The sequence below is a fragment of the Thalassophryne amazonica genome, chromosome 23, assembly GCF_902500255.1.
Source record: "Thalassophryne amazonica chromosome 23, fThaAma1.1, whole genome shotgun sequence".
NCBI lineage: Eukaryota > Metazoa > Chordata > Actinopteri > Batrachoidiformes > Batrachoididae > Thalassophryne > Thalassophryne amazonica.
Window position 1 is genome coordinate 13027283 of NC_047125.1, and position 119193 is coordinate 13146475.

General features: G+C 40.1%; 7 protein-coding genes and 1 long non-coding RNA gene across 10 annotated transcripts; 4 read left to right on the top strand and 4 right to left on the bottom strand.

Moving 5' to 3' along the window:
* Positions 1–3601: 3601 nt before the first annotated feature.
* ponzr1 (plac8 onzin related protein 1) lies at positions 3602–12248 on the bottom strand. The gene is made up of 4 exons (XM_034164533.1): positions 12201–12248; positions 5591–5704; positions 5346–5491; positions 3602–3940 (listed from the first exon to the last, which is right to left on the bottom strand). The coding sequence occupies exons 2-4, from the start codon at positions 5700–5702 to the stop codon at positions 3806–3808; spliced, it is 393 nt and encodes a 130-aa protein (XP_034020424.1). The 5' UTR covers positions 5703–5704; positions 12201–12248; the 3' UTR covers positions 3602–3805.
* Positions 12249–19432: 7184 nt separating this feature from the next.
* Positions 19433–26467, top strand: LOC117505010. The gene is made up of 3 exons (XR_004559001.1): positions 19433–19493; positions 23035–23294; positions 25298–26467. It is a non-coding gene; the product is annotated as an uncharacterized LOC117505010 (long non-coding RNA).
* A 2432-nt stretch (positions 26468–28899) lies between these two features.
* Positions 28900–34121, top strand: zgc:194312 (uncharacterized protein LOC794943 homolog). The gene is made up of 2 exons (XM_034164525.1): positions 28900–29952; positions 32944–34121. Exons 1-2 carry the CDS (start codon positions 29018–29020, stop codon positions 33077–33079), a joined length of 1071 nt encoding a protein of 356 aa, XP_034020416.1. The 5' UTR covers positions 28900–29017; the 3' UTR covers positions 33080–34121.
* Positions 34122–40430: 6309 nt separating this feature from the next.
* acadvl (acyl-CoA dehydrogenase very long chain) lies at positions 40431–62143 on the bottom strand. The gene is made up of 20 exons (XM_034164522.1): positions 61938–62143; positions 61784–61853; positions 61286–61357; positions 59052–59124; positions 58902–58966; positions 58189–58323; positions 57626–57770; positions 57400–57529; positions 57140–57265; positions 56869–57067; positions 51520–51624; positions 51286–51372; positions 50834–50896; positions 45027–45128; positions 44603–44700; positions 44267–44339; positions 44073–44145; positions 41923–41995; positions 41630–41705; positions 40431–40926 (listed from the first exon to the last, which is right to left on the bottom strand). Exons 1-20 carry the CDS (start codon positions 62003–62005, stop codon positions 40789–40791), a joined length of 1971 nt encoding a protein of 656 aa, XP_034020413.1. The 5' UTR covers positions 62006–62143; the 3' UTR covers positions 40431–40788.
* Positions 62144–62979: 836 nt separating this feature from the next.
* On the bottom strand, positions 62980–87966 carry dvl2 (dishevelled segment polarity protein 2). The gene is made up of 15 exons (XM_034164591.1): positions 87806–87966; positions 77222–77291; positions 74380–74534; positions 73509–73618; positions 73220–73349; positions 71076–71166; positions 70660–70729; positions 70325–70464; positions 70079–70155; positions 69903–69970; positions 69674–69808; positions 69213–69344; positions 65869–66045; positions 65481–65705; positions 62980–65406 (listed from the first exon to the last, which is right to left on the bottom strand). Exons 1-15 carry the CDS (start codon positions 87964–87966, stop codon positions 64841–64843), a joined length of 2307 nt encoding a protein of 768 aa, XP_034020482.1. The 3' UTR covers positions 62980–64840.
* Positions 87967–92602: 4636 nt separating this feature from the next.
* Positions 92603–98297, bottom strand: si:ch73-335l21.2 (RING finger protein 223). 2 transcript variants are annotated; one of them, XM_034164896.1, is made up of 2 exons: positions 97943–98297; positions 92603–93486 (listed from the first exon to the last, which is right to left on the bottom strand). In XM_034164896.1, the coding sequence occupies exons 1-2, from the start codon at positions 98000–98002 to the stop codon at positions 92818–92820; spliced, it is 729 nt and encodes a 242-aa protein (XP_034020787.1). In that variant the 5' UTR covers positions 98003–98297; the 3' UTR covers positions 92603–92817. The 2 variants fall into 2 exon arrangements, with proteins under 2 accessions (XP_034020787.1, XP_034020786.1); XM_034164895.1 differs by lacking the exon at positions 97943–98297 and adding an exon at positions 93764–94059 and having other exon boundaries at positions 92603–93483.
* An 8781-nt stretch (positions 98298–107078) lies between these two features.
* On the top strand, positions 107079–108507 carry si:ch73-335l21.4 (RING finger protein 227). 2 transcript variants are annotated; one of them, XM_034164490.1, is made up of 2 exons: positions 107079–107617; positions 108350–108507. In XM_034164490.1, the coding sequence occupies exons 1-2, from the start codon at positions 107169–107171 to the stop codon at positions 108405–108407; spliced, it is 507 nt and encodes a 168-aa protein (XP_034020381.1). In that variant the 5' UTR covers positions 107079–107168; the 3' UTR covers positions 108408–108507. The 2 variants fall into 2 exon arrangements, with proteins under 2 accessions (XP_034020381.1, XP_034020380.1); XM_034164489.1 differs by having other exon boundaries at positions 107085–107613; positions 108346–108507.
* Positions 108508–108941: 434 nt separating this feature from the next.
* Positions 108942–114317, top strand: LOC117505352. The gene is made up of 2 exons (XM_034164994.1): positions 108942–110162; positions 111848–114317. The coding sequence occupies exon 2, from the start codon at positions 111895–111897 to the stop codon at positions 113662–113664; it is 1770 nt and encodes a 589-aa protein (XP_034020885.1). The 5' UTR covers positions 108942–110162; positions 111848–111894; the 3' UTR covers positions 113665–114317.
* The last annotated feature ends 4876 nt before the right edge of the window (positions 114318–119193 follow it).

Sequence of the window (119193 nt, forward strand, 5' to 3'; positions counted from 1 at the left end):
TATCAGGAAAGATATCCAGCGTGATTCCCCCATTGAGATCTGATGTATTTTTAAAGTTTCAAACTTGTTAGCCTGTATTAGCAACCAGTAGACAGTGTGTACTAAAGCAGCCTGATTCCTCTTTTTTTCTTGTCTTCTGGCCACGCTGCAGAAATGCAAAAGATGGCATAAATATCTCTCTTTTGGGCTACTATACCCCCATGGTGTTCCAACACAACAGCCTCCACAAAGCTCAGTCTAAGCTAACAAAAACACCCAGACTTGTTAGCCAGCATTAGCAACCACTACAGACTGTTTATAGCATAGTAACCACTACTTCCTTTTTTCTTTTTCTTTTTTTTTGGTTCAGTCTTCCCAACAGCTGTGAGCAGACGTTTCACTTCCATCTGATAAATTTGTCATTTTCTTTGGTCACAATTACAGAAATGGAAGTGAGAACAGAAAAAGTGCAGTTAAGATCTATACCGTCATTTTCCCAGAGAGAGATTAAGACTAGTCCTAGATTTAAATGGCCTTTTAACACAGGCTAACAGAAATCTGGTTCCTCAGTCATGGTGTAAAATAGTCTTAGATTTAGCCTAGTCCTGATTCAACTAAAATGATTTCCTGGAACTCCTGGATGCCTGGATTAGTGCTACTCATAGCCGCGTTCTGCCATACAGCAAGCGCCAGGCACTGAGTTTTGTAGTGGAGACCGGGGCCATTATCCCTTGGAAAATTTTTAGATTTATAACTCTCTGAAACGCTATTGGGAAGATTAACTTAGAAGACACATGGGTTACTTGGACTATGTCAATGAAGCTCAAGAAGGACTCTACTCCTGTGGCTGCTCCCAGTTCTGATATCTCCTCCATTCCTGCTTGTTATCATGATTTGGCTCAAGTCTTCAGTAAATCTAAGGTAAAATCCTTACCTCCTTATCACATTGGAGACTGTCATAGACCTTCTCCCTGGTTTCATGCCACCTTGAGGCGAGCTTTGCTCACTCTCTGCACCCAAACGTCAGGCAATGGAGGAGTACATACAGGTGTCGCTGGAGGCGGGTCTGATCCGCACATCATCTTCGCCGGCAGGAGCTGGGTTCTTTTTTGTGCAGAAGGACAAGTCCCTCAGGCTCTGCATTGACTACAGCGGCCTAAATAACATCACTGTCAAGAATCTGTACCACCCTCCCTTTGATCACCTCAGCCCACAAACATTTACATGGAGCCAACATTCCCACTAAGTTGGTCCATGTACGGGAGGGGGACGAATGGAAGACGGCCTTTAACACCCCATCAGGATATTAAGTATTTGGTCGTGCCATTTGGGTTAACTAATGCTCCAACAGTATTTCAGGGATTTGTTAATGGTGTGTTGCGAACATGTTAAATCGCTTTGTCTTTCGAGATGACATCCTGATCTTGTCTTCCAGTGAGGACACCCACACTCAACATGCAAGTGTGAAATGCGAGTTCCACAAACCCTCAGTGTCATTCCTGGGGTTTGTTTTAGCTGAGGGGGAGGTCAGGATGGACCCATGTAAGGTGGAGCCAGATTGGCCTACACCCCACCCCCCACCCCCCATTCTCGCAAGGAGGTGCAGCAATTCTTGGGGTTTGCTCATTTTTATTGAAGGTTTATTAGAAATTTCAGTTCTGTGGCTTCTCTGTTTCATAACCTCACCTCTTCTCACAGGTCCACATTCTGCAAACTTAAGCAGTGATTTTCCTCCACTACTCCTGGACCCCAGCGAGCAGTTCATGGATGAAGTGGACACATCTGACATTGGCATTGGGGTCGTCTTATACCGAATTTGTACCTCAGACGGTAAGCTGCATCCGTGTGGTTTTTTTTTTGTTGTTGTCAAAGAAACTCTTACCCCATGAACGCAATTATGACGTTGGTGTCCGTGAACTGTTGGCTGTCAACGTGGCCCTGGAGAAGTGGCGTCACTGGTTAGCGGGGGTGCCGCACCCATTTCTGATTCTGACTGACCACAAGATCCTATAGTATCTTAAATCAGCCAAGAGATTCAGTGCTTTCGGTCAATACAATTTTGTGCCCCAGGTCTAAGAATGGCAAATCCAGTGCCTTATCCCGGCGGTTTAGTCTTGACATTGCCACACCGGTCTCTAAAACTATTTTACCCCCATCATATTTGTCTCCGCTCCTACCTGGGACATTGAAACCAGAGTTCAAGTAGCTTTAGAGGGGTTTTGATTCCAGCAGACTGTCCCTGGAATAAATTATTCATCGTAGATGCCCTAAGGTGGGGAGGCCATCCAGTGGGCTCACAGCAGTTGGTTTTCATGTCATCCTGGTCTTGGTAAGACTGCATTTGTGATTGCATTTGAGGTGGCCCAAGATGTCAATGGACATCACAGAAATTGTGTGTGTGTGTGTGTGTGTGTGTGTGTGTGCATTCCACAAGACCTCTAATCGGGGGCCTCCCATGGTAAATTACTGCCTCTCCCTGTTCCGAAAAAGCCATGGACACATATTGCAGTGGATTTTGTTACAGGTCTTCCCGATTCCAAGGGCAAGTCGGTGGTACTTACTGTTGTCGACAGGTTTTCCAAAATGGTTCATTTCATACCTTTCTGTAAGTTTCCCTCAGCCCAAGAATTGGCTGAGGTCATGTTGAATAATGTGTTCCGGTTGCATGGTTTCCCTCAGGACATCATCTCAGATCGAGGTCCACAATTTGTGTCACATTTCTGGAAGGAGTTTTGTAAATTGCTTGGCACTTCTGTAAGTCTCACTTCAGGTTTTCATCTACAATCAAAAAATGGATAAACGGAGCGAGTAAATCAAGAACCTGAGTAAGGGTTGCGGATCCTCTCCTCTCAACATCCAGCCTCCTGGGTCAACAAGCTGGTTTGGTTTGAACTAGCACACAACAATTTACCTCACTCATCTACTGGTTTCTCTCCCTTCCATGTAGTTATGGCTCTCAATCCTCATTATTCTCTGCCTCTGTCACAGATTCCACAGTTCAATCTGCGTTGGTTGTGGTGCGCCGATGCAAAAGAACCTGGGACCGGGCTCATCAGGCACGCCTCAAGTCCTCCGCAGGATACACGTCTACTTCCGACCGTAGAACAACAACCGCTCCCACTTATGAACCTGGCCAGAAGGTTTGGCTTTCCAGGAACTGCAAGAAGCTTACTCCCAGGTTCGTTGGACCATTAAGTCATTAATCCTGTTTCCGCCCATCTCAAGCTGCCCAGAGCCACACGGACCAACCTGACTTACCGCGTCAGCTACAACAAGCCAGTCTCCTCCAGTCCAAATGGTCATTTTTGCCCATCTTGCTGGTCAGTAACACAAGCATCATCCTATACTGTTGCAATCTGGGTTAACGATTTGCCTACCACGAAAATAACAGAAGTGGGACTTCACGATTGGTTGAGTGACGTTTATGCACCGCTGAGCATGTTCATTCTGGTCTATTTAATCCTGTTTGCTTTAATTCAAGTCCAAGTGTTGGTAATCTCTAATTAATCTGTGCCATGATTGACTCTTCTAGATTAATGCCTATTCTAGCCTGTCTGGGAAACCAACACATAAAGTGTAAGAATATGTCTCTGTACTAAGACACATGAACACAGGACTGAGCTTCTTGTATAATTAAGAAAACTTTATTAGCCAGCGTGAATCAAAGGTCGAACAGTAAAAAACTGATTTGACATAATACTGTACTGTGAAGTTTAACTCGACTACAAACGGTGGCTTGATAATCCAAACTAAGGCACTTACACCTTTGTGGTTCACTCTATAAAACAAACTGTTGTTGGTTTGCTTTTTGTTGTTGTTGTTTTTGTCAGACATTGACTTGGGTGGTAATCACCGAGGCATGGGTCGGTGTTCCCTTCCTGATCTTCACCTCCCGACTCATCTGGCACCAGGCGCACAGGTAGCAGCACATAACTGTGCAACAGTCCTCACAACACGAACCCTGCAAAAGAGACACACAACCTCAATTTGTTCAAGATGTCCACACGGATCAGGACAATTAAATATGGAACTTTTTTGTGCGTATGTTTGCTTCATTTCAGCCGATTCAGTGGTGACGTGCAACAAAATGAATAATTCAAATCTTTAATTTGTGCTTTGGCCAAACGGCAAATGCGCGTTTCCACGTCTGATGTCTCATGGGGTCTCAAATTTTCTGATTGTTTGTTTGTTTGTTTGTTTGTTTGTTTTTTAAAGTAAATGAGGTGTCACTCCTGTTACCAACTGAAAACTAAGATGAAAACACAGTGAACTAAAGCAGAAAGACTATAAATGTCACACAAGATAAAAATGAATCCATAAATTTTAAAAAAGATTTTTTTTTAATCTGCATTTTAAAAATTTGAAAAATGTGTCCCATGTAAACAAATTTCATGTGATAATTTCATTATTTCACATTTTTTGTGAAGTGAATTGTGCACTGGGATCACAGCATGAGTGCATAGGCTGCTATGCACAATGCATAGCAGCCTATTTTGTGCAAAAATGCACTGAAAAAAATTATACTTTGGAACAACATAATTTTGGAAGCGGGGGCATGGGAGGATAACCACAAATCAAAGACTTCATAACAAGGCCCAACGATGACTACATGTACACAGGATCATCAGTGAATCAACGGAAACAGATTTATTAGTATCAGGTAGATACTAATTTGCAACCCATTGATAATAAAATGAAAGCTGGCCAAAGAAAAAAGTCACGGAGCAGTGTTAGATATGCTGAGATTCATACTATAGTAATTCTGCATTCAAGATGACTCAGAAATGGCAAGTTGTAAACTTCCAAAAACTGGATTAACTTGATGGACCCAGAAAACAATATGAATGCATATAACATATTTGAGGTTTGTTGTCTTTAAAAAAAATGTAAATAAGTTGTTTTGCACTACCTCAAACAAATACATTTACCATTCTCATTCAAACAACCTAAAAATAGACCTTTTTGTTTGCTTGTTTTGCATGACGTATGTAAAATAAACCACAAATCATTTGTCATATATATAACTGTATTTTTATTTTACACTACTTTCAGACAGCTTAAAAATTGTGCTGAAATTGGCGTTAATGCATGTATTGTTAAAATGTTTATTTAGAAAATATTCCACCATGGTATCAAGTATTTTTAGTGGTATCGATATTTAGTTTGAAATTCTAATATTGTGACAACCCTTGGACTTGTCAACCAGACATTAGCGTTTTGCACGCGGATTTGTGTTACCAGCTTTTAAGTGATATATGAATATAGGTCATTTCAAACCCAAAACGCACTGAGAGCTGTGACAAGCAGGAAGCATACGGACACGCCGCTTTATGTTAAATGTCTTGAGTCTTCCACACCAGACTTACAGGGATGCTGTAGCGCTCCCTTATGGAAGATCGGAGCGAGCAGGACACCACGAAGCAGACGTCGCACATCGGCGAGCAGCAGCACCAACCAAAGTTATTGGCTGTCTCACACTGCATGCACGGGAAGCACCAAAGACCGCAGCAACCTTAAAAAGATACAAGAGCAGGAAAGAAAAACTCAACCAGGTAACCAATGACACATGAAGGGGGCGTTTTTGTTGTTGTTTTTAGTGTTGTTGTCTTACAGGTGCCCATGTCACTGAAGCAGTCGCAGAGGGTCGTGCTCCATTGCCCTGAGGTGTGGGTCGTGGTGGTCACCATAGTAACCATCGGGGCTGGCTGCTGCTGGACGGCCATTTCTGAAGGACACAAGACAGAGCGCCGTTATTTCCCATTTAATCCTCACCAGCAAATCAGGGCACATTTTGAAGAGTCATAGTAACGTCTTGATTCATCTTTGTTGGTACAGTCAAAAGTTGGTACAGTCAAAAAATGGCTCACTGTATGAACTCAATTAAGTGCAGGATTTCCATCTAATAAATATATGTAGCCCCAACTCAAATAAAACACATCCATGCAAGATACTGCAATTTAATTTAGTTGGGACTACATATATTTATTAGATGGAAATCCAATCCAATGAGTCAGTTTTTTGAGTGTATTACTTAACCAAGTGACTCACTGGATGAACTCAGTTCAATTATGGGCAGGATTTCCATATAATAAATATATGTAGCCCCAACTAAATTAAATTATTACATAGACGCTAAAGTGTGGTGTCTTGGTGAACTTATGACAAAAATTTGGCTCTTCTGATCTTAAAAAAATTTCTGCACTTTGAGCTGTCTTGTTTCTTTTTTTTCTCTGCATGTGCACATTGTGAAAGTGTTCCTGCTAGGAAGCCTCACTGCACTGCTGCTTTGATCCCTCAGTCAGAACAAAATGGAAGTTGATCTTCTGACCTCTCTGAAGAACACAAAATATGTACTTGTGTGAAAAATATTGATTCCTCTACCGCCACCTTTTGTGCTTTATTACATGCACATCTGTGCAATATATTCTATGCAATACTTAAAACTATACGTTTTACTCAATATACTGATATACTTAACTTTTTGGTCCAATTTAAACCTCTGATCTAGAGTAAACTTTTGATCCAGATTAAATTTTTTATCCAATTGGATCAAAGGTTTATCTAAGTTAAACCTTTGATCCAAATTGAATTTTTGGTCCATTTTAAATATCTGTTCCAAGTTAAACTTTTGATCCAGATTAAATTTTTAGGTCTGTTTAAAACTTTGTTCCAGGTTAAAGTTTTGATTTCAGATTACATTTTTCGTCAAATTTAAAACTCTGATCCAGGTTAAAATTTTAATCCATGCAAAATGTTTGATCCCGATTAAATTTTTGGTCCAATTTAAACCTCTAGTTTAGATTAACCTTTTGATTCAGGTTAAACGTTTGATCCAGATTGATGTTTTGGTCCAATTTAGGTTAAACTTTTGATCCAGATTAAATTTTTGATTCAGTTTAAAACTCTGATCCAGGTTAAACTCTTTGAACCAGGTTAAAGTTTTGATTCCTGATTACATTTTTGGTCCAAGTTAAAACTTTGATCCATGTGAAATGTTTGATCCACGGTTTTAATTTTTGGTCCATTTCAAACCTCTACTCCATGTTAATCTTTTTGGCCAGATTACATTTATCAATCAATCAATCAGTTTTTTATATAGCGCCAAATCACAACAAACAGTTGCCCCAAGGCGCTTTATATTGTAAGGCAAGGCCATACAATAATTATGTAAAACCCCAATGGTCAAAACGACCCCCTGTGAGCAAGCACTTGGCTACAGTGGGAAGGAAAAACTCCCTTTTAACAGGAAGAAACCTCCAGCAGAACCAGGCTCAGGGAGGGGCAGTCTTCTGCTGGGACTGGTTGGGGCTGAGGGAGAGAACCAGGAAAAAGACATGCTGTGGAGGGGAGCAGAGATCGATCACTAATGATTAAATGCAGAGTGGTGCATATAGAGCAAAAAGAGAAAAACAGTGCATCATGGGAACCCCCCAGCAGTCTATGTCTATAGCAGCATAACTAAGGGATGGTTCAGGGTCACCTGATCCAGCCCTAACTATAAGCTTTAGCAAAAAGGAAAGTTTTAAGCCTAATCTTAAAAGTAGAGAGGGTGTCTGTCTCCCTGATCTGAATTGGGAGCTGGTTCCACAGGAGAGGAGCCTGAAAGCTGAAGGCTCTGCCTCCCATTCTACTCTTACAAACCCTAGGAACTACAAGTAAGCCTGCAGTCTGAGAGCGAAGCGCTCTATTGGGGTGATATGGTACTACGAGGTCCCTAAGATAAGATGGGACCTGATTATTCAAAACCTTATAAGTAAGAAGAAGAATTTTAAATTCTATTCTAGAATTAACAGGAAGCCAATGAAGAGAGGCCAATATGGGTGAGATATGCTCTCTCCTTCTAGTCCCCGTCAGTACTCTAGCTGCAGCATTTTGAATTAACTGAAGGCTTTTTAGGGAACTTTAGGACAACCTGATAATAATGAATTACAATAGTCCAGCCTAGAGGAAATAAATGCATGAATTAGTTTTTCAGCATCACTCTGAGACAAGACCTTTCTGATTTTAGAGATATTGCGTAAATGCAAAAAAGCAGTCCTACATATTTGTTTAATATGCGCTTTGAATGACATATCCTGATCAAAAATGACTCCAAGATTTCTCACAGTATTACTAGAGGTCAGGGTAATGCCATCCAGAGTAAGGATCTGGTTAGACACCATGTTTCTAAGATTTGTGGGGCCAAGTACAATAACTTCAGTTTTATCTGAGTTTAAAAGCAGGAAATTAGAGGTCATCCATGTCTTTATGTCTGTAAGACAATCCTGCAGTTTAGCTAATTGGTGTGTGTCCTCTGGCTTCATGGATAGATAAAGCTGGGTATCATCTGCGTAACAATGAAAATTTAAGCAATACCGTCTAATAATACTGCCTAAGGGAAGCATGTATAAAGTGAATAAAATTGGTCCTAGCACAGAACCTTGTGGAACTCCATAATTAACTTTAGTCTGTGAAGAAGATTCCCCATTTACATGAACAAATTGTAATCTATTAGACAAATATGATTCAAACCACCGCAGCGCAGTGCCTTTAATACCTATGGCATGCTCTAATCTCTGTAATAAAATTTTATGGTCAACAGTATCAAAAGCAGCACTGAGGTCTAACAGAACAAGCACAGAGATGAGTCCACTGTCCGAGGCCATAAGAAGATCATTTGTAACCTTCACTAATGCTGTTTCTGTACTATGATGAATTCTAAAACCTGACTGAAACTCTTCAAATAGACCATTCCTCTGCAGATGATCAGTTAGCTGTTTTACAACTACCCTTTCAAGAATTTTTGAGAGAAAAGGAAGGTTGGAGATTGGCCTATAATTAGCTAAGATAGCTGGGTCAAGTGATGGCTTTTTAAGTAATGGTTTAATTACTGCCACCTTAAAAGCCTGTGGTACATAGCCAACTAACAAAGATAGATTGATCATATTTAAGATCGAAGCATTAAATAATGGTAGGGCTTCCTTGAGCAGCCTGGTAGGAATGGGGTCTAATAAACATGTTGATGGTTTGGATGAAGTAACTAATGAAAATAACTCAGACAGAACAATCGGAGAGAAAGAGTCTAACCAAATACCGGCATCACTGAAAGCAGCCAAAGATAACGATACGTCTTTGGGATGGTTATGAGTAATTTTTTCTCTCATAGTTAAAATTTTGTTAGCAAAGAAAGTCATGAAGTCATTACTAGTTAAAGTTAATGGAATACTCAGCTCAATAGAGCTCTGACTCTTTGTCAGCCTGGCTACAGTGCTGAAAAGAAACCTGGGGTTGTTCTTATTTTCTTCAATTAGTGATGAGTAGAAAGATGTCCTAGCTTTACGGAGGGCTTTTTTTATAGAGCAACAAACTCTTTTTCCAGGCTAAGTGAAGATCTTCTAAATTATTGAGACGCCATTTCCTCTCCAACTTACGGGTTATCTGCTTTAAGCTACGAGTTTGTGAGTTATACCACGGAGTCAGGCACTTCTGATTTAAAGCTCTCTTTTTTAGAGGAGCTACAGCATCCAAAGTTGTCTTCAATGAGGATGTAAAACTATTGACGAGATACTCTATCTCACTTACAGAGTTTAGGTAGCTACTCTGCACTGTGTTGGTATATGGCATTAGGGAACATAAAGAAGGAAACATATCCTTAAACCTAGTTACAGCGCTTTCTGAAAGACTTCTAGTGTAATGAAACTTATTCCCCACTGCTGGGTAGTCCATCAGAGTAAATGTAAATGTTATTAAGAAATGATCAGACAGAAGGGAGTTTTCAGGGAATACTGTTAAGTCTTCAATTTCCATACCATAAGTCAGAACAAGATCTAAGATATGATTAAAGTGGTGGGTGGACTCATTTACATTTTGAGCAAAGCCAATAGAGTCTAATAATAGATTAAATGCAGTGTTGAGGCTGTCATTCTCAGCATGTGTGGATGTTAAAATCGCCCACTATAATTATCTTATCTGAGCTAAGCACTAAGTCAGACAAAAGGTCTGAAAATTCACAGAGAAACTCACAGTAACGACCAGGAGGACGATAGATAATAACAAATAAAACTGGTTTTTGGGACTTCCAATTTGGATGGACAAGACTAAGAGTCAAGCTTTCAAATGAATTAAAGCTCTGTCTGGGTTTTTGATTAATTAATAAGATGGAATGGAAGATTGCTGCTAATCCTCCGCCTCGGCCCGTGCTACGAGCATTCTGACAGTTAGTGTGACTCGGGGGTGTTGACTCATTTAAACTAACATAATCATCCTGCTGTAACCAGGTTTCTGTAAGGCAGAATAAATCAATATGTTGATCAATTATTATATCATTTACTAACAGGGACTTAGAAGAGAGAGACCTAATGTTTAATAGACCACATTTAACTGTTTTAGTCTGTGGTGCAGTTGAAGGTGCTATATTATTTTTTCTTTTTGAATTTTTATGCTTAAATAGATTTTTTGCTGGTTATTGGTGGTCTGGGAGCAGACACCGTCTCTACGGGGATGGGGTAATAAGGGGATGGCAGGGGGAGAGAAGCTGCAGAGAGGTGTGTAAGACTACAACTCTGCTTCCTGGTCCCAACCCTGGATAGTCACGGTTTGGAGGATTTAAGAAAATTGGCCAGATTTCTAGAAATGAGAGCTGCTCCATCCAAAGTGGGATGGATGCCGTCTCTCCTAACAAGACCAGGTTTTCCCCAGAAGCTTTGCCAATTATCTATGAAGCCCACCTCATTTTTAAATCTGTGACAGTAGACAGTTCTCAAAAACTGAGTGACTGTGCAAGAAAGAGAACAGTGAGGAAAGCCACCAAGACACCCAGACAACCCAGAAAACGTTTTAGGCTTCTGTGGCTGTGATTGAAGAAATTTGTGCACAGTGCAAATTCTGCGTTTTGTATCTCCAGTTATACAGTTTCATGATGAAGTGGTATAGAGGAAGGTCTTCTTTCAGTAAAACATCAAATCTAGGCTTTCATCTCAGATGTACCTTCTGGCAAATTGTAGGTGAACTTTCAGGTCATCTTTTTAAGAAAATCCTCCTCTGTACCACTTCATCATAAAGCTGTATAAGTGGGGATAGAAAATCCAAAACTTGCACTGTGCACAGTTTCTCCACTCACAGCCACAGAAGCCTGTAACTTCTTCCGGGTTGTCTGGGTGTCTTGGTGGCTTTCCTCACTCTTCTCCTTGCACAGTCACTTAGTTTTTCAGAACTGTCTACTCCACACAGATTTACCATAGAGTGCCATACTGTTTGTATTTCTTCAAAACTGATGTAAATAAAGTCCAAGACATAATCAGTGACTTGGAAATGTTCATGAAGAAAACTGGCAATAAAACTGATTATTTACAGGTATTATACCAAAGGGGTCCATTACTTATTCAACCCATCATCTTGGCTTTTATATTTTTTAATTTATGTCAGGTTGTCAAGATTTACTTTCAGTTTGAGTTTAAGGAAGATCATCTTAGAAATTTTTATATTGAGAAGCCTGGTTTACTTTTTGTATTTGAAATGTCATAAACAAATGAAAATGTGCGAAATACCAAGGGGTTGAATATTTTTGCCAGCCACTGTACATATACATTCGTAAAACATTTTTCTCAAATCGTTACTTCTAAAGTAAGTAATATTGTTTCTAGCACCATGACACATTTGTCAATTAACTGAAATTTTCTGGCTCTTCTGAGCTTTAAAAAATTTTTTATTTTTTTTTTATTTATTTATTTATTTTTTTACGTAACATCTGTTGGTTTTATGTGTAGCTTGTCTGGACAGCGCCCCCCACTGGCAGTTCATTCAATTTTGCCAGAGTTCATGCCCATTTGAGGTGATTTTCAAATAAAAGAACTAATTGTTCCAAGTTAAACTTTTGATCCAGATTAAATTTTTAGGTCTGTTTAAAACTCATAACGAACTAAATGTTCGTTATGAGTTTTATTTGAAGAGTTAAAAGTGTTTGCTGAAGAGGAGTTAAGTCAGTATTTTTAAAATCAAGAGTCAACAATTGAATCTGTTTATACAAAAAAAGAGGAGCTCAAAAGTAACCAGATGGTTTGTGAAGAAATAAACACATTAAACTCAACGTGTGAACGTTAAATTATTATTATTATTTTTTTTTTTTTTTTTGAAAAGCGGCATCGGTGCAAAGTGCACGTGCGTTTATGCACCAAAGTAAAATAAAACGCGTTCACACAACTACAAGAGGATGAAAAAGTGAGTTGAAGCAGTAAAGTTCTTACCTCACGCCTGCTGCTCTGAGTAAATATTGAAACCTCAGAAGCAGGATGTCGTTTTTGGAAAGCAGTGAAAAAAAGTGGTGAAATAATGTTTAACTTTCATTTTCTCTGAAAATACACCCACCCATCCCCTCCAACACACACACACACACACACACACAGAGACCCAATAAAACGTAGTACTGTTTGCTGAGTGGAAAAAAAGAAAATGCACAAAATTAGCGTTTTGTACGGTTAAACAGCATTTAATATTTGCAAGGAGGTTAACTGCAAAGTACACAAAGTAAAATGTGTCAAACTTTTTCAGGGAAAACTACAGTACACAATTACTGCAACTTTTTTTTTTTTTTTTTTTTTTTTTTTTGTACAAAATACTGTAAAATATTATAACCTTACATCCCCAAATGGGAAAAAGTTGGGATGGGATGGAAAATTCAAAACACCTACTTTGACTTCTATTTCATAGCATTTAATTGCATGAGCCCAACATATTATGAAGTACAGACAGTGTGGTACTGTATGGTAAAGTGGGCAGTTCTCAAAAACTGGGTGATCATGCTGGAAGATGAGTGAGGGAAGCCACCAAGACAGCTGGACAACTCTTAAGGAGTTATAGGCTTCTTCTGTGGTAGTAACTGGAGAAACTGTGTGGTAGTCCAATTATTACATAGACGCTAAAGTGTGGTGTCTTGGTGACCTCATGACAAAAATTTGGCTCTTCTGATCTTAAAAAAATTTCTGCAGTTTGAGCGGTATATCAACAATTGTTTCGAAAAAATCAAATACCAAGAATAATTGTTTATATCTAAATCTCCTTTCCCTGCTACCGATAGTCGCTATTATCGGTGGATGCTGATTGGCTGTCTGGTGTGGAATCATGCCAACCCAGAGAATATTGTTGTTCAGTAATTGATGCTATTTCTTATGTTGTAATTTGCTGATTTGCATTGTGGTTAGTAACGGAAACAATACAGCAGCTGCCAGGAAAGCCACCCGTTAGAAAATTAAAGTGTTATCTTTAATGTCTGTCAATCGGAAACATTTGCTGCTTCTGTAGTATGTTCTTGTTGACAGTCACCGTGTTGTTCATGTAGGTCACCTCTTGACTGCTTTCTGAGGCGACCTACATGATCAACGTGGAGGTTGTCGATCTTTTCAATACATAATTGTTTTTTGTTTTTTTTGTCTTGGATGTTGGTCAGTTAAAATGGATTTGCCATGAATCTCTCAGCTGACTGAGTGTGTGTAAAGCCGAGTGAACTCAGGGCTGAAGTACTTCAGGCGGGTAGTGATGATGTTCTCTTTGCTTTCATTTGGAAAATGTGCCTCAAAGACTGGGTGATGATGACCTAGACTGCACCACCTACAGAGGTTTTACTCTGCTCTCTGTGCTGACTAAGGGACTTGCAAGGGTCATCCTCACTAGGATTCAGTGACAGATGCTTGCAACTAGAGAAGTCTCATTTCACAGTCAATAAGTGACTCATCGAGAAGATCCAGGTCTGCAAGTATTCATTAAACACAAGCAGGAATATCTGTAGTGTGGTCAGGAACATCAAAAGTATTGGTACACAGGTTACGGTGAGTCCTGTGGAGGCAGAGCTTCTGACTTCTTCCCAGTGAATTCTGGTGTTCCTCAGGAACATGTTTAGGATCCTCTTATGTTCAATGTTTGCATGGACTGGGTGCTGGGTACGGCGATGCAGTCCATAGGACTTGGGTATCCTCGTTGGTGAAGAAAGGTTCACTGACCTCGACTTTGTGGATGATTCTGCGATTTATTTATTTTTGAATCATTGGATGTCCTGTGTGCAAAACCTGAAGCTGAGTGAGGAGTTTGAGTGGGATTGCAGTTGCCCTACATCAAGACTAAGAAAGATTTTCAGTGATTTATAGACTCAGCCAGAGTCTGAATTTATCTTGGCAGTGACATTCATAACTCTGGGAGATCGATCTGAGATTGAGAGACAACCCGGAAAAGCTCATGGAGTCATGAGATCAGGAGGAGGAGAATGAAGGTCCAAGTCTTTGGGGTGCTGGTGCTTTCTATCTTACTGTATAATTGTAAGACTTGAACTCTGAGGTGATAACTCAATGTCTTTGGGGGGGGGGGGGGGTCCACTGGTGTCATATCTCGTGTCATGTCCAACACCAATTAACACTCAAAGTATCGCAGGATTTATGAAAATGGCAGTTTTGGAAGAAATTTCTCCATTTTGCCACGATGGAATTTGGCAATGAATGGTGTCGATGGAAAGGTGGTGCAGCAGATTTCCATATCTGGTGTCAAATCTATTGCGAATTAACACTTAACCAATAGGGGGCGCTTCAAAGACAGCACAGCAGAATTTTATGAAAATGTGAAAGTGTCATTATTGGCAGAAATTTCTCAGTTTTTCCATCATGGAATCTGGCATGAGGGATGTGGAAAGGTGGGAAGGTCCACTTTCCATATCTGGTGTCAAATCTAAGGCCAACTGACACTTGACCAAGTGAGGGCGCTCTGAAATCAGCCTATATGGTGAAATGTTTTGAAGATTTTCAAGATGGAATTTCATTACAAATTCAGTGTTGGCAAAGTAACTTTGAAATGTTACTTCATTAGTTACTTTATACAGTTGTATTTTACAGTTACTTCATTAGCAGTTGTGGACAACTTGTCAGCAGCTCTCTCTGAAGATCTTCCAGTAGCACAAAGACCAGACTAAAAGTTGAACTAAAACTGCCAGAAATAAAATGCACAACAATAAAGTGCCATATTTAAAAAATTAAACTTATTGAAATATTAAAAAAAACAAAACTAACAATTCTTGTTTTCATTAAGAGTTTACAGCAGCACTCACACAGCACATCTCAAATCCATGATGGTAAACAGCCCCACCGTGTGGTCGGAACACGTATTTTTATTTTTAAAGGTGGAATCTAAACTGGAATGTATCTAAACTATATAAGATGGATCAGTGAATGTGAAGCTGGCGATGAAAGTGGAGCCAACTTCAGCCGTTATTCTGTCTAAGGTCATTGTACAGCGCTAGCTAGCTGTTGCTGTCTTATTGTGTCTGATAAACATATAGTAATTTAATGGCAACCTAACTGCCACTAATTTACCATATGAATGTTTTACTTTCCTCTATATGGAAAGTAAAACATGTAGTCTAATTTGAATTTTCCGTTTTTCCTCTAAAGCTTCATGGAAATATATTGTAATTCTGTCATTCTACACTAGGTGTCGCAAGAAGCTTATAAATTATTAAGGGATCTTGCATAGGCGTGACACTGCTTTGTATCAAGTGGGGAAAATTTTAAGTTTGCCCTGTTGGTGGCGCTATAATAAAAGCTGGTGGAAAGCAAAGGGGGATTTTCACGCACCTACACGCGAACGTATGATTTATTTTATGCGTGCATTTTAATTTTATGCTGCATTAGAATTCACAAACATTTAAGATGCAGATATTGAACTTTGCAACAGTGTTTATTTACCAAAGATGCATATTTTGCACACCGAGTACACATAGACACACATTAGCTTATGTGTTTTATTTTACAGAATAAAGTACTTTCTAGTACATACGGCAGTGCATACAAATTAAATAAATGTACTTCCACCATGAAAATGATGCATAAACATGAGTGCATCATTACTTATTACACAACCCTTCGAAATTATTACATTTCAATATTTTACTTTTATTTTCAAATTTGTTATGTGAGTTTCATTAAAATAAAGCAGATACTGTTACCAGTCAGGGATGTAAGTAAAAACTGACTTGGAAATGTTCGTGTATCGATCCAGAAGAAAGAAAAATGCAAAGCTCACTCATGGTACAGGGCGTCCTAAACAGGAAGTGCCAAATTTCAAATCCACAGTAAAACAGGAAATGTTCAAATGTCAAACACTTCCTGGATTGACAGATGAGATACCATGGAATCTCGTGGGAACTCTGGCAAGCTCACACTCAAACAGGAAGTGCCAAATTTCAAATCCACAGTAAAACAGGAAATGAACTCCTCCCAATAAAGAATTGTGATTTAGACTCAATTTGCGACATCCCTGTAAAAGAAAGAGTAACATATTTGGGCATTATTATTTGTAAAAATTATACGGAGAGATGTGCTGTAAATTTTGGTCCCATAACTGATAAAACAAAGAAGCGTTTCAACCAGTGGCTCCAAAGGGATCTAAGTCTGAAAGGCAGAGTTCTGCTTACTAAAGCAGAAGGAATCTCACGGCTTACTTATTCTGTCTTATCACTATATTTAGACAATCCTACCCTTAAATCTATAAACCAGATACTGTTCAACTTTATTTGGACTTTACAACTCTAAACAATACCTTCAAAATAAACTGGATAAAGTCTTATCTCAAAAACCCGACTTCCATTTGGAATATTTTTCCTCATCATATATTCTCGTCGGTTGGTGGCCTCAATTTCCTCCTCCTCTGTAATTACAATGTTGACAAGATTCCAGCAAATTTATCTGCTTTTCACAAACAATCACTATTAGCATGGGCACTTTTATATAAACATAATTTTTCTCCTCATTTTTTTTTTATTTGGAATAACCAATTTATACTTTATAAGAATAAATCATTATTTTTTTCCGCATTGGTTTAACAAGAATATCCAACTGGTGGATCAACTTTTTGATAAAGATGGACTCTTATTGAGGTACAATAAATTCAATAAAAGGTATAATCTTGCTGTAACACTGAAGGAATATGCAATTGTGTTTGATGCGGTTTCCAAAGAAACTTGTGAACTGTTCAAGTCAAATTACTTTAATGGAACGATGTCTGTATCATGTGTAACTGACACTGCTGTTGGGAAAACTTGTTTTGCATCTAAAGCTCGTAAAAATAACAAAAGAATTCGTGCCCTATTTCAACAGGATATAATATCTGTGCCCAATGTAATTTTTTACTGGCGAAACTTTGTAAATGATATCTGGAACCAGAGCTGGTCCATCCTCCAAAAACATGATAAATAACAAAATGAAAGATGTAGCGTTTAAACTTTTGCATAGAATTTACCCCACAAATCAATATATGGTAAAAATTTCTCAAAACTATTGATCCCAGCTGTTCTTTTTGCAAAAAAAAAAAAAAAAAAAAAACTCCTGAAACTATTAGTCACCTTTTCTGGAGCTGTCCAGTCATGAGAATCTTTTGGAAAGATTGTCAGCAATTTATCAGGAAGTTTGATCCTGCTTTTTTATTAAAATTTGAACATGTAATTTTTGGTATTCACACGAATCTCCTCAGAAACAAAAACATTGTTTTAAATTTAATTGTTGTTTTTTTTCAAAATTTTACATAGACAAATGTAAATTTTCAAACACAACTTTATTTTTCCCTGTTGTTATAAAAGAAATTGAAATGTATTTGTCCTCCATAGCAAAGAGCTCAAGTCAAAAAGCAATCCTTACATATAATAGCTGCTTGTCACTGAATATAGTCAACATTTCTTGATCTCATATTGTATAGACATTTTTTTTTCTTCCATTGTGTTACACAAAAAAATGTATGTTTTTATATATATATATATATATATATATATACTCAACAAAAATATAAACGCAACACTTTTGGTTTTGCTCCCATTTTGTATGAGATGAACTCAAAGATCTAAAACTTTTTCCACATACACAATATCACCATTTCCCTCAAATATTGTTCACAAACCAGTCTAAATCTGTGATAGTGAGCACTTCTCCTTTGCTGAGATAATCCATCCCACCTCACAGGTGTGCCATACCAAGATGCTGATTAGACACCATGATTAGTGCACAGGTGTGCCTTAGACTGCCCACAATAAAAGGCCACTCTGAAAGGTGCAGTTTTATCACACAGCACAATGCCACAGATGTCGCAAGATTTGAGGGAGCGTGCAGTTGGCATGCTGACAGCAGGAATGTCAATCAGAGCTGTTGCTCGTGTATTGAATGTTCATGTCTCTACCATAAGCTGTCTCCAAAGGCGTTTCAGAGAATTTGGCAGTACATCCAACCAGTCTCACAACCGCAGACCACGTGTAACCACACCAGCCCAGGACCTTCACATCCAGCATGTTTACCTCCAAGATCGTCTGAGACCAGCCACTCGGACAGCTGCTGGAACAATCGGTTTGCATAACCAAAGCATTTCTGCACAAACTGTCAGAAACCGTCTCAGGGAAGCTCATCTGCATGCTCGTCGTCCTCATCGGAGTCTCGACCTGACTCCAGTTCGTCGTCGTAACCGACCTGAGTGGGCAAATGCTCACATTCGCTGGCGTTTGCCACGTTGGAGAGGTGTTCTCTTCACGGATGATGCGAAGGAGATGTGTTGCACTGCATGTTGGCAAATGGTGGTCACACCAGATACTGACTGGTATCCCCCCCAAATAAAACAAAACTGCACCTTTCAGAGTGGCCTTTTATTGTGGGCAGTCTAAGGCACACCTGTGCACTAATCATGGTGTCTAATCAGCATCTTGGTATGGCACACCTGTGAGGTGGGATGGATTATCTCAGCAAAGGAGAAGTGCTCACTATCACAGATTTAGAGTGGTTTGTGAACAATATTTGAGGGAAATGGTGATATTGTGTATATGGAAAAAGTTTTAGATCTTTGAGTTCATCTCATACAAAATGGGAGCAAAACCAAAAGTGTTGCGTTTATATTTTATATATAATTGCTTTTGCCTTTGCCTCCCCCTGGCATTCTGATGTTCATGTATAGTTTACTTTAAATATTACCAAAAAAAGGAACTTCTTTTTTCTTCTTTTTCCTTTCTATATCTCTTTGGGTTTATGTTTTGTTTGTTTGTTTGTTGTATTTGTTGAAATAAAGATTTGAAAGGGAAAAAAAAAGTAAAACAGGAAATGTTCAAATGTCAAACACTTCCTGGCTTGACAGAGAAGATCCCATGGAATCTCACGGGACCTCAGTAGCAAGCTCACATTCAAACAGGAAGTGCCAAATTTTCAGTCACAGTGAAACAGGAAATGTCAAATGTTAAACACTTCCTGGCATGGGTGGAGCTAGAGTGGATGGTGGCGTTTCACTGGACGCCCCTGAAATCTGATTGGACACAGATGATTGACACCACATGGCACCACATGTCTGGTTGAGTGACCTGCATTTTGAAATTAGTGAGTCATATTGACTGCTAGGTTCCTCCTGTCCAGTAGTTGGTGCTGTGTACCACAAAAAGTTCTAATCCACCTGAGTAGAAGAAGAAAAATGTTTTCTACAGATTTGAACTGAACTTGTCGTTTGAACCATGGACTTCTAATCACACCAAACTTATATTGGTGAGTAAATGGCTGTATTTTATGTCAGAAATGGGGTCCAGGTTGTTAAAAAGCAGCATTTCTTCTTTAATTCACGTTACTTTATATACACATGTTTAAGCTAACAGGCTTCATTCTCTGTTGGCTTATTAGTGTAGCGGACAACTGAAACAATCCTTCAAATGGTGGTACAAGCATCAAATTAAGCACAAATACAGCTGGAGCAAAATTAATGGAGCAACTTTAACTTTTGACCCCTGCACAAACTGAAACTGACCTTTGTCACCATTAATGCTGCTTTTACCTCATAACTCTATAACATTAAGTACAATAATATGGTGTAGTTTACTATATGAATGGAGCATCTTTTAATTTTGACCCCTGTGCAATTCTTCAGTTAACCCCTACCTGGCTGCCTATTGAAAATTCAAGTGGCCAATCAGTTTTTTCAAAAGAGTTAATGTCCATGGATTATTTGTGCCAAATTTGATGCTTGTATCACCATTTGCAGAATTGCCCTCAAGTATTGGAACACTTGGTATTTCACACATTTTAATTTGTTTATTCCATTTCAAATACTTTTTTTCCCCAAAAATTATTTTCCTTAACTCAAACTGAAAGCAAATCTCTACAACTTGATATAAGGGTGATTCTTTAACTATGGGCACTATTGGCCTTGTAAATATAATTTCCACCACACCATTGTCTTACAATATAAAGCGCCTTGGGGCAACTGTTTGTGATTTGGCGCTATATACATGTGCTCTGATGTCACTGTTTATCTCCATAGAAACTACCCAAACAATCTTTCATACAAACTGTTTAGGGACATTAGTGTTGTGGTGGAAATTCAATCAATCAATCAATTTTTTTTATATAGCGCCAAATCACAACAAACAGTTGCCCCAAGGCGCTTTATATTGTAAGGCAAGGCCATACAATAATTATGTAAAACCCCAACGGTCAAAACGACCCCCTGTGAGCAAGCACTTGGCTACAGTGGGAAGTGGGAAATTGCGGCAATAGTGTGGGACAACTACATTTTGTTTAAAAAAGAATCACAACAATTGTATGACATTGAATACCCCAATTATGTTTTGATTATTTTACTGATATTTTATTCAGAGGTATTTTAAAACATTAGGAAAAAACATTTCTTTACCATTCATTTTTATCATTGAAGATCAAAAGTCTGGGTGTGGGACAAGCGCAAAACGGCAATATTTGCATATAATGATGCTGAAAAAAGGTGAAAAAGTCATCATAGACTACTAGAACAAATTTCTTAACACACTTTCATTATAAAGATAACTATCTTCTTCTTTGTCTTTCGGCTGTTCCCGTTAGGGGTCGCCACAGCAGATCAATCGTTTCCATCTCACCCTGTCCTCTTTATCTTCCTCTGTCACACCAACCACCTGCATGTCCTCTCTCAGCACATCCATGAACCTCCTCTTTGGTCCATCCTCAGCATCCTTCTCCCAATATACCCTGGGTCCCTCCTCTGCACATGTCCAAACCATCTCAATCTCGCCTCTCTGACTTTGTCTCCAAACCGTCCCACCTGAGCTGTCCCTCTGATATGTTCGTTCCTAATCTTGTCCATTCTTGTCACTCCCAAAGAGAATCTCAACATCTTCAGCTCTGCCACCTCCAGCTCTGCCTCCTGTCTTTTTGTTAGTGCCACTGTCTCTAAACCATACAACATAGCTGGTCTCACTACTGTTTTGTAAATTTTCCCCTTCACCCTTGCTGATATTCTTCGGTCACAAATCACTCCTGCCACCTTTCTGCACCCACTCCACCCTGTCTGCACTCTCTTCTTCACCTCTCTACCACACTCTCCATTACTTTGAAAAGTTGACCCCAAATATTTAAACTCATCTACTTTCACCACTTCTACTCCTTGTAACTGCCTATTCCACTGGGCTCCCTCTCATTCACACACATGTACTCAGTCTTGCTTCTACTGACTTTCATTCCCCTTCTCTCCAAAGCATATCTCCACTTCTCCAGACTAGACTCAACTTGCTCTCTACTCTCACTACAGATCACAATGTCATCTGCAAACATCATAGTCCATGGGGACTCCTGTCTGATCTCATCCTGACGGAACAAACAGTTGCCCCAAGGCGCTTCATATTGTAAGGCAAAGCCATACAATAATTACAGAAAAACCCCAACTGTCAAAACGACCCCCTGTGAGCAAGCACGTGGTGACAGTGGGAAGGATATATTAATATGAAAATTCAGTAAGGTATATCTTATATTATAATTTATCCAAATCTAAGGTGTTACTAGTGTTTACTAAGGTACACCTAAATATCTTTAATGAAAAAAATAAAAATAATAGATTAGAGCCACTTAGGTGCCTGGTCTTGAGAACCAGGGATGGTCGGTTGAAAAGCTTTTTTAGCCCATGGGAACTCTCTCTACCCACCTAAGCAGCTCAAGAATATGGACAGCATTTGCATGACAATTTATGACAATATTGAGAAATGATAATTTGGCCATATTGTACAGCCCTACTGTCAACTAGCTGAAAACTTTGAATATTAATTTGCATTTACAATAAAAAAAAATGCTCAAAGTGGCAGGGGGTTAAGAGAGATGTAATTAGGGGGATTAGCTGAAAAGCAAAAAAAGAAAAATGCTGGTGGAAAGCAAAGGGGGATTTTCACGCACCAAAATAAGGAAAATGCTTAAAAAGGTGGGGGGTCTGGGGAGGTGGAAGAAGATCTGCCAGAAGCATCCTCAGTTAGGACAAAACATTAGAGAAGTATGTGAGGGTGGTGCAGGATCTGTATGAGGACAGAGTGACAGCAGTAGTGACAGAGGGGGTGGAGGTGGGATTATATCAAGGTGTTTTCACACCTTCATCTTTTATCCTGATTACTGATCTTGGATGATATTCCTGAGTTTTGACCCTTATTACCTCCATCAAGGAGGTCATGTGATCACAAGTGTGTGCTGGTTTGTTTGTTTGACGGGATTACACAACAAGTAATGAACCATTTTAAATGAAACGTCCTGGACAGGTGAGACAAAGGCCACGGAAGAACTCATAAAATTTTGAAATGGATCTGGATCATTGCAAGGATCTCTACTCGGCTAACTTAAAGTACATGTGATCGGAACACTCCACTCGTACTGTGGAGTGGAGTGATTTTCAGCATTAAAAAAAATCTCACCATTATTTCTAAAAATTACACAACAAACCCAATATTATAAATGTAATTTTTACTGAAACCGAATGCTGCGATCCAACGACAAAATCAAGTTATAAATGTTTCCAGACGAGCTGTCTCAGGCGTCACTCACTCAGACTCGACGAAATTCCTACACTGTCAGAATTCTTTATTTCTCGCCGATGGTCTTTATCTATATTTTACTTATTTATTATGTTGTATTCAGTTGTGTCTCTGTTATGGGGTCATGTCCTCAGTTCCACATGTGGAACACAGTTATTTTCAACAAAACAAACTTGCTTTTCTTCAGCTTTAAATTTCTTCTTATATTTGCGAAGTCGACAAACTCAAATTGTTTTTCATTTTTCCTGCAGCAGGTGCTGGATGTTGTCAGTCCCACCGACTGGATTGAGGATCGACGCTCTGACTGTGGTCTTGGTCCTCCTCAGGCACCTGCTGGTTCTCAGCTGGAGAACCAGGTCCAGTTATCCAAGAAAAAATTCATATCTTTTATCATCTGGGAAGACTGTTTTCCCAGGGATTAGTTTGACTGGGTGTCATTATCTGCACTTCCACAAGAGGGAGTGCCAAACCCATCATTACCTGGAGGGTGGAAAGCACGTAACCCCCTGAAGTAAGTCTCACATTTTTGGACAGAATCTCACTGATCCACATGTTATATAACATTGACTGAAGCAGTTTGTGGGCTTATGGAGTATTTTGTAAATATAAAATGTGCATTGTGCAATTATGAGGCTTCGTTTTCACTCCTGTTTTTGTCCACAGTAAGTCAGTTTCAAAACACTCAAAATGCTCATACAACCCCTGGCAAAAATTATGGAATCACCGGCCTCGGAGGATGTTCATTCAGTTGTTTAATTTTGTAAAAAAAAAAAAAGCAGATCACAGACATGACACAAAACTAAAGTCTTTTCAAATGGCAACTTTCTGGCTTTAAGAAACACTATAAGAAATCAAGAAAAAAAGATTGTGGCAGTCAGTAATGGTTACTTTTTTAGACCAAGCAGAGGAAAAAATATGGAATCACTCAATTCTGAGGAATAAATTATGGAATCACCCTGTAAATTTTCATCCCCAAAACTAACACCTGCATCAAATCAGATCTGCTCGTTAGTCTGCATCTAAAAAGGAGTGATCACACCTTGGAGAGCTGTTGCACCAAGTGGACTGACATGAATCATGGCTCCAACACGAGAGATGTCAATTGAAACAAAGGAGAGGATTATCAAACTCTTAAAAGAGGGTAAATCATCACGCAATGTTGCAAAAGATGTTGGTTGTTCAGTCAGCTGTGTCTAAACTCTGGACCAAATACAAACAACATGGGAAGGTTGTTAAAGGCAAACATACTGGTAGCCCAAGGAAGACATCAAAGCGTCAAGACAGAAAACTTAAAGCAATATGTCTCAAAAATCGAAAAATGCACAACAAAACAAATGAGGAACGAATGGGAGGAAACTGGAGTCAACGTCTGTCACCGAACTGTAAGAAACCGCCTAAAGGAAATGGGATTTACATACAGAAAAGCTAAACGAAAGCCATCATTAACACCTAAACAGAAAAAAACAAGGTTACAATGGGCTAAGGAAAAGCAATTGTGGACTGTGGATGACTGGATGAAAGTCATATTCAGTGATGAATCTCGAATCTGCACTGGGCAAGGTGATGATGCTGGAACTTTTGTTTGGTGCCTTTCCAATGAGATTTATAAAGATGACTGCCTGAAGAGAACATGTAAATTTCCACAGTCATTGATGATATGAGGCTGCATGTCAGGTAAAGGCACTGGGGAGATGGCTGTCATTACATCATCAATAAATGCACAAGTTTATGTTGATATTTTGGACAATTGAAAGGATGTTTGGGGATGATAATCATTTTTCAAGATGATAATGCATCTTGCCATAGAGCAAAAACTGCAAAAACATTCCTTGCAAAAAGACACATAGGGTCAATGTCAATGAGCAGATCTGATTTGATGCAGGTGTTAGTTTTGGGGATGAAAATTTACAGGGTGATTACATAATTTTTTCCTCAGAATTGAGTGATTCCATATTTTTTTCCTCTGCTTGGTCTAAAAAAGTAACCGTTACTGACTGCCACAATCTTTTTTCTTGATTTCTTATAGTGTTTCTTAAAGCCAGAAAGTTGCCATTTGAAATTACTTTAGTTTTGTGTCATGTCTGTGATCTGCTTTTTTTCTACAAAATTAAACAACTGAATGAACATCCTCCGAGGCCGGTGATTCCATAATTTTTGCCAGGGGTTGTAGCAACCTCAGTGTTTCATCCTTCATGAATCCCTCAATCTGGAACTGCTTTAGAAAATGGTTCACTGTGTTGAAAAGATTGAAACATGAAGCTGGAGAACTGTTTTGTGAAATGATTCACTGTTTCAAAACACTTTTGAAACACTAATTTAGCAACTGCTAAATTCATTGTTTCGAAACATTTGAAAGCAAACAATGTCAACACTTAATGGACAGAAGGAAGAAGAAAAACGATCCGAGCTCCGCCTCTGACTCACTCATGTTTTCATATAATTTTTTTTTCCTAATAATTAGTGTTAATTATTTTTCTTTAATCTTCCCTCCTCCTGTTTCTTGTTCATAAACAGATGTTCTTGGTTCGAGACGCTGCTGGATACAGAAATGTACTGGAACAGAAAAATTCCAGATCCGGGTGTCCAGCTCTGATTGGACGGACCATTTGGTTATTCCTTCCCTGCAGATTGAGATCTAGTTTTGTGTTCAGAATCTGTTAACTGTCAAGATGACGTCTGAAGATCTCGTCAGCTAACTTCTACAAAAAGTTCATCTTAATTTTGTAAAAAATAGTTTGCCAGCTAATTGCTACATTCATCTGTTGGTGTTAAAATGTTTGGCTTAAGTAAGCTCGGCTTAATTTTGCTGTTTATGTTGACTTTGTTCTAGCTCTGTCAGTGGTTCTCAATCCTGATCCTCCTGGATTCCTGCCATGTACATATTGTCCATCTGCCCACTATCCCACTGCACGAAGCACCCTTCACACATGAACCTCTTCTCTGGGCACTTGTATCTTCACACTTTCAGAACTAGAGTTGAAAAATCTTTGAGACAGCTGGGAATGGAACCCGAATCATTGAAATCTCTGAACACTGGCCCAGTCTGCTGCACCACCTACAGACACATGCCAAAACTCTTTTTGAGAGTCTTTTGAATTTTAACTATTTGTTTGACTTTTAAATATAGGTTGAACTCTTGGGATTTGAACCCACAACATCAAAACTTCTAATCACTGTTCAAACACACTACACCACCACATTACATTTTCTTTTTCTCAAGCCTGAGATTTTTTTTAGTGAATGTGTTAGACCCCAAATGTCAATGAGATGCCTGAGAATCGTAACTGTAACATCAAAGTAATCACTGCTTCAGTCAATGTTAAACACACTTATCACACACTTATTATTAAACTTTTGAGGTTATACTGTTTGTACTCATTAAATAAAAGATCATTGTCATGCCTGAGTATTGAACCTACAATATCCAAGCAACTGATCAGTGTTCCACCACATTACACCATCTGGAAATGCTTTGTGTTACTCCTTTTTATGAAACTTTTCAGGTTATACTGTGTTTGTATTAATTAAATAAAGATCATTGTCATGCCTGAGTTTTGAACTTACAACATCCAAATGACTAATCATTGTTCAAACATACTACACCACCTTGTGCTGCTCTTTTTTTAATCAAACTTTTGAGGTTATACTCTTTGTATGCATTAAAAAAGTAACTGACATGCTCCTTTTTATCATACAGTTTTTGTATGCATTAAATAAAATCATTGTTCATCAAACTTTAGTTGACTTTAATGTGTGTGTGTGTGTTTGTACTGTTTGTTTTAACCACTGTCCAAACATCAACTTTTTTAAGAAGTCCTTTAAAAAAACTTTATAAGGGCCCTTAAAAAGAAAAAAAAACTTGACTTTTTAAAAAGTCAATGACTTATTTAAAAAAAAATCTCAAACACATTAAAAAAGGGCCCTTAAAAACTCAATGACTTAAAAAGTCTGAGTTATTTAAAAAAGCCACACATTTAAAAAGGGCCCTTAAAAATTAAAAAACTGACTTTTTAAAGTCAATGACTTATTTTTTTAAAGTCTCACACACACATTAAAAAATGGCCCTTAAAAATAAAAACTAAACTTTAAAAAGTCAATGACTTATTCTAAAAAGTCACATATTTTAAAAAATGGCCCTTAAAAAATTAATACGACTTTTTAAGTCAATGACTTATTTAAAAGTCACACGCACACATTAAAAAGGGCCCTTAAAAATTTTAGAAACTCAACTTTTTAAAGCCAATGACTTATATAAAGTCACGCACATATTAAAAAAGGGCCCTTAAAAAATTAAAACTCATTGACTTTTTAAAAGTCAATGACTTATTTTTAAAAAGTCACACACACAATAAAAATGGCCCTTACAAAATTAAAAAACAGTGACTTTAAAGTCAATGACTTATTTTTAAAAAGCCACACACACACTAAAAATAACCCTTAAGAAAACTAAACTTTTTAAAAGTCAATGACTTATTCAAAAAAAGTCACACACATTTAAAAATGGCCCTTAAAAAATAAAAAAAACTCTACTTTTTAAAAAGTCAATGACTTATTTTAAAAAAGTCACACACAATAAAAATGGCCCTTACAAAATTAAAAAACTGACTTTAAAGTCAATGACTTATTTTTAAAAAGCCACACACACTAAAAATGGCCCTTAAAAAAATCTAAACTTTTTAAAAGTCAATGACTTATTCAAAAAAAGTCACACACACATTTAAAAATGGCCCTTAAAAAATAAAAAAAACTTGACTTTTTAAAAAGTCAATGACTTATTTTTTAAAAAGTCACATTTAAAAAAATGGCCCTTAAAAATAAAAAATGACTTTAAAAGTCAATGACTTATTTTTAAAAAGTCACACACACTAAAAATGGCCCTTAAAAAATAAAAACTCAACTTTTTAAAAGTCAATGACTTATTTTTAAAAAGTCACACACATTTAAAAATGGCCCTTAAAAAAATAAAACTCGACTTTTTAAAAAGTCAATGACTTATTTTAAAAAAGTCACACACACTAAAATGGCCCTTAAAAAAATAAAAACTCGACTTTTTAAAAGTCAATGACTTATTTTTTAAAAAGTCACACACGCACATTTAAAAATGGCCCTTAAAAAATAAAAAACTCGACTTTTTAAAAAGTCTGACTTATTTTTAAAAAAAATTCACACACATTTAAAAAATGGCCCTTAAAAATAAAAAAATGACTTTAAAAAGTCAATGACTTATTCTAAAAAAGTCACACTAAAAATGGCCCTTAAAAAATAAAAACTCAATGACTTTTTAAAAGTCAATGACTTATTTTTAAAAAGTCACACGCATTTAAAAATGGCCCTTAAAAAAAATAAAACCTCGACTTTTTAAAGTCAATGACTTATTTTTAAAAAGTCACACACACATTAAAAAAATGGCCCTTAAAAAATAAAAAAACTCAACTTTTTAAAAAGTCAATGACATTTTTAAAAAGTCACACACACACACTAAAAATGGCCCTTAAAAAATGGACTTTTTAAACTGACTTTTTAATGAGTGTGTTTATACTGTTTATTTTAACTGCTGTCCAAACACACTGATCTCAACACCTCAAAGTTTGAGCCAATGAAAGAAGGAAACAAACCACTTCCAGGTAGCGCAGTGTTTGATCACTGCTTAGTAGTTTTATTATTGTGAGTTCAAATCTCAGGCATGTTACTGACATTTTGAGACTTGCAAAAATAGTACACTTCAAATTTTGATACAACAAAAGAGCATCACAACGTGTTGTCGTGTGCGTAATGTGCTTGAACAGTTTTGTAGTTCTGATGTTGTAGGTTCAAATCTTGGGCATGCTGTTGACATTTTAAGACAAACATAGTATAACCCCAAAGATTGACAATAAAAAAAAGCAACACAGTGCATCTCTGCATGGTGTAGTGTGTTGGACCACTGCTGTCGTTTCGATGTTGTGGCTTCAACTCCCCGGCATGTTGTTGCCATCTTAAAGCCTGCAAACATAGTACATCACAAAGAAAACATTTTTAACTTCTTACAACAAACCCAAGTAGTTTTAACCTTAAAAAAAGAAGAAACATTTTGTCGGACCAATGAGAAAGAAGGGGAGGGGCGAGTGAGTGAGCGAATGAGTCAGTTTGGAGTGAGTGTTCGTGGAGGACACACGCGGGGTGGATCATGCAGCAGACAAACGTTTCCGTCCTCCTAACTTTTCCCATGATCCTCCCGAAGCCATCCGAGGAGTGATGTCATCCGATAACGTCACGGGCTCGGAGGTGACGTACACCTGCGTGCGCTTCTACGTGTCCGCCGCGTCCTTCTCGGTGCTGCTCTTCTTCAACCTCATCATCAACTGGACCATCGTGCGCGAGGAGCGGCTGCGCTCTCACGCACGCTTCGTGCTGATCTTCCACCTGCTCGTGTCCGCGCTTGTCCACCTGGGCACGAGCAGCGTCTTCTACTATCAGATCCACCTGGACGCGCGCCCGGGCCGCTCGGCGTGCGTGGCCTTGGTGACGGTTCTGATCAGCAGCGCCTCCAACATCCTGCTCACGCTCACGGTCATGGCGCTGGACCGCTACTGCGCCGTGTGCCGCCCGATGCGCTACACCTCGGCGTGCACGCGCGGGCACTGGCCCTGGCTCCTGGGGGCGCTCACGTGGCTCCTGGCCCTCCTGATCCCGCTCAGTCTGTTCCTCCAGGCGGACGCCGGCGCCGGTGCGCACGAGGAGTGCGGGCGCGAGCAGCTGAAGAGGGGCGAGCTTCACAAAGTGGTGTTCATCGGGCTGTGCGCGCTCGTCATCCTCTACAGCTACGTCCGCATCCTGCTGGAGGGCCGCCGCTTAGGGGTGCTCAACCGGCGCAACCGTGCCGGGTGCCGGACCATCGCGCTGCACGGGACGCAGCTGACGGTTTACATCCTCCCCAACTTCGTCAACTTCGTGCTGGCGGTTCTGCACAAGAGGAGCCTGATCCGGCCGGAAACCAAGGAGCTGGCCGCCGTGGTCATCTTTGCCTTCTTCAGCTTGGCGCAGTGCGTTGCGCCTGTTGTTTACGGTTTGCGCAAAGAGGAACTTCTGGAGCAGCTGAGTCTGCGGTTCCCCTGCTTCTCCCGCTACTTAAAGCAAGTCTTGGGCTGGACTGTGCGCGCCAACTGGACATCAACCCGCCACAGAACACGGTACAGAGCAGTAATAAACATACATCAAAAAATATTGAGTATAATTTAACAAAAAGCAGCATTATGCCTCATTTCAACCAAGTTCTGCTTAATGTTAAAAACCTTGAACATAGTGTGAACTGAACACAAGCAACAGTGGCCTCTAGTGGCCGTCAGAAAAATGCAATTAACAAAGCTTGTTAATTGCATTTTTTTTTTTCAATCTTGACAGGCCTGCTTTTTTATGTTATGGTAATTCTGCATGTTAAAAGATGTCAACATGGCCCAAAATTAGAACTTCATTGGTCATCACATGTATAAATCACAACCCAAAGTTGCAGAACTGGTCTTTGTTTACAACTAACGATAACATGCATTTATTTATTTATCTATTTATTTAACCATTGACATTTAAAAACCTCTTTTTCAAGGGCGACCTGGCCAAGACATGCAGCAACATAAAATTAGCACAATTACAGACATGACATAAAAAGAAAAACATCACAAGAACACATACAATAAAAAGTGTATCAGTAACCATTTTAAAAGTAGTTAATTGAAAAGAATTAAAAGCACTGACAGCTTAAAGAAGCTTCCGCTAAGTCTAAGTTTAGATTTAAACTCATTCAAATGGAAAAAAATAGCTAATATTAATATAATGTAAAAACTAGCTGATATTAATAACTAGTAAATGTTCGGAAAGATTCTTTTCGACATGAATATGGAAAAGTATCGAATGTGATGTTAAGTTTAGTTGGAGCAGGAATTGAACATTGTGAGAGTATCTTCTGGATTTTGCATTATGATTTCTGTAATAGTCAACCACAGACTATTACATTGTTGTTATATTGTTACAGATCTGACGGCCACCCAAAAAGATAAGCAAGCATAAAGCTAGTTAGAGTATCAAATGTTTTGAAAAGCCAGATCTGTTTCTGAAGCAAGATCAGATTTCTAAGAAAAGCCAACACAACTATTGCGTATAATTTTCTCAATGAAAACAAAAGGCAGCATTATGTCTCATTTCAACCAAGTTAGTTTGTGCTTAATGTTAAAAACCCTGAACATAGTATGAACTGAACACAAGCAACAGTGGCCTCTAGTGGCCGTCAGAAAAATGCAATTAAAGCTTGACAATCATCTTGACAGGCCTGCTTTTTTATCTTATGGTAATTTTGCATGTTAAAAGATGTCAACATGGCCCAAAATTAGAACTTCATTGGTCATCACATGTATCCATCAGAACCCAAAGTTGCAGAACTGGTCTTTGTTTACAACTAACGATAATGTGCATTTACATTTATTATCCATTGACATTTAAAAACTTCTTTTTCAAGGGCGACCTGTCCAAGACATGCAGCAGCATAAAATAAGCACAATTACAGACATGACATAAAAAGAATAACAAAAAAGTAAAAAAAAATAAAAAAAAACTCGACTTTTTAAAAAGTCAGTGACTTATTTTAAAAAGTCACACACATTAAAAAAAGAACCCTTAAAAAGTTTTAAAAAGACTTTTTAAAAAGTCAATGACTTATTTTAAAAAGTCACACACACATTAAAAACGGGCCCAGATGTCCACCGGATGTCCTTCCATTCAGGAAGGACATCCGGTGTAAAACTTGTAGGAGTTTGACGGAACAAACGTACAGAATTAAAAGCACTGACAGCTTAAAGGGGACCTGCATTGAAAAAAATGCAGTCAGATTTTTTTGAACAAAAAATGACTTACATTTACACTTGAGATCCTTCTGAATGTAGTAAAGTAAATCTGCAAGCCCAGATCTGTCAATCAACGGAGAAATCTTCATTTGAAAATGACAAATTTACAGCTAACATTTAGCCCTCCTCAAATTGTCCCTCTCATCATGGACGCTGCCGAGACGTCACGGACAAGACCCTCTCCCAGCATGCATTGCGCCAATTGTAATTTGTGGATTTATGTCAGTTTGCATCTGCACCTTTTTGTTGTCTTATACGGAAGGATATACTTTTTTAAAAACTTCATATTGTCTTGCGGCACGTTTGGTGAGTACACATTTCTTTTATTTGTGCTTGAAAATTATTTTGGGGGACTTTTTCATACGCCTGTTTGATTGAGTGGTGTCGCAATGAATATCTACTGTCTTTCGCCTCCGGTACCATCGCGAGATATGGAGACGAGACCCGCAAAGAATCCCAGTCATTAAAAATATATAAACCTCTCTCAGCGTCCATGGAGCTCTGGGGCTCCGATTGCCGAGATGTGCGGTGCTGTGGATTTTGCCGCAAGAAGTCTGTCCTTGCAGCAACAGGTGTACCGGCCGCTTCGCATTAAAACAGCGAGCGTAGCAGAGGCAGAGAGCGGGAGAGGAAGAACGGCGCCCGCTGTCGATGTCGTTGCTGATCTGAGCACACAGATCTGTATCTCACATTCATTGCAGCTTACTTTTGGATGCTGAAACCAGGACGTGTACTAGCTAATAATAGTTATTTGTGAGTAGTTGATGGCTAATGTTAGGAAAAATTCTTTTCAACATGAATATGGAAAAGTATCCAAAGCAATGTTTTAAGTTTACATAGTCACATAATGATTGTGAGAGCATCTTCTATTTTTTTGCATTATGATTTCTGTAATAGTCAATAATTGACTATTACATTATTTATATTGTTACAGATCTGATGGCGACCTAAAAAAGCTAAGCAAGCATAAAGCTAGTTAGAGTATCAAATGTTTTGAAAAGCCAGATCGGTTTCTGAAGCAACATCAGATTTCAAAGGAAAACCAACAAAACTATAAAGGTATATAAAATTAATACACAGGCTTGACTTTTGAGTTCTGCACCTCTTTGGAAATTGCGACCCTGGTTATTTATCAACTCCAGACACTTCCTTGTCATGTTACATCTCGCCCCGATCACACCACAGCTGAAAACAAAACTTCCCTTTTAACACGTTTTTAAACACATTATAGAAGATGTGTTTTTTACCCTTTTACAGTGTTATTTATGGTTCTTTTCAAACATTTCCCAGGGAGCGAACGCTGACGGCCCAGACGATGATCTCTAGAGAGGTATCATACACCCCTGAGGAGGAAGCCAGGCCGATGTCAGTCAGCAGCGTTGCACACGACCTACACCTGTGCCAAGCTTACACAGACGATGCCTGATAGGGAAGAAGCACATACTAAAAGGAACCGCGTTGGACAGACAAACACCAGGCTCATCCTGACCAGGGGCCCTTCAGAGCTGGATTTACAGAACTGAAACCTCATCTTACTGATATTTTTGACAGAGGAGGTGACCAATTTGTTCTTGCACTTGGTTTCAGTGTGGAAGTTTCTCAGTTCAAACCCCACCCCTGCCACATTTCTTCATGTGGAGTTACATCAGGAAGGACATCTGGTGTAAAACTTGTATGAGTTTGATGGAACAGTGAGCAGATTGCAGTATGAGCCACCTGGGCACGAGCAGCGTCTTCTACCAGATCCATATTAACAACATGTCCCGTGTTTTCTGCTTCATCTTCTCCTGGCTGGGCCATGGATTTAAACAATCTTCAGGTCCCAAGATCACTTCCTGAAAGACAACTTGGCATTACTTTTCCCAATAAAAGTGTCAAGAATGAACACAACATGTGTTTAACTTATTTAGTTTTAAAAGTTTTTGGTGTGGATCTTGAGCTTTGTGTTGAGAGGAGGTAAGAGACACGATCATGAGATAAGAAATGGTTAATGTTTTTTTGCAGCTCGGCTAATTGAGCAAGCTGTCCATCGATTCCCAAGTCAATGATAATCACTCACAGTCACTGATAATATACCAGTATTGAATAGAGTAGGGCCCAGAACACTTCCCTGGGTTCAAATTTTCAAGTACTGCGTGCACAAACACTTTTCAGTGCGGTCTGGTGGAGCCAGATGTTGATTTAGTTTGTTCACTTTTGTCAAATCCAACAGTGTTGCCTTGTGATGCCATAAAGAACCTTGTCCTTATGTCACAAAGAAAACTATTGTCAAGCATGTAATGATTTTATTTTTTGATGCTTTACAGTAAGAGTACAATTAATTCATGTATTATGCTTTGACTAAGTGAATCGAGTTACCTTTGCCTAGTAATAATTTATGACGGGTGTTCATGATAAATAATTTATACATTTAATAATTTATAAACATAATGATTATTAATAAATTACTAAACATTTGCACTGGTAAACCTCTTTCATCATGTTTTCATAATGTTCATGTTTATTCCTGCATTAACGAACATGAACCCCTTAGTCTAGAAAGTGATTTGCTAAGCCCCAATATCAAGTGAATGGCAAAAGTTTCAGAACTGGTCTTTGTTTACAACTAACGATAAAACTTATTTATCCATTTATTTAACCATTGACATTTAAAAATGTCAAAAAGGGTTGGGTTTAGGAGCATTTGTTGGTGTTGGAGCATCCCCAATATTTCCATGAATTATTTCTATAATTTATGTATATAAACAACAGTTTTTACATTTATTGCTATTGTTTGCATTTATAATAGTTATTATATAGCTGGTTTGCTATGTAAACCTGCTAACCACCAATAACCACAATAACTGTGGTTATTGGTTTGTATATGCATCAGCATATATTTAATAATTTTGAAGAAATCTTTATAATCGTGTTTTTTCATTATATTCTAAGTTGATTCACTTGGAGCATAATATAATCAGAATATTCAGAGAATCTAGAGAACTTTCTACACGTAAGTGGCACGGCAAGGCCAAAAATTTTAAAACTGATTTTAAACACCTGTAAATTACACATGGGAAGACATAAATAACACAGCCTTATAAACAATAACTTAAATCGACAATAGAATGACCTAAACCTATGCATTATGTGTTTATGCTGCCACAAAACAACATTTCTGACCCACTTTGCCCCGGCTTCCCCTACCAGATGCCGGGGGAATTCTCAGCACTTATAACCACAGTGCACCAATCCTGGCATCACGCCTACAGCATAACATCTACTGCTGTGAATGTGAAGACCGCAAGAAGAACATGCCAGGTTTGTCCGCCTCCCCCTTTCTTTTTTGCATAGTTGCATCAATGCAGTGCAGGAGTCATGTCGACATTATGGTAAATGCTTTGGCCTGTAAGAACTGGGTTGCAGAAGTGAAACTTATCTTGTATGTTATTGAAAGTGCTGCAGAGATAGGAAGTGTTTTTTTTTTTTTTTTAAAGACACCAGTAAAGTATGCCTTGAGTATATTTGGAGAAGCGTCAACCTTTGTCAGAAAAGCTTGTGCAAACATGTAAGCTGACCATGTATTTTTACTTTGTACGGCTCATAGATAATAGATAAATAAATAGATAGCAATTTCTGCAGATAGATAAAATCTGCAGAAGTTGTTCATCAGAAAACTTTATTACACATTTAGGTTACCAGGTTAACAGCACGCAATTAAACAGTATTAAGGCAACAACACATGCAAGCTGAATTAGGCAGTACTTATAAAAAGTACCCACACCCATTGAAATTTACATTTTATATTTATACAAAATAAAGACTTTATACAAAAATTATCTAAGGTACGCTCATAATCTCAAGGTATAAACAATAATCTAACTTGTATTGTAGTCCTTTACACAAATTTGACAATTTATTTCAAGTAGTTCTTGTAAAGCACCTTTACATTTCTGTAGTGTCATCAAATTACAAGCAATTTTATTGGTGATATTCTCCTGTTTGGTGGTGGTGGGGCATGGCAAATATAGCGAGTTTCCCTTGCACTCATTTAGAAAGAAGTGCCTCTTGCAATAAAGTTACAATAAAACAATAGTCTCCCCATTATCTTATCAATCAATCAATCAATTTTTTTTATATAGCGCCAAATCACTTATGTTGGCAAACCAAGTAAAAAACATAATTGTAAACCAGTGTCAGTATTGACAACCGACACGGCAGACCTGTGAGTGCCATCTTACCAGTCCCAGCAGATATCCTGCAAAACCTACGAAAAAAAATTTACCCCGATTTTATCCAGAATTCTTCCCAACAGGCGCCCTGGTAGGTAACATGTAGGCAACATTTGCCATCTTTCCTTTTTTTTGGCACTTTCAACCTATAACTGAAGTTGTATCATGTTTCTTACACTTTACGACTACAACAGCATATGCAGCGTGGTAACCCCCCCCCCCCCCCCCACCACCTACACAAAGATGTAATTTATGATCTCACCACAGAAAGTGTGTCAAAGTACTTTGTCGCTGTATTTTAACACAAACAGGTCAAAAATACAAAAATGGTTTTCCAGTTATTTTGCTCCGGGTTGCTACAGTGTATTATGTATGGATCCGCATGTTGATTTGTCAAATTTTTACACTGGATGCTCTTCTTAAAGACTTCTTGGGTACATCTGCTCCAGACTACATCCCCAAAATTGTTCCTAAAAATTTTGGTGGAAATACTGAATTTTTTCCCCCAATTTTATAGGTCCATAAAAACAAGAAAAATGGAAAATGTTCAATGGAGTGAGCACTTTTTTTTAGTCACTGTCTGATTTACAATTTCCTAAACAGACACAATAACTTTCAACCGATTCAAATCTCAACAAGAGGAGCAGCCTAACGGTTAATGTTTAGACATCACAACCTTTTCTGCAGTTCACGGAGAAAACTGATGCAGCAGCCACAAAGTAAAACCAGTCCAAGTTTGGCTCAAGTCATGACAGGAAATCTTAACAGCTTTTCTTTTTTGTTTAAATTGTTTGTAAGGCAAAGCGCGCTGCTCCTTAACATTTGGATGCGCTCCAGAGAAAGAGAAATACATAAATACCACATGATATTAATCACATTTTCCCCTGTACACAGTCGAGATAATGCTACAAATTAGAAGAAAAAAAAAAAATTGTCCTTAAAATACATTTGTGCAAAAATCAGTTTGGCACATCTTTTGTTTACTGCCTCAATAAAAGTTGCGCTGACGGACTGATTTTTAATGTATAAAATTAACAGAATTGAGAGTTTCATTCACATTCAATCAATCAATCAATTTTTTATATAGCGCCAAATCACAACAAACAGTTGCCCCAAGGCGCTTTATATTGTAAGGCAAGGCCATACAATAATTACGTAAAACCCCAACGGTCAAAACGACCCCCTGTGAGCAAGCACTTGGCTACAGTGGAAAGGAAAAACTCCCTTTTAACAGGAAGAAACCTCCAGCAGAACCAGGCTCAGGGAGGGGCAGTCTTCTGCTGGGACTGGTTGGGGCTGAGGGAGAGAACCAGGAAAAAGACATGCTGTGGAGGGGAGCAGAGATCATTCACTAATGATTAAATGCAGAGTGGTGCATACAGAGCAAAAAGAGAAAGAAACACTCCGTGCATTATGGGAACCCCCCAGCAGTCTAAGTCTATAGCAGCATAACTAAGGGATGGTTCAGGGTCACCTGATCCAGCCCTAACTATAAGCTTTAGCAAAAAGGAAAGTTTTAAGCCTAATCTTAAAAGTAGAGAGGGTGTCTGTCTCCCTGATCTGAATTGGGAGCTGGTTCCACAGGAGAGGAGCCTGAAAGCTGAAGGCTCTGCCTCCCATTCTACTCTTACAAACCCTAGGAACTACAAGTAAGCCTGCAGTCTGAGAGCGAAGCGCTCTATTGGGGTGATATGGTACTATGAGGTCCCTAAGATAAGAAGGGACCTGATTATTAAAAACCTTATAAGTAAGAAAAAGAATTTTAAATTCTATTCTAGAATTAACAGGAAGCCAATGAAGAGAGGCCAATATGGGTGAGATATGCTCTCTCCTTCTAGTCCCCGTCAGTACTCTAGCTGCAGCATTTTGAATTAACTGAAGGCTTTTCAGGGAACTTTTAGGACAACCTGATAATAATGAATTACAATAGTCCAGCCTAGAGGAAATAAATGCATGAATTAGTTTTTCAGCATCACTCTGAGACAAGACCTTTCTAATTTTAGAGATATTGCATAAATGCAAAAAAGCAGTCTTACATATTTGTTTAATATGCGCTTTGAATGACATATCCTGATCAAAAATGACTCCAAGATTTCTCACAATATTACTAGAGGTCAGGGTAATGCCATCCAGAGTAAGGATCTGGTTAGACATCATGTTTCTAAGATTTGTGGGGCCAAGTACAATAACTTCAGTTTTATCTGAGTTTAAAAGCAGGAAATTAGAGGTCATCCATGTCCTTATGTCTGTAAGACAATCCTGCAGTTTAGCTAATTGGTGTGTGTCCTCTGGCTTCATGGATAGATAAAGCTGGGTATCATCTGCGTAACAATGAAAATTTAAGCAATGCCGTCTAATAATACTGCCTAAAGGAAGCATGTATAAAGTGAATAAAATTGGTCCTAGCACAGAACCTTGTGGAACTCCATAATTAACCTTAGTCTGTGAAGAAGATTCCCCATTTACATGAACAAATTGTAATCTATTAGATAAATATGATTCAAACCACTGCAGCGCAGTGCCTTTAATACCTATGGCATGCTCTAATCTCTGTAATAAAATGTTATGGTCAACAGTATCAAAAGCAGCACTGAGGTCTAACAGAACAAGCACAGATGAGTCCACTGTCTGAGGCCATAAGAAGATCATTTGTAACCTTCACTAATGCTGTTTCTGTACTATGATGAATTCTAAAACCTGACTGAAACTCTTCAAATAGACCATTCCTCTGCAGATGATCAGTTAGCTGTTTAACAACTACCCTTTCAAGAATTTTTGAGAGAAAAGGAAGGTTGGAGATTGGCCTATAATTAGCTAAGATAGCTGGGTCAAGTGATGGCTTTTTAAGTAATGGTTTAATTACTGCCACCTTAAAAGCCTGTGGTACATAGCCAACTAATAAAGATAGATTGATCATATTTAAGATCGAAGCATTAAATAATGGTAGGGCTTCCTTGAGCAGCCTGGTAGGAATGGGGTCTAATAGACATGTTGATTGTTTGGATGAAGTAACTAATGAAAATAACTCAGACAGAACAATCTGAGAGAAAGAGTCTAACCAAATACAGGCATCACTGAAAGCAGCCAAAGATAACGATACGTCTTTGGGATGGTTATGAGTAATTTTTTCTCTAATAGTTAAAATTTTATTAGCAAAGTAAGTCATGAAGTCATTACTAGTTAAAGTTAATGGAATACTCAGCTCAATAGAGCTCTGACTCTGTCAGCCTGGCTACAGTGCTGAAAAGAAACCTGGGGTTGTTCTTATTTTCTTCAATTAGTGATGAGTAGTAAGATGTCCTAGCTTTACGGAGGGCTTATAGAGCAACAGACTCTTTTTCCAGGCTAAGTGAAGATCTTCTAAATTAGTGAGACGCCATTTCCTCTCCAACTTACGGGTTATCTGCTTTAAGCTGCGAGTTTGTGAGTTATACCATGGTGTCAGGCACTTCTGATTTAAAGCTCTCTTTTTCAGAGGAGCTACAGCATCCAAAGTTGTCTTCAATGAGGATGTAAAACTATTGACGAGATACTCTATCTCACTTACAGAGTTTAGGTAGCTACTCTGCACTGTGTTGGTATATGGCATTAGGGAACATAAAGAAGGAAACATATCCTTAAACCTAGTTACAGCGCTTTCTGAAAGACTTCTAGTGTAATGAAACTTATTCTCCACTGCTGGGTAGTCCATCAGAGTAAATGTAAATGTTATTAAGAAATGATCAGACAGAAGGGAGTTTTCAGGGAATACTGTTAAGTCTTCAATTTCCATACCATAAGTCAGAACAAGATCTAAGATATGATTAAAGTGGTGGGTGGACTCATTTACATTTTGAGCAAAGCCAATAGAGTCTAATAATAGATTAAATGCAGTGTTGAGGCTGTCATTCTCAGCATGTGTGGATGTTAAAATTGCCCACTATAATTATCTTATCTGAGCTAAGCACTAAGTCAGACAAAAGGTCTGAAAATTCACAGAGAAACTCACAGTAACGACCAGGAGGACGATAGATAATAACAAATAAAACTGGTTTTTGGGACTTCCAATTTGGATGGACAAGACTAAGAGTCAAGCTTTCAAATGAATTAAAGCTCTGTCTGGGTTTTTGATTAATTAATAAGCTGGAATGGAAGATTGCTGCTAATCCTCCGCCTCGGCCTGTGCTACGAGCATTCTGACAGTTAGTGTGACTCGGGGGTGTTGACTCATTTAAACTAACATAATCATCCTGCTGTAACCAGGTTTCTGTAAGGCAGAATAAATCAATATGTTGATCAATTATTATATCATTTACTAACAGGGACTTAGAAGAGAGAGACCTAATGTTTAATAGACCACATTTAACTGTTTTAGTCTGTGGTGCAGTTGAAGGTGCTATATTATTTTTTCTTTTTGAATTTTTATGCTTAAATAGATTTTTTGCTGGTTATTGGTGGTCTGGGAGCAGACACCGTCTCTACGGGGATGGGGTAATGAGGGGATGGCAGGGGGAGAGAAGCTGCAGAGAGGTGTGTAAGACTACAACTCTGCTTCCTGGTCCCAACCCTGGATAGTCACGGTTTGGAGGATTTAAGAAAATTGGCCAGATTTCTAGAAATGAGAGCTGCTCCATCCAAAGTGGGATGGATGCCGTCTCTCCTAACAAGACCAGGTTTTCCCCAGAAGCTTTGCCAATTATCTATGAAGCCACAGAGACACTTTTATTAATCAAATTAAATGCTCCCAGGATGAAAAGAAGGCCCGTTGATATTTAAAATTCTAGGGACTACCTGGACTTCCACGTTACTCAACAGGGGGACTGGCCAAAACTTAATTTATACAAAGGCAGATTTTAAAATCCTGATGTGTGCTGGCACAAACTGTCAAGATCTAAGGTCTTACTAGAAACGTCAGGTCAAGGATCAGGACTCAGGAAGTCCTGATTTAGAAACCGAGAGGGTGAGGAGAGACCACACCTCTGTTCTCCACCACAGCTGCAGAGATGGCCTGCAGGTTCTTGAAGAGCTTCTTGGATTCACTGGAGTGCAGGCTGCTGATATCACGCATGACTCGCTCATAGGCCTGCAGGATGGAGGTTTTGGGAAAACAAATAAGGCTCCAACAATGTAACAGAATTTACAAATACTGCACACTGGATTGAGACACTCCCCCCCCGTGGCGACTGCAGCTCGGCTGATCGAGCAAGATGGGCAATCAACTCGATGGTTGGTAGATTGAATCCCCAAGTGCTGCTGTGTTTCAAAGTCTACTTTAGTAAGACACTGAATCCAAAAAAAGTGATGTAAAGAAATGAATGCAACAATTTCTGTATTTCAAATTACTCCACAAAAATACTGGTGTTGGTTTCAATGGTTGCAAAAACAACTAGAACACCGCCCTCGCAGAGCTCAAACCTCCACCAACACTAATTTCCAATTCTACAAATTTTTACCTTGGAAAAATTTTTCAAGTTCAAAGTCCTGTTAGAAATGGCTTTTCATAAGCTAAATTATGTTGCAAGGTCGGTAGAAAACTGTGGTGACACCACAAAAAGTCAACTACTTCACGGAAGAAATAACCTCTTGCGGGAGAATCAACATCATTATTATAATTTATACTGAAGAATTATTTCCCACCCGCCCCAAAAAATGACATAAATACATGTACTGAAGGTACTGAAGGAAACATCATCTGTATAAATTAAGATCAGTCAGTTTGGTGTTTTTCTTCTGGTGAGTGACATCAGATTAAATGCAGATGTTTGTGTCACTGTGGAGGATCTTACCTCCGTGCACCAGGTCTCACACAACATCTTCTCATGCTGAGCTGAGGCATGACCCTGACTCAGAGAGCGCGAAGCCCTGAAGCAGGCACAAAAAAAAAACAAACAAACAAAAAAAGACACATAAATGATGTGGCTTCAAGCTGCGTAGGAGTGACATGGCAGCGTGTTTGTGTGTGTGTGTGTGTGTGCGTGTGTGTGGAACAAAAGTAGACAACAGTGCTCACGTGGGTGTGCACAGAGGGGGTGAAACTGAGAGCGAGACAAAGGATGAGATGTTTGTCACATTTTCATACCTTGACAGGACAACCACCATGGCGTAAAGGTCAATGGCACAGTCTGCAACTCTCTTCAGGACAAACTGTTCATCTGCAATAAAAGAAAATATCATCATATACACATTTTCTTGTTATTCCTGAAGAATTCCATCACAACTCCAGAGATCAGAGTTTAGAGCAGACATCGTTAATAAACATTTTAAAAGAAGGGTCAAGAGGCTTTCATCTGAGTCACAAGACTCTCACAAGTCTTCTGTATGTATTCGCCTGAAATTGTTGACCCCTCTAGGAACCATATGGAGATTCAAAGGGGAAGTCCAACTTATAATCACTGAAGGAATCATTTCAGAAAAATTCACTGAATAGTGATTTTGAACAGTTAAAATCAGCAGCTTCAAGTGGACCATGGAGGGCATTTAGAATGACTCAAGGTCAATAAATGGTATAGCAAGGAAAGAAAGAAAAAGTTACCGAGCAGTGTGCAAAATCCCATGGGGGAGCAAGAAAGATCTAAGGACTGTTCTTGGTTGGCACAAATTACTCCACAAAAATATTGGTCTTGATTTCAATGGTTGCAAAAACAACTAGAGCACTGCGCTCGCAGAGCTCAAACCTCCACCAACACCAGTTTCCAATTCTACAAGTTTTTACCTTTAGATGAAAATTTAGAGGAAAAGTTATTCAACAGAGTTCCTTGAATAAATCGAGAAGTGTGGGGGGAAAAAAAGAAGGCATTTTTTGGCCTTCTTGAGGGCCCACAGGGATTCAATCAGAATTTCCAACTGGTGTCTGGTCCAGGATGTACCCCGCCTCACATTTAGGCTCCCAAGTTAACAGCCCCCAATAAAACAGCCCCCTGTGACCCTTAATTGGAGTAATCAGACAGTCCGCTAAAGATAGCTTGTACCAAATTTCAGAGAAATTCTACAAGTCGTTTTTCTGATAAATCAGCAGAATCTTGTTGGCATTAGTCCTGTGGCCTTTGGTCTAAAGGAATAACAACCGCAGTTAACGTGATAATGCATGCAAAGCACACCGCCTATGACAACGCTAACCGCAGGGTATACCCCCCCCCACCAACCTACACAAAGACGTAATTTATGATGTCACCACAGAAAGTGCGTTAAGGTACTTTGTCGCTGTACTGTAACACAAACAGGTCAAAATACTAAAATGGTTTTCCAGTTATTTTGCTCTGGGTTGCTATAGTGTATTATGTATGGATCCACATGTTGATTTGACAAAAATTTTTTTTACACTGGATGCTCTTCTTGGCCTTGGTGAGATTATTCGGCTCCATTCTTATCTCAACCCACAAAGACAATAACTGACTTACACATGGACTGAAGCATGCTCCAGTTTGTCCTTTTACCTCTCTTCCTGCCCCCCGCGGCAGGCCCCCATTCTTTCCAAGCTGGCATGCGGCACGACTTCAGTTGCAGCGGCTACCAACACACTCACATCGCCTCAATTTGGAAAATGGACTGTTTCAAGTTTAGTGCACATAAACAATGTCAAATGTATATGTGTTGTCCTAATTCTGATGTGTGCCATTATTACGGAAACAAGTAATAATTATGGATTAATTGCTGTTTGTCTGTGGAATGTGAGTGCGGAAATCTTGTTGTTGTAATGACAATGATAATAAAAGCTATCTATCTATCATATGTACCCAATGGACGACATTCCCAAAATTGATCCTAAAACTTTTTGTGGGAATACTGAATTTTTTTTCCATTTTTATAGCTCCATAACATTCTTCTTTAATATGGTCCATCATTACTCAAATTAGCCTTGTTAAATCTTGCCACACTACTGATCCAACTTGGGTCCTGGATGGCAAACACATAGGCTGGTCCACCCCCAACACTCCAACACTTAATTACCACAGCCTGATGTTCCCTCACAATGCAAGTGATGTTCCCTCATCTGAGTCAATCTAAGTAACTGCTCATTTGACACAAAGTCATTCCACCGATACTCAAGGATCTAGCAAAGAGACCTAGTACCAAAGACGTATTGTCATCACCTTAGCGTTCAAGTTTCACAACCATACAGTAAGACAGGAAGCACCAGCACCCCAAAAACACGGAGCCTCATTCTCCTGAAAACCATCGCATCACCAAACATTGCCAAAGAGTCTCTTAATCTCAAATGCGCAAACTTGCCGATGATCTTCTTGCCGTGTTTGATCAGCAGGTCCTCAACTATGGCTCCGAACTGCTCGATGGCTTTAACTGTCTGGAAAGCAGGAAAACACAACATCTGACAATCTGAAGACAAGAAAAAAAAAAAAAAAAAAAAAAATAGAATTTGTCTTCAATTAGCTCCTGCTTCCAGCAGAAAAACCTTAACTACGCACCAGTTCACCACTCTGCACAAGTTCTGGGTGTACAGTTCCCTGCAGAGTCACACCCAATCCGAAACCCACCTTCCTGCAACAACAACCGGAAGACAAGTGTTTATTTTAGAAAACTGCATCAGTGTCTACAGTTTTAGGAGTTTGGGTCCGTGAGAAATTAAGAACTTTATTCTGACTCAGAGGACAAACTGCTGTTGAAAGGTATCAATCAGAATCCACATCGGTAAACTGTGTGTGTGTCTTCTGGCTATTGTGGACACAAACATCTTTTTAATGCGTCATACTGTTTGGATTTAAACAATGGCTGCCTTTGTGACAGATGGGAGGAAACAGAACCTTTTGGCTCTCTTGGAGAGTTCTTCGGTGAGCAGCCCGACGTTGCCGAGTGGATTCTTCATGGCCTTTTGCAAACTCTTCAACTGGGTTCCTGCATTCTGGAGGGAAGGACAAGCAGTGAGATCATCACCAGAACACGACTCACAGCGCATCGGTCATGAGTATTTAATATTTCTACCACAGAAATTAAATCCTAGCAGGCAGCTGAAAAATACAGAATTCTTGGGTATTAAAGAATGTGAGAAAACCCCGCTTGAATCAGCCATTTAAAAAAATTTCCTTGCAAGTTGTTCTACACTGAGATAAGCACGTGGTTTTCACAGATGAGGTTTCAGACCGCGATCAGGTAACACTTCCTGTCTGATCCGCTGCTGCCGAGATCGTCGATTTCAAACAGAACGGTTTCTCTTGCTTGTTGTGTTACCTGGAAGCCGTTGAGCGCCACAAAAAGTCTGAGGATGTCGTTGGTGCCCTCGAAAATGCGGAAAATCCTCAGATCTCTCATCACTCTCTCTACTCCGGCATCCTGCGGGAACACAGATGCATTTTTTCCCCTCTTAGACACAAACCTCTCTGTGCAGCAACTTCGTCTCAGCAGAATGTTGAGAAACAAAAGGGGCGTCGTATGAAAAACACATTTCTGAATTTATTTTTCACGTAAACCACAGAGAGAGGAAAGAAAGACAGAAAAAAAAACAGGCTCGGTGAAGTGAAAGAGTCAAACTGCAAACTTGTTGCGTACAGAAACACCTCACGAAGGAGGCCATTAAACAGCTTCCTGTGTGTGATTCCTGTTCAGGTTGACCAGGATCAAGTCTAGTGCACATAAACAATGTCAATGTGTTGTCCTAATTCTGATGTGTGCCATTATTACGGTAAACAAGTAATAATTATGGATTAATTGCTGTTTGTCTGTGGAATGTGAGTGCGGAAATCTCATTGTTGTAATGACAATGATAATTGTCATTACAACGACTCAGTGACCCCCTCTTACGGCGGGGGTCACTGAGTTCATCCAGTACATATGTCATCAGGTTTGTTTGCCGTGTCAGACAGCGTGACTTGTGCTGGCAGACCAAATGTGTATTTCCCTCTTGTAGCCACACACGTTCCACAATGTTGATTTATAGCTCCTGATTGTGTACAACGGCAAACAAAAAATATATATATATTTTTTAATGATTCAAGCACTGCTAAAATAACAAAAGGCATTAATGACTGAACTTTTGCAAGGTCTCAATCTACAGTAGCAACTATGATCATGATCCATGAAGACCATGTAGTTTTCTCCATATACTACGTTTGAGAATCTGCCCCTTGGTGGCCAAAGTTAAAACTGAAATATGCTACACGTTTTGAGGCGACTTTGTGTAACTCAAGATATCATGTAAACAAGGTTTCCGAGACTCCACCCCCTGATGACTGCAAATGCAACCAAAATGCACCTAAAGCCACCTTGACACTTGCACGAATTCCAGCCTCGCACTGGCACGCAATCTTGCATGCCAATGACTAAACTCATCGTAAATTCGGCGTGAACTGTGCGAGGCTGCGTGCCAGTGCGCAAAGAAAATTTCAAAATGTTAAAAATTCCTAGAACGCATAAATTTTATGCCACTTGCATGAACTAGTTGTGTGTTTAATCTGCGCAGTTAGATTGATCTAGTTACCTAGATAATGATTTGTTTCAGAGTGTAATAGCACTCCCTCTGCTGAATCACCTCTAAATTATTTACACATTATTCACTTTGTGTGTTTTTAGGAATCCGCTAGCTTAGCGCAGCTACTAGCTCTTAGCCGGTTTAGCATGGCGGCTTCTTGTGTCTCTCCCGCACTTTTCTGCTCTGGGTGTGAAATGTTTAGTTATTCCTCGGCCTCCTTTAGCAGTAATGGTACTTGTAATAAGTGTAGCTTATTTGTAGCTTTGGAGGCCAGGCTGGGCGAATTGCAGACTCGGCTCCACACCGTGGAAAATTCTACAGCTAGCCAGGCCCCTGTAGTCGGTGCGGACCAAGGTAGCTTAGCCGCCGTTAGTTTCCCTCTGGCAGATCCCGAGCAGCCGGGAAAGCAGGCCGACTGGGTGACTGTGAGGAGGAAGCGTAGCCCTAAACAGAAGCCTCGTGTACACCGCCAACCCGTTCACATTTCTAACCGTTTTTCCCCACTCGGCGACACACCCGCAGAGGATCAAACTCTGGTTACTGGCGACTCTGTTTTGAGAAATGTGAAGTTAGCGACACCAGCAACCATAGTCAATTGTCTTCCGTGGGCCAGAGCAGGCGACATTGAAGGAAATTTGAAACTGCTGGCTAAGGCTAAGCGTAAATTTGGTAAGATTGTAATTCACGTCGGCAGTAATGACACCCGGTTACGCCAATCGGAGGTCACTAAAATTAACATTGAATCGGTGTGTAACTTTGCAAAAACAATGTCGGACTCTGTAGTTTTCTCTGGGCCCCTCCCCAATCGGACCGGGAGTGACATGTTTAGCCGCATGTTCTCCTTGAATTGCTGGCTGTCTGAGTGGTGTCCAAAAAATGAGGTGGGCTTCACTGATAATTGGCAAAGCTTCTGGGGAAAACCTGGTCTTGTTAGGAGAGACGGCATCCATCCCACTTTGGATGGAGCAGCTCTCATTTCTAGAAATCTGGCCAATTTTCTTAAATCCTCCAAACCGTGACTATCCAGGGTTGGGACCAGGAAGCAGAGTTGTAGTCTTACACACCTCTCTGCAGCTTCTCTCCCCCTGCCATCCCCTCATTACCCCATCCCCATAGAGACGGTGCCTGCTCCCAGACCACCAACAACCAGCAAAAATCTATTTAAGCATAAAAATTCAAAAAGAAAAAATAATATAGCACCTTCAACTGCACCACAGACTAAAACAGTTAAATGTGGTCTATTAAGTCCCTGTTAGTAAATGATATAATAATTGATCAACATATTGATTTATTCTGCCTTACAGAAACCTGGTTACAGCAAGATGAATATGTTAGTTTAAATGAGTCAACACCCCCAAGTCACACTAACTGCCAGAACACTCGTAGCACGGGCCGAGGCGGAGGATTAGCAGCAATCTTCCATTCCAGCTTATTAATTAATCAAAAACCCAGACAGAGCTTTAATTCATTTGAAAGCTTGACTCTTAGTCTTGTCCATCCAAATTGGAAGTCCCAAAAACCAGTTTTATTTGTTGTTATCTATCGTCCTCCTGGTCGTTACTGTGAGTTTCTCTGTGAATTTTCAGAACTTTTGTCTGACTTAGTGCTTAGCTCAGATAAGATAATTATAGTGGGCGATTTTAACATCCACACAGATGCTGAGAATGACAGCCTCAACACTGCATTTAATCTATTATTAGACTCAATTGGCTTTGCTCAAAATGTAAATGAGTCCACCCACCACTTTAATCATAGCTTAGATCTTGTTCTGACTTATGGTATGGAAATTGAAGACTTAACAGTATTCCCTGAAAACTCCCTTCTGTCTGATCATTTCTTAATAACATTTACATTTACTCTGATGGACTACCCAGCAGTGGGGAATAAGTTTCATTGCACTAGAAGTCTTTCAGAAAGCGCTGTAACTAGGTTTAAGGATATGATTCCTTCTTTATGTTCTCTAATGCCATATACCAACACAGTGCAGAGTACCTACCTAAGCTCTGTAAGTGAGATAGAGTATCGCGTCAATAGTTTTACATCCTCATTGAAGACAACTTTGGATGCTGTAGCTCCTCTGAAAAAGAGAGCTTTAAATCAGAAGTGCCTGACTCCGTGGTATAACTCACAAACTCGCAGCTTAAAGCAGATAACACATAAGTTGGAGAGGAAATGGCGTCTCACTAATTTAGCAGATCTTCACTTAGCCTGGAAAAAGAGTCTATTGCTCTATAAAAAAGCCCTCCGTAAAGCTAGGACATCTTACTACTCATCACTAATTGCCAGGCTGACAGAGTCAGAGCTCTATTGAGCCGAGTATTCCTTTAACTTTAACTAGTAATGACTTCATGACTTTCTTTGCTAATAAAATTTTAACTATTAGAGAAAAAATTACTCATAACCATCCCAAAGACGTATCGTTATCTTTGGCTGCTTTCAGTGATGCCGGTATTTGGTTAGACTCTTTCTCTCAGATTGTTCTGTCTGAGTTATTTTCATTAGTTACTTTATCCAAACCATCAACATGTCTATTAGACCCCATTCCTACCAGGCTGCTCAAGGAAGCCCTACCATTATTTAATGCTTCGATCTTAAATATGATCAATCTATCTTTATTAGTTGGCTATGTAAATGGGGAATCTTCTTCACAGACTAAGGTTAATTATGGAGTTCCACAAGGTTCTGTGCTAGGACCAATTTTATTCACTTTATACATGCTTCCCTTAGGCAGTATTATTAGACGGCATTGCTTAAATTTTCATTGTTACGCAGATGATACCCAGCTTTATCTATCCATGAAGCCAGAGGACACACACTAATTAGCTAAACTGCAGGATTGTCTTACAGACATAAAGACATGGATGACCTCTAATTTCCTGCTTTTAAACTCAGATAAAACTGAAGTTATTGTACTTGGCCCCACAAATCTAAGAAACATGGTGTCTAACCAGATCCTTACTCTGGATGGCATTACCCTGACCTCTAGTAATACTGTGAGAAATCTTGGAGTCATTTTTGATCAGGATATGTCATTCAAAGCGCATATTAAACAAATATGTAGGACTGCTTTTTTGCATTTACGCAATATCTCTAAAATTAGAAAGGTCTTGTCTCAGAGTGATGCTGAAAAACTAATTCATGCATTTATTTCCTCTAGGCTGGACTATTGTAATTCATTATTATCAGGTTGTCCTAAAAGTTCCCTGAAAAGCCTTCAGTTAATTCAAAATGCTGCAGCTAGAGTACTAACGGGGACTAGAAGGAGAGAGCATATCTCACCCAAATTGGCCTCTCTTCATTGGCTTCCTGTTAATTCTAGAATAGAATTTAAAATTCTTCTTCTTACTTATAAGGTTTTGAATAATCAGGTCCCATCTTATCTTAGGGACCTCACAGTACCATATCACCCCAATAGAGCGCTTCGCTCTCAGACTGCAGGCTTACTTGTAGTTCCTAGGGTTTGTAAGAGTAGAATGGGAGGCAGAGCCTTCAGCTTTCAGGCTCCTCTCCTGTGGAACCAGCTCCCAATTCGGATCAGGGAGACAGACACCCTCTCTACTTTTAAGATTAGGCTTAAAACTTTCCTTTTTGCTAAAGCTTATAGTTAGGGCTGGATCAGGTGACCCTGAACCATCCCTTAGTTATGCTGCTATAGACTTAGACTGCTGGGGGGTTCCCATGATGCACTGAGTGTTTCTTTCTCTTTTTGCTCTGTATGCACCACTCTGCATTTAATCATTAGTGATTGATCTCTGCTCCCCTCCACAGCATGTCTTTTTCCTGGTTCTCTCCCTCAGCCCCAACCAGTCCCAGCAGAAGACTGCCCCTCCCTGAGCCTGGTTCTGCTGGAGGTTTCTTCCTGTTAAAAGGGAGTTTTTCCTTCCCACTGTCGCCAAGTGCTTGCTCACAGGGGGTCGTTTTGACCATTGGGGTTTTTACGTAATTATTGTATGGCCTTGCCTTACAATATAAAGCGCCTTGGGGCAACTGTTTGTTGTGATTTGGCGCTATATAAATAAAATTGATTGATTGATTGATTGAACACTGTGCAACCTGTTCGCAAATACTGTGTGTCATTGCGCGCAGGGCCTCATACAATTTACAGTCTTTGACAATGAGTTTACTCAGAATGGCACACAAGATTTATGTGCCAGTGTGCGGATCAAATTTGTGCAAGTGTTAAGGTGGCTTTTCAAGCGTACCATCTAATGGCACGCGTAATTGTGTGTCAATGCAGGGATCAAATTCACACAAGTGTCAAGGTGGCTTAACAGTGAACCTCTGAGGTTTTTGTGAGGTGAGCTTGTGTATCAAGTTTCACCTTGACACATGATGACTGTCAAGATATCATCTATACGTCAACCCACACTAGTTCCGAGACCTGATCTGCCTTCCGCGACATAGACAAAATCTGATGCATGTCAAAAAAAGATACGCTGCAAAGCAAGAAAACAGGAGCCCAAAATCTAAAATCACCAACAGGAATTACTACCAACTCACAGTTATCTTATGTATTTATTCTTTTAAAAGAATCTGGCCAGGTTGTCAAACGTCAACAATGAAAACTCACCTTCATGAAGCCCATGCCGCCCAGAACCTGAATGCACTCATCAGTCACCGTCCATGCTGCTTCCTGACAAAAATCAAAACAAATGAAAATTTTATTTTATTAAATTACTGCCAATAAAACATTTTCCCCCCATTTTAACCAAGTCCTGGAATAATAATACATGAAAAGGAGTTCTGACATCACTGTAGATCTGCTTTCACACCTGACTGCTTTGGTGCAAAGCAAGGGCAGACGGAGATTAAAACCAAATGTCTGAGACTACAGCCTTGCAGTACCCCCCAAATTTAATTTTAAATGTTCACATCTAAGAGCTTTGATGTTGTTCAAATCTGTGGTGCAGCTCTTGTTTGATGGCACAGCACTGAGACCACCTGTGCACGTGGTCCTTCCGAGTAAACAATTCGCTTTTGAAGCGCGGGGGGTGGGGAGGGGAATCTAAACAGGTTTCTTACAGAGGCAAAGATCTTGCTGATGGCAGCTTCTATCTGGAAATCAGTTGCTCCACTGTCCATGTTGCCGCTGATCATGTAGGCCATCGACTGCGAAAAGAAAAAAATCCAGGAACAAGTAAACAAATGCCAAGTTGGGCTGCATGCAGAGGGGAAAAAACAAACCACATATATCACTGAGCAGTGAGGCTCAACTGAGCATTCGATCTGATTTAGGATCAGTTATGTTTGACTGACCTCAGTCACGTACTGCAACATGGTCATACGTGCCATCTTCTCCTGGATTACTCCGTAGCTGTGGATTTTGTTCCCAAATTGAGTTCTGTTGGCTGCATGGTCGACCTGATGGGGGGGGGATAACCAACACACAAGACAGTAGGGTTTTTTTTTTTGTAATTAATCCATCACACTAACAGAGACAGTAGAAGTTGAGGCCCTCTTTATTTCCTCATAGTTAAAGAGTTAAACCCAAAGTATTAACAGCTTCATTTAGAGGGCTTCCGAACATGCAACGGCTATGTCATTAGTCTGTACAAACAGGAAATCAGAGATGGTTGTGTTAAAGTAGTTTAGAAACTGTAAAACTGCATAACAAAAGAAACTCTACAGACTAAAAAAAAAATTCTATTTTGTCATCTTGATTTCTCTAAGATGAGCGCTTCAAACGGGAACCAATGTTGAAACATTACAAACGCAATATTTTGCAAGGTGCTGTGCGTGTCTGAGCTCTGTATTAAGTTGTACAGTAGTCATCATCATCAATTCATCAATTTTATTTATATAGCGCCAAATCACAACAAACAGTTGCCCCAAGGCGCTTTATATTGTAAGGCAAGGCCATACAATAATTACGTAAAAACCCCAACGGTCAAAACGACCCCCTGTGAGCAAGCACTTGGCGACAGTGGGAAGAAAAAACTCCCTTTTAACAGGAAGAAACCTCCAGCAGAACCAGGCTCAGGGAGGGGCAGTCTTCTGCTGGGACTGGTTGGGGCTGAGGGAGAGAACCAAGAAAAAGACATGCTGTGGAGGGGAGCAGAGATCAATCACTAATGATTAAATGCAGAGTGGTGCGTATCATCTGCGTAACAATGAAAATTTACGCAATGCCGTCTAATAATACTGCCTAAGGGAAGCATGTATAAAGTGAATAAAATTGGTCCTAGCACAGAACCTTGTGGAACTCCATAATTAACCTTAGTCTGTGAAGAAGATTCCCCATTTACATGAACAAATTGTAATCTATTAGATAAATATGATTCAAACCACCGCAACGCAGTGCCTTTAATACCTATGGCATGCTCTAATCTCTGTAATAAAATTTTATGGTCAACAGTATCAAAAGCAGGACTGAGGTCTAACAGAACAAGCACAGAGATGAGTCCACAAGAAGATCATTTGTAACCTTCACTAATGCTGTTTCTGTACTATGATGAATTCTAAAACCTGACTGAAACTCTTCAAATATACCATTCCTCTGCAGATGATCAGTTAGCTGTTTTACAACTACCCTTTCAAGAATTTGTGAGAGAAAAGGAAGGTTGGAGATTGGCCTATAATTAGCTAAGATAGCTGGGTCAAGTGATGGCTTTTTAAGTAATGGTTTAATTACTGCCACCTTAAAAGCCTGTGGTACATAGCCAACTAATAAAGATAGATTGATCATATTTAAGATCGAAGCATTAAATAATGGTAGGGCTTCCTTGAGCAGCCTGGTAGGAATGGGGTCTAATAGACATGTTGATGGTTTGGATGAAGTAACTAATGAAAATAACACAGACAGAACACTCTGAGAGAAAGAGTCTAACCAAATACCGGCATCACTGAAAGCAGCCAAAGATAACGATACGTCTTTGGGATGGTTATGAGTAATTTTTTCTCTAATAGTTAAAATTTTATTAGCAAAGTAAGTCATGAAGTCATTACTAGTTAAAGTTAATGGAATACTCAGCTCAATAGAGCTCTGACTCTTTGTCAGCCTGGCTACAGTGCTGAAAAGAAACCTGGGGTTGTTCTTATTTTCTTCAATTAGTGATGAGTAGTAAGATGTCCTAGCTTTACGGAGGGCTTTCTTATAGAGCAACAGACTCTTTTTCCAGGCTAAGTGAAGATCTTCTAAATTAGTGAGACGCCATTTCCTCTCCAACTTACGGGTTATCTGCTTTAAGCTACGAGTTTGTGAGTTATACCACGGAGTCAGGCACTTCTGATTTAAAGCTCTCTTTTTCAGAGGAGCTACAGCATCCAAAGTTGTCTTCAATGAGGATGTAAAACTATTGACGCGATACTCTATCTCACTTACAGAGTTTAGGTAGCTACTCTGCACTGTGTTGGTATATGGCATTAGAGAACATAAAGAAGGAATCATATCCTTAAACCTAGTTACAGCGCTTTCTGAAAGACTTCTAGTGTAATGAAACTTATTCCCCACTGCTGGGTAGTCCATCAGAGTAAATGTAAATGTTATTAAGAAATGATCAGACAGAAGGGAGTTTTCAGGGAATACTGTTAAGTCTTCAATTTCCATACCATAAGTCAGAACAAGATCTATGATATGATTAAAGTGGTGGGTGGACTCATTTATATTTTGAGCAAAGCCAATTGAGTCTAATAATAGATTAAATGCAGTGTTGAGGCTGTCATTCTCAGCATCTGTGTGGATGTTAAAATCGCCCACTATAATTATCTTATCTGAGCTAAGCACTAAGTCAGACAAAAGGTCTGAAAATTCACAGAGAAACTCACAGTAACGACCAGGAGGACGATAGATAACAACAAATAAAACTGGTTTTTGGGACTTCCAAATTGGATGGACAAGACTAAGAGTCAAGCTTTCAAATGAATTAAAGCTCTGTCTGGGTTTTTGATTAATTAATAAGCTGGAATGGAAGATTGCTGCTAATCCTCCGTCTCGGCCCGTGCTACGAGCATTCTGGCAGTTAGTGTGACTCGGGGGTGTTGACTCATTTAAACTAACATATTCATCCTGCTGTAACCAGGTTTCTGTAAGGCAGAATAAATCAATATGTTGATCAATTATTATATCATTTACTAACAGGGACTTAGAAGAGAGAGACCTAATGTTTAATAGACCACATTTAACTGTTTTAGTCTGTGGTGCAGTTGAAGGTGCTATATTATTTTTTCTTTTTGAGTTTTTATGCTTAAATAGATTTTTTCTGGTTATTGGTGGTCTGGGAGCAGGCACCGTCTCTACGGGGATGGGGAAATGATGGGATGGCAGGGGGAGAGAAGCTGCAGAGAGGTGTGTAAGACTACAACTCTGCTTCCTGGTCCCAACCCTGGATAGTCACGGTTTGGAGAATTTAAGAAAATTGGCCAGATTTCTAGAAATGAGAGCTGCTCCATCCAAAGTGGGATGGATGCCGTCTCTCCTAACAAGACCAGGTTTTCCCCAGAAGCTTTGCCAATTATCTATGAAGCCCACCTCATTTTTTGGACACCACTCAGACAGCCAGCAATTCAAGGAGAACATGCGGCTTGTCACTCCCGGCTAAGCTACCTTGGTCCGCACCAACTACAGGGGCCTGGCTAGCTGTAGAATTTTCCACGGTGCGGAGCCGAGTCTCCAATTTGCCCAGCCTGGCCTCCAAAGCTACGAATAAGCTACACTTATTACAAGTACCATTACTGCTAAAGGAGGCCGAGGAATAACTAAACATTTCACACCCAGAGCAGAAAAGTGCGGGAGAGACAGGAGAAGCCGCCATGCTAAACCGGCTAAGAGCTAGTAGCTGTGCTAAGCTAGCGGAGTCCTAAAAACACACAAAGTGAATAATGTGTAAATAATTTAGAGGTGATTCAGCAGAGGGAGTGCTTTAGTTAAGGCACGTGAAGATTACACTGTGAAGCAAATCGTTATCTAGGTAACTAGATCAATCTAACTGCGCAGATTAAACAGCTAACAGATACAGCAAAACACCGCTGTGCTCCGGAACAGGAAGTGATACAATACCGCAGTGAGAGCCAACCACCAGTAGAGGCAAGCCAATAGTGTTCAGAGTAATAGTAGTGCTATGTGACTAAAAAGATTAATCCAGGTTTTGAGTATATTTCTTATTGTTACATGGGAAACAAGGTACCAGTAGATTCAGTAGATTCTCACAAATCCAACAAGACCAAGCATTCATGATATGCACACTCTTAAGGCTATGAAACTGGGCTATTAGTAAAAAAAAAAAAAAAAAAAAAAATAGAAAAGGGGGTGTTCACAGTAACAGTAGCATCTGCTGTTGACGCTACAAACTCAAAACTATTATGTTCAAACTGCTTTTTTTAGCAATCCTGTGAATCACTAAACTAGTATTTAGTTGTATAACCACAGTTTTTCATGATTTCTTCACATCTGCGAGGCATTAATTTTGTTGGTTTGGAACTAAGATTTTGCTCGTTTACAAGTGTGCTTGGGGTCATTGTCTTGTTGAAACACCCATTTCAAGGGCATGTCCTCTTCATCATAAGGCAACATGACCTCTTCAAATATTCTGACATATCCAAACTGATCCATGATACCTGGTATGTGATATATAGGCCCAACACCATAGTAGGAGCAACATGCCCATATCATGATGCTTGCACCACCATGCTTCACTGTCTTCACTGTGAACTGTGGCTTGAATTCAGAGTTTGGGGGTCGTCTCACAAACTGTCTGCGGTACTTGGACCCAAAAAGAACAATTTTACTCTCATCAGTCCACAAAATATTCCTCCATTTCTCTTTGGGCCAGTGGATGTGTTCTTTGGCAAATTGTAACCTCTTCTGCATGTCTTTTATTTAACAGAGGGACTTTGCGGGAGAATCTTGCAAATAAATTAGCTTCACACAGGCGTCTTTTAACTGTCACAGCACTTACAGGTAACTCCAGACTGTCTTTGATCATCCTGGAGCTGATCAATGGGTGAGCCTTTGCCATTCTGGTTATTCTTCTATCCATTTTGATAGATGTTTTTCATTTTCTTCACGCGTCTGTTTTTTTTTTTTTTGTCCATTTTAAAGCATTGTAGATCATTGTAGATGAACAGCCTAATTTTTTGCACCTGCGTATAGGTTTTCCCCTCTCCAATCAAACTACGCTGTTCTTCTGAACAATGTCTTGAACGTCACCGGATCTTTTTAGTCACATAGCACTACTATTATTCTGAACACTATGTAAATGCAAATTTTCTGCCTGCATCACACAACGTGCTGCTCCAAAAAATATCAGCATCACAAGAGTGAAAAGACAGTTTTAAAAACAGACAGTTTTGGGGAGGGAAAGACTCAATTAAAAATAAAAAATAAAAAAAATAATTCTGAGTGTGTTGACACATCAACAGGATGTGGTAAAACACAAGTGGGATCCAAGTTACCTCGAAGTAGACAGAAAGGGAATTTCCCCCCCAAATTTTTTGCAATCGACTGACACACTAGTGGGGGTGGGGGGGTTACATAAATGACTCTGGAAGATGGGAAAAAACCCTATGGTGCAACCAAGGATATATGAGATGTTTTATAAAGTTTAAAAAAAAAAAAAAAACATCCTTGTGCAGTCCTTTGATTCCTGTCTGGTGGGAGGAGTTACTCACGGCTTTAGCGATGACTCCCTTCATCGTGCCGGATAGGGCGGCAGCCATACCGAAGCGTCCGTTATTCAGGATGTTCATTGCCACCTTAAAGCCGCTGCCCACCTCGCCCAACACGCACTCAGCCGGCACGCGGACGTTATCGAAACTGACCTCCGCCGTGTTGGACGCCTTGATGCCCATCTTCTTCTCTGGAGGACCACTTGGGAAAAACAATGAGACGGTGAGACCCGAGAGGATGTTTATGTTTTTTTTGTGATGAAAGTGTGCTCACCTCGTCACTCCCCCAAAGCTCCTCTCCACAACAAAGGCTGTTATTTTGTCTGTCGACTCTCCCGTGTTTGGATCCATCATCGGTGTCTTGGCAAACACAGTGAAGATCTCAGCTAGGCCTCCATTACTGACAGGGAGGGGGGAAAATATTAAACAAATTGGGAACAATTCAGGCAGCATAGTGTCATGTAACTGAACCTACTGTGCAATGCTGCCACCTTGTGGTGAAAGAAACTGTGCATGCATGTGCTGTCTGTTCACCTGATCCAGAGCTTGCTTCCATTCATGGTGAAGTACTTTCCGCAGGGTGACCGGACAGCGGTGGTTCGAATAGAGGCGGCATCTGAACCGCTGGATGGTTCCGTCAGACAGAAGGCAGCAATGTGCTCGCCTGGAAGTTAAACGCATCAAACAGCAAGACCCGCGTTTATTTCTGTAAATAGAATTGTGCCTTTGTGGATAACTAGCATATCTGTGACCGTGTTACCAGAGGCGAGCTTGGGCAGGTACTTCTCCTTCTGAGCCAGATTCCCAAAAAGAAGAATGCCCTTGAAGCCGATGGACTGGTGAGCACCAAGACTGATGCCAATGCCGAGGTCGTGGCTGCCGACAATTTCAACCAGCCTGGCGTACTGTAATGTGGAACATCCAACACTGTATCTTACATAAGAACAGCATAGAACCAGAACTCCTTAGGCTACAAACACCCTCCAACGCCAAGATGTTAGACGCTAATAACTGCTTTTTCTTTTTTTTTTTGCTAGTCAAAATCTGTGGCGTAGATGTTAGATTCTGATGCCCGACACATTCTGTTGAAAGCTCTGACTGCAGTGACACAGACATCAGTGGACACTTTTAAAGTCATGCTGCTCCTTGATCAGTAAGATCAAGATGTGCTAACGAGAGGAGGGGGACCACTGTAAAGAGTATTTTCCCACAAGTACAGCATTTTAGAAGGAGAAAAACCAATCAGAAGGGAACAGTGTGGTTAAGTGGTAGTGGATGCTCCCAAACCTGACCTGACTGATGTCAGAACCTATGTTCAAATACCTGTGTATTTGTGAGGCCGAGGCCCCCCAGCTCAGCTGGCACTTGAAGACCGAAAGCTCCCATCTCCTTCAGGCCCTGCATGGTTTGATCCTCGATCTTCTCCAATTCATCGTTCTTCATGGGATCGTTTACCTCCTGACCAAATGAAACACAAACAAGGGTGAAAGATCAGTATAGATATATAAAAAAAAAAAAAAAACAAGGAGATGAGGTTTAAGTTGGAATGGCAGCAATGAAATACTTGAAAAGATTGTGGAAGCACTCCTGATAGTCTCTGAAAAATCAATGAGTTACAACATATTCTGCTGGTTATTGACAGCCAGTCAATACTTTTTGACATCACTTTTAGCTAATTATATCCAGTTGAACCCAAATTAGCACTGGTTTCGAGCAGATTAAAACAGTCAAAACATGATGACCTCAGATGTTGCCAGTTTGAAGTCATTTTAAGATATTTTACTAAGAATAAGAACAGCATTCTGGGTTCATCTTTGCTGTAGAAGTTAAAACCAGTCTAACACCTTAATCCAAATGAAATACAGGGCAAAGTCTCACATTCGAGAAAGTGATTTTCACCAAAATAATTCCTGATAATTTGTCTATGAGTGAATCAATTCAATAATTTATTGATAAAGCTCTGGATATAGTCAAGGGTAATACAATGTGTTGACTACAAAATTACGTACATAAGAACTCAAGCTGACTTATTTTACCTCGAAGAATTTGCTCACAGGCCCCACAAGCTCTCGAAGAAACTGCTCCTGCTCCCCGTTGAGAACTACGATGCAGAAAAAAGTGCTTATGTGACAATATTATTTAATTTCCATATGTCATATTTTCACAACTATAGATCTGGGGTTTACCTGAGGGGAAGGGAAACACCTGAGCTGTATTAAGATGCCCCTTAAAAATGTTGACAGCAAATGATGTGGATTCCTGTACGAAAATACATTTTTTTATATATATATAAAACCCATAATGATATATTTGCAACCGACTGTCAACTTCATGTCTGTTTGCCCTCAAAATGCAAAGTGCAACTTCAACTGAAGTTGGTGCATAATCTCAGCAAACAGTACTCTCATAACACAGATCACAGGTCAATTTCAATAAAACTTGGTGGATAAACTCAGTGGCCTGTCTTCTTGAAACAAAGGTCATGTTACGGTCATAGGCCTGAGGACAAGGGCAAATCAGAGGTCAGCAGCTAAAATACATGAATGACCATATCCAACAAACTACATGTGATAATGAAAGACATTATTATCATGGCTGGCTGACTGGCTCTGTCCTGGAATACACTGTGACCCCATAGATGTGGTGGGTGAGAGGAGGATATTAGCTAAGCTGACATCAAATTATGGACAACACCTCTCATGCCGCGTTCACACCGCACACGACGCGGGCGACGGTGGTGACAGGTTGCCATATAATCCCTATGGAAGGATGCGTTGCGGCGCCACACAAGTTCAAGCCACGCAACACGACGGACACGAATGAAGCAATTTTGAGCGATTGGTGCGCTTGTAGTGCGATATCGCGTCGCCCTCCTCCCCAAGTTGAAAAATCTGAACTTTTTCGTCTTGTCGTGTCGTGATGACCAATGAGGGACTGGATATGTAGTGATGTGGAGATGTCTGGAGTATATACTTGATGTGGACGTGTCCTGTGTCTGGCAGCCAGCCTGTGAGCAGGACTTATGTCCCTTTTGTCCTTTATTTCAGTTACGACAGAGTTTGAGGGGAGAGGGAGCAGCTGCACCACAGCAGCAGCAGCTTTTTTTTTTTTTTTTCCCCCACGTGCGCGCGCGAACGAATGGTCTGTAAAGATAATTTTATTAACTACGCAGATGTATGATAAAACAAACTGTGACTGGTTTATAACACAATGATGAGAGTTTGAGGGGAGAGAGAGTGAGGAACTGCAGGGGCAGCCAGTTTTTTTTTTTTCTTTGTTTATATGGGAGCGCGCAAACGAATCGTCCGTGAAGATAATTTTATTTTCTACACAGATGCATAATAAAACAAATGGTGACTGGTTTATAACACAATGACGACAGAGAGGGAGGGGAGAGAGAGCGAGGAACCACAGCGGCAGCCAGTTTTTTTCTTTGTTCGTATGTGCGTGCGTGAACAGGACAGGAGGTCCTCACACTGGGTCCTGGAGAGGCAGAAGTACCGCTGAAAGTGGCCGTCATGCAGACACAGCTCCTGCAGCAAATGATCAAACTCCCCGAATTGGGAACGTCTCATGAGGATATTGTGAACCCAGCGACGGCGCCGCTGGCGACGTTTGTCAGCTTTCCACAACAAATAGAGCACAGAAACTCGCTCCGTGTGATCAAGGTCCAGCATGTTGACTCGACGGCGAGCGGAATGGAAGCTCTTCCTATTTGATGACGCAGGCCAATTTTCTCAGCGAAAGTTTCCGCAAGCAGAGTCACACCCCGGGGGATGGTGGCGCGTCCATCGCCAGGTGAAGGAAGCGAATTTGTGGCGTCACGTCTTGTGCGGTGTGAACGCGGCATCACCCCTTACATGAAACTGTTGAGATTCCTCCACCCTTGGTGCAAAACAGAACACATCCGCAGGTCATTTATTCTAACTGCAGTCAGACTGTATAATACCTCAAAATGTTTCTGGCACCATAATCACCTGCTGTTTTTGCACTATCAACTACATCTACCGTCAGCTTTTGTGCTTTATTACATGCACAACTGTGCAATAATTTTACCATATCTATACCTACTTATACTCGCTATATTCTATTGTTCACATCAGTATTTATTCACCCACCAGCAAACATCGCAATATACTTGAGTCACCTTTCTTTAATGTAAATATTTTTCTTTTTCTTTACTACTGCAGGACTCTTGCTGCTACAACAAGTGATCTTCCCCCATGTGGGATCAATAAAGTTTTATTTTATCTCAACTTTTTTGCTTGTAATTCTGCTCTCTTGGGGTTAGGAAATCTATCACACTTATGACAATCAAAAAATTAGTGAGTAGCAGCAAGGCAATGCAATCTGACACAAACCATATCATTTGCAGCCAAATGCAGGTGGCAACATAAAAATGGTTACAAACATAACATACAGTCACGACTGCCTTCTTTTCCGCTTTGGAAGCTGCATCACTTCCTACAGCTGCTGGCTTCTCCAACACCACCTAGAAGAATAAATATATCCGCTAGTAACTACAAAACAGAATAAAAGACCAAATCAGAAACTACACAAGGAACACTTTTGGACCAACAAAAGTAAAAAAAAAAAAAAAAAAAAAAAAAAAACGTCAATGGGCAAGTGGGTCAAATAACACTGACATCCTAGTCCAAATGAAATACAAATTTACGTTTTTTTTTTGTTAATTTAGGTGTTGATATGTAGCACTAAGAAACTGCATCAACAGTGTCACCTTTATGACGCAGAGTCACGTGACACTGAACTTTGCCCTACTTCCAGCTAGAGGTGTCAACACCAAGAAATTCCGACAAAAACCAAAAGCAGATGCACAGAAAACACACAAAACAACCATTGCTGAGCAAATAAAGCAATAAAGAATAAAACTAATTTCCACTGTGAAAATTTAAAGTACCTGGGCAGACTGGTCTGCGTAAAAACGAACATTCTGTACGTCAAACACAGCCAAGGCCTGACGATTACCTCTGTATTACAGACAAGATATAAATATTTACAACATTTTGATGTGACAGAAACGACAAATCTGGATTTAGCAACTTAGTACGTACCGACATAAACTGGAACGAATCCTTACAGTGCTGTACAATGCGAAAGACTGACCGGCTTTACGAAGCATTTTCGCACACTTGGGTTAAAAAAAGCAGAGGATATAATTAAAAGACTGAGGATAAATTACAGATACATGCAACTTGCACAAAGCGGAGAGGTTAGCAGCTAGCTATACACAGCACGTACGAACGAGGCGCGTACCAAAAAACGAAGCAGTGTATCGAGACTTGCTTTGACGTTCCAATGTGACGTCATTTGCCCCACAAAACCATTTTTACATTGTAATCCAGATATTAAATCAAGCATTATTTTATAGATATTACATAATATGTAGTTTTACTTTATGCCAAATAAAAATAAAACATTAAATATTGTATGGCCTTGCCTTACAATATAAAGCGCCTTGGGGCAACTGTTTGTTGTGATTTGGCGCTATATAAAAAAAAAAAAAAAATTGAAATTGAAAATTGAATTAAAGCGATAAACAAAACCAGACTGAAGATCTCCCTTTAGTCCAGCAGACGACGCTATGGAGCACTCTGAGGCAGCTTCGTCGCTTGAATCATTTTGATTTTTAAATAACCCCTCTACCTGCGAAGCCATTGTCATAGTTGTCCTGCACAAATATACAGCAATTCCCCGTTGAAAGGTTGAAAAATTCATTGGAGCATGAACAACTTAAACTTAACTTCTAGTCCGAACAGTGGTTCAACCACTGAACTATACCAACTGAATGACACACGAACCTTTTCCTCGAATCACCGGATATTCCCGTGCTGCGCCACGGGATTTGTAGTTTTTCCAGAGAAATTGCATAAATTCGTTGATAGTATCATATCGATCACACAAGCATAATTCCGACACCTTTTACTTACCGCAAAAAGAAATCTCCATTTAAACGACATTTTTAATCTCATTGTGGCAATGCAGAGAAAAAATTCTGGGTTTTGCATCATTATAACCTCAATGTGTTTCCAGCTCCGCCCTCTGAAGAACCCTGGCTTGTTAAGACTATTATTTAGAATAAGCAACTCTGAACACTTTACAAGTATCAAATTTATTCTCAAAAGAAAAAAAAAAAAAAAAAGCAATGGTGGCGATATGAAATCAAACAACGTAACAATGTCATTATTCTTGAAATGTCCACTCTTCATTTAGCACCTTAATAGTTTGGTTATACAAGATTTATATAGTCACTCATACAGGAAAATAAAAATAAAAAGTGTGAATAATGTGTCAGTAACATACAAATATGTACGGCGAGCGGGAATTTGGATCACAGTTCATTCAAAAAGTACCGTTTCTGCTTTACTCCTCACCTGCATGTACCTTTATGCCTCTACAGCCCCACCCTGAAAGGAAAACATGGCCAAAAACAAAAATTTACGACTTCCCCACCCTCCCCCTTCCCCAAACCCCCCAGGTAGAGAGTGATGTTTTTTGGACTTATTATTGTTCACATTCTTATTCTTATATTGCCATTCTGTAGTGTTACATTTACATTGTAGTAGTAAATATATACAAAGAATTCATCAAACTACACTGAAAAAGGAGTCAAATCTTGTGTACACAGGGTGAGAACAGCTAAAAAATGCAGATTAAGGAATATGCTCCTGTGCAGCCAACAAATCTGGCAAAAAAGATCCAGATAATTACACACAAGACTGTATTCTTCTCAAGTACACAGTGTACCTGGCACTACGGAGTGTTAGACTGTGGTCCGCAAGCTTCTTGCTTGGAGCTTAGATATTAGACGGTCACTTCTAAATATGCAAAGGGGGGAAAAACAATCTGTTAAGAGTTTTACACAGTTGAAAAATAGCCCGGTCCGTAAGTATTTGGACAATTATAATTTTTAAGGTTTGGCCTCTGTGTGACATCTTCACAGTGGAGTTGAGTTGAAATGAAACAATTATCTGTTTGAAATAGAAACATTTTTTCTTTAATTCAAAGGGTATAACAACAAATATATACATCATGGTGCTGTAAGGTAAATCCGTCTGGAGTGAGGGAAGCCATCAAGATGCACACAACTCCGTAGGAGCCACAGGCCTCCGTGCTGCAAACAGATAAACTGCGCAACATGCAACTTTTACATGTTACAAAAAGAAGTCTAATTTCTCCAGTCACAGACATAGAAGCCCGTAAAGTCCTTCAAAGTTGTAATGGTGTGTCTTGGTGGCTTCCCTCACGAGTTTTGTTCTTGCATGGTCTCTCCAGACAAGCTTCTCATACAGTACCAAGTGTCCTGGTGAGATGAGACAATAAGCCTAATACTTAGTCCAATTATTTATGACCCCTCAAAAAAAAAAAAAAAAAATAGAGGGACTATGCATAAAAACAGACATAATTCCGAACTGATAAATGTGACTGTTTTTGTTAAACACTTCAATTAAAGCTAAAATTCTAAACTACAAGCACATCTTGACTGGTTCATTTCAAAGACACTGTGGTGGTGTACAGAGGCAGAATTATTTATGTATTTATTTTTTAAGTGTTTTATTACTTATGGACCAAACTGTGATCTCCTGAACAGAGAGACTGACAACTCTGTCTTTTAAGAAAACTGAAGGTACAAATTCAACAAATTCACAGTTCAGACTGGGGTGATATTGAGATCAGAAAGCCAAAACTGTCCTAATTTTTGGATTTGAAAAGAGTGATGTTTTGGTGGAAAATTTAAATACTACACAGCGCTGCCACATGGCAATACTTTTTGATATCATCCAATTTGTGTGTCAAAGTTAAACCCTGTTCTCACCAAATTTATTACAAGTGCCGTTAATCCAATAGGCTCTTGTAAGTTCAAACAGCTGCCACCAGATCCTGGTCAGAACGCACGGGGACCGAGCACAATCTTCACATGTATGGTCACTCAACACAAAAAAAAACCACAACAGCACTACATAACATCCACAAAAAACTCGCTAGGATTGCCCATAGCCAGATGGAAGGACTGGCGGGATGCAGTCAGCTCTGGGGGGACAGAGCCCAGGTCACGAGTGGGCGGGGCACCAGGAGGTCCCCCTGGTGTGGAGGAGGGGGGCAGGGATAAGGCTGGGTGCATAGGGGCCGTGGGTAGCTGCTGTGTGTGCGGCAAAGCGTGAGCGGTTGCCATAGCGGGGTGCGGGTGCTGCGGTACCATCATTACCATCATGGGGTTGTAAGGCAGCGGGATACCCGGAGGGTAGGGTGACATGTGAGGCAGCTGCGGCAAGCGGTGGTGATGTGAGCGCTGGGAGGAGGCGTGGCTGTGCTCGCTCGGGGCAGCGGAGCCGTGGCTGCGCCTCAGGCTACTGCGAGTGGAGTATTCTGATTCACTGCCGCTGCCGGAGCGCGAGTCAGCACCGCCACCTTCTCCACCCCCGCCGGAGGGCGATTTTTCCCCTCCGCCCACAGTGCTGCCGGCACCTTTACTGCTGCGGCGCCGCTCACCCTCGCTCCGCGTTGACCCGCTGCTTCGGCTCCCTGAAGGCAGACATGCGCAAATGTAAGAACAGATCTCGAAATCTACCACGATGAAACATGAGGTCTGCGCTCACCTTCACTGTGCTGGCTGCCGGTGCTGCCGGGGGCGTAGGTGTAGCTGGTGAGCTCGTGGTATGGAGGCGGCTGGTTGGAATAGGGGTGTGTGGGGTAGGGCTGATAGGGAAAGGTATGCATCATGGGCCACGGAGAGGCACCTGGGAGGGGCAGGGGGGCCAAAGTGTCCTGGTCCGAGGCTCCGCTAGAACCATCGTTGTCATTCAGGGAGAGGTTGGCCATGTCTGGAAGGGTGAGAGAGGGATAAACAACAGGTGGTAATAAAGACCGTGTTCATCAATATGCACTCGTAGTTACAAAAATCCATGAACATATATATTACGGGACTGATTACGCCAAAATAAGTCTGTGTGGATGAGATAGTGGACATAACGTAGGGTGACTTACAGTTCTCACAGTCACTCAAGTCCCCAAAAACATAGTAGCACTGTTCAGAGAAGGTGATCTTGTTGACAGTGTGTCGAATGAAGCCGGCCTTCAGCAGGTTGCTGGCGTACTTCCTGGCTTCGCGGCGGTCCTGGAAACCCTCGATGTGGTGAAACAGCCACTCCACAACATCAGAGCCTGGACAAAGATTCAAGTACTGTTGAACTTTGTGGTTCAACCCATAAGAGCACGCAGCGTCTTCAGATAAATCAGAATACAGCTGCTAAAGTTCCGACTGATCACATCACACTGGTTTGTAGCCTCGCTCCACTGGCTTCCTGTCAACTTAAGAGCAGATTTGAAGGATCTGGTGCACACATATGAGGCTCTAAATGTTGCGTACCCACTTTCAGTGCATCCGGAAAGTATTCACAGCACGTGTGTGTATTTGATGCTGGCTGTCAATTTGTTCTAATGGATGGTTGAAGTTTGTTTTAACTGCTGTGTTGTTTTCTTCAGTTTCATTGTGGTGAGCAGTTTGAAATCTCTTGCCTGAAAGTGATCATTATGATGATCACTTTCAGGCAAGTGATCATGACAGCTGAAGCTACCGTGTGAACCGTAACTGGTGAAGCTACCGACAGCTGCTAAAAGTGCCAACGCCATTAGCACAGGTAACTGGTGAAGCTACCGACAGCAGCTAAAAGTGCTAACACCATTAGCACAGGTAACTGGTGAAGCTACCGACAGCTGCTAAAAGTGCCAACGCCATTAGCATAGGTAACGGGTGAAGCTACCGACAGCTGCTAAAAGTGCTAACGCCATTAGCACAGGTAAGTGGTGAAGCTACCGACAGCAGCTAAAAGTGCCAACGCCATTAGCATAGGTAACTGGTGAAGCTACCGACAGCTGCTAAAAGTGCCAACGCCATTTGCACAGGTAACGGGTGAAGCTACTGACACCACATCACGCTCGTCAACTCTTATCTTAAGTAGCAAACCATGTGGGCTCCGCAGGCTTTACAATCACAGTTTAGTTTAAAAACAAAGTCGCATATTTAAACTCTGAAGTGAAAGTGACTGAAGAATAAAACATTTTTAAGCACTCACAGCCCCCTATGTTATGAAAAAAAATGATCATTTTAATCATTTTGGCCAGATTGGTCCAGTCTCCACTTACAATTCTACTGGAGTCGCCCATCGGCCAAAAAGTAACCTCTGACTTAAGGGATGATATTTCCTAATAAATGCTCCAGAGATTACGCAGCATTTAGTCATTCTTTGTGCTACTGTTTGATGACGATTGTTTCATCAGAAGGTATTTTCTTACCACTTTGAAAATACCATAGAAATAAAACTAAATCCTATTACAACCATTATGTTTGCATCTGAAATTCAGCCCTGCCTGGTTCTTGTACGCTTGCGTGACATTACAGAAAAGCAAACAGTCGTCCGTCGTTGTCAAGAAGTAAACATGTCACTTGGTAGCTTCAGGTTAAACAGGCAAATGAGGGCTTAGCAGACAATTAAGTGACTGCAACTGTTAACACAGCAACAGAAACAAGCACATCTTACCTTCTGGTAAGCAGCATAACTAAGGGATGGTTCAGGGTCACCTGATCCAGCCCTAACTATAAGCTTTAGCAAAAGGAAAGTTTTAAGCCTAATCTTAAAAGTAGAGAGGGTGTCTGTCTCCCTGATCTGAATTGGGAGCTGGTTCCAGAGGAGAGGAGCCTGAAAGCTGAAGGCTCTGCCTCCCATTCTACTCTTACAAACCCTAGGAACTACAAGTAAGTGTGCAGTCTGAGAGCGAAGCGCTCTATTGGGGTGATATGGTACTATGAGGTCCCTAAGATAAGATGGGACCTGATTATTCAAAACCTTACAAGTAAGAAGAAGAATTTTAAATTCTATTCTAGAATTAACAGGAAGCCAATGAAGAGAGGCCAATATGGGTGAGATATGCTCGCTCCTTCTAGTCCCTGTCAGTACTCTAGCTGCAGCATTTTGAATTAACTGAAGGCTTTTCAGGGAACTTTTAGGACAACCTGATAATAATGAATTACAATAGTCCAGCCTAGAGGAAATAAATGCATGAATTAGTTTTTCAGCATCACTCTGAGACAAGACCTTTCTAATTTTAGAGATATTGCGCAAATGCAAAAAAGCAGTCCTACATATTTGTTTAATATGCGCATTGAATGACATATCCTGATCAAAAATGACTCCAAGATTTCTCACAGTAGGGTAATGCCATCCAGAGTAAGGATCTGGTTAGACACCATGTTTCTAAGATTTGTGGGGCCAAGTACAATAACTTCAGTTTTATCTGAGTTTAAAAGCAGGAAATTAGAGGTCATCCATGTCGTTATGTCTGTAAGACAATCCTGCAGTTTAGCTAATTGGTGTGTGTCCTCTGGCTTCATGGATAGATAAAGCTGGGTATCATCTGCGTAACAATGAAAATTTAAGCAATGCTGTCTAATAATACTGCCTAAGGGAAGCATGTATAAAGTGAATAAAATTGGTCCTAGCACAGAACCTTGTGGAACTCCATAAAACAAAACATTCCTTTTTGCTAAAGCTTATAGTTGGGGCTGGATCAGGTGACCCTGAACCATCCCTTAGTTATGCTGCTATAGACTTAGACTGCTGGGGGGTTCCCATGATGCACTGAGTGTTTCTTTCTCTTTTTGCTCTGTATGCACCAGTCTGCATTTAATCATTAGTGATTGATCTCTACTCCCCTCCACAGCATGTCTTTTTCCTGGTTCTCTCCCTCAGCCCCAACCAGTCCCAGCAGAAGACTGCCCCTCCCTGAGCCTGGCTCTGCTGGAGGTTTCTTCCTGTTAAAAGGGAGTTTTTCCTTCCCACTGTCGCCAAGTGCTTTCTCACAGGGGGTCGTTTTGACCATTGGGGTTTTTCCGTAATTATTGTATGGCTTTGCCTTACAATATAAAGTGCCTTGGGGCAACTGTTTGTTGTGATTTGGCGCTATATAAATAAAATTGATTTGATTTGATTCTGGGCTCAGAGGTAACGAGAAAAAGCTTTGTGGACAATGTCAAGTATTGAATATTTAAACATCTTGAATTCTGCACACAAAACTTTTAAAAAATTAAAAGTTCCTTGAAGAACAATAAAAATGGCATCTTTACGCCTCGAGATTCAAGATCAGCAGTCACCAATTTTCCCAACATTCTCAGTCTAAACAGAAAAACAATTGAGTACCTTGGTATTTTTCCTTTTTTTCCTTTCTTTCCACAAGTCACGCGGTTTTCATTCTAGGAACGTAATGCCTGCTCGGTAAAATCCTGACCGTCACAGAGAAGGTCATGAACCTAGTTGTCACTTCTTCCCTCTTACCCAGGAATGCGTTGGGGATGGTGATCTTCAGCCACATACGATCCCTGACTTCCAAGCCTGATTCTGGCGAGGCCATGGCCTTGGCAACTGACGCCATGTCAGAGTGCAGCGATAGGTTAAAGTCATCAAAACCTGGAGGTGGGGGCGGGGAAGGAAGTGCACGTTAGAGAAGCTGCAGAGGAACAGCTGTAGACATGCAAAGATAAAAGAAAAAACAATGTAGATGAAAGATCTGGCTCAAAACCCAAGAATGCAAAGAATGAAACACTGAAAAGGAAACTGAAGGGAGGAAAACTCCACACATCGTTTATTGCTGCACGCAACGACAATGGCAGAAAGATGCAAAATTTTTACTGAACAAATGTCATTCGGTGAGATTAACAGCAGGGAGGAACTTCACATTAATAAGACTCTGAATAATCAGAGAGCACAGCCAGTGTGAGAGTGAAGGAGATGCTCACGTTCAGTCTCTGTGACGGAGGAGGAGGAGGTGATGGTGCTGAGAGAGGAGCTGCCTGGGTACGGCGGGTAAGCCCCCGTCATTGCCACAGAGTGGCTGACCCACGCTGCAGGATCAATGGGTCGGATCGGCTCATCTACAAAGAACACAGTCACAGATCGTTACGGACCCGCAACGTTAGAGCTTCACGACGAACAAACGCGGTTCGCCAGCAGCTGTGCGGTTCTTACTGCGAGGCAGAGTGAAGTAGCCCTGAGGCGACGGGTCCCAGCACTTAGCCACAGTGAGGATGATGGGCCTGTCACACACCACAAGATTAAAAAAAAAAAAAAAAAAAAAACGCACACGTGAGCCACTTCTTGTCAACCAACTGATAACGTCCAAAATGACGACCCCAACAGCTCACCCTGGTTTGTGCACGATCTCCCTCAGTACCCGCACTGCATCATCGTTACTCATGTTCTCAAAGTTAATGTCGTTCACCTACATCAGTGTCGAAACATGGTTTTAGTGTAATCTAACAACAAGTTAAATAAAAATGGAATAATCAATTCATACAGCGGGAAAATCTTCCAGAACAGATTGTAAAATGTTTAAAACCATCAATTGTAGTAGTATTTCTACAGCCATTTAAGATTTTTCACCCCCCTACCTGCAGCAGCATGTCTCCTGGTTCTATGCGTCCGTCTGCGGCCACAGCTCCTCCCTTCATGATGGAGCCGATGTAAATACCTCCATCGCCCCGTTCATTACTCTGGCCCACAATACTGATGCCCAGGAAGTTGTACTTCTCTGTGATGTTGGGGAGGGAATGAATAAATAAAGTACTGACATTGCGATACACATTTTTGACAAAAAAAAACAACTTGATTTGCAAGTCTGCCAGAGTGTGAACCAACACTAACAAAATTCTCAATTTAAAACATGCAATTAGCGCATTATAGGCAGACTGATATGAAGACGAGGATGAATCAGGGAGTGACAGACCCATGTTGAGTGTAACGGTGATGATGTTCAAAGACATGGTGGAGTCTGTCACACTGCTGAAGGAGGAAGCCTGGAGTGAAGAAAAAAAAAAAAAAAACAACATTACTGCATAGAAGTTACTTAAATGCATAATAAAGATTAAAGCTTTTAACATATACTGCTGTTAATTCAAAAAGAAGCATTTGACAAACACATAGTCGTCAAGTGATACTGTGAAAGATTTCCGCTTTACAATTGGTATGTTTGGGGTACTGACCCTCATTTTCAAAAGGAACCTTCATCTCACCACCAAGAAATGGTTTCAATCAGATAAGATGTTTTTTTTTTTGTTATTGTGCTGAAACAAAAAACTTCACAGATGGACGGACAGATAGGACAAAAACAATGCCTACGACTTCGTTATCACTAGTACATACCCTCTCAAGACGAGGGGGGCGTTGTTTCCTGCGTCTGCGGTGCCGTTTAAGAAGCCTCGAGGCCGTGCTCTGCTCTGTTGCACTGCTGAACCTACAAGTTCAAGGGTCAACAAAGGGTGAAAGGTCAACAAACATTTAACTGAGCTGTTTCTCCACCCAGCTTTCTTTTATATTGTTTGGCAACAAAGCTGAGATCAATTAATGATTATAATTGGGGATTATTCAAAAACATTAAACAGGGCTTTTGAAATACACATTGGAAATGTAAATAATAGGATTAGGCCCCATAAAAAACAGTATATCATCCCTGCCCGCATGCTGAAATCGGCCTGCATTAATGTTTTTTGTTTTGTTTTTTGGGGTGAATTTCATTGACGGTGGTACAGCAGAATGGTATGACTGCTAGGTGGTGAATATGCTTTGGTTGAAGATGGCCGAAGTTCACAGAGCAGGGTCGCGGCATTTTTTTTTTTTTTTTTCATAGGAAGCTTCGGGCATTATGTGCATTTCTCAGTCAATCAGAAAGTCAGAGCTCATTAAAGCATAAAAAGGGGTGGCACGTGCGTGGCGCTACGTGTGACAATTAGACGCTCGAACATGCCTCTCTATGAAATCCAAACCATTTAATAAACACCTGACTTCAGGTGTTTATTAAATCATATTTTTGGGGACTGTCTGCCAGACATGGGGCCAAATACAAAAGTATTTGTATTTGAAAATACTTAAATACATTTTTCGGAGTATATGTATTGGTATTTGGAATTTGAAAATCTAAACTATTTGTATTTGTATTTAAATACAATGCAAAGTATTTGACCCCATGTCTGCTGTCTGCACGGTGGTTCTCCCAATGGTTTACTTTGTTTTGGACGTTAAACATTAGAAGCCACATATTTTTTTCCAGTAATCATACATTAAGTGGAGGTAACGGGGTGAAGCTACCGACAGCTGCTAAAAGTGCTCACGCCATTAGCACAGGTAACGGGTGAAGCTACCGACAGCTGCTAAGAGTGCTCACGCCATTAGCATAGGTAACGGGTGAAGCTACCGACAGCTGCTAAAAGTGCTCACGCCATTAGCATAGGTAACGGGTGAAGCTACCGACAGCTGCTAAAAGTGCTCACGCCATTAGCATAGGTAACGGGTGAAGCTACCGACAGCTGCTAAAAGTGCTCACGCCATTAGCATAGGTAACGGTGAAGCTACCAACAGCTGCTAAAAGTGCTCACGCCATTAGCATAGGTAACGGGTGAAGCTACCGACAGCTGCTAAAAGTGCTGACGCCATTAGCATAGGTAACGGGTGAAGCTACCGACAGCTGCTAAAAGTGCTGACCCCATTAGCATAGGTAACTGGTGAAGCCACCGGCAGCTGCTAAAAGTGCTGACCCCATTAGCATAGGTAACTGGTGAAGCCACCGGCAGCTGCTAAAAGTGCTGACGCCATTAGCATAGGTAACTGGTGAAGCTACCGACAGCTGCTAAAAGTGCTGACCTCATTAGTATAGGTAACTGGTGAAGCTACCGACAGCTGCTAAAAGTGCTGACCCCATTAGCATAGGTAACTGGTGAAGCCACCGACAGCTGCTAAAAGTGCTCACGCCATTAGCATAGGTAACTGGTGAAGCTACCGACAGCTGCTAAAAGTACTAACCCCATTAGCATAGGTAACTGGTGAAGCTACCGGCAGCTGCTAAAAGTGCTAATTCCATTAACATACAACATTAAATCCTACGAAAACAGAGGCATCTAGTGCAAACGTCCTAACGGATCAGTAACGCCTCTCGCGTTTCAAACAAAACAGTAAATCCACCCTGCCTCATCACTTTTTCTGGTGTCAAGGATGATAGGGATGGGGTTTTTTTTTTTTTTTTTTTTTTTTTTTTATAAATGGGGCCTTATCTAAATATTAAATTAGTATAATCAACAGTCAGCAATGGAACATTTTTTAAAGCCTGAGATTTTGCAGTGCACAGAAAACAGTAAACTGTACACTATTTTAATGTCACGATTTAACTTAAAAAATTTTGTTGAGCACACAAATTTCTACAGGAGAGCTGCAAGATTTCCACCATTAGTAAAGGTAACTGGTGAAGCAACCGACATGTTTGGTGACCTTTTCACCCTTTGTTTCTAACATCTGACCTGCTCATTGTGTCGTCATCGTCAGAGTCACAGAAGCTGGTGGTTTCCAATTCGCTGCTCATCACCGTGCTGGAACTCTCATATCCCGCCAGGTGGCGCTCCAGGCGACTCTGTCCGTTCATACGTGGCCCTAAAAGATACAGAGAGGAGATCCACAACATTTTCATGTTTGTTCAAGTCAGTGCTCAGCATGACAAACGCCGCTCACGTCCCATCCGTCTTTGATCATATCGTCGTATATTCTTGCAAGTTCACAGCGTAGCAAATCCTTTCATCAGCGGTTCCTCACCGTGATGGTCCATGCTCTCTCTGTGTCGAGGTCTCTCTCTCCTGAAGGAAACTACAGATTCTGTTTCAGTCTGGTCATCCAACGTCTCCACACTGCCTGTAGCATTGGGACTGTAAAAAAAAAAAAAAAAAAAAAAACCACAGGCGCACTTACACTTTGATCATCACATGATTTCAAACAATCATATCTTCCCAGTACTTTATACAAATTTTACTGGATTCACAGCACTCTTAAAATTAATTTTAAAAGATAAACAACATTTAAGAGGAACGCTAAAAACAAACCAGCTTGTCTTCATAATCAATAGAACTTACTCTAACAGATAAAATACAAAACGGCAGCCGATAGCATCTACATGGCTTTGTATAGTACGCGATGTTACACAACTCTCTACATAGCAATGTATTTAAATATGAATCAATAAAAAAAAATCCACACTTAAACAATGGACAAGCTAAACTGGGGTGGGCTGAAGGTAGAGCAGATCTACTTTCTTCTAACAGGCTGTAAGTAACACCAGAACTCCAGAGAATGTATGTGAATGTAAATAAGTCAGCTAAATGATGGACAGCACTGGATACACGACACCTGCTGGAGGTTCACTACATCAGAAGTATTAGCGCGGCCAGTTGAGGGAATAACAGTGGGCGGCCCCCGGCTGAGATCAGGTTTACAAACGCAGTACTTTCTTGCTATTCTTGCTGTAATATGACACAGAGAGCTTATGGGATATACTGAAAAATCGTAGTGTATATGGGCTGTGAGAGAAGCATAGAACGGTTTTCTTTTTTGGGGTTTTTTGTGGGAGGGATAAAATATAGCTGCATTTTTCCCCTTTCCAACACATAGTAACCACTTCAGCATCACTCACTGGAAGGAGGGCGGTCTGGAGTCCCCGATGCCCCCCGTCCTTTCAACAGGTGGAGGTGGCAGAGGTGGTGGAGGGGGTGAGGGCTGGACAGACGTTTCCACGGGGGGAACCACGGCCACCGGTGGCTCTGCTACTGGAGTGTCTGAAGACACCAACTAACAAACAGTAAAACAAGAGGAAAAACGGACAACATGGGGGGGGGAGTTAAATGAGAACAGGAAAGAAATGGGCACAAGTGATTTAGATGTACAAATCAGAAAAGGCCAGAAAAAAAATGAAAGGAATAGGTGTGGAGTAAAGAGGAAAAACAGGTTAAGATGTCAATTATTTTGACAAACAAAAACTGCACTCTGTTCAGACGGATGTCTCAGGGGCAAACTGAAACTTTATCCTACACTTCAGCCGCCTCGCTTCCTTATAGGACAAAAACACAAGGCAACGCAAATCAAGAATCAGGCTAAAAACTAAGCAGCATACAACAGACAGACTGACAAGAAAGTTCTAATTATACACAAGGCTACATTGGGAGAACGTAGTCTGAACCAAGGTTCATGTTTGTATTATATATACAGGCTACATCTCTCCATACTTGACACCGACTGGCTTGTGGACATACATATGGGTGTGATATCATCTTGTTGTGAATTTGGTGCGTATTGTTCTAGTTTTTGAAAGAAGAAAAAATTAATGAACGGATTCTGTAGATCATTTGGGTAAATGATGACTCTTTGCTTTTGTCTGCTGTGAGCCTCCAGACATATTAGGTTGAGTCCAGTCAACGAGCTCAGAGGATCATGTGCAGGATCATAAAGTTCAGAATAAAACCTGCATTAAAATGATTAACAGCAGCACAGAGAGTCACCCGGTTATGATCAGTCAAATTCATTAACTTATATTTATTATTACTTTTGAGCCATTTAACCTCGGAACATTCGAAAGTAGATCTCATGTATTCAGTTGGCCGGAAATCACTGCGTGAGGACATGACAACAGCTAATCGGGGTGTGACGCAAACAAACCTGATTCAACACACAAAATTTCACAGAGCCACGTTTAAATGACAAGCCTGTGTAATTTGTCAAAAAGTCTGAACCATAAAAAAAGGATTTTCACAGTGCAAGCACACCAGACCACAGTTTAGCTTGATCTGGATCACCACCTCTTTTGGTCAAACCAAATTTTGGTGATTTGGTCCAGACTAGTGTCGCAGACTGAACGGTCCACCCCTAAAAATCAGTCCGCCTTCTGCATCTGCATCATTTTGGAGCTCTGCCGCTCATCTAAGCCAGAGTCTCTTCACCCAAAGTGAACAAATGGATTAATGGGATTATTAACCATCAGGTGACAAAGTAAAAGCTCTTAAATTATTCTAAAGTCAGTCAGTTTTAAGAAGAAACTTGGCAAAATCCCGTGACGCTTTGAAATGGCCGATGCGTAGCAAACGCATCAGCTAGCAGCTCGTTTAGCCACGGCGCTCTGATCGCTTCCGCCGCCTTTTATGATGAATTAATGCAGAATTTATGTGGAAATGATTGTTGTAGAAAATCTTCAGATATCTGCTGCTGAGATAGATGATGACTGGAGTGCAGTTTTAAGCAGAAACAAGGTTTTAATCCGTGAACCGCGGCTAATGACACATGCACAGATGCAAAAAGCGGACCGATTTTTAGGGGAGACCAGTTTTCACACCTATTATTTTGAGTTGGACCATATTTAAACATCCAAAGGTCTGGATCAAGCAAGGTATATGTGAAAGCACTAGTAATCGACTTTGGTTACTGAGTCACTCTGTACTTTTTCCTCCTTCCCACAAATGCTTGTGAGCCTATGAAACACTCGTCTTGTGGGATCCCTCCATCTGTCTTGGCATGCAGATCACATATCAGTCCCTCTGGCTCTCCGTCTTTGTTCCTGCTCTCTTAATGCTTTCCCCTCATTCTTATGTACTTAACAGATGCTTCGGCTTCAAACCTGCTTATCTGGGCCAGGTCCCCGTGTTTTGTCTTTATTCAAATGTAACCAGCAGGGTGGGGTGAAACCAAGACTTCAACACATGGAAAGTATGAAAAACGGACCTGGAAAAATCACTGTTCTGTAACCGGTGATAAACATATTAAACTGCTTGGAGCACGCAGGTTTGTTCACCGATAAAGATTATTCAGCTTTCCAGACTGCGTGCTTTCCAGGAAATGTCTCCCTCTATCCAGACAGCGTTAGGTGAGAATACACACACAAAGTGTAATCAATCCATGGAAAACTGTCTCAGCATTTGACTAGTAGCATTCCCACAAGAGAACAGCCATGTGGTATGAAATATGTGACCAAGTGATGATGAGCAATTATATCCAGCGCTGACCGGCTGCGTGTTAATCCACCATCAATGCAAACCAAGTAAAATTAGAGAACATGAAACACATGACAGTATGTAAACCATTTTGTAAATGAAGTGACAATATATTTCTTAAACTCACCAGCAGTACTTGAGAGCAATATCCATTTCTATATTACACCAACACAGAGGTTTGCATCCAAAAACTACGGGTAATCTCTTGCAATAACTCACAGAATCAGACTTCACTCCTACCCACATTACTAGTGATCATCATGCATTTATTAGCCGAGCAACAAAGCATTTTTATATATATATATATATATATATATATATATATATATATATATATATATATATATATATATACACACACACACACACATGAACTATTAAGTGCAAACAGCGGCTGATGAGACTGTGTATTCCTTTGGTTATTGCTGCTCACTGGATACAATCATAAATGTTATCAAGTTATTACTAGTTAGTACTTATTAAGTATAAGTTTCTTACCCATGACACCACTCTGCCGTTAAAACATGGCAACTTGGCGCTATCATCGGAAATCTCTTCCTTCACAACCCTGGAAAGAAAAAAAAAAAAAAAAAAAAACAGAATTAGCCCTGGCAGGTATAAGATTTTCTTCTTTCACAACATTAGAGCTTAGTGCCTGGATGAGATGGCAGAATATAGTCTGAAAAATACCAAGGCCTACTAATACAAGAAAAAAAAACCCTGTAACGTTTCTTATGAAAAAGTGCCTTTTTTTTGTTGATTTGTCTGTGGATACTGCCACTGTAACACGACTCACATACAGCTGTCTGACGAAACAACATTAACATCTATTTTTGTTGGCTGTTGTCCCAGCATTTTTACTTATTTGTTTGTTTTTTATGTACAATAGTAATTTTATAACCAGAGGCCATCAAATATGGCCATCAGGCATTGCAAAGACTTTGCGTTCATCCATCCGCCTGTCTGTGCTCAGCATAAGGCCAGTCATATTACTGCCAGAGTCTTCAAATACACAGGGAACATTACTGGGAAACAGACCATGGACAAGTTCAAAGACGCAAAACCTCTTCGTTTATGCATTTAAATAACATATTTTTCATATATTATGTAAAATCTATCGAGAAATAAACACTTCTAAAACTGAAAATGCTGTTTTTGTAACCCGATAACACCTCTGGAGTGATTTACAAGACATTTCACGGACATCAGCGTGTGCGCTACCTTCCACTAACTCAAAGCTAACTTCCACTCTTGTCACATGCACTTTATCCTGGAGACACCATTAAAACATAAATATTGTTTATGATTGATTGAGGGACTTTATTGAACATGTACAAATTGTACATAAGACAACAGGATCTTAATAATTAATGTAAATATATATATATATATATATATATATATATATATATATATATATATATATATATATACACACATATACATACATACATACTTTGCACTGGGATACCAATTAAACAACTACAAATTATAAACAAGACAATGCTCATATGGCCGACAGCATTTTAGCATTGTGTTACATTTATTTTTATGCATCTGATAATACAAGTACACCCTTTCACAGAGAAATGAATACTTATAAAATTAATTGGAAAATTATTAATGTTCACAGACTGCTCAAAAGTGGAACGTTTGTCCTAAATTCCACATACAAGCATGTTTTGCGCATTAGCTCATGCTCGACTTCCAAACACCACTTTGTCACAAAAAAACATATCACAAAATTAAAACTAAATTGTTTAATATCCTGAATTACAAAATTACATTTTTGATATTTCCTGCAGGAAGAAGAACTTTTTTTGTTTTGGGTAATTATAAATAAATCTGACTGAAATCCTTTGTAAACAATACTAAATGCTGTGGTAAAAATCTCCTTCCCAAAGCTATAAATCACCAGGACGGATTTCAGCATCAACAGCAAACATTCTTAATTTGCCTCCTCCTTAAAGTGGCACCCAAAATAGAATTTCTTTAGTCACAGTGTTGAGCTAAAGCACACATTCTTAGTGCCTTAATGCGTGCTTCAAAATTACACAACCTCTTCAACTAAATATGCATGCAAATCAAATCCAGTTAAATCAGTAAAACAAACAAAAACCCACACACATCCAGGGCACAGTGTATGTAGTGGCAAACTCTTCAGAGGCAAAACATCCGCCTGGTTCTTCTTCACTCCTCCATGTTTGTAAAAAAAAAAAAAAAGGCAAACAACTTCAGCTGTGTGGTTCTACCCCCCCCACCACCACCACCAACACGTCCTATTATTACAGTCATGAGACGCAGGCGGAAGGACACTTTAACTCCATAAGTGTTTCACTGCGCGTCATTTGTGAGCGCGCCGCCTCTTATGTGCAGGAGACTTGGTCAGGCTTCACTGCTCTTTTTGTAAGCAGATGTTGAGAGATGGATTCATGGGACCCACAAATCCAGCTCCAGATTGTTTTGGGGACTCGGTGCAGGACACCTTAGTGTTTGACTGCTTAATGTCAGACTGAAACATTTCCAAGACTCACTTGAGTAACAAGTCATAAAAAAAAAAAAAAAAAAAATCTAAACTTTTCAGCCATGAGCCGTTCACGGAACAGCGACACATAAAGTTAACTGTTGCAAAAAGGCACTTGCACGTCCACTGTTGACTTTACTGCAAGACTGACCAAATACCAATATTCACATGCATTAAAAAAATATAAAAATAAAACTGAGCATCATTTGAGCTACCATTCAATCACACAGTATGATAAATTCAACATTTGCATCAAAATATAGCTAAATACACGGCCTCCAAAAGAAAAGATTTTTACTTCATGATGTAGAAGTGAGAGAGGGGATGCGTGCCCATTTTGACACCAAAAACCAGCACCGAGTTGGCCACCAATATTAGTGGTAAATATCAGCTGCTACACAGCCAGTACTGTTAGCTTGATCCTCGCTACAGGCACAAACAGTCATATTTCACCTTTTTTCTAATTATGGCAACATGTGAAGTGTCTATCTATATTGCAATAGCCAAGTGGCTTCTGTGTGCATGTGTGTGTATGGTTTCGATCACGGACAAACTGGGGAGAGCTGACATTTGCCGTTTGGTATGTTCATGTATTTTGGGTCAAGGATACATGCAAAAATGGAAAGTTGACAGGACAAATATTTTTTGAGAAATTAGTGATTTTAGCTAACCAGTAAACAATGGACGTTGTGCTGCAATGCACCATGGGAGTTTAGGTTTTTGGGATTTTAAATTTTGTTATGGTGGCTCATGTTAGTTTTACAGTGTTAGTGTTACTGATTTATTGTGTTCTTGTAGTTCAGTTGGTTTAGTCAGTTTAGTTAAGTGTCATGTTGCTGTTACCATGAGTGAAATGTGGATTGCATTTGATGTCTTCCGCCATCGTCTCTGTTTGTGCCTAAAAAGAGAAGCACCAGCTTGCAAAAGAATGCAGAAAAGACAAGAACCTCTCTGTGCATGCGCGTGTACACTTTTGACCACGGACAAACTAAGGAGAGCTGGCATTTGCTGTTTGGTATGCTTATGTATTTTGAGTCAAGGATGAAAGCTTCCAAAACAGATTGTTGATAGGACTTATATTTTTGGAGAAACTAAAGATAATAGCTAACATTGCTAATTACATTCAGGACTAAGACACCATTCCAGCAGGGGGCCATAAATCACCTTTATATTAAAATTGTGACTTTGTGCATGTATGATTTTATTTAGTAAGTTCAATGTAAGGACATTAAAAATATATGGATGGCACAAGAAAGTGAAAATGCTTATGTCCATTGTGATCCATTTAAAAATCAAATAATAATAATAATAAGAAGAAGAAGAACAACAACAACAACTGTTGAGGTCTAAGGTCCTAAAAACATTCTGGACTCACACGCCATTCCAACTCATTATAGAAACTTTCAACAATTTATTACCACCCTTGAAAAATGTCAGCTACCTATTTTATAAACATTACCCAATCTAGAACCCCTGGATCCCCACAGGCAATGCATTTATGCACAATTTAACAATTTTGCACCGCCACCAAAATAAATAAGCTGACACACCCTGGACATGCTGGAGGGATTAAATTTCCCAAATGGCTTGGGAACGCCTTGGGAACCCCCAGGAAGAGTTAAGAGGACTTGGCTGAGGATAGGGAAGTGTGTGATGAACTGCTTGGTTTTGCACCCACCGCTATCCAGATAAGCGGCAGAAAATAAATGAATGAGCGGGTGGAGCTGACATGATTTTTTCACTTTGAATCAAAGCTGACATCAGTTTATCCATTTTCTCAGTGATTAAATGAACAACTGAAAAGTTAACAGTTAAATTATACTACCACTTGACTTTTCCTACGCAGGGTACTGTGAAAGACACATACAGCATTCTTCTCTAAAGAGCATGTGTTCATTCAGCAGCACTCCAAACAAACAAGAGACCACACTCAAGAGTTCTCTTTCACCAATACATCAACTCTAGGCTGGCATCTCAGATATAGCTTCTGGCAAATTGCAGCTGAACTTTCAGGTCATCTTTTTAAGAAAACTCATCCTCTGTACCACTTCATCATGAAGCTGTATAACTGGGGATAGAAAATGCAAAATATGGACCATGCATAATTTTTTAAATCACAGCCACACAAGCCTGTAACTTCTTCTGGGACATCTGGGTGTCTTGGTGTCTTTCCTCACTCTTCTCCTTCTTGCACAGTCACTCAGTTTTTGAGAACTGTCTACTCCACACAGATTTATCATAGAGTGCCATATTGTTCAACTAAATAAAGTCTAAGACATATTCAGTGACTTGGAAATGTTCATGTATCCATCCCCTGATGTGTCTGAAGAAAACTGGCAATAAAACTGATTATTTACAGATATTATACCAAAGTGGCCAATTACTTATGCAACCCATCATTTTGCCTCTCATATTTTTAATTAATTTCTATAAATTTGTAGAGATTTACTTTGAATTTGAATTTAAGGTAGATAATTTTAGTAATTTTTATATTAATTAGCCTGATTTATTTTTTGTATTTGAAATGGCATACAGACTGTGACTTAGCGGTTAGCACTGATGCTTCACAGAAAGAAGGTCGTGGGATCATTTCCCCCCTTTCAATGTGGAGTTTGCATGTTCTCCCCGTGTCTGTATGAGTCGTGTCTGTATGAGTTTCTTCTGGACACTCTGGATTCCTCCCACAATCAAAAACATGCTTATTTAGGGTTTGCTCCTTTCTCTGTCCCTGACCAAGGCAGCGTCTCTACATCTGGAGTTGGTCAACGGGTCAACTCTGGCTCCTGGACTCTGGCTGCCCACTACTCCTAGCAGTTGGATTGTTTGTAACTGTACTTAGGACGGGTTAATAAATGCAGAGGACAACTTTTGTTGTATATGTGTAGTACATGTACAATGACAATAAAGGCTACAAAAAAAAAAAAAAATCTGTTAAATATCAAGCGGCCCAATACTTTTGGATGGCACTGTACAAGTAACCCTGCAAAATACCACATTTTCACCCCCACTTCTTCATACTCAAAGCATCTTTTCTAATCATTCATTAATTTTACTAACGCAGCTCTCTAATCCAAGAACAGAAAATCCAAAACTCTCTATGCCAGCTCCAAACTCTTGCTCCAGTTTCTTCTCCCTGCAGATTTGGCCCCAGGTTCCCTCACATCGGTCCTGCACTCTCCCCCCATACCACACACACAGCTCTCGTCGACAGCTGGCCTCGTACCAGGACGAAAGAAAACACATTACTACACACCCATCTCCTGGGTCGAATTGGGAGGGGGGAAACATCCCTTGTTTGATTGGACAGCTGACTCAGACTCATGTTTGAAATTTCTCATGTGAACTCAGTTGGAGGTATTCAAATCAGAATCGGAAAGTGGGACGCCAGGTTGTGCACTTTGTGTGTAAACCTTGATTTATTTTTCCCAGTCGTATACTCACAACACTTTTCCCATGATGTAGGTTACTGTATTAAGACTGCTTCCTTAAAAGCACACAGGGTCTAAATGTAATCATGCACGCCTGGTTAAGGAAGAACCATTCCCTGCATTGATGGTGAGGTTATTCATAATAAAAACAAGATACCGTAAGAAATTGTAAAGACCACAACACTTGCTGATGACACGGAGCATCAAGAAGGTCTTCTTCTCTACAAGAGTCAAGACAGAAGTCAGACTACCAGAGCAAGAATTTTAGCTGAAGAAGCTTCTGCGATTTGAAGCGAAACGTCCTCGCGTCAAGCAACCCAGTCCAGTCGAAGATTCAAGCTTCTCTACTATGGAAACCACCAGCCTACACAGAAACATCAAGAAGGTCGTGGGATGGCTCCTTTTCTGAAAAGTATCAGGTGCAAAACACTCATTTTCCCTGCCATTATGGAACATATACATAACTTTACGTACATTCTCTGTAGGACTGCATTTATTTTAAATGTGACAAATCATTACCCAAGAAAAGGTTTGATTCTGACCCACCTCCCAGGTAAATCCTCACCTTTGGTTAGAAGGTTTGAAACCTTTGAAAAACACATTTCTTCCCAACAGGGGTTGTGTTATGTGTAGTATGTACAATGACAATAAAGGCTATAAAAAAAATCTGTTAAATATCAAGTGGCCCAATACTTTTGGATGGTACTGTACAAATAACCTGGTTTAGATCCCCTTGGAGATTAGTTGGACCTCTTATGTGTTTATTTAAAGATGCTAGAATATCAAATCACAATAAGGAAAAAATCCTAAAAATAAATAAAGACATCCTGATCCAGTTGGTCTCAGATGAGGAATGCACCGTGGTGACACAGTAATTTATGTTTAATTTGTTCTAGTACCACCAGAGATCCAAGCCAAAATATTAAGAATTGATCAAATTGTGTGATCAAAATCCAATTACTCTTTAAAAATTTGGTCCAGTGTATTAAGCATACCCTTCGAGGTCAGCATTCAAGGGTGAAAACACAACTCTGCATTATATTAACACCTGAAGATTTCTAAAGGAGAGTGCTGATGTACTTTAAAAACGGGCACCGCAGCTCAAAGGTAAAGCAACTATGATGCTCTTTGCTAGTACATTTGTAAAAGGTAAACTCACTGCCAATTTTCTTGTTTAGTTTTTGTGCAGGACTCTTAAAAGAGCCGCCCTCGTTATTTCACATAGTCCAAGTTAGCTTACTTCCAAACAAAATTAAAAATATTATACTCCAGAAAATACAATAATTAAAATCAATGTTACCAAGTCATGTTGCAGCATCGCCCTTATGGTCTGACAAAATACCTATTACTGATACGAACTGCAGAAAAGCAAAGAGCTTCCAATCAATGAAAGAACTTCATCCCATAATTTTAACAGCATAAACTCAAATTTGAGTCGCGCCAAGAGCATTTTCACACAGAATTAGAACCACAAAATGTGTCTACACATTTGGACATTGTTGCTATGACTAACAAAACAATCAAGACCTATCAAGACTGAATGAAACACCATATCATCCATGTTATCTTGGAGTTTTCAGAAGAGATAATGCAGCTTCTTTGGCACCAGCTTAAACGATGCCATCTGAGAGGCACATAATCAAGCCTCAGTACTCATCCAAAGACTACAATGTATTTAACAGAAGCCCTACGGGTCTCACTGGGTGACTAAACCACAAACACACATTCCACTGGAGGCACATACACAGCAGACAAACACACACAAAAAGATTAATTGATATACAGGAGCAGACAGCTCTTTCTGGAGGAGTGAATTAGGAGAAAAAAGGAGGAAACGAGGGACTGAAAGGATGGTCGGCAGTCCAAAAGTGTTAAAGAGGGGAGACAAAACCCTGGCTTCAGTCCCACCAGAAAGAAAAGACGAGGATTTCACAAGATGATGGATTGAAGAAGGGAGGGATGACGATTAGGTTAAAGAAAAGCAGCACAGACTAAGAATGTCTCCTACTGTGACAATGTTGAAGGGAAAAATGTTCAAGCTTACATACCTTAGGGAATGCTGAAATATTCTAAAGTTCTAGAAACATTTAATCCAAGAATTTATGAAGCGAAATGTGTAACCAGACATCACCAAAAAAGTTGGGGTTTTATGCTTTAAAAAAAGATATAAAGTCTCATTTAAATCATTTTTCTGAATAATTTTGTTAAAGGGTCTACAAGTTTGATTTTGTGACTGTTCCTGAATGTTCATGCTATTTCCAGTGAATATGCACAGTGCAGATCTGCAGGGGGATCAGTTTACCTGCAGGCTTCAGATCCGGCACCAACACTCACAGGAAAAACTCAGCTCAGTTTAAGGCAGGATTTCCATCCAATGACCATATGTAGCCCCAAACCAATCATATTGCATGGATGTACCCTACTTTGATTAGAGGACTACATGTATGCATTGGATGGAACTCAGGCCCAAAACTGAACCGAGTTCATCCAATGAGTCATTTTTGTTTTTAAGCAAACATAGGTTATGCTGTGAGGAATCGGTCTCGCCTCTAGTCTATGAGATCTCCACAAGAGTCGGACACAACAGACCTGGTGACACATGCGACCATCAGAACATGCTGTAGATGTGGTGATGTAGTTGTTGCGTTACAAAACTTCAATGGTTTGAGTTTTTAGCCCCTCTAGACCAATGGACTGATGAAATGATATCATGACAAAGTGTCTGTCCACAGTTCATAGGAAGTGCTTCTTGTCCTATAGTTCTTGATGGATTTTGATTATGAAGGTTGTGATGAGATCTGTCTCACGGACGCTTTGGTTGTTAGAGTCTTGCTTTGTCAATGCCAAAAAACAAAACAAAAACATGATTCCTCCAAGACTGCCTGCTTGTGTAACAACTCCGCTGCCATGACGTAGGAGCTTTTAGCCAATTAGCACCCAGTGTTCAGATTTCAGATTCAAAAGACTCTGATTCTGCCTGATTGAGGTGATATTTTTTAGGTTTTGTTATTAAAACACAAAATCCTACATGGACTAACACCTCCTTATCTCGCAGATCTAACTGAACTTTATGTTTTGGCTCAAATTCTGCTTTCTTGGGATGCAGGATTTTTCTGTGTTCCAAAGATCAAGAAGATGTCAGCAGGCCACAGAGGTTGTTCTTATTGTGCACCTTTTCTGTGGCATAATATGCCTGCTTGGTTAAAACAGTCTGGTTTGGTGAAGTTACTTAAATCTAGATTAAAGACTCATCTGTTCTCTTTATCTTATAATTAATAGGCTTATTCTTATTGAATCACAGTCTTTCCCTCAAACTTTAATTGTTGGTGGAGAAAGATACAAATACAAATTCTTGGGAATGTTAGTGAAATATAGAATGATGCTGCTGAGGAACATGCTCACACTTTGTTTGTTTGCTGTTGTAATATGGTGTTACTGTGAACTGTTCATTCTGGCTGATTGATTTCTGCTTTGTTCTCTGTCTGAAGTCAATCTCATGATAAACAGGTGGACCACTGGTCCAGAGAAGGTGGTCCGTCTGATCCTCCAAGATCCTTCCAGGAGTAGGACATGCAAGATGGACACTGGAGGTGTGCTGAGGACTTCTGGAAGCATCTTATAGTGATGAATTCTGAAGACCATTCTTTCTATGACCGACCTGGCTTTGATCTCTGACACCCCATTAAAAGCCTATTTTCTGAGAATCTGCTCTTCACCTTTTGGATGTCTTTAAAGCCATCGGTCATTGCGATCACTGGACTCTATTTATCTGTGGTTGCTGAGCTGCAACATTTCTGACTTTTGCATGACTGACAATTCTTTGCTGCACTTTCTTTTATTTATTATTTTGTTATTGTTAGTATGGCCAAAGAAAATGGTCACCCCTCTGAGTCTGGTCTGCTTGAGGTTTCATACTAAAATAAAAAAAAAAGCACATGAGGGTGTTTTTCCTTGACAATGTACTTGCTTAGGGGGGTTGTAAGGTCCGATCTTACTCGCATGAAAAGCCCTGGGGCAACTTATGTTGTGATCTGCCGCTGTGTAAATAAAATGAACTGAGCCCTGGAAGCAACAAGGAAACAACTTGAGAAAAACATGTAAACACCAAATGTGCCCACATATAGTGTGGTTAGGGTAGCAACAGGTGAGCCCGCATTTAACGCTTACAAAACATTCATGACACTCATGACCCTAGGCTGAGTGTCTTTGTCAGACCATTTGCATGGCACATAGTTAACGTGTGGAAGAGGTTAAGGTTACGGTCAACCTGTCTGCATTAGCAGCTGATATACTCTCATCCACAGCTCGATCAGCAGATGCACGTGTTGTGGAAAAAAAAAAATTGTGTAAGAATTCAAATTCAAGGCACATAGTATGTGTGCACTCAAAACTAGGAATTGGTTTATTTCATTAGGCCAAGTTTTGACGTGATATCATGTAAACACTGTGTAATGCACATGGCAACCGGAAGAATAACCTGTACATGGTAAAGTGTTGGCCAATATCCAATCCACTGCAAATGTCCAAATGGGGAAAATAACAGAGATATGACGACATCAGTAACTGGACCTCTATAAATAATCTCAAATTAATATTGAGTATTTAGTAGTTATCTTTGTGTAGTAAAGGACCAGGCCTTAACCTTACAAACAAGTTATTTGAAAATATTAGGAGTTGAAGTGATTAGATTTCACAAAATAAGGGGCGGGAGGGGGGTAATTTTGCTCATAAAGGATTATCATTTTGACATGGCTAAAGAAAAAATAAATCCAATTGCATTTTTAAAGGTACCTAAAACTTATTTACATTGTCTTGCTCATTCATGTTGATTGTCACTCCTCATCAAGGCAAACAAAAATATTAAACACAGGAAAAGACTGAATTGTTTTTGCCACAAATGAGCCTCATGTCTTCTTTTGCAAACCTGGATTTTTATTTATTTATTTGTTCGTTTGTTCGAGATAACCTCGGACAGCTCATAATAACTGACAATGATCAAACTGGAATCTTTGTTTGCATAATTTCTCTTAATGGATTTTACTTATTAAATCCGTCTTTTATATATAAATATATTTTTTCTCTCTCTTTTGCAGGCAAACCTAGTGAAAGGAAAAAATCACTGCAGCTCACCCGAAGTCCTGGTCCATAGACTTGAAGAAGAATTTGTAGTTTGGCTTGTTCAAGACCTGTTTAAAATCCAGTAAAGTGATATTTTCAGCAGCAATTGGTATCTTGACTAGATACGGCGTCTCCTCTTCGTCTATATGATAAATTATTTTGGTCTCTGCCATCTTTTGCTGTCGTTTTTTTTCCGCCCCTCTGCAGTGGAAGTCGGCGAGGTAGCAGCGAAGTTAGCTAGGTGGCTAACGAGACGGCAGAGGTGAAACGATGACTTTTTTTTTTCCTCTCTCTCTCCGAGCCGGACGACCCAAAACGCTCAAAAGCCGCTCCAAAGCTTGCTCCGACTTCAGCGACGGACAAACTCGCATTTCCCTGTTACCGAAGGGAGAAAGACTCCGACTCCGAGTGCGTTACATTAACACAACCCGAGCATTAGCAACTTTTAGCCCCCAACAAAAACATAGAGAGGTGGGGGTCCAAAAAACTTTTCACCACTTTTTACGAGCCAACGCGGCGTGTGACGTAATCACGCACCCCACTTTACGTACTGTCCCATCGATGCCCCTAAACACTAACATTACTTTATTTATTTTCAAATTAAAATACACCTCAATGGATTATTATAAGAATACCGAATTATAGAAAGGTTAAAAAATATAAAGTAAAATTAAAAAAATTATTAAACACATCTTTGCCAATATTTTAACTTCATGTAAATTTTGTTTTGACATTTTACATGGCTTTTTTTTTTAACAGTAACTAAGATTTGTTTTTTTGTTTTTTTTAAGTCTGCATAATGTAACTTCACGTATAAATCACTAATATAAATAACTGACGAATCTGCCTCGTCATTGTTGACACAACTGGTGTCTGTGGTTGTGCCTCATATAATTAACTCATGTCTGAGCAGTCAAAACAGTCCAGAGTTGGGACAGGTTTTAAGAAGGAATGAGTCTGCGGCAATTTCTGACATTGAAGGAACAACTTTATTTCAAAAAGCCTGAGTCTAGAAAATCTAACTCTACCTGTTACCCCTAAACCCAACCCGAATCATAACTCCTAACCCTAACCCATAAGACTACCTCCACACCTTAACCCAAAACTCGATCTGATTTTCCAACCCTAACCCCAAAACATAGTTACTATTTAATAATAAATACATACACAATACATTTTATTTGTAATGCACTTTACATTCATGGAATCTCAAAGTGCTACAGAGCAGAGACTAAAACAAACAATGTACAGGGTCAAAAACAATAAAATATATTCATAAAACATAACCAGACAGATAAAATCAAACATTTTAAAATTTTAAAAGGCCCTTTTAAATAAAATTGTCTTGAGGCCTTTTTTAAATGCCCCCACACTCTGTGGGGCCCTCAGGGTCTCTGGAAGGGCATTCCAGAGCTGTGGGGTGACTACCTGGAAGGCCCTGTCTCCCATGGTGGAGAGCTTGGATCTGGGCTGGTGCAAGCGGTAGGTGGACGTGGTGGAGCGGAGGGTTCTTGGGGCGGTGTGTGGCGTGAGGAGTTCACTAAGGTAGGCAGGGGCAGTTCCATGTATGCATTGGTGTGTAAGGAGACAGAGTTTGTACTGAATTCTTTGTTGAATGGGCAGCCAGTGAAGGGATCTGAGGACTGGAGTGATGTGGTCATATTTGCGCCTCCTCGTCAGGACCCGGGCAGCACAGTTCTGAATGTGCTGCAGCTTTTGTAGACTTTTGCCGGGGATCCCGACGAGGAGGGCGTTGCAGTAGTCCAATCTGGAGGAGACAAAGGCATGGACCAACTTCTCTGCGTCGGATTGGGAGAGGGAGGGGCGGCGTTTTGCGATATTTTTAAGGTGGAGGAAAGAGACCTTGCAGAGGTGACGGATGTGAGAGTCGAATGTGAGATGTGAATCAAATCTGACACCAAGGTTTGTAACGGATGAGGACAGGGAAATGTTATGGTCAAAGATCGAGATACTGTTTAGGTTTGAGAAGGACTGGGTTTGGTGAGGGGTACCAATAAGGATGGCTTCTGTTTTGCTACTGTTCAGTTGAAGAAAGTTGTAAGCCATCCATGCCCTTATCTCCTCCAGGCAACAGTGAAGTGCAGATGGCAGAACTGTGGTGGGAGTGGGGTCCATTTTTATATACAGCTGTGTGTCGTCTGCGTAACAATGAAAAGAAACCTTGTGTTTATTGATTATCTGACCGAGTGGGAGCATGTAGATAGTGACCAACCCTTGAGGCACTCCGCAGCTAACTGTATGAGGTGATGATTTGGACTGTCCTAGGGTCACAAACTCTGTCCTGCCCGTGAGGTATGACATGAACCAGTTGAGTGTGGTCCCAGTAAGTCCAACTATAGACTGGAGGCGATGAAGTAGGATGGTGTGGTCCACGGTGTCAAAAGCAGATGATAAATCCAGTAGTAAGAGGAGTGATGGTGAGCCCTGGTCCGCAGTCATAAGCAAGTCGTTCATGACGCGGACCAGGGCTGTCTCTGTACTGTGAGCTGATCGAAAACCGGACTGAAATTTTTCATACACATTATGGATGTGAAGATGACTGTGGAGTTGGGCTGCTACAACTTTTTGCAGGACTTTGGAAAGAAACGACAGGTTTGAATATTTCCATCTCCTAATCCTAACTGGCACTCCAAAACCAAACTCTGAACCTAAAAGTCAACCTAACCCCTAACCCTCAACCAAATGGTACCCATCCATCCATGTTCTCATCTCGCATATTCTAGTTAAGGGTCACGGGGGCACTGTAGACTATCCGGGCTATCACTGGGCAAGAGGCAGGTACACCGTGGGCAGGCTGCCACTCTACTGCAGGGCCAACCCAAATAGAAAGACAAATTAATTCAGACCTTTAGTCAGGTTAGAGTCAACAATTCACCTAACCTTAAACTTAGCCCTAACCTCTAAATCAAAACCCAACCTCGAAAACGTAACCCCTAATCCTATGGGCCTTCTTATTATCTGACCTCTTGAAAACAGGGATGACCACTGATATTGACTGTGAGTATCACTACAGGCTAACGTTATTAGCAAAGCTGCCACTCCCGCATATGTATAAGTTAGTCGTATCCCATAATGCCGATGCAATTAGCCAAAGCAAAATCTCCACTGCCATGCCTCGTTAGTAACTTTTAATAAAGGAATTTTAAATTATTATTGTTTGGAATATTATAATTTGGCATTATTTACCTACATTGTGTTACTTAAAAGTGATTTTAAGGCTCCATGACAAGTGTAGTCCATGTGCCAGAGGTACTTTAATCCAGTACTAGTTATGTTATACACATTTACTACAAGATAATATGAGTCACCAGGTATCTGCAGGAATTAGTTTATTTATTGTCAAAAAAAAAAAAAAAAACACACACACCCAGAGGTACATACACTTAAAATGCGTCTACTAAAAATTTCCAACAGGTACAGAGGAATATTGCAAACAACATAAACATACAAAACCTTGGAAAGAAACATATGTAAAGTTTAAAGCCAATTAAAACAACCCAGGATCAGTTCATTGATTTCCATATTAACCACTAGGGGGAGCTCTTTATCAGTATGAAACAAATATCCCATTTTGAGAATATTAGGAGTTGAGGTGATTAGTTTTCACAAAATAGTGAGAAACTGCAAGCTGAATCAACACCAAAGCAATAAACACATACAGCTGCTGTGCAAAAGTTTTAGATGCCTGAAAAATGCTGTAAAGAGGGAAAGCTTGGAACATTAGTGGAATGACTATTTAACAATGATGATCAAAGTCCATAACCACACCACACACACTCACCCAAAATATGTAAATAAATAAATTAGATCAGTAGTTTGTGTGAATGTGCGCATTTGAAATAGCTTAGATTCTTCCGGACAAACATCTAGAGAGTCGTGAATTTATAGGCATATATGCCAGTCCTTAAATAAATATTCCAAACAGGTATTAATGATCTTCTTCTTAAATATTTTTGCCAAAGGTTGGTCAGTTTTGGAGTTTGGTGTCTTGCTTTGGGACACTCTGACAATGAGCCAGGTATCAAACCCACTAAATTGTAGACGCCTGATCTTCCAATTGTGCTTCATGTTCCCTCAGCTGGAGTTCCACTTACATAAAGGTACCAGCGATCAACAATATGTAGGTTCAGACACATCTGTTAACTCAAGCAACAAAGTAGCATTGACGAACAGTTTTTCCATCATAGTTATGAGACACATTGATTTTGGTGCCTCAACGAGGTCTTACAGGTGTTTGTTTCTACTTGTGCTGTTCAAGCTCATCTGTGGAAGCAAAAAGAAGCAGGCAAAAACCGAGGCCCACAGTCTGCCAGCAAAGTCAGTGTACCAGATGAAAGACCTATCATACCAGCTTCTCTTGACAGTTGGCCCATGTGTTCCAACCATGCAGAAACCAGTAGGAACTTGATAACTCTGTCTAGACCAGAGAAATAGAGTCAAAGGTGGCCTTCTTAGAACTCTAATGGTCAAAACCATGCAGTTGAAATGAAAACAAGGTGACATGACTGAAGTGTGCCAGGTCTACATAATGGTAACCAACTGCTACCCCAAATGAGGTACCAGCTTTGTAGATTAGAGTAGTATTTGGGAACTTCCTAACATTTGATGAGTCCCTAATTATGGTCAGAAAAAGTAGGTCAAGGGTGGTGCCCTCTGAACTCATACAAGAGGGTTGGGAGACAAACTGATATTTTACAGAACTTGGGGCCACGGTTTAAAGTAATGGTGCAGAACCCATTTCCGTCCTGGAAGAGATGATGTCACCCCCCACAAGGAGTCCTGATCCTGAGTATTCTGGGATTACATGGAGAGACAGATGGAACTGAGTCACACTGAACACACAAAGCCATGGTTAATTCTTGTTGTTTAGAATGACCAACTAAATCCCTCTAAATCTACGAGTATGTACAGGTACATAGAACTGATGCTGTTTTGAAGGCAAAGTGTGAAAGTGCCTAAAACCATTTCATTGTGTTTTATATTCTGACTGTTTTAAATTCCTGTTAAAATTTCCTTTTAAAGTAATGTGGACCAAACACTACACCGATCACACAGACAACCACAAACAACACCCAGAAGACAAGGGCCAGCAGCTGCACACAAACAAGGGTCTTCTTACTCTGCTGGACAACTTCCTCTTCTCCCACCAGGCCTGGTGCCGTGCCAGATGGCCTATCTGGATACATCTGTTGCACATGTAGGCTCACTGTAGGCAAGATAATGAAGTGGGTATCCCTGCTGTCATCCTCCATGAAGACTGCAACTCTTTGGTTGACCATGCTGAGGCGAGTTGCAATGGCCACTGGCACGCGGAAGGTCATGGCGGACAGCCTGGCCAGTGTACGGGAGTCGTAGGGCAGGGAGAGAGCATTCCTGGACTCAAGAGGGGTAAGGTGTCGGCAGAGGGGGCAAGGGATTGCTAACAGGCTCCTGGGATCAGACGGATCAGAAAGGCATAGTCCGATCCTCTGGAGGCACTCGGTGCAGAAGACATGAAGGCACTCCAGCGTCCGGGGGCACTTGTTGTACTGGTTGTACTCTTGATAGCAGATAGGACATTCCATGTCTACTGGTTCCCCAGGGTTGATACTCAGGATGGGGGCTACCACAGCTGGTTGTCCCTGCTGGGAAGCTGAGGTCTGGTCTCCACTCATAGTGTGGTGCCAATTCTGGTCAAATCAAAAGAAGAAGAGAGAACATCATCAACTCAACAATGTAAGATGAGGGTGTTGTGGTTAGCATCACAGAGAGCAGGAACTGGACCCCAAGGTGCAAGGCAGTCAACGTGCAAGATGAGGTGCAAAATGTCAGGTGTTTAATAATCCAGAATCCAAAAGTGGTAGAGATAACAAAGATGACTATACGTAACAAAAATCCAAAAACACTACTAAAGTCTTGGTGAGAACAAACGTTGAGTTTAACAAAAACCACAGCGAAATGGCAACTTACAAAATAAGGTGCATCAAGTGCGGAGGAACAGGAGAACCAGGAGCTGAACAAATGTGAGACACAGAGAATCATAGGTAAACAACTGGCAACAAACAGTGAAGAGGGAGAGGCTTAAGTACACAACTGAATAAACACATGTGCACGAGAGCAAATGGAAATGCAGGGACACATGGGAAAAATAAAGGAATTCACAGAGATGACAAATAAATGGGACAACCTGAGGGGTGAGGAAACATAAATCCATATCATGAAATGACAACCCATAACAACGTTAGCAAGAAATGGCACAATGGTGAACAACATAAATACAATAAATGCTCAGAGAAAATAAAAGACAAGAAGCAAAAGGGTGAAACAAAAATAAGTATGTGAGAGGCGGAGCCCTCGCCGTGAACAGCTGGACAAACGCCACGCTCATCTGCCAGGCGTCACCCTGACAACCAACCTCAACCGCAGACCAGGAACTAACAGGTAAGATAATAAACAGAAATACAAGAGGGACCCGAACCGGAACACAAAAATGATAAGACAACAGAAAGAACAGAGCAACATCATAGTGAACAAAGAACAAGGAAACATAACCAGATCACAGGGGGCGGGGCCCACAGGCACAGACAAGCTGTCAACTGCCACGCACAGCTGTAACCAAGACAACTGCTCACAACCAAAGAACAGAGACAACAAGGATCACACACACACCTGCACCCACATGCACACACACAGGGACTGGGACATACCGAGACACCCAAACACTAGGGGCGCATTCACACACACACACACACACACACACACACACACACACACACACACACACACACACACACACACACACACACACACACACACACACACAGGACTCAACCACGCTACCCACACACAGATGCACACCCCTGCCAGACCCACATGAACATGGGCATGGGGTCACGCGCCCACATCCACATCCAACCACACTCGCGAACGACAAACAGGAGACACAAACAAACATATAGACAGAGCCACCCTTACCAATAACTCAGCAGGCACACACGAAAACAACCATGGTCACACATACACCTACTCACCCACACACACAAACACAGGACTGAGGCATGTAGAGGGGAGGCGCATGCTGGTGCACTTACTCCCACATTCACCCACACACACTTGCGCTCATTTCCACCCGCACTGGGCTGCAGAACCGGACAGGTGGCACAGACTCCGACATGACAAGTGACGAGGACACACATTCACACACCACACCACTGACAAGGGGGACACAGGACAGGACAGGTGACCAGGACTTATTAACACATCCAAGGAGAAGTTAAAAACCCAGCGACAGAGAAAACCCCAACAAAAGGAACAGTGGAAGTTCCTGTCAGGATGTGCCCCCACTGGGATGCTGCTGTATTTTTCTTCTCCGTTTTTATAAACAGATTCCACAAAAGAGTCAGTCATAGAGTCATAAAATACTATGAGTCATAGTATTCTTCCACTTCCACTTAGTCAGCTTTCCAAACATTGCCCCTTACACGTTTTCACAATCAGCAGACGTCTGGAAAGTTAAGATAAGGAGAAAAAAACAAAAAAAACAAGAGAAGGGCTTCAGGGGAGCTAATAAATCACCTTCCTATAAATCTGCAGTCAGATTTCAGTCATTTGAAGTGAACACTTGAAACGACAGGCACCAGACGAACTCCACACCAAGGAATTGCCACCTCAATAGAATAAGCAAGTTCAACTTTAATGCCTTTGGGTCTGACGGAGTCGAGCTAGTTCACAATCCTAACTGGAATGGTGACAGAAGGATAACGGATAATTCATCAGTTAACATCCGCAGTAGGACAACTCCAAACGTTTTTAAGTAATTTCGATAAAACATGGTCTAATGCTCAACCTTGTCAAGTTGAAGACACCGTGAAAATTTGGTGTTGCTCACAATTCAGATATAAATTCTGTAACAGTTCTTTTATTTTTTTGAACATCGCAAAGCAGGTTGAAGTGATGATGTTCTTTGAAGTCAAAGAACACCATCAACGGCGTTCTTTGACTTCAAAAGTTTGATCACTGAAAACATTTTGAAATCACAAAGACCGTCTTAATTTCTGGTGTTGATCTAGATTCGGATGCGGATTCTGGATCATTACTTTCCATACTAACGTGGGGCATTTTCTGATATCAGTGTTTCAAACTATTTCTGCTGACGTCCGTGAAACGTGGTTGAACGATCGAGCTTATCGAGCACAATACCCCACGAAATGCATGTTGTTTGGAATCTGGATGTCAATTCCGAATCGATACTTCATCATACATCATTCACAGACTAATACGAGGTAGTTTGTGAGATTCTGATCAACTTTGCAAAATAATTTCAGCTGATCTCCATGAAACTTGGGAGAATGATCCCACCCAACATCTCTATGATGTTCGGAATCTAGATGAGGATTAGGTTTAGACTTTCACAGCAATAAAATAAGTTCTTTTGGCTTTTCCCCTTCTTTTTTTAAACACTTGGGATCGCCACACCAGATCTGTTACACGGGTCTCAAGTTTGTTTGTTTCTCCGTGCCCCTATCACAAAAAGTACCCGCTTTTCGTGACGCTTTTTTTTTTTTAATTTTGCTATTTATAATCTTCCCCTTCTCCTAATGCTCACCATAACCATAGCATAACTGTGTACCCTCCCCAAATGTTAACCATGACACCCCCCCCGCATTCACCCCACATTTTGTGGCCCCGTCATGAATTGAATCCGTGCCCCGTTACGAAAAACGCCCCATTTTCGTACCCCCGTCACGAACCCACAGATTAATGTTTTTGTCGTAATCCAGTCAGACTGGGCTGTTTATTTGGCAAATTTTACACTAGATTCCCCTCATGGCGCAACTCTGTATTACATGGAGAATGAATAACTCAACCAATCAGTGTTTAGCGGAGGCACATTTTACCCAGAATCCTTTGCGATCTGTGTTTGTTACAAAACTTCAGAATTAGTGCATTATTCAACATTAAATGATATGTTATATTTTAACTTTGTACAAATGACAGAATTGACATTAATGGAGTTATTCTATCAGTATTCATTTTATTTATACACCAAACCATAACTCAGCATTGCTTTATTTTCCAAGACCTCCACCTGACGGGAGCGTTGCAACTGAGTAGAGAGTTGAGCTTCATGGCTCCTCTCAGCTTGTTTCTGTGCTGGAAGCCATGTAGTAAACAAGAGCTTCCAGCAGGGGGCAAGATGTTCAAAGACAGAAGTTTGGGTCTGTTGTCGCTTTTGATGCTACCAGAAGCGATCGTGGTGTTAAAACTCAAATTCAGCTTGTTAGTAGTTGCAAATGTACCAGAGACAATACTGGAATTTATCGGTTATCTGTAACTTCCGATGCATTTTTGGGTGGTTTATCGTTTAATCTTTATCAAAGATAACTTTTCAGTTATCTGATTATCTGTTATTGAAGTTATTTTTTTTTGGTTATCTGTGCTCAGCACTGATTAATTTAAATAACTTGTCCAATATTAGTTTGATTAAAAGTTGAACTATAAGTTAAAAATGTATGTCTCTGGATGACTTGGGTGATATTGACCTCGTATTAGTATGGGGTTAAAAGAAATGAGTTTTTTGGGGGGGAGGGGGGACCAGTTCTCCTTTGCCTGCAGAGGATAGAGCGGTTTCTTCTTGAAGCAGCTCTTCTCTGTTTTGTAGAGGGCAGAACTACACATCAGCTACAAAACATTTAACAGGTAGGTGCTCAACTGATTTTAAATTTTATAAATGTTTGTAGCTGTTCAGCTTTATTTACCACGTTATCAGTCTAAAACGTATCGGACAAAAATTTATCACAAGATAATTAGTCCGATAATGGTTTGTAAAGTTATCTAAAAAGATAACCCGATAATGAAAACATTATCTTCGATAATTATTGGTTATCGAATTATCGGAACTGTGCGCACCACTGGAGAATGCGCATGTGTGGTCTTGAACCAGTAACCTTCTGTTTTGGAAACAATTGCACTAGCCACTTGGCCCATCACTTACATCACAATAACAGGCACATTTTTTTTCTAACTAGGTGAACCATTTCTTAAAAACCATTACATGGATCATGAAACCTGTTACTCATATGTATCCCATCAACCAACTGGTGAAATTTTCTGAAGATCTGATTAAGATCCAGATCTATCAAGTTCCCTTATTGCAAGAAGAACTGGCTTTGGTTTACTGAGACTTTTGTCACTCATTGTTCCTCTCATAGGACAACAACATGGCAACTCCTGCACATTAGGGATCGTCACATAGCAGATGGGGTCTGCTTTGAGTAACACCTAACCGAAATCGGGTTTTTTTTGGCACAATATTTTGTGCAAATCTCAATAACGATGAACCTGCAGTGAAAGAGGAATATTTGTAGACAACCGAATACTCCATACAAGTCAACGCAAGTGAGATAGGAATCAAACTGTAGAGGAACTGGCACAGACATACAGGCAAAAAAGACGCGCACTTACCCGCAACACACCCCTCGGATCAGAGCACACATTCGACACAATTCCTTCTCATCCTGTTGGTACAGATCTCCCGCCCTCGTAACACTAATCCCTTTGTGTGATTGTTTTGTTGTGTGCACTGTCTCACCTGCAAACCTGCTTTTGGCTCCGTCTCACCTGATGTCACCAGTCATCTCCGTCCGCCACGTACCCATGAGGCACCTCTGTGGTTTGCTGGCAGTAATTAAACCCCTGGTGATGTGAAGGCAACCAGAATGCACAAGACAGGAAAATGACAGATTGCACTCAGAATTCGTTGCCCACTCACACGCGATTCTGTTTCCTGACAGTCAGCACGTACGCGATATAAAACAAAGATTCCTCATTTAATTGCTAACATCCTCATACTGTAATTGCAGTGGTGAAAGTGATCTTTTTATGTGGCTACTTTGTTTCACAGACTGAAAATTAAAAGCGGTACATTTACAGTGTGTACTTTTAACCCTACAGTGATTATAGCTTAAGGTCTATAGGCGCCAGGTATAAAAAAATGTAACATTTAAAATGTACCTACTTCCCTGCATTATTTTAACCCTCTGGGGTCCGAGGGCATTTTTTGGACAGTTCACTCGCCTGGCATAAATGTTTTATTATTGCTGTTAATAGCTCTCCCTGCATCCCACAATCAAGTTTTATCTCTCTTTTTTCAGGACAACCTGTGCTTTCATAATATATATGCTTTTGTTGTATTTTACAAGTGCAATAAAGGTTTACGATCAGAAATAAAGGAAAAAGTAAAGCGGAAATAATTTTCTACACACATTTATTCAAAACACACAGCAAGTACAACTGTTTTGACACTTTATAAAGGTAATTTGAGGTCTTGTGTGAAAGACTGTACAACAAAAAGGTTCAAACAATAAACACAGATGCACATTTTGAACAATATATACAAAATGGTCTATGTGGTTTTTTTTTTTTTTGTCTTTATCTCAAAGCAATTTCTGTCTGCTATTACACAAAGGTTACATCACAAACTTCTACTTCTACTGTGTTTTGGAGTGTTCTGTGCTGCTCCTAAAGCAGCTTTCATTCACACTTTGACCCACTTTGGCTCCTTACAGTCTGAGGAGCTGCCCTCCCCCTCGCTCCACTGATATGGTAAACAGTGCTTTACGCTGAGAAAGCAACAGAGTTATCCAGTAACATTCACATGCAAACTAGTGGAGCAATCCTGATAGTTACACACTCTTTGTTTGAGCATGTGAGATTGTCATCAGAGGCTCTCCATCTGCTTTCACTGATCGCTGTGCATAATGGCGCAAGGCGCATTGGAGCCCAATAGTATGTACTCATTGGAGCACCCAGGGGGCTATTCAAACGGGCCATCTAGTAACATATCACTCCTGAAAACGATCTTTGGCTTTTCACGTGAGGTGAATCTGCCGATTCACCTCACGATTGGATTTTGGAAAACCATGTGACGGTGAACCAATTCTGATTGGACACATTGCGCACGTCATCACACAGCTTCTATGAGGAGTACAAAGATGGCCGATGGCTGGCTCGAAAGTCCGCGGAATTAACTTTTCAGCAAAAAAAAAAAAAAAAAAAAGTAAGGCCCCAGAGGGTTAAGAAATGTTAAATTAATCATTTCCAAACAGTGATGGTTCATTTTTATTCTGTTATTGTGTGTTTTGGTCGCTGTTTACCAGTATCCATCTGTCTGGTCGATGATTCATTCAGTCTGAGTCTTTGCTCTGTTTCTGTAGCTGTTTGTTATTCCGTTAACTACACACCTGTTTCTGTGAGTAATCACACACCTGTTATTAATTCCACTCATAATGCCAGCAGTATTCTGTATCTGCTCCCAGTTTTCTTGCCCTCATTGCAGTTTTTTCCAGCTATCTGCTCATTGGTACACAGTTCTATTGTGCTCATCTGGATCACATCTGTCAGTCTGTTCAGCACCTGAGCCTGATGCCTGAGAATATTTACATCCGCCAAGGACGTAATAAAATCATTGGTGTTTATTTGTCTGCCTGTTTGCAGGATTACATCAAAACTACTGCACGGATTTTGACGTAATTTTCACCACAGATAGATATTAGGCCGTGGAAAAAAGTTAAAGTTTTTAAAGTTTGGAGTGGATCAGGATCAAGAACCTGATTCTGGATCATTTCTTAAATTTTCACCATTTTGAGGATCATCTCAAATCAGCTTGATGGATCTTGACAAAATTTAAATCATATGTGGCGATTGTACTACGGAAGACCCTTAGTGTTGGATGTTGGTAGTGATCTGGATCAATATGCAGGTTATGCGGCAGAAACATATAACATCACGATGTAAAACCAAGATCAGGAAGACACTATTTTGTTTCAACTTGTGAATTTACATATCAGATTGCAACATCTTGATCAATCGGACCATTCTGGATCAGTATGCAATTATTTCATTGTGTTGTGAAATCCGGATCCAGGCGAAGTCTGGGTCACGATGTGAATCACATATCTTTAATTTTCAGAAATCTCCAATTGCTCTTGTTCCAGATTATTATTCACTGTAAAAAATAAATAAATAAATCATGTTTACCTGTGTGCGTCCTGCATTTGGGTTCAATCACCTAACAAGCATGCTTTAAAAGACCTGACCCAAAAAAGTTGTACTTCCTCAATAAAAAATAAACTACTCCACAAACCTCACCTACCACCCCTCTTACTGGTCTGCCCAATTTGTCATGTATTATACGTATATGGCATTGCCTATGCTAGTGAGATAACTCAGATTATAGCCAAGGACTGAAAAAATACTACATAAGTCATTGCTTTGTTAAAATAAAACACTTCCAAAGATGTATATTTAAAAAGATGATCTTTAAATTTATCCCAGCAATATCCCAGCAAATTTCTTGAATAATTCAAATATTAAAAATCTCTCATGCAATGTGAATCATGATATAACTATTTTCAAAGTAGGCACATTGACAATTTGTTGACATAAAACATGCACCCAGTGAGGGCAACAAATCAGACTTCATTATACTTGTTCATTTTTCAATATTCCTTACTAGAATAATGCTTATAATGTAAAAACTATAGTTGAATATAAAAGCGTGGTAACCAAATGGTGTATTTATAGTACATCATGTCCCATCTGAAGGTACCAAAAGTTAACTTGTACCTGCAGCTTTGAGAACATCCAGATCTTGGCCCATCCCAGTCCTGTTGAGGAGTACTTTGTGCTACAATAAAATTGTCAAATATTAACCCATCAGTGAAACCAATTCATGGGTAGCGGCACAGCATGAGTTCACATTGTCCTATTGACAGCCTTTATTGTTACATCTTTGTGATGAGCCAATTAATACTTCAACAGAATTTTAATTCTTTACTATGAATGATATTAATATCCTAAATATAAAAGTGCCCCGTTAAAGGATGGCTTCCTTTTTTTAACAACCCTACACATTAAAGTCTGAGTGTTCTAGTCACTTTTGCATTTTTTGAGAGATTGTATTTTATGCAAATTTCTGAAAAGGAAATTCACAGCCATCTATGGGGTGCCTGCAGCAGAGACTGAAACGAACTCTCATAAATTGGGAAGTATTCTTACATTTTATGATTCCAGGTTTACATCTTAAATTACAGATTATTAAATTTCTATTAGGACTATAAATGTCTAGTGAAGCGTCTTCATCATAGGTCATCATTTAATAAAGTTGAGTGGGGGAGTGTATATAAAAGCTGGTTTGGGTAACGGTAAACAAGTTTCACCTTTGCCAGATTACTGCAGTGCCTTGCACCATATTTTATGCTTGTGTTAATTAAACTGCCCGATTTACTTTTTACTCTGTTTGCTATACTGTCTGTGTGTGTGTTCAACGTTAACATTTTTAAACAAATAAATAAAATTTAAAAAGAAATCATAAGGTGTCATAAAACGTGAGATGACAGCAGTAAAAAAAAGTGAGTAGGAGCTAGCTAAATTCTAAGTGATGCTACATTGATAAAAACTGGTATACAGAAAAAGTACACTTATCTGGTCATATTTCTTCTGATATTGTTGTCACATGAATATAAAATTCAAAAATAATAAATCACAATATCAACGTAATTGTGACGCATGAGTGGTAAACAAGCTAACAAGAGCTAACGTCTTAGACTGATGCAGGTTTGATCAATTAGTATGTTTAAAAGACATCCCAGTATATCTTATCTGGCCATATTTGTTCAAACATTGTTCCAACATGATTAAAGTTTAAAAATAGTAAATCAAAACGGGACATATTTGTGAAACATCTCCAATAACATCAATAGGTACTAGTTTCTACGGATGTATGTAGGCTGATATAAACTGGTAGACAAGAAAACTTCACTCATCTGTTAAAACTTTTCAGACGTAATGCGAACATAACAATTACAAAATTGGTTGTCAGTGTTATGGCCAGTTTTGCCACAGTTACTTTAAAAAGTTACTTTATTAGTTACTTTATACAATTACTTCATTAGCAGCTTTACGCAGTAAGTTTATTAGCAGCTGCCGTCAACTTGTAACTAATAAGTAATGTAACTAATAAGGTAACTAGTAATCTAACTTGGTTAATCTTAAGATTGAGTCATCAGCAAAGTAACTAATGGTTACTTTTCTGAGTAGTCAATATTAAAAATAACTGAGTTAGATTTCTAGTTACTTTATTAGTTACATTCAGCAGCTGCTGACAAGCTCTCCACAGCTGCTAATGAAATAACTGTATAAAGTAACTAATCAAGTAACTTTTCTTAGTAACTGTGGCAGCACTGATTATGACTTTGCTCTTTTATGGGTTCTGTAGATTTCTGTTACTCCCGTAATGGCTCCAAAAGCAATTTTTTAAAACAGTATTTCTCGCATTCAGAGGCTTCATTACTAACAATTTGCTAAAATGACTAGAGCTGTAAAAAAGTGAACTTGTAATTTTCCCCCATCCAATTAAAATATACTTCAATAAATATGAAAATAAGGGCATTATCACATTATATACAATTGTTTAATAGGTCAGTTAGCTAATCATTTATTACAGTTCTTTATAGATTGTCACTGATTTGTAGAAGGTGTTCTTATAATAGATTACACATTGAATATAAGTTTGTGTTTTGCTTGATTAAAAAAAAAAAACTGGAAAGAAAAGTACAATGCCAAAGCGCATAAGTAGGAAAACCTGCAAATAATCAGACAAAAACAAGTACAACGTGCAAACATAACCCAGAGTGCATGCTTGTGTTTCTTGGCAAAGAACCCAACGGAAATCACCATGAAAGGATTTTAACTGAGACAACTGTGTCAGGAGGAGGGATGTTTGGGGAATACCGTGGAGAGGGAAGAGATGACATCACAAAGCTCCACACCCTGTCATTATGTCAGCGTGGGCGAAAAAATAAAAATAACGTTGAGGTAGGACGGATATAGTGAATTTAAAGAGGTATCGCAACTCTCGGAAGCACAGTGGTTCAAAGAAATCAATCAATTCAAATATTTACTGACACTGCTCGTGGGATACTGTTGGTACATGTGATTAATTAGTGATTTATCTTTTAATTCAAGCTATTTGTTTCGTGTCCCACTAAGAACCTGTGTGGCAACTCTCAGGGGTGAAAGGATTATTCAAATATTAGCAGATTTTCTCAGTTTTCCAAGTCCCAGTCTTCCCTGGGCATCAATCAATCAATCAATCAATTTTTTTATATAGCGCCAAATCACAACAAACAGTTGCCCCAAGGCGCTTTATATTGTAAGGCAAGGCCATACAATAATTATGTAAAACCCCAACGGTCAAAACGACCCCCTGTGAGCAAGCACTTGGCCACAGTGGGAAGGAAAAACTCCCTTTTAACAGGAAGAAACCTCCAGCAGAACCAGGCTCAGGGAGGGGCAGTCTTCTGCTGGGACTGGTTGGGGCATGCCTGGAAGACGTTCGTAGATGACACCCAGGGAGCATTCTCACAAGAGAACTGTGGTTAGCTTGGACCACTGCTAACTGCTAGCAACATCAATGCTAACAGTTAGCATGGGGAGAGCTAACAGTTAGCCATCTGCTGTAGTCACCTGGCATGGCTTTGTCTCCAATCGTTCATAGTCACACTACTAAAAATTGGTTAAACTTTCGGGGTTTTCTTATCGACACACGGAAATAAAACATTACGAATACTAAAGCGAAACTAATCACTATGTGAATGTGACTGGAAGGTTGGCTGTCGGGAGGGAACCACTGGATTTTGACGACGCAACACATTTTGTGTTTATTTTATCTATATGTGATCGGGAGAATTCAGTGGTTAATAAGGCCCTGAAGCAAAAGGAGTCACAATAATAACAATAAAATTGTTGGAATAATAACTATTATCATTATATAATTTACATCATGCAAACTAGAGCGCTGCACTCGTGGAGCACAAACATGCGCCAACACTAGTTTCCAATTCCACATATTTTTACATTGGAAACATTTTTGAAGGTTAAAGTCCTGTAAGAAGTGGCTTTTTCATAAGCTAAATTAGATGTGATCAAATGTCAGGAGTATTATTTAGTTCATGCACTTGAATCAAAGTTTGTTTTTTGTGATGTCAGGTTTGTTTTTTGTTTTTTTGTTTTTTTTTCAGTTTCTGAATTCTTTTTCAGATCATTTTCATAGAACATTATATCTGCTACTAGCTGGGGTACCTGGCGCTGCCCGGGTTAACCTGTTTTAGACATACGCCAAATGCCAAAAATACATAAATGGCAATTTTGGGGTAATTTTCAGTTCAACTTTTTAAAAAATGGTACCAGTTTGTTGCCCATGTCATGGGGATTCTGAATATATATATATATATATATATATATATATATATATATATATATATATATATATATATATATATATATATATATATATATATATATACACACAGACAGACAGACAGACAGACAGACAGACAGACAGACAGACAGACAGACAGACAGACAGACAGATAGATAGATAGATAGATAGATAGATAGATAGATAGATAGATAGATAGATAGATAGATAGATAGATAGATAGATAGATAGATAGATAGATAGATAGATAGATAGATAGATAGATAGATAGATAGATAGATAGATAGATAGATAGATAGATAGATAGATAGATAGATAGATAGTTTTTAGGGCTATATATTATTGTTTGGGAGTTTATCCTGGACAGACAGACAGACGTAGCCCTTTATGTATATAGATGCATACTTTGTCATTGCTTTTTGGCACTTGGTTTCCGAGTGATAACAGGAAAACAGACAAAAGGCATAAAATTGGGTGTAGGTAAATCCAAAACAGAAAAATGAGAGTGACTGAGGCACTTTAGATTGAGACAATAATCCAAAAATGTACACCACATAGGCTTTTCAATATTAAATTCAAATGTCTACAAAATCCACAATCTGGATCACATCCGAATCAAACTTTGTTAGGTGGTAGTGAGTCCCATCGTGCACCTCACTTTCACATATGAGAGTGATTGGGGCACGTTTGATTAAGATATAATGTAAAATATACATTAAATGGGGATTTCAATAGCCACAAAATCTGGAATCTGGATCAGACTTTGTCAGTCAATAAAGGATACCATCCTACATAACACTATCATATTTTTTGACAGAGTTATGAATGTTTGAAAATCCATACAATGTTAAGGATCGGGATTTTTCCAATATTTGTTCCTGACTGATCTGAATATCTTACGATGATATCAAACAATGGTATGATTGATGAAAAAGCAAGTATTATGTACTAGAACTATATATGCAATCCCTTGTCGCAGAGTCCAAGCGCATGACAGGTACTTACATATGCAAGAAAAAATGTACAAGCTTGATTAACATTGACGCTCTGCACTCTGAAATGGGGGGGAAAGGAAACCCAAAAAAAAAAAAAATACCCCAGGTACTTTAGAGAGAACGCTCGGCATGCCGAGATTATTGGTAATCGACGTTAACACCATTCAATTGGAGCACAGCATTCATAGGTGATGCAATGATCGGTGAGATGCTCCTGAGATGATTCTGCACCCCAGGTACCGTAGAGAGAACGCTCGGCATGCTTGGATAAAGGGTACTATGTGGGTAAAGTGTGCAGTGTGTCTTAAACACATTCTGGGTTGGGGATACTTGTGAGAAATGTACCTGAGATCTCTCAGACAGGTATAAGATGATACGCGATTACAGTTATTCTTATATATTGTAAATGCAGTAATAGTTTAAGTTCTTAATTAGAGTGTAATGAAGTAGTGAAATTTCACTGTTATTTGATTCGAGAAATTTAAATGATAAATAAAGTTGGTAATTAAGTCAGAAAAAATCAGTGTGCATTAAGCAAGGAAATAATTCGTCGTATATGACTTTTTTGATGCGCTTCTTGGGTAATGTCATAGAATGTTCGGAAAAATTAAGTGTCCTAATACATACATAATATGTATGTATTCCCCTGTAAAAAAAAAAAAAAAAAAAATCATAACAATATATGAAAAGTGAGTTCCAGGCTGTTCACAAACAGTCAAACAAACAGGGGTGGAAACATAACCTCAGCCAACTTAGCTGGTAGAGGTTATTAAATATGCTAGTGCCTTTGTAGCACTGAATCCCGGTCTCCCCTATTACAGTTATTGATTTTTCATTTTTCAGATAAACAGTAAACAGTTGAAGGTGAGTGAGATCAAACCGTGGGTGGTATTTATGTAAATTAGATGTAATCGGGTCGAACGAGTCATCGCTGAGTTTCCTTACATCACGTTTATTTGAAGATCGGTGACTCATGTTTGTTTGGCTCCGCAACTACGAGCATCTGGCAAATGATCAAACATCTGTCTGCTCCTCTTTCTTCTCCTCCTCCAGTATAAATGTGGGAGCGGTTCAGCTTCTCCTCAGAACTGAGAGCAGGATGGACTCGGATCTGGAGTGCGGGGTTTGTTACCGGCTGTACAACGGGGGTGCGCGGTGTCCCAGAGAGCTGAGCTGCGGGCACAGCTTCTGTGAGCGCTGCCTGCGGGCGCTGTGTCACCCCGCCGCCGCCGCCGACGACGCCTCCTCCCCGGCCTGCCGCATCGACTGCCCGCTGTGCCGCCGCGCCACCTCCGTCTCCCAGCTTGACAACATCAAAAAAGAGCTCAGACTGAACGAAGACACGTTTGAGCGCATGTTGGCCGCCGGGGTTCTCTCTGAGGAGGAGGAAGAAGAAGAGCTCCAGAAAGGCAGTGAGGAAGAGGCGGCGCTTACCGAGAGCCAAGCCGAAGAAAGCGACTCGTCGCCGGCGTCCCCACGCGGAAGCTTCCGGCGCTCGTTCAGACGACTGTGGAAGATGTTAACCGGCAACAGCTCAGAGCAACGTGAGTACAAACAAAGTCTGACAGAGCTGAAAAGTGAGAACAGCAAACAAAGAAAAAGTAGTCATTTATGTTTTATTTTCGCTCTCAAAAAATACGCCCTTTCAAAATAAAACACCAAGCCACAGTTGTTAGAATTAAATTAGCTTTTGTGTGTAAAAGCTTGATCATTTTCACCAAAATCTTCCAAATACGTATTTAAAGGGTATTTTTTTTTTATTAGTTTACAGGTTCTATCCTAAAAATAGATATTAGTAGCTGAAATGATGAATGCCATATGAAGAAATGTTTCCCTGTTTCTGTCACTTTAAATGGAAAGAAACTGCTCCAAGTCACCCACCCCTCCCCATTGTGACAGGAAGTCCAAATATGGTTGCGTGACATATGTCACATAAATCTCAGATGAGCTGGCTCAAACCTAATTACGCTTAATGTCAGCCGTTTTGACTTGAAAAGAACGTCTGACATGAAACCTTAACAATTTAAGTGTAAAATAATACACTTTGGGGGCATTTTTTTGGGCAGATGTGAACAGTTACATTTAAGCGAAGTGCAATACAACTGCATAGACCCTCTAAGTTGCCTAAAAAGTGACTTTTGCACAAAACAGCCCAAATCTAATCTGCCTCGTTAATTTTAAATTTTACAAATTATTTGTATTGTATTGATTTATATTGTTTTTGCTGAAAAATTGTATCTAAATTTAAGTTGCTCCTTTGTCTTGTTTGATTCCAGCGGACTGTGTGACCAGTGACGACATGAGGTGCCTCGCCATGATGGCAAACTACATGTTCTGAGGAACCTGCTGCCTCACGCACCCCGATAATGTGAAGATACTTACTGTATTAGTGTTTAAATAGTAACAGAAATTATATCTTGCAGGCAAGAGAGATGGACAATTTTTTTCAAGACTAGAGAGTGCAGGCAGGGTGGAGTGGGTGGAGAAAGGTGGCAGGAGTGATTTGTGACCGAAGAATATCAGCAAGAGTGAAGGGGAAAGTTTACAAAACAGTAGTGAGACCAGCTATGTTGTATGGTTTAGAGACAGTGGCACTAACAAAAAGACAGGAGGCAGAGCTGGAGGTGGCAGAGCTGAAGATGTTGAGATTCTCTTTGGGAGTGACAAGAATGGACAAGATTAGGAATGAACATATCAGAGGGACAGCTCAGGTGGGACGGTTTGGAGACAAAGTCAGAGAGGCGAGATTGAGATGGTTTGGACATGTGCAGAGGAGGGACCCAGGGTATATAGGGAGAAGGATGCTGAGGATGGAGCCACCAGGCAGGAGGAGAAGAGGGAGACCAAAGAGGAGGTTCATGGATGTGCTGAGAGAGGACATGCAGGTGGTTGGTGTGACAGAGGAAGATACAGAGGACAGGGTGAGATGGAAACGATTGATCTGCTGTGGCGACCCCTAACGGGAACAGCCGAAAGACAAAGAAGAAGAAATGACAAGTATAAATCAACACTCAATGAGTAAGGAAAACTTGAAAAGTGCATATTTTATTTTAATGCAATAATGTCTGATATTTGTTGTATAATCTGTATTTATTTTGTTACATTTATAGAGCACAAATAAATGCCTTGACACTCTGTGCAACTGGATTATTACAATATTACATTTATTACTAAGTATTCAACTCCCCCTGATTATCACCTTTTTTCCTGCCTTCAGAATTGGATATGTTGCATAGAAATATTTATTCTGGTAACATGAAGGCTTTTTTTTTTTTTAGGTTGCCCAGTCCCAAAAACAAAAACAACACAACTAGGACTGACAAGTTAAAGAGATACTGATAAATGGATCCAACCTCATTTGGTAAAGGGTTATATACACAATCAAACAGTGTTGTGGCCACAAAACACCAGCATGCAGGCCACAACTGGCCCCTGGACCACCAGTTGGTAATACTTTACCTGTGACATTTGCAGGAATGATGCCTTCCAAGATGTTTTTTTTTAACCATCCAACCAATATGAAGAATGCACTGAATATATTACAAGAATAATCTACATTAGTGAGATTTGAACAGGTTCTCACCTGAAAACCTCCAGCCCATTTTGGAAGAAACTCAGCGTCACAGCTATTCAAACAGCATTTGTTAATTTATTTAATTCACTGTTGAGCTTTACATTAAACTAAATCTTGACATTTGAAAATTTGAAGTAGTGGAAAAATATCAGAAATCTTAAATTATCATTTGAACAAAGCTGAAATTAGAGATCTTTCTTCCTAACAGCTTTTGCTAATCATGAGACCAGGTGAACAGCATCACCTCTCATCAGAGTCACGGGGTTTAATAGCAGAACTGATGGTCAGGTCTGGTTTAGACAGTTTGGCTGGAAGCTGTGTGTCATGTCCAACTCTTGGGCACGCCGTCAAAGGTAATTGTCCTTTCAGTTTTTTACCACACACTGTGGAAAAGAGTTTGATTCCTGTAAATTCCAACAATAGTTGACTGGGTGCTTCTTTTGCACAGATGCTGGTTTGTCTTTGTGCTGGTTTGTGCAGCTGCTACATTCTCTGTGGCGCTTTCAGATGCTGCAGAAAGTGAGTATTGGCAGGTTATGTGGAACTGATCAGTACTCCAGTTTCACTGTGTCCATCATCCAGCTGGTGTTTCCTATCTTGAAACACTAACAATGTTTTAGCAAATGCTTTTGACTTTGTGTCCATAAAGTTACAGATTGCAACAGAGTAGGCTGTTTTCTGTTTGACTTTTTCCAAGTCTGGTGTTCCTAATAAGGCAGTAGCTATTTTTCCAGCTGCTGGAACAATTGCAATATTCCCAACATAGGGAAAAATTATTCTGGCACTCAACAAGGTTTTAACAATGCTTGGACTTCATGGTTGCAATATAATTGAATAAAAGTGTTTAGTAGAGGCGGGTGGATCGATCCTAATATCGATACCAACGCTGGTATTGATATTGAACGATCCTCGTATAAAAAGATCGATACTCAAGCTTTTTTCTCTCCCGCACGCACTGACTGCTGAGCACTCAGATTCATAAGTCTACTCTCTATCTGTAAGAGCAGCACTGCGCTGTGTGACATAACACGGAGGAGCGTACCCTTGTATTGTGGTCTGTCAGCCCTCTACCTCAGGAGATTTTAAGTTGTGTTGAGTGTTATTTTTTAAACAAATCTTGATTGTGATAAAGTATTTTGTTGTCACGTACAATGTTTGGTGAAATTCTATCCTAGGTCTTTTGGATCCTTTGGATCTATGAAGCTTAAATATGAAAGTGTCGGTATCGATACCGGCGATACTGGGCCTGTATTTACTTGGTATTGGATCAATACCAAAATTCCCAGTATTTCCCACCTCTAGTGTTTAGTGACAGGTGATGCCACATGCATAGTGGGTGTGATGTTACAAAAATACGAACAATTATGAAGCAAGTATAATTTAAGTTGGGGTGCAACCCCCAAATGGAATCAGAAATGTAGCAACTTCACAAACAGGAAGTCAAGGCTGTGGCTAATTGGGTAATCCTAGCTATTTTAGTCATCTTTTTTTCCTGATCCAAGAGCTCTACCATATACATAGGGTGACGAGGCCTACCTCAGCACCAGCCTCTAGGTGAATCAGACCTGTACTATTTTTATTATTTTTTATTTTTTTTAAATGTGTGGTTCATTTGAAAGCAGTTTAATTCCACCAACAGGTCTGGTTCACTTATAGGTTCAGTCAGGTAGGCTTGGATTACAACTACAACACTGGCCACGCCTCTCGCATGTCAATTTGATGTTGGTGTTCTGTGAAGTCTACGAAAGTGGACAAACATGCAACATTTTGCATTTCTGAGACTGATCGCCATTTTGATAAAGATGTGCGTCTGGTTTTGGAATGCGGTGCTGAGATGATGCCTCAGCTGGCTAACAACTTTAAAAAAAAGAACTCTCAAGTGGCTTGGATTTAATTTTTCAGAAATAGTTTAGAAATTTGAACAGTACTCTAAGGAGTCTTGCATAGTAGTAGAATTCTGATGGTCTGGGAGCACTTCTGGAATTTTCCACCTTCCTACATTGTGGAGAACATTAATGCCAGAATTGATTGATGCAGATATAGAAATCAGAAATTGTTGGAAGGGTGTCTTAACAGATCTCTCAAGATTTCTGTCAAAATTGCCTATAGGCCCTCTTTGTACTAAGGGATTATCTGTAAAATATTATAATTTGGTCTGAAAATCATCTAAGGATTATAATTGTTTCCTTGTTTTCTGCCTCCAGGTAGACATGTAATAGTCCAGGTGCGGGACCATAACATCCTGAGACGAATGTACAAATCAAATACTCAGCATGTCTCCTTGTCTCCTGGCTGGCTCCCAACCAAAAGTGCTGTTGCAACAGATACTGAAACTTACACCAATGATTTTGGTATTGATGCCCCATCAATCACAAATGACAGAGCAAACAGTTTGCAGCTAACCAACGGCAACTTTAGACATAGTCACAACAGCCCGGATCATGTACCTCCCCAATGGGGACGTGCAACAGTTCAGAAAGGAAACAATAACCCTGCAAACGGTGTCTTCCCTGGTCAGGTGAAGACTGAGGACAGTGGATTCATGACTAGATGGCAAGCTCAACTCAGTAGACCTGGCCCCACCCTCAGATTAACACAAACTAGAAAGCATAACAATTCATACATGTTGGTTAAACAAAAATCTCCTGCCAAGGCTCTGTTTCCCCAAAGTTCAAGTGTCTCACAAATTTGGAACCCCAAATACACTCCAGAATATAAGCTTGCAAGGGGGTCTATAGGCGAAAAGGAGCATCATTCTACAAGTAAAACAATTTGGAAATCTTCTAAACCTTCCCGCTCTTCATCACAGTTTGGCAGATATCTGAGTAAATCACTCTCAAGTTCAACAAGTCAACACAGCAGCGATACGAAGACAAATGAACATCCTGCAGGCACAGAACACGGTGCATCTAACATAATTCAATCAAGTCCATTTCATGGGTTTACAAGTCAAACTGCCCCAGATGAATCATCAGTCAAAAATGGATTGAAGTCCTTGGAGAAGCACAGACAAAATTTCCAGTCTCATCTCTTTAAGGACTCTCGAACCTCCTTTGCAGGACGTGAGAAGGTCAAAGCTGGCATTCAAAAGACCTTCGGCACAGTTTCCCCAAAGCAACAGGAAAAGCAATCCTTTGCTGGACAGGAGATGATCAAAGCTGGTATTCAAAAGACCTTCGGCACAGTTTTCCCAGAGCACCAGCAAGAGCGAGCCTCCGCAGAATTGAATTCTAATCGACTGCAGCAACTGCACAAGAATTCTCCAGCAAAAGAAGTGCAACATGTTCTTGGAAATGGTAGTTCACTCTATGTCGATCTAGCCCCACACACCGGTCCCACTTACAAAAACACTACCTTTACCAACAATCATCCACTTGTAGAGATCCAGGATACTGGTCATGTCAAAGTTGTACAAAGCTCAGTTAATACGAGTACAATGGGTTTAACGCGTGGTTATAAGGCTGAAAAATCCCTAAGCATCTATGGTTTCAGAGGGTTCAAAACTCCTCAGAGGCTGGATGTGAACAAAAATGTCCAGTTGTCTATTCGTTCTGGGATGTATAAAACTGGTGAACTCATGGATTATAGGGTAAGTGCAAGGGGATTTCGCCCGTTCTCAGTCAAGTATAGCCTTGGCCAGATAGCAGCACCCATCACAACAATGCCACAAGTTGCCGTAAACACTAAGGAGACACCTACCAGTGCTCCTGATGTGTCGTCTTTTGCAACCGAAGCCACCCAGTCCTCGTCAAAAAGGCTGTCCAACCTAGACTTCAAGGAAATGGGTGCGATTGAGAGTGACAACAAACTAAATTATGGACCGCTCTGGGGCTACAAAAGAATATACAGTCTCAAAGGATTTAATTTGCCATACCCGAGAGGTGCTCGCTCGAAACAGGCAAACGGTTCTGTAAATTCAGGTGGTATGATGGTATGGTTGCATTCACGGCAACCCAGAAGTAGCGGAATTCCTGGTTGGACCAATCAGAGTTGGGCAAAATCAATGGCAACCAGAGAATGAACTCTAAAGTCTAGACTCTAACAGGATTTGAATCTGTTAAAACCAGCAGCACAGTCTCACAGTAATGCGATATCATCTTGCAATCTCGACCAACTTCTGATTCGACAACACCCAAGATTAGACCTCGGAACCCCAGCAACACAGTGAGACAAACAAGTGCATTTCAGATAACTGTAATGGCAACAGTTTGAAACAACAAATAGCCCTGATCTTGACAATGTCATGATTGCGGGAGTCAAATCGTATGCAGATATTGTTGGAAGTGTTTAATTTAGTGTCACAGAAGTAACACGGGCTGGTACTTATCAAAACGCCATGACCAAGCAAGCAGCACCACTTGGTGACAGTGTGTCAAAACCCAGGGAGGTCGGCGCATCCATACTAGAAACTATCGAAGCTACAAGCAGATACCTCAGCACACATGGCGTTGAAAGATAACATTTGAAGATGGCTTCAACAGCGGACTGAAAGCATCCAATGCATTCCTGGATGATAGAAGTGCAAGTTTGACTGATCTGTCACCTAATGTTGGAAAAAGATAAGCGCTTGGTAACAATATGTTGGAACTGGATTATCTACATGTCCTTTAACTCTGTTAAACTGTCCAGTTGAAAGAAATTTTTGACTGTACTTTGCAATAAAAATGGTAAAAAAAAAAAAAAAAAAAAGCATGACTGGTAGGCTTTTGTGTGTAAAGTGGGCAGTATTGTAGAAATCAGCTCTAAGCCACACTGGTCAGGAGCTTTTCCCTGAATTCTGCAGCGTGAAGTATCTGAGGAAACTACTCCTGGTGCAGGTTAGACTTCTCAAGGATGGTGCCTATTAATGGCTGTATGAACTGAAACTAGCATCTTGTCAGAGGACAGACAGGAATCGTGACCAGGAATCTAACCCAGGTCTACACATTGGTAGTCAAAATCCAATCCCACAGCTATTTTTATCTAGAGAAGTTGTCAATTCTGTTGGTAGGTTTGTCACTCAAATCAAGACACTTTTTTTTTTTTTTTTTTTTAAAGGGACATACTTGAAGCTTTTTATAAAATGCTATATTTTCATTGGCATGAAGCGGTTCAGTATGCCAATGAAGATTTTTGTTTGCTATTGGAGCGAATAAGGACGCCTCAGTATGTTTCAACACTTGGAATAAAATGATTTTCTATACTGTTCAGTTCTTACATGAATGATACAAGAACTGCATGAGAAATGTTTTTGTAATCAAAGCAAGTAGCTCTGTGGGAAGATTGATTACCAATATATGGGTGATTCTTTAACTACGGGCACTATTGGCCTTGTAAATGTAATTTCCACCACACCATTGTCTTACAATATAAAGCGCCTTGGGGCAACTGTTTGTGATTTGGCACTATATACATGTGCTCTGATGTCACTGTTTATCTCCATAGAAACTACCCAAACAATCTTTCATACAAACTGTTAAAGGGACATTAGTGTTGTGGTGGAAATTACGGCAATAGTGTGGGACAACTACATTTTGTTTAAAAAAAAAATCACAACAGTTGTATGACATTGAATACCCCAATTATGTTTTGATTATTTTGAGATATTTTAAAACATTAGAAAAAACATTTCTTTACCATTCATTTTTATCATTGAAGATCAAAAGTCTGGGTGTGGGACAAGCACAAAACGGCAATATTTGCATATGATGATGCTGAAAAGGTGAAAGTCATCAGACTACTAGAACAAATTTCTTAACACTTTCATTGTAAAGATAACTATAAAAGTGTGAAATTTCCCGTTTTTTTCTGTTTTTTCATACAATATGATCAAAGGACATAAGTGCCCATAGTCTAAGAATCACCCATATAGACTAGGCTTTGATTCCAGGTTAGTGTTTGGACACACTTCATCTGCAGTCCACCCACCTGTAAACTGGGACTGGCTTTGGCTGGGGAAGTAATCTGTCAAGGATTGATGTCCATCCAGTAAGAGGATTAGATTCGAGTATCTGGGGACATGCCTCTGCCCAAAGAGCCTCAGGACCTGGAGAAGACTTGTTTCTGCTTTTTGTGAGGAACAGAATTTCCTATGATTTGTCTATTGTGGTGAACCTGTAGTTCTCTTGCTTCCCAGCAAGTAGGTCCCAGATTCAAAGCCCTCCTATGCCCATCAAGAATTGCTTCCCAAAAGACATCCAACATAAACTCTGTGCCAAGTTGATGTTCTATCACAGATCTCATGTGGCACCCTTAAGCAATAGGGGAAACCTAAAGAAATTGCATCTAGACAGATTGCAGTTGCAGCAGATTCACCACTAGATGGTAATGTTCAACCATTTTACTGTCCCACCTGTATGATGGTTGTTCTATGTTGAAGTGTGGTATCAAAGTAGTACAATTGCATTAAGTCAGAGATCAAAATAGGGTCAAGCTGCAGCCAAGTTACCCGAATTCACACTAATCCCAGATCAAAGCTCCCAACAGGTCTATTCAAAACACCCAGCCCTTCATTTTTCCCCCAACCCGACCAAAACACCAATTCCTTGCACCTGTCTTCAAACTACATCAAGAAGAGGCCCCAGTGGGAGGAGAGTGTGGGAGGGCTCCATGGATCTGCCAGTCGATGTTAAACACATTGTACACTGGATTAAAGCTCCCCCGCCAATACCCGTGGAAAGTGGAACCATCCACTTTCCCACAGAAGTGGCCCTCAGAGCCCAGAGGTATTTAGGTGATGATGTTTTGAGGTTTCCCTGTACCGGCACGCCTGTTGGACGGAGATCACAAAGCGAAGGCCACAGTGACTGCGTCTTCAAAGCCCCTTTTGTGTTGCAGACCATCTTTTATTTTTTTGCCTATAATGTTCCCCTGCATGTGTGTGCGTTATCGCAGACACTGTGGTGTTCTCTTGCAAGCTGCCCCCCCTACTGTGAGGGGAATTCTGTACCATGTCTGTGGTTTTCAGGGAGCTTTCAAGGAAAATAAAGCACAGAGGCCTTACAGTCCGCACTGCCCAACCCGCCTCCTCCTGCTCCTTCCCTCCTTGCAACCGCCCGTGTGGTGGGTTTCTTGGGGGTTTCAGCCTCGGTTTTCTGAGACCAGCCATAGTGATCGAGCCAGTTTCGTGCACAGCCTGTAATCATGGCAAGTATTTTCTCATGTGGCAAACCAGAAGGAGAAAGAGGGGAAGATGGAGAACAGCTTTTTGTTTAACTAATTCAAAGACAAAGTGATGGGGAAATTGAACTGGATCTACACTTGCGGATTCAAGTCCCTCAGGTCATGTGGTCCACAAATGGATTCAACCTGAACAAACTTAAACTGAGGCATGAAGTTGTGTGTATCTCCAACCCATCTGTTTTTACCGGCTTGTCCAGCACAGACTTTACCGAAACACCTGCATGGTTACGCGGTGTGGGTTATTATGGCCGGATGGAAGTATCAAATACACAGCTACTTTCCTACGTGGGGTTCAAACATCTTCACTTGGTCTCTTAGGGACAGCAAATGCATGTGAGATGGGAAGGAAACAATTTGGCAGTATGGAACATGGACTAAATTAACATTCCCCAACATCTGCCTCTAGAGCAAAAGCCATTTCCGTGTCCAACATCCACTTTCCTGTCGTCTACGCTACAGAGGAAGTCATAAAGAAAAGAGGACTTCCTGTATTGTCGCTGACCCGCGACCATCCCAACAGCTTGGGCCATTTAAAAGGTCAACATATTTGGGTGATTCTTTAACTACGGGCACTATTGGCCTTGTAAATGTAATTTCCCACCACACCATTGCCTTACAATATAAAGCGCCTTGGGGCAACTGTTTGTTGTGATTTGGTGCTATATACATGTGCTCTGATGTCACTGTTATCTCCATAGAAACTACCCAAACAATCTTTCATACAAACTGTTTAGGGACATTACAGTGTTGTGGTGGAAATTACGGCAATAGTGTGGAACTACTACATTTTGTTAAAAAAAAAATCACAACAGTTGTATGACACTGAATACCCCAATTATGTTTTGATTATTTTACTGATATTTTATTGAGATATTTTAAAACATTAGAAAAAACGTTTCTTTACCATTCATTTTTATCATTGAAGATCAAAAGTCTGGATGTGGGACAAGCACAAAACGGCAATATTTGTATATAATGATGCTGAAAAAATGTGAAAAGTCATAGACTACTAGAACAAATTTCTTAACACACTTTCATTGTATAGAGATAACTATAAAAGTGTGAAATTTCCCCTTTTTTCTGTTTTTCATACAGTATGATCAAAGGACATAAGTGCCCGTAGTCTAAGAATCACCCATTTACACTTCACTGGTACTGGCAGTTTTATACCAGTAGGGAGAGTTGCATTTGCTGGGTTAAGAGTTACCAGTACTCGACATTCTAAATCATAAAATCCTGTTTTTCACCATCAATATGAGCTGAACACTTTGCTTCACACTTGGACCCAATAACCAAAAACATTTATGCATAAAAACAGATTTATGCAGTTGTAGTCTATTGGGCCAAGTCTAGGTACCTGGATACCTTAGATCTTTGATACCTGGATACCTTTGAAACCTAGATCCCAAAATTGACAACTCCTCCAGAACTCCAATCATGAGGTGCATCCACTCTACATTTGATTTCAGATAATAGTCTACTTTTATGGTTGTAGCAGATTCTTATTTTCAATTAAGTTGCATATGAAGACCAGTAATCTTCCCTAAAGGATCTTTAAATTTTGCCTGAGTCATGCAATCAATAGTCCAAAACACAAATATATTAAATTTAGTTTCTAAAGTTTCTTTTAATCAACTAGTTGAATGACTGACTGTTCAGTCATTCTGGACTCATTAGAAGCAACACTAGGTGTTTAAGTGTTGGACTGCTGATTTCTTCTCCAAGGTGGAACTCAATATAGGGGCGGCTCCATCCAGAGATGGGTGTGGTATCGTTTTTGTAACCCTCCTGTCCTGTGCACCAGCAAAATTTCCTGTACATTCGTTTTGTTAATTGTTTTGTAAATTGTAGAATGACCCAAGCAGGTCACCCCTTTGAGTCTGGTCTGCTTGAGGTTTCTTCCTCAAATCATCAGAGGGAGTTTTTCTTGACCACTGTCGCTTGTGTGCTTGCTCTGAGGGTTGGTAAGGTTAGACCTGACTTGTGTGAAGCACCTTGAGGCAACTTTGTGATTTGGCCCTTTATGAATGAAAGAAAAAAAAAAAATGCCTCAGACACAACAGTGCCACCTGCTGGCTCTAGGCCAAAACACCTCATTTGACCTCCAGTGTTACCAATCTACTGTTCCTCTTCTATCACTCTTCTTTTTATTGGAGGCACAAAGGCTCCTACTTTTCACCAAGCCAACAACAGCTGCCCCTCACCAAGGCAACAATCGAGAATAACAGACTTCAATCAAATCATTAAACTAATAAATCGAATCAAATTATTTTCTGGCGCCATGCGACCAGCTGGATCAGAAGTTGCACACCGAACACATTTTGGGACTATTTGTGACATGCCTACTTATGTCAAATGTAGAAAACCTTCCTATTTTTGCACTGTTGCC

Excerpts from the sequence above, each read along its gene's own strand:
- acadvl (XM_034164522.1), bottom strand. The coding sequence starts at position 62,005 with ATGCTTCGTAAAGCCGGTCAGTCTTTCGCATTGTACAGCACTGTAAGG. Across the intron at positions 58,324-58,901 it reads CTGTGAGCAAATTCTTCGAG|GAGGTAAACGATCCCATGAA; the intron begins GTAAAATAAGTC and ends TCATTTGGTCAG. Across the intron at positions 41,996-44,072 it reads ACACGGCAAGAAGATCATCG|ATGAACAGTTTGTCCTGAAG; the intron begins GCAAGTTTGCGC and ends CTTTTATTGCAG.
- zgc:194312 (XM_034164525.1), top strand. The coding sequence starts at position 29,018 with ATGTCATCCGATAACGTCACGGGCTCGGAGGTGACGTACACCTGCGTG. Across the intron at positions 29,953-32,943 it reads TCAACCCGCCACAGAACACG|GGAGCGAACGCTGACGGCCC; the intron begins GTACAGAGCAGT and ends AACATTTCCCAG.
- ponzr1 (XM_034164533.1), bottom strand. The coding sequence starts at position 5,702 with ATGGCCGTCCAGCAGCAGCCAGCCCCGATGGTTACTATGGTGACCACC. Across the intron at positions 5,492-5,590 it reads CTTCAGTGACATGGGCACCT|GTTGCTGCGGTCTTTGGTGC; the intron begins GTAAGACAACAA and ends TATCTTTTTAAG. Across the intron at positions 3,941-5,345 it reads GGGAGCGCTACAGCATCCCT|GGTTCGTGTTGTGAGGACTG; the intron begins GTAAGTCTGGTG and ends TCTCTTTTGCAG.
- LOC117505352 (XM_034164994.1), top strand. The coding sequence starts at position 111,895 with ATGTACAAATCAAATACTCAGCATGTCTCCTTGTCTCCTGGCTGGCTC.
- dvl2 (XM_034164591.1), bottom strand. The coding sequence starts at position 87,966 with ATGGCAGAGACCAAAATAATTTATCATATAGACGAAGAGGAGACGCCG. Across the intron at positions 74,535-77,221 it reads ACGGCAGAGTGGTGTCATGG|TTGGTGTCTTCAGACACTCC; the intron begins GTAAGAAACTTA and ends ACTGTTTGTTAG. Across the intron at positions 69,345-69,673 it reads CTCCGTCACAGAGACTGAAC|GTTTTGATGACTTTAACCTA; the intron begins GTGAGCATCTCC and ends CCCCACCTCCAG.
- si:ch73-335l21.4 (XM_034164490.1), top strand. The coding sequence starts at position 107,169 with ATGGACTCGGATCTGGAGTGCGGGGTTTGTTACCGGCTGTACAACGGG. Across the intron at positions 107,618-108,349 it reads AACAGCTCAGAGCAACGTGA|CTGTGTGACCAGTGACGACA; the intron begins GTACAAACAAAG and ends GATTCCAGCGGA.
- si:ch73-335l21.2 (XM_034164895.1), bottom strand. The coding sequence starts at position 93,835 with ATGATTCTCTGTGTCTCACATTTGTTCAGCTCCTGGTTCTCCTGTTCC. Across the intron at positions 93,484-93,763 it reads CACTTGATGCACCTTATTTT|AATTGGCACCACACTATGAG; the intron begins GTAAGTTGCCAT and ends TGATTTGACCAG.